Below are 144,179 nucleotides of genomic sequence, written 5' to 3'. Positions count from 1 at the left end.
AGGGAGGTTTTAAGCCTTCAAAGCAATGTGCCCGAGTAAGATTTAGGATGGGTAGGAGGGCTATCTTTCTTTTCAGTGTGGGTCAAGGGCGATTGTGAATGGGGTAGTTGGAAAGGACTAACAGAAAGACGTGTTCTCTTTCACAATAATACAAATGGAATTTGAGGACATGGATATTGATTCCTGTAAAACTTCTGGGTCTGTATAAACTAAGGCTCAGAGGTCAGAGTGCCCCAGTTTTAAGGTGAGTTGTCTTGAACAGTGGTCTCCAAAGTGAGGTGCATGAACCCGAAAAGATGTACAAGATCGTCCACCTGAGCCAAGATGCAGTAATAAAGTAGCATTACATTTATATTTTGATCTAAAATGGAAAGGAAATACATTTTTTTACAATATCCAATGTATGCACTGACACATACCCTTAATATCTAGTATCAGAGTTTGTCTGAGGAAAGAGTGCCACGAAGCTGAAGGGTTAAGAGTTAGGTGCACACTGGATCATTTGTTTTTGGCATACGTGCCACAGACTGATTGCTGGTGTTTGCTTATATTACTGTTTGGCTTCTATTATTACAAATAATAGAATCTTTACAACTCTGATATAAAATGGACAGTAATCATGAAAAATCATCTATATTCTACATAGATTCATCAGTTATTACATGGCAAAGTATTTAAAAGAGTTGTTGAATATAAATTTGATGCCCCAAAAGAATTTAAAGGTAAGAAAAAAGCATGAAGAAAAGACCAATCTGTTTTACTATGCTAAGAATTTGTACTCACCCATACCATAAAAAAGAGTGAAAAAGCAAGCAACAATCTGGGAAAAAACATTTGCAACTCATAAAACTAAGGATTAGTATTCTGAATGTATATTAGAATTTTTGCAAAGCAGTACGAAAAGCATAAAATACCCCCACCAACCATTCACAAATTAATAGGAATTTCACAGTTTAGGATGCAAAAATGGCTCTACAGTTATAAGACACCCAATCTCATTAGTAATCAGGAAAATGAAAATTAAAGCCACAAGGAAATACCATTTCACACCCACCATCTGTCAATACTAAGTGCCCGTGAGAATGTAAAAATAAATAATGTGAGGGAAGTGAATTCAGCATGATGGGACTAGTGGGAGCGAAGAATGGCATTGAAAGAGGGCTAGTAAAGGAGTAGATAAGGAGCTTCTAGTGGCCATATGGATATATACAATTTATTTTTTTAATTATACATGTACATTTGCATTTACTTGTATAAATGATATATTTAATTATTAAAAAATTATTTATCCCCAACAAATAAGAAGGGGGTGGTAAAAGAGAGAATGTGAGAATTAATGTGTTTTGGGTTTTGATTTGTTCTTTGGTTGGTTGGTTTTGTTTTTTTTTTTTTTTTTACAAAAAAGAGAGTGTTCCAAATTCGCTGACCTTTTCTGTAATGGCAACTGGCCAACATTTATATGTTGTCAAAGACATATGTGGAGTGGGTACTGAGGAACACATTTCATATGATCTTCAAGATAAAGATAATGTTTATAACAAGAACATAAGAGAATTTTTAAAATTCATTTTAGAAAATGTCTTGCCATTTCAATTTGTGGTAAAATATAATGTGTATTACCTATAAAAATTATGTAAGTGCATATAAGAACTTGTGAAAAGAAGTATTTATTAACTGTCTTTAAAACATTTTGGGCGCCTGGGTGGCTCAGTTGGTTAAGCGACTGCCTTCGGCTCGGGTCATGATCCTGGAGTCCCGGGATCGAGTCCCACATCGGACTCCCTGCTCAGCAGGGAGTCTGCTTCTCTCTCTGACTCTCCTCCCTCTCATGCTCTCTGTCTCTCATTCTCTCTCTCTCTCAAATAAATAAATAAAATCTTTAAAAAAAAATAAAATAAAAAAAATAAAACATTTCAAATAAAGATGATCAGTGGTTATGTAACCAATTTGTTCAAATTGTTAAGATAGTACAACTCCAAAATAGTTTGCAAGATAAACTTATGGACACCAAGGAAGATAGAAATCTAATAGTCAAGTTACAGCAAGAATTCTGAATCTATATATCATTGTGAGTTATTTTTTCAAGCTGACAGCTTCAAAACCAAGCTTGAAAAACCCTTGAAATCAAGAGACCTTCAAATTGCTGTATCACACATTATTAAACAAAGATTAGAAGAATAACAAAACAATTTCAATTACATTATGCTCACTGCAATAGTGTTACTGAATAAAATAGTTTCTACCATTATTAGATAAAATAAATTAAAACTTTATTATAATATTTACTTCAAATGTATTTATTCCAAATTAATCAATTTATTTCAAAATCTTATCAATTATCTCATTTTTATTTATTTATTTTTAAAGATTTTATTTATTTATTTGAGAGAGAGAGAGAATGAGAGAGAGCAAGCACATGAGAGAGGGGAGGGTCAGAGGGCGAAGCAGACTCCCTGCCAAGCAGGGAGCCCGATGCAGGACTCGATCCCGGGGCTCCAGGATCATGACCTGAGCCAAAGGCAGTCGCTTAACCAACTGAGCCACCCAAGCGCCCCAATTATCCCATTTTTAAATGTGTATTTTGTGTACTAATAATGTTTATTGTCTAGTATTTCAGTGGTTCATAAGTATCACTTATATATAAATAAATATACATATATTGCATGTTCATGCTACAAAATTTTAATGACAAATGTGTATGATTTTTTAAAGTTTGGAGACCAATAGTCTAAACAGCTTTCTATTATCCCACGAAATTTTAAATTCGGATTTCTTGCCCTTCACCATAAACATGTGGAGAGAGGACCAATATCAGCTATCATGTTAATTCCACAAATGTTAAAGTTCCATGTCTGTGTTCTTACATCAGCCTTGTGAGGCAATTGTTTTGAATGTTCATATAGTTTGGTTCTTTCTTTAACCCGAGTTTCTAATTACTTGGGTGGAGCTTGCAAGTGTTTTCTGGTTTTTCAACATTCCACACACCAGTTATTAGTACTTATACATACTATATGAATAGCTGAATTTCTAAACAGAAGGGAAATGAATTTAGAGGGATGAATACTTTCTAAAACATGAACTGTGTAACTAGGGTATTAAGCTCTTTGAAGTTCTGAATGCTGCAAAAACATTTTTTATTCATTTACATGAAACATCTCTCTTTTTTCGGGCAAATGCTTTGAGAGTCAACAGAGGCACCAACCACTTGATGAAATTTCCCACCTTCCTCAGCCAGACTCAGGCATCCTTTCTTCTGGTCTCTCTCTCCTTGTATAAGTTTCATTAGATTTGTATTATTTTTATCACAATGATTTTAAGTGTTTGCATTTATCTCAGTCAGTAAATTCTAAATCATTGAGGAAAGAGACTGTCTTATCTAAACTTGTAAGAGATTACTTAAGAATTATTTTTGAATGAATAAATTAGTCATATACTCCTTATTCCTTACATCAGTGTCTCATAAAAGTCTTTTTAAAAAAAGTACTACCTTTGAAAATCTTTATGGTAAAAGAGTTCCATTGCCAAATATTCTTCTGCAATGTATATAGTACATTTCCTTACTAGAAATCCAAAATGTACATCAGTCTGTTAAAAGGTTCTGAGAATTTCTATAGCAAATAAGCCTATTTAAATTTCCTCAGCTCAGTATTTCCCAAATAGATGAGTCAAACCTTTTTCTTTTTTTCCTCTGGAACACATATTAATGTCCTGTAGAAGCACTTGTCCATGCAATAATACTCTGCAAATGCTATGTTACAAAATTTCTGCTGTTAAATGTGCATGCAGAGAAAGCAATCAAGGGGAAGAGCTATAATTATACCTATGTAATTCAGTGGTCTGTTTGCATCTAAAGGAAATGAACTCTAAATAAATTATTTACCCATGTAGGACTGTGTCATTTGTTTATATTAAAAACATGTGTTCTAAATTGAGAGGTAAATTCTATTCCATATTCATTTTTAGAGGAGGAAAAAAAGTTTTGTGGTCTGACTTGTCTAAAAATGACTATAATATAAAAACCAAAAAGTGTTGCTTTAAATTAATTAAGCCAACGGAAGTCATAAGTCCAATGCAATAAATGTTGCCTTCTGTAATGTTGGCCTTGAGAATCTCTATATTCAAAACCATGATATTAAATATCTCTAGGGATAGTTCATTAATCACAAGAGAAAATTATTCTTATCTTTTATTTTTTTACCAGAAAGAGCATTATGAAATGACCACCAATTTTATTCTTCAAGTTTGGATTTCAATTCTCTTAGTCTGTTATTCTAACAAACTCCATAAAGGGTATACATTTTTTACTGCTAAAGTTACTCAAAAGGAATTCATCGGGTAAATAAAAACAAATTTTAATTGATAACATTTATTGTGAAATACACTTTGACATTTAAAAGTCAGTCTCATCCCTGTAAATAGCTGTCATGGTAGAGATGTTTCTATATGAACTTACTAATGAATATGTTAATTATTTGCGATATTTCTAAGATCACATTTTATTAACTCAAAGAGATTATTTTTTAAAAAATACTGCTTAGGTGAATAAAATACTGAAATAAATAGCAAATAATAAGTCATCTTTATTCCTTCAAAGGTATCAGTTATCTGTAAAACTAACCAGACTGAATGTCAGTGAAAGATTCTTTTTCTTTTTTAAGATTTTATTTTTTTATTGAGAGAGAGAGAGAGAGTGAGAGAGAGAGAGAGAGAGCACAAGAGGGAGGAGGGTCAGCCGGAGAAGCAAACTTTCCACTGAGCAGGGATCCCCATGTGGGACTCGATCCTGGGGCTCGAGGATCATGACCTGAGCCAAAGGCAGTAGCTTAACTGACTGAGCCACCCAGGTGCCCTGAGATAAGTTCTTATAATATATGTGTGGAAAGCAAACCAGCTTACAGTTTGACTTTTTTTTAGTACCAGAAAATGTTTGACGGGTGTTTCTTCACATGGAAAATGAGTAATTTCATTCAATCTCAACCATTTGAGTTACTGGAGGTGAGGGGGACAGAAATAAACACAAAAATCATAAGAATTAGACACATAATGTTTTAGAATTTTATGCTAAATTCTGCAAACTCTTAACCTTTTACCCCGATTCAATATTATGAAGGGAGAAAGTAATTTTTAATTTTCTACATATCTTATTTTGTTCCCTGAGAGAAGAGATCAAAGGAAGAAGTTTACTTCCATTCAAAGAAGCATCAAAACCAAGGAGGATATTTCTAATAATGAGCAAACAATTACATTTTCCACACTTTCAATGTGATTAAATTACATGAAATCAATACAGGTGTGACATACGGATGACTATGAAATAACCAGGAGTAAGGAGGAAGTACCAGGCACTCTTTCATCCTTGAATATCTCTATGGAACTCTGCCATAGGAGAAAAAGGAAGAAGGGGAAAAGAAGAGATGGGACAAGAAAGAGTAAAATAACTCTGATTGAAGAGATTTTTTACCATACACTTTGCTTTTGAAAACTGCGTTCCCCACAGCCTTCTTTCCTGAGCATGTGTTATTAATAATACATTTATATTATTAACATAATATATACTGGGACTAGAGTAGGATATTATTTTAACAAAGTGAAGTGTATGAGTGAAGAAAGGGGAAAATAAAGTTATTTCTAAAAACTGAGAGATGCAATGTTCTTTTCAAACATAACAGAGTCCCACGCATTTATTTTAATACTTGGTTTGTTCACTTTTTTGAATTATTTATTAATGGTATTTACTCTAGTTTTTAATAAAATCCATAACTACTGCCTTTTTCTACATACACAGCAACATCATTTTGAAAATTTCAACAATTTATAGATTTTGGCTTAAGTCCAACAAATTAGTTTTACATTTTTAAATTTAGAAGACTGATGTCTTGAAATCACACTACACATTCATTGCTACTCATTTATACACAGTCACAATACTAAAATGTAGGCATGCCTACACGTCTGCCAAAATAAAATGGCCTGAAGCATATACTGCAGTGTCTGTGATCTATATAGTATGACTTATTTTATTTATTTTATTTTTTACTTTAAATTTTTTATTGTTATGTTAATCACCATACATTACATCATTAGTTTTTGATGTAGTGTTCCATGATTCATTGTTTGTGCATAGCACCCAGTGCTCCACGCAGAACGTGCCCTCTTTAATACCCATCACCAGGCTAACCCATCCCCCCAACCCCCTCCCCTCTAGAACCCTCAGTTTGTTTTTCAGAGTCCATAGTCTCTCATGGTTCGTCTCCCCCTCCGATTTCCCCCCCTTCATTCTTCCCGTCTGCTATCTTCTTCTTTTTTTTTTTTCTTAACATATATTGCATTATTTGTTTCAGAGGTACAGATCTGTGATTCAACAGTCTTGCACAATTCACAGAACTCACCATAGCACATACCCTCCCCAATGTCCATCACCCAGCCACCCCGTCCCTCCCACCCCCCACCACTCCAGCAACCCTCAGTTTGTTTCCTGAGATTAAGAATTCCCCATATTGGGGCGCCTGGGTGGCTCAGTTGGTTAAGCGACTGCCTTCGGCTCAGGTCATGATCCTGGAGTCCCGGGATCAAGTCCCGCATCGGACTCCCTGCTCAGCGGGGAGTCTGCTTCTCCCTCTGACCCTCTCCCCTCTCGTGCTCTCTATCTCTCACTCTCTCTCTCTCAAATAAATAAATAAAATCTTTAAAAAAAAAAGAATTCCCCATATTTATGACCTATTTTAAAAATGCCAGTTTTACAAAGGAAAACATAAACCTGCCTGAGAAATATTCTATTGACTTAAAATCTCATTCTATCATCTAGCCTTTCCTGATTTTAAGAATGTTGGCCATAATTACAGAAGTGAAGCTTTAATCAAACTTGGTGCATTAATTAAATATTCACATGTGGGAGGGGTGTGGTATAGTTTATGGGATCCCAGAGGGCAGGCAGAGACAGCAAGTGTCTACCAAAAGTAGTGGGAGATACTGATATAAGAGAAGTTTAAAGAGTCAAGGATTGAGCTGGAAGTGGAGTTTTGTTATCTTTAGAAGTCAACATTGGGGGACGAATGGACACGTTAGTATGTAGAAGTGTAGAAACCAGAGTGGGAACGGTAGAAGCAAGGCAGAGAGGGGTTGTCAATGGTCATCTAATGCAGATATTATTGTCCAGGGCTGGCTTTCAGGAAGTTATTGAGGGGGTAACCTAGAGAAAGTCTGGCATCTAAAGGACTGTTGGTTTCAACTACCTTATTTGACACTTTTTTTTTTCAGATGTCTAGGTGGTTTCTTTCCAGCAAAGTAAATTGTAAACAATTTGAGTGACAAGACTGTTCTAATTTTGTCCATTTCAAGGAGAACAAAAGGAGGGAAGTTTCAGAAGAACTTGGCTCCAATTTCAGTTTTTTATTCCCTTTCTATTATTGCCAGAACAAATCACCACAAGCTAGCAGTTAACACAGTACACATTTATGATCTTTGAGTTCTGTAAGTCAGAAGTCTCAATTTACTCAACTGGTCTCTCTGAGTTTCCTAGGCAGTTCCTTGCCGTGTGGTAGGACCGATTGCCTCTCTGGCTGTCAGTTGGTGACTGTGCTCAGCCTCTAGAGGCCGCCCATACTCTCTGCCTCATGCCCGCCTTCCTCCATCTTCAAAGTCAGCAATATTGGGCATGGTCTTCTCACACTTTACCTCCCCTCCTGACTCATCTCTCCAGCTATTCCTTTCCGCTACATCCTTCTGTCTGATTATTCTGTCTTCCTTTCCTGCTTTTGAGAGTTTCTCGTATTTTCCAAGGTAAGATCTCCCACTCCTCATCTAACAGTATGATGTTGACTCTCCTGTCATCATGATGTGGGATACTTGTTCTCTCCCCTTATATCCTCACATGCTTGGGAAAACAGCGGAAATAATGCTACTTGACTTCTAAGTGTAGGTCATGAAAGACAACACAGATTTTTCATTGTTCTCTTGATATATTCATTCTTGGATACTGGCCACCATGCTCTAAAGAAATCCAGATCACAAGGAAAGGCTGTGTGTAGGTGTTCCAGCCAACAGGGCCTGCTGAGGTCCTAGCTGGCAATCAGGACCAACTACCAGACACGGGAGGAAGTCTTGGCGATCATGCTAGTCCCAGCCACCATCTGACTATAGTCACAGAGTAGTTGAGCCAAGTCAATCTTCCAAATCATTAAGAGATCACATGACTATCATTATTTTAAGGTGCTAGGTTTCAAGTTAGCAATAGGTAACTGGAACAGTTACATCTATATTTTATCATCTTGGCATTCTGGTCAACAACTCAGTTTTGTTTGATTTGATAAGTGGCTCATTTTAACACCTAAAGAATAAAAACAACATGTGATGATGTGATGATACCAATATAACTTAATGCAGAATTAAGAAATGAGATTAAAATCCTAGAGAAGAATATACATTTCTACCTTACTAAATCCCTAAAACCCATAGGAGAATGTGTCAGCCACCATGGTCCAATATATTTTCTACTAAGGTTTTCAGCTTTCCTTTTGTTTTTATGGCCATAATCAGCTCTCACTCTTACCTAAGATAACCTTTTCATATAGTTCTCTTTTTAAGTTTCTTGAGTCATTTTATCTTCATTAGGGGCACATGAGCAGGAAATATTCTGAGTTATTATGAATTTTTAAATGTATTTTGATCTTCTACTTTCTTTATAATGTGGCTTGGTATAGAATTCTAAGTTGGAAATATTTTTTGAAAGAAATTGAAAGCATTGCTCTATTATTTCCTAGTGTCCAATGTTCTCTTTGAGTCACTGAAACATCTTTAACTCATTTGTATGTAATCTTTTCTTGTGTTTCATCTATTTATCCAAAAGATTTTGGAACTTTTTTCCCCTCTTCATTGGTATTTTGATCTTTCACCAGGAGCCATTCATATATAGGCCTTTCTTAGTTCATCCCTTTTGGCCATTATAGGTCCTTTCATTTTTTTAAAAGATTTTATTTATTTATTTAAGAGAGAGAGATCACAAGTGGGAGGGAGAAGCAGACTCCCTGATGAGCAGGGAGCCTGATGTGGGGCTCGATCCCAGGACCCTGGGATCATGACCTGAGCCGAAGGCAGACGCCTAACTGACTGAGCCACCCAGGAGCCCCTGTAGGTCCTTCCAGTTTGAAGAACTATCTTGCCGTAGCTAGGGGAAATTTTCTTTTAATATTATAAAATTTTAATATTTATTTGATCAGTTTCTTCCATCTTTTCATTCTTTCCCTCTCCTCTGAACATGTTTTTAATATCTTCTAGATCTACCTTTCATGACTTCCATGTTGTTTTCAACATTTGTCTTTAGCTCTGCATTATAGGAGAACTCCTTGTTATATTATGAATTCTGTTTTTTTCCCTTGAACCATTTTAATCTTTGTCCCATTCTTTTGATTTGTTTCAATTTTTGAAAAAAATACTTATTATAATTTGTTTTGATTTCTAATTGTTCATTCTTTAGAAAGAATCTATTCTTTATATAATAGTCTCTCAAATCTCTCTGAATAAACCTAGTGTTTCTCAAGTGAATTAGTCTTCAAGAAGACATTTGGCAACATCTAGAGATACTTTTGCTTATCACAGTTATGACAGTTGCTACTGAGACCTAGTGCATATATGTCAGGGATGTTGCTAAATATCCTACAATTCACAGCACCCTAGAAAAATCATCTGGTTCAAAGTGTCAGTACCAAACTTGAGAAACCTGAGAATATACATGTTAGAAATTTTTAAATTCCCTTTGTTCCATATATCACTTTCGATTCCTCGGGAGTTAGTGGATATGTTTTCTTCTCTTTATGGTGTGTGTGTGTTCCAAAGATGTGTTGATCTTAGTTCCTAACCTACATTTACACAAAAAGTACAGAGTTGTTTCATGGATTTTCTCTTTGGTGTGTGTCTATTTTCCCAAGAGCTTCACCTTTGAATGAGAGAGCCAACGATTAATTTCCGTTAGACAGTGGGGTCATGTCAAAGATCAATACCAGTGTAGAGTGCTTGGAAATAGAGAAGTGCTAGGAAGTAGGCTAGAGATTCCCTTAATTATCAAATTAAAGAGACTTTTACTCTGGGGATAAAGTCATTTACTGTAATTCACTACCAGATGAAAATTTCTTTTTCTTCTTCTCTTTCTCTCTCTTTTAATATTTTCTCCATGTCTGATGTAAAGGTCTGGAGCTATTTCAAATCCTTCTCTACTTCTCTCACAGGCCCAAACTCATTCTAGAATACCTCCCCAGACAGGTGTTAGGTTATAGCCTGGAGGCAAATGCTATTGCTGTCAGTCATATCATCTGTGTATATAGCAGAGGAGGAGGGAGACAGATAGCTCTCCAGGCCTAGCTATTACTAAAGCATTTATTTAATTATTTAATTTCCCTGATGATTCCCAAAACCATCTCCTAGTCTTTGTATTGTCACTGATCTTAGAGTTTCTCATGGGCTCCATTAGGATTGATTGCTCTCACTTCTGGAATCTTGGCTTGGATTCTGCTCTGTTTTCTCCATTAATTCCATCCCACCTGTTTTATAGCTTCCAGGGTTTGTTTAAACTTTCTGGTCCACTGGTAGCTCTATTTCCTGTTTTCCAACACGATTATGTTTTGATTCTTTATTTAAAATGTTGGTCCCAATCATTTCAATAAAACCATGGGTAGAAAGAGGGGTAAACCTGTAAACCAGAAGCTTTCCTGAATCAATTACAGACCTTAGTTTTAATAGATATGTCATTTTCTTAAATTGTCAAATGATCTGTATTTTGGTCATGTTCCCCAGAAACATAACCTTAGACAAGGATTCCTGTATAAGCGATTTACTGAAGAAATGCTTCAAAGGGAAACTATTATATGGGGAGTGGGGGGAGAGAAAGGAAGGATGCTAAGTGTGATAGGCAGAATAATGCCCGCCCCCCAACAACAACAACAACAACAAAACTCAAACATGTCACATTCTAAACTCTGGAACCTATGAATCTGTTATCTTTACGGCAGGAGGAACCTTACTGCTGTGATTATGTTAAGGATCTTGAGATGTACTATCCTGGATTATCAAAGTAGGCCTTATCGTAAGAACGCTTGAAAGTGAAAGAGGGAGGTAGGAGTGTCAGAGACTGAGATTTGAAAATGCTACCTCACTGGCTTTGAAGATGAAAGAAGAGCCTACAAGTCAAGAAATGAAGACAGCTTTTAGAATCTAGAAAAGACAAAGAAATAATTCTCCCTTAGAGCCTTCAGAAGGACTCAGCAATGTCAACACTTCATTAGCCCAAAGGAACCAATTTTGGACTTCTGAATTTTCAGCTTGTGTACTTTTAAGCCACTGAGTTGGTGGTAATTTGTTTCAGTTGCAATAGGAAACTAATACATCAAGCATGAGTGAAATATCAGGCAAAATCTATCTAAGAGCCTCTTTGGCCTGACTCCATAGGAGCACCCTCAAGTGCAAGAGCTGCCTCTGGGTTGCCCCACATGAGGCAAGGGGCCTGAAGGCTGGATACTACCGTACTTGCTCCTCTTGATTGTTACAGTGAAGTTCCCAGAAATGATTCTCTGTGCCTTCAATTCTGGGGGTTATTTACTTATTTATTTATTTATTTTTAATTTTAATTTTTTTTATCTAGAAAAGTCCTTTTTTGACTAAGATATAGTCATTCTACTTCTTGCAATGTAAGATTTGAACAAGGTAATGAATGGGTTATAGGAAAGAACTTTCAGAAAAATGTGAGGAATCTGGTATTGGTCATCTGATTAAAATAGGGTAGAAGGCAAGGAAAGTCTCATTAATATTCCAAGATAGGAGGAGCGCCTGGGTGGCTCAGTCGTTAAGCGTCTGCCTTCGGCTCAGGTCATGATCTCAGGGTCCTGGGATCGAGCCCCACATCGGGCTCCCTGCTCAGCAGGAAGCCTGCTTCTCACTCTCCTTCTCCCGCTGCTTCTGTTCCCTCTCTCTCTGTCCAATAAATAAATAAAATCTTTAAAAAAAAAAAAAATATTCCAAGATAGGAATCAAACAGCTCCTTAACATGAAGTGATAGCACCTGATAAAAGGTATTATCTAAGGTCATTAATAATCAAGTGCCCTTTGGAGGCAAAGACCTAGGGCACTCTGAGTCTAGTGTTAAGGAACAGTGTAAATGGCATAAAGAAATCAAAGATTCAGAGATGAGTATTTCTGGATTTGGAAAATTTATAGGAAAAAAAACCCATAAAAGTCTAGGTACTAAATAATAAGCTCAAGAAGTAACTCCAATAACACACATCTGCCCTTTACCTGATAAGCAATAAAACCTAAATGGTATTGTTTAATTCTTTCTTTCATCTACTCATTTATATATATTTTTAAAGAGTTTATTTATTTATTTGTCAGAAAGAGCAAGCACAAGCAGGGGGAGCAACAGGTTGAGGAAGAAGCAGGCTCCCCGCTGAGCAAGGAGCCCGATGTGGAACTCGATTCCAGGACCATGGGATCATGACCTGAGCCGAAGGCAGACACTTAACCGACTGAACCACCCAGATGCCCCTCCTCATTTATATTTGAGCACATATATACATATTGGCACTTGGATAGTTGCTAGAAATAACAGAGATAAGGCTACACACATATACAATTTTTGCCTTCAGGAAGCTTACAGCCTCATACCATAGGACAGATACAGACTCCTAAATTTAAGATACACATCCATTTAATAATATAAAATATTAAATTCCCTGACCCTCATTAGGCAAAACCTGACAATTCTGGCAATTAGATCATTAAGGATAAACTGGCTTTAGAGATACTGTGTTTGGTTAAATAATTACCTTGAAAATATGGCACAAAATATCCAATCTAGATAAATAATTCCTTTCCACCAACACACTCTTCCTGATTCCACAAAAAATGTTTCCATCAGCTTTTGTGGAAAAAATATATTATATATCCTCTTCACCATGTGAAAAAATAATTGCCTATTTCACCAGATCAATGTGGTACTTAAACCTGTAAAGATTTAACCAGCTGTTTATAATTTCACCTACCCTCTATTTAACTCACATTAACTTAAAATGGAACTTGGGTAATTGCATGATGGGAATTCAAAACTCATTATTACAGGTAATGAGTTTGAGATTGATTTTTCATGTTGACACTTTATACAATCTTAGAATTGATTCTAAAATGAAGATCCCATCGATAAAATAGAACTATTTCCCTACCCTATTACTATATTCACTTATGTTCCAACTAAAAAAACAACCTCAAGTTGTATCTATTTCGTATGACTGAGTAATTTAAAGTTACGTTTCTTTGATTGCAAGGCTATTCCTTAAATATATTCAAAGTGAAACCTTCAATCCAAAGCACTTATACTTAATTTTCCTGGAATTGAAATTGTATCCAAGGCCTTTAGGGTAAAGTTGAGTTTTTAAATGTTCTAACAAAATGTTTATAAATCAGCTCTAGAGCTCTGACTTGTTAATTAAGTTAGAGATGCTGAAATCCAAGTGAGAGAAATTGTGATTACATTAGATTGATCCCTTTTATGAGCCAGAACTACTCCATTCAAAATTCTAAAATCTTAATACATTATTTGTAAAAGATAGTTATCTAAATTAAACTACTGCCTGAGATGCTTGATAAACTAGATATGGAATAATTATCAATATATTACTACTCTTCTTGTATTGCTTTTAATACTCTTTAGAATATAGAGTATTTTCTGCTAATATAAAGGCTGCTAAGGCATTTATTTTTATTGAACTCCCTTTTCATTAGTTTTACCTGTCATACAGAATAAAAGATTTTATTTATTTATTTACTTACTTACTTACTTGGAAGAGAGAGAGAGAGAGAACGTGTAGGAGAGAGACAGGGAGAAGGACAAGGAGACTCTGTGGTGAGCACAAGCCTCAGTGCGGGGCTCCATCAGAGGACTCTGCGATCATGACCTGAGCCAAATCAAAAGTCGGGCAGCTAACCGACTGAGCCACCCAGGTGCCCCTGTCATACAGGATTTTTAACCAAGTTTCAATAATTTGTCACTGCTGCTGCTGTTTGGGGGGTTATTGTTATTGTTGCTACTGATGTTGTTTCTATCATAGAAAGTGCCATTAAAAATTCCATTTTTTTCCTTTTTTTATTATGTTCAGTTAGCCAACATATACCAATAAATAAATAAATTAATTAATTAATAAGCCATTTCTTGGATTTCTGTGAGGGACAATGTAGCCAGGGTGTTCAAGGCCAATGTTAAAGAGAATAAGTTCTTGAAAGTTGAGCTCTGGACAAGGAAAGCACCAAATGACCCACTTATACAAAAGTATCTTTCTCACCAAGTTGTTTAATTCCTGTTGCCCAACTATTCTCTTTCAGATTGTAACTACAGTTTGTACCTAAAAATTAAATCTTTATTAAAACTGAAATATATTACTTGAGCTAGGGTGGGACATTAATCTAGTGATACCACCATTTGACTTCCCAGGCATAAACATAATAAGAGTAGAACCAAACAAAAATGGTACCCAGGAGTATATGGCATTTTGTTGCTGAAGTAGAGCAGGGGAGAGACCAAAGGAGTTTCTGGCATTTGGGACCCATACAGACATGTCTAAACTGGATTTGAGGTATCCGAGCCGGGAAAGAAGTAACCAGAATTAGAATGCTATTCTAAGAAAGAAATATTCAGGAAGAGGGATGGGGACAGGTAAAGAGGAATGTAGTCCCTCTACTCTATCATATTTTCCAAGATGGGCCCTTGAAGAACATAAATAGCAAATCCTTTTCTAATGTAATTTATTCACCATCGTATGCTCCTTTGGAAAAGTTTCCAGTTATGATTTGTAAAATGACTATTTATCATATCTTCCACCAGAAAATAATTAACTATTTTGTCAAAAAATAACCTTATGTTAATTAGAGCATAGAAGGAATGATGGCCAACAGCTATATAGAAATTGTACCAGCTAGTAGGTGGCAATGTGTAAGTATCAGGATCCTCCCACCATGTAATTAAACTATAAGCTTTCTTTTTTTAAAAGAATGTCACTAAGTGTTCTCTTGACACAAAATAAGGGGAAAATTTTTTATTATTCTTGGGAAATAACTTGACCTTCAGCTTCCCAGAGTGACAATTTGGGAACTTTCAACCAAAACGTACCAGTTGTTCTTAATTGCCATGAGGACTAAAGGGGAATAAAGTAGGAGATACTGTATTATATATTTACTGCCTGTAAAATTAAAGGAAAAAATTGTAAAATAATTCCAACTATAAGTGAGTGCTATTTGAAAATTATTTGATATGTACAACAAAAATTAACTTTGATTAATTTTAATATATTTTATATATAATTTTGTATATAAAATATACTAATTATATATTTTATGTAATAATTTATACAAGTATATTTTATATAATTTTAACTTTAAATAAAAGAGACTCTTTTATCATAATGTAAGATGGGACGTGATACAAAGAGTGAATCTTGAATTTAATTCCCATCGAAAAATAATCAATAACTGAGAGATATTGTACATTAATATTCATTTTAGAAATAAGCTGTATAAATCAGATATATGCACTTGCTAAGAACTAACATTTTGAGAAACCAGAGAGAGCATAATGATACCCACACTCAGGGCTTTTGTTATATAAACCAAGTATCTTTCACCACTTTGGAACAAAATTCCACCTTATGTTTATAGTTATGTATCAGTAAGCTAAGTCCACAATAATGCTATGTAATGCTAATGTAACAACCAATCACAAAAATCTCAACAGCATACAGGAATAAGCCTTTATTTACTCAGGTTATCTCTGGGTCAGCTAATCTAAGTGGGGCAAGGCTTGGAAGCCCTGTTGAGCTTGACTGGGTTCTTGCATGTGTCAATGGGTCTTAACCTCCGAGACTTTCTCATCCTTCTCCTGAAATAACAGGGTACCTAAACATATCCTCATGGTATTGCTAGTGATGCAATAGAGAAAGCCGAATCATTCAGGTGCTTTTCCACACTTTTTTCATTTCACACCCACCCAATTTTCCATTAGACATAGTAAGTTATGTTGTCAAGTTCAAAGGCAAGGAGTGGAAAAATACACTTCACCTTTTTAGTGAAAGGAACTTTAAGTCCAACAACAAAGGATATGGATAGAGGAAAGGCTGAATAGCTGGGCCTATTAATAAAGTCTACCATAACTCTGCCTGTAGCACATAGGATCTTGCTCCAGCTTCTGCTATGGCTTCCTTCTCTAATTCCATGGGCCCAAAGAGCTATCCACATTTGTTATTGGTGGTTTTCATTTGCTTTTAAACATATACAGTAAACCTCTGTTGATCCATAAAAATATCATTCAGAAAATACCTCTTCCAAACTGCCTGTTTAGGGAAGTCATTTAGAAGAATGTAGTATCTGACTCATTTTTTAGAGAAAGTGTCATGCATAGGCCAGTACTTGAGCTCTGCTTTTAGGGAGGGGCTCTAGCAGACACTAATGCCCAACAGCGTGAATGTGATCATCAAATAGCAAAGGATAACAAAAATGTGGGGAATGGACATTCTGCCCCCTAGGCTTCCTTCCTGCCTCCCATCCATTCTCCCCAAACCCTCGGTTTGTTCATGCCTATCCATATTCATGCTTTTATGTATTTCCCTCCCACATGGACTCTGGGCTTGGTTCACATGACTTGCTTTGGCTTATAGGATAATAGAAAATGTGATATAAGACCCTGAATGGACTTGCACATCAGACTGTGCTTTCTAACTTCTAGGAATTCTGTAGTGACTAGCACGGAAATAAGCCTACTGGAGATTTGCAGCCTAGCCACCCCTATCACTCCTAGCTGAAACAGCACCAACAGCCTACACCAACTACCAGACATGAATAATGCTACCTAAGACCATGCAGCCCCGCAGCTGCAAAAACTGACTACAGCTTCAGGAGTGAGTCCAGGTTAGATCGGTAGAACAAGGAGAGCGGAGTCTAGTCCAAGTTGCTGATCTACCGAATTGTGAGCTAGTAAATCATTGTTGTAACCCACTAAGATGTAAAGGTATTCTTTTACACGACAAACGCTGAGACATAATGTATATATGCATTTTAAAAAATACTAATAAACTCTTAGCTATTTATACTACCATTTGTACTAAGAAATAGCATTACAAATAGCTCCGTCCTCAATTAAAATCACTTTCCCATCCCTTTGGGCTGACCATTATCTTGAATTTTGATTTTTTTTATCATTCCCTTGCTATTTTTTAATGTACACATACATATATATGCCTACAGATGTATTATTTAGTTTTGCTTTATTTTGAGATTTATAAAAATTACATCATACCATATACAACCTTCTACGATGTACTTTATTTTTCCAATATTATGCTTGTGAGATTTATCCACAGTTGTGGTTTACTCATTTCACTGCTTTATTATATGACGTATTTGTCCATTTTCTGTAGATGAACATCTCTGTCATGTCTGGCTTTTTAGTTGTAACATACATATATTTGTTTGTTTTTTATTGTTTCCTCAGATGAACACTTTTGTAATAAACCTTCTTGTATAATTTTCCAGTTCAGATCTTCAGAAGTGTTTCCACTGGTGAATACTTAGAAGAGGAATCATTAGGTGGTAAAGTCTGTGAATATTCTTTACAGGATTATGCTAAATTGTTTTCAAAATTATTTTACCAGTAATTTATACTCCCAATTTGTTTACCCGATTTATACTCCCATTAGCAGCATAATGATCCAAATTCTCTCCAACAGTCAATATTTCTTTCTTTAATAAAAACTATTCGCCAATCTGATGTGAAATACTATCTCCTTGTGGTCTTTACTTGCCTTTTTATAAATGTTAGTGAGGCTGAACATTGTCCATGTATTACTTGGTTTTTATTTCCTTCTTTGGGAAATGCCCGCTCAAATTTTTACTCATTTTTCTACTGGATTGTTCCTATACCTTTCGTCATTCATTGTTTTAATGTTTTTGTCTTCTCATCTTAATGTATGTCTCATTTACATTTAGCTAATAAGTAGGAACTCAAACTCTTCACCAGGGAAAGCTAGACAACAGAGAGTCACACACATGTCAATTTACACAACTTTCTCATGACAAGCCTTTTTCTTATTTCATTTTCTTTTTCACAGATAATACTACAGTAAACTGGTTTAGTACACTTATTTCAGAACAGATTAAGCATCTGTCTTCCTGATTTGATTGTTTGGCACTCTCTACATTCTTGTGAGGAGATGCTTGAAAAGAAAAGTAAGAAAACAGACTTCTTCAAAATGCTCATTGTGTTAAACATGCAACAGACTTGGCTAAGCTCTTCTAAATCAACTCCCAGAACATCATCTAGCATACAGCACTCCCTCAGAGCGCTGTTAGAAGCCTTGAATAATAGAACAAATAAAATACAGAGCATACTTAAAAGACTTCTTCAGGCTCTAGAGACAAAATTTGAGGCACTGATCTGCACTGATCTTTAAAGTTAGTAAAATTAAAATAAGAGCAAGCAGCACAGATTAAAGAAAGATATCAGCATAAAATTAGCCATATATTCATTTTTGTCATCAGTATGAACACATGATACATGATTATGTCTAATAGAAGTAAAACACCTTAACGCCTTAATAATATTGTGCCCCTATAAAACAGTGACACAGATACTACACATCTAGAAAATTTTGGACTCATATTCACATTGTTTCCTTGTGATAGAAATTTTTCTGTATCAGTATACAGTTCTCCTAAAAACAAACTTTCTTACTCACTAGCTCCTAATGCCAAAAAAAAGTTTCAGTTTTACAAACAGAAAATAGCTCTAATTTTAGCTCAAAATAAAGCTGTGTACATGAAAGAAATTTTAATAATATGCTACATACTTGCAATTAAAAGTTTCAAGATGGGGGCGCCTGGGTGGCTCAGTTGGTTAAGTGACTGCCTTTCTGCTCAGGTCATGATCTTGGAGTCTCAGGATTGAGTCCCACATCGGACTCCCTGCTCAGCGGGGAGTCAGCTTCTCCCTCTGACCCTCCTCCCTCTTGTGCTCTCTCAAATACATAAATAAAAATCTTTTAAAAAAATAAAATTAAAAAAAAGTTTCAAGGTGGAATTGGCCCCTGTCGATGTGGAGAGAGAGGGATGATCAAAAATCAGCAGCACTTCGATGAAGGGGTTTTCAGTCTCTGCTTGAAGAGCCATTTTAATGTTCAGTAAAATTTTAAATTAGAGGTATCTTCATTATGTCTCTCCTGAGACCTTTACACTACCTTTAAAGTTCATTGTCCCCCTTATTACATGTATAGAATTGATGGAAAATAATATATTACTTTTTTGTATTTGTTTTTCATTAAGAACCCGAATGCATATAACATTTATGTCGATGACATTTTATACAAAAGTTCCCTGATATTTAGCTTCATCCTTTTTCTCACTGCCACCTTCACTCTCCCAAAAATGCTCAGACTCTCTTAAAAGTACAGTAAGCATTATTATTACAAAATGATAGTTATTTAGTAAACTAATACCTGAATTTTATTTTCTACAATACCTATAGGGAGTTCCAACTGAATTTTCTCAATAAAGAGAGACAACCTGGTTCACAAAGCCCTGTGGCAGACAGGAGCACAAACTAAGTTGATTTTCTTCATGTCAGTGTCTGTTTCCCACAGGTAGTCCTTGGGCATAATCAAGCAGTGGGTTATAAAAGCTGGAGAAGGGCTCTCACTTAACTGCGAGGCTACTTGCAGCAGTAATCTCATTGATTGCTTCACTTTACATATCACCTATATACTAATAATTTACAGATTTATATCTTTGCTCGGGACCTCTCCTGTAATCTCAGGGCTCATATTTCTAACCACTATTTGGAACTTCCACTCAGAAGTGAACATACCCTGAATCAAACTCTCAACTCCTTGGGGCAATCCCTCCCCATCCTATGCTGGAGCTCAGTAAATGATTCTTCTTCCATTTACTCACGCCATATATATATATATATATATATATATATTTTTTTTTTTTTTAAGACGGTGACAGAGAGCACAAGCGGAGCGAGCAAGCACAGGAGGGGAGAGCGAGCACGAGCGGGGAGGGGGAGGAGATAGAGAAGCAGGCTTCCCCCTGAGCAGAGAGCCTGATATGGGGCTCGATTCCAGGACCCTGGGATCATGACCTGAGCCGAAGGCAGACACTTAACTGACTGAGCCACCCAGGTGCTCCTACTCAGGCCATATTAGTGGGAGTCACCTTTAACTCACTCTTCTGTCACATCCCAGTAGCAAATCCTATCTATTGTGAAATATTTGAAATATTTGCGGATTCTAATGACTTCTCACCACTAACACAGTTTACCACACTGGTCCAAGTCACCATACTCTCTAAGACTGGATGATTTCAAAATTCCCTAAACTGTCTTTCTGCATCTGTTTTAACTGTCTTACCCGGGGCTCTCCTCACAACAGCCAATGATCCTTTTAAAACACAAGTCATGCCCTTTTCTACTCAAAAACTCTGAATGTCTTTTCATTTCAGAGGAAAAATTCAAAGTCTTTGTGGTGGGCTTTAAGACTCTACACCATCTGACTCCCTGCCATCTCCCTGAATTCATGTCTTCCCTCTGGCCTGAACACTCACTCACTCTACCATGACCACACTAGCTAGCTTCCTTGCTTCTCAGACGTGCCAAGCACACTTGTTGCTACCTTGGCCTGGAACGTTCTTCCCACAGATGACTACATAAATAATTTCTTTTGTCTCTATGTTCAGTTCTGTGTCACCACTACATGAATGAAGTAGCACTTTCTACTTTCTGGAGGCCTTTTATTCCCCTTTGTAATTTAGAAGTACTGAATCATCTGGTGGGCTCCATATTGTGCACCTTGTTTTATGCTGATTAGAACGCCCTCGGGGTTCCAGTTCAAGAAGGCAACACAGGAAGATACTGAATTTACCTCCTACCATGGGTACGTGGAATCTACAATTTAAAGAGGAACAATTTCCTCTTTAAAAAACCTAAACACTGGCAGAGCAACCCCTTCATGTTGGGCAAACAAGACGGTAATCACATCAAAGTAGGAGGAAAGTCTGAGATAAAAATCGCACCATAACCGCACCCCCCCCCCCCCCCCGCCGCCCAGCACGGAGACCCACAATAAGGAGGCAGCTCAAAACCCAGAGCTTCTCCCTGAGAGGCAAAGGGTTTGTTCCTCACGTTAGGCACGCCACCATTTAAGACCAGCACCTGAGCAATGAGCCCACAAAACATCTGAATTTGAAAACAAGCTATGTTTGTGCCTGTGAGAGTTGCAGGACTGAGGTGAACTGAGAAACACCACTTAAAGTGCTAACTTGCAAACTCACCTGTCCCAGGGTCCGGTGTAGAAGCAGCCCTTTGAAAAGCACCCAGATTATATGTGAATGAGACTCATTTGCTAATTTCGAAGCATCGGTCTGAGGGGCTGGGGCCTGCTGGGATATGCTCTGGGGTTGGAAGCTGGTGCGTGCCATCTTGTTAAAGCCTCTCCCTCTGCCTTTTTAAAGCCAACAAGGGGAGTCCCTGGGTGGTTCAGTCGTTAAGCTATGCCTTCGGCTCAGATCATGATCTCAGCGTCCTGGGGATCTAGCCCCGCGTCAAGCCCTGCATCAGGCTCCGCGCTCTGCAGGAAGCCTGCCTCTCCCTCTCCCACTCCCCCTGCCTGTGCTCCCTCTCTCGCTGTGTCTCTCTCTGTCAAATAAAATCTTTAAAAAAGATAAAGCCAGAAGCACCTTGTCTTGTCTTTCTTTCTCTCTCTCTTTCTTTTTTCTTCCTTCCTTCTTTCTTTCTTTTCTTTCTTTCCTTCTTTCCTTCTTTCTTCTTTCTTTCCTTTTCCTTTTTTTATTTAAGCAGGTGCAATCGTTTCACCTCTCCCTGCCTTGCTCCAGCCGGTGTGCACCATGTTTGCACTCTCCAGAGTGCAAGTATCTCCTGGAGGGGAGGTTCTACCTATGTCTGGTGCCCTGATTTTTATGTCTGATGACCCAATTTTTGCAGCTGCCACCCAGGGGACACCCCTTCGTTTCCTGACTCTGGAGGCCAGGGATACTTGTGTTCCTAGGTCCCACAGAACTATAACAATCAGAGACTATGCTTGGCATGCTACCATCCGCAGGGCACTGCACAGATAAGAGATTGAAACACACCCACAGCCTTTCTGTGAAAGAGGCCTACTTTGGAGCTTTGGAACTTTGGCCTTACAAGTAGGCTTCAGGTTTGGCACACATCTAGAAGCTACAGAGATGCAGGAAACACAGAAGAGGACACAATTTTTGCATTCTCCTTCCATCTTGCTCCAGGTCATGGGTATCTCCTAAAAGGGAGCTTATACACTCATCTGGAGCCATGATTTTTGCTACTGCCTCTCAGGAAAGACCTTCAGATTGCCCAATGATGGTGACCAGCAGGGCTTCACTTGTGGTCCCAAAGGACTATATATATATATTTGCATACTTTAAAAGCTGCTGCCTGAGCATGTGGCTTCCATTCACCTTGAATCTAGGGGCTGACAGATCTTCCCCTGGTCAGTCAGTCACTGACTAGTCTTGGCACACACTCAACTACTGGGAGCTATTAAAATAGATAGGCTGCTTATCTCACAAAGATTTGAGAGACAACCAAGAGCTAAGGAAAGGTTGAATGCTAAGGTTCAGCAACTACACAAGGCTACTCCTTCAGTACTGGGAGAGGTGGCTGTTTCACCTAATGAATAGAAATCAACGTTGAGCCAAACAAAATGAAGAAGCAGAAGAATATGTTTCAAGCAAAACACCAAGATAAAACCTCAGGGAAAAGAAAAAGAAAGAAAGAGAGAGAGAGAGAGGAAAGAAAGAAAGAAAGAAAGAAAGAAAGAAAGAAAGAAAGAAAGAAAGAAAGAAAGGAAGGAAGGAAGGAAGGAAGGAAGGAAGGAAGGAAGGAAGGAAGGAAGGAAGAAAGAAAGAAAGAAAGAAAGAAAGAAAGAAAAAGAAAAAAAGAGAAGAAAAGAAGAAAGAAAGAGAGAGAGAGAGAAGAAAGGAAGGAAGGAAGGAAGGAAGGAAGGAAGAAAAGAAAGAAAGAAAGAAAGAAAGAAAGAAGGAAAGAAGGAAAGAAGGAAAGAAAAGAAAGAAAGAAAGAAAAAAAGAAAGAAAGAAAGAAAGAAAGAAAGAAAGAAAGAAAGAAAGAAAGAAAGAAAGAAAGAAAGAAAGAAAGAAAGAAAAGAAAGAAAGAAAGAAAAGATCTAATGAAATGCGGATTAGAATGCCCTAAAAGTGAAAGATACTTTGCTTGGGGACGTTTGTTTTAAAATAAAGAATTGAGATCCCTCACTCAACTTTGACAGTATTCCTTTTATGCTTGCTCTTTATTTTCTATTAAAATAATAAATTAAGCCACCTTAATTTATTCATTTCCAAATTATTTATAGAACATCAACTATGAGAATATTTTTATGATAATATTTAGGGAATTAATAAATGAGTTAACATGGTTGGACTTCTTCATCTTACCATGTAGAAGAAACATAAGATTTTCCAAATAACTTTACTAGCTGGCATAATGTGATGCATGTCTCAGAAGCAGGAGTGCTGCAGTGGTTTATTAGAGGGATTAAACACATCTGGTTTGGTGTATTAGGTCTTTTTGAAGGAAATAGCAAATGAGAAGTCACTCCAGGAATCAGAGAAGAATATTAGCAGGCAAAATTTAGGGAGGGCGTTCCTGGTGAACAGAAAAATGTTATCAAGGCCCAGAAGCTGTATTAGTGTATTAGGGATACAGGAAATACTTTACTTCCATTTAATAATTGCCCGAGGAGGTTGGTGTGAAAGGAGATTCATTGGACCCATTATGTTCAATAGCCAAGATTTTTCAAATAGTCTTCCTTCTCATCATAACATCTTTGGAGAAGTGCTTGTTCTCTCCTATTTCATTTTCTAAGTGAAATCACCTTAGAGAGTTTATTTCATTTTCTATTTCATTTTCTAAGTGGAATCACCTTAGAGAGTCTCACTGACATCAACATGCATTGTTGAATACAATACTGTGAACTTTCGTCTTAAAGACAAGTAATTTTCAAATCACCAGAGTCTTGAAGCACCTGAGTGGCTCAGTCAGTTGAGCATCTGACTCCTGATTTTTGGCTCAGGTCCTGATTTCAGGGTTGTGAGATGGAGATTAAGCCCCACTTTGGGCTCCACGCTGGGCATGGAGCCTGCTTAAGATTTTCTCTCTCCCTCCCCCTCTCCTCCTGCTTCTTCCCCACCCCACCCTCCATCACATGCGCATTCTCTCTCTCTCTCTCATAAATAAATAGGTTCAAAACACCAGAGTCTTAATAACCTTAAGAGAATAACATTGTATGCCAAAATAAAATCCTTTTTTGTTTATTAATTTTAGACATGTAATTTAAAAAACTATTCTAGAAACAATTTTATGAGAAGATATGCCAAAAGTCAATAGGCAAGAGTATGTCCTTATATCCAAAACAGTAATGACTGGTTTGTATTAAAATGTAAATATACTTTATTAATATAATTAACCCAGTTTTCCTGTGGTGGGTATTGTCCAGGTATATATTTTACCTTCCTTTTACTTTCAACCTTCCTGTGTTTTAAAGTTTTAGGTGTGTTTCTTTTGAACAGAACGTTACTAGCTGTTGAAGTTATCTTAAATCCAATCTGGCACTAGTGATCTTTTCAGTCCATTTACATGTAATATTATGTGACTATGTATGGATTTACTTCTATCATTTTATTATATGCAATATTTCCCCTTTGCTATGTTTTTTAAAACCCTTTTCTTCTTTTTTATCTTGTTGAATTGACTGTATGTTACCACATTGCAATTATCCCTTCTACTGGTTTAGAACAGGGCTCAGCAAAGTACCAACTGTGGGCCGAACCTCACCCACCACATTTTTTTTAAGTAAAATCTTATTGGAATACAGTTACACATATTAGGGTGCATATCGCCAATGGCGGCTCTCCTGCTCCCACAACAGAGTTGAGTAGTTGGGACAGAAAGCCTGTCCCAAGCCTAAAATATTTATTATCACATCTTTTATAGAAAAATGTTGTCAACCCTGATTTAAAATATACACACTACTTTGTATTCTGAAGTTAATGAGTTTAATTTAATCATCATTAAGTAAAATGTAAAACCTATTATTTCCAACCATCCACCTTCCATTGTATGTTGACACTATTCAACCTGATTTGACACTGTTTAATTCTCTTGATTTTTAAAACCACAATTATAAGACATTATTATTTATTTTAGGCTAGCCCCATGTCTCCCATCTTCTTGCTCATCGTTATTATATATATTTCCTTTTGGGGCTGTCTTTCTTCCTGAGGTAAAACCTTTAGCAGTGCCTTTGCCATTGATAATAAACTCTCTCTCAGTTTTACTTGCCTAAGAATGTTTTTATTTTGCCCTAATGTTTGGAATAGTTTTGCTAGATATAGAATTCCACATGACAGTTATTTTTCCTTAGCAGTCTGAAGATAGCCATTATATGTTGACTGACTTCCAAGTTGAGGAACCAGCTCTGATAAAGAGGTCAGCTGCTAGCCCAAAAGTTGTCTCCAGTTTTCTGGAATACTAATTAAATGGACGTTAGAACTCCCTTTGATCCTCATATACTTTAAGTTCTCTGAAATTTCCCATTGTATTATATTTTTCTTTCCCCAAAGTCCTATTGGTTCACTTAAAATATTTTGTATTTGTGTTTTTATTCTCTCTTCTTTAAAACATATAAAAATATACTTATTTATGTGTATGTATATATGTGGGTATATGTGAATTATTGAAGAAAGTATAAAGATACATAATCTAAGATATATTATTGGCCTTGTGGCTCAAGGTAGAGAATTATTTCCCTAGTTTGGGCTTCTTCTGTAAGTATCTGCAGAAAAATAAACACAGTCCAACTTTTTAAGTAGGTTCTATTATATTTCACCACATAGTAGTAGCCACAGTGAACTGGGGAAAAAATACTGCTCACCTCACTAACCCCTCAGCTTAGGTTCTGTTTCCAAACTGGATGGGTCCAGGGACTGTTTATGCAGTATTTTGTCTCTCATCCTTCTATATATAATCTTCAGAAGCTGGAGTGCATCTACCCATTCTCTCCATTGTGTATATATGTTGACCTTTGAGGAATGATGGGAGACTAGTTGCCTCTGCAAAGTTGAAACTGAGATGCAAAGGTTAAGTTGCATGTTTTAAAACTTCTGAAATTTCTTTTTTTTTTTTTTAAAGACTATATCTGATCCAGGTTCTTCTGTCTTTGAAAGACCCATGTTTCAAACAGGCTTTAACGAATATTACAACAGACATTGAGGTAATTTTGCAGAACCAACAAATATTACAACAGACATTGAGGTAATTTTGCAGAACCTTTGCTCTTTTTAAATTGCTAACTTGGATATAGTGTCATTTTCTGCCTAAATAAGAATAAATACTGGCATTGATTGTTACTTTTCCTACTTTCTCCTCAATTATGATCTTAACCAAACTTGATAAAATACAGATGTATATATGTATACTTAGCAACGTATATGTTTCATCAGTAAAGGCATCTTCACTTCTAACTTTAAAAAGTTCCAGGCTGAAAAAATAAAATAAAATAAAATGCAAAGGAGAAAACCTAGAACTGCCAATAATCTGAAATGGAAATTGGAGGTTAGATTGAGCACTTGACTGAGTAGTTATGAGATAGGGACTTGTTTTTTGGGAAAGAGGATTTCTTCTGCCTTGAACAGAACTGCATCAAAAACATTACTCATTGTAAATTTCTTGGAAGATGATATTTGCCAGACTGTATAGTAGCCAGTAGACTCTGGCTCAGTTTCGATGATGGTGACATAGGGATTATAGAATGACAGTTCTTGAGAAAAAAATAATTTTGGATTTTCTTTCTTGTGTTTTTCTTATTTCTTTAGTTCACTGTAGACGATTTATTTTTGCCTTAAAGAACTTGATATTTGTGATTTATGCCCTTCTACTTTCAAAAAGAATTAGAGCGACTTTACAAAGCAAGATACATATAAAGCAAGAAATTTAAAAACAAACACACAAACAAAAAGCCAATGCCTAACTAGCTAAAAAACCCTGAGTTGTTTGGACCCTGTTAAAATAGGCTACATTATTCTGGCTTCTGATAGTAGCTTAAGTATTACCAAAGTAATACTACAAATTTACTGTTATAGCTATTTGAGAATAATTTAACTGAGCATATGTGCATATATGTCATATATCTAGTCTGAAAAATTATGAAAATACTGATGGCAATTATCTCCTCTCAAGTGAAAAAGAACAAGTGAGATATTTTTCCATCCCTGTCATTTTTGCTATTTTAAAAATTTTTTTGTTGTTTGGGCAGATTAAGAAGTTAGTTAATTCACGGACAATTCATATTGTCCATTTAACAATGGATTATTTATTAAAAACACAAAAACCAGTTTTGGCAATTAAAAACAACATAAGGAATCATGTAATCCACCAACATTTTACATCTGATATTCCTAGAGTCTCAGCTTATAACATACTTACATTTTTGTATCCCTCTTAAATAAAAAGCCAAATCAATAGAAACTAACATCACAAGTTTAATATATTTTAAAATATAGAAATATATTTAAACAGCACATTTGAAGAATCATATAATAGACTTCCGTTTCTTATTCTTACAATGGTACACTATTTATTTAAAAATATATTACTTAATGTACCCCCCAATATAGTTATTATCAAATTTTCTTTGATAAACTGTATTTTAAAACAACATTGTAATATACCTGAATTACAAACAAAAACCATAATATTTTTGAAGCTATTTCTGATATAAGTTTTATTTAAAAGTCCAAAAAGGTGATTAATAAGTGGTGCTTTATGAATATTTTAGATGAGTTGTAAATAAGCTTAACCGTGGAGCCACCATAAATTGCAAGTAATCCATCTAAATGTCATTCTTCCGAAAGTTAATGTGCGTTAAAGAAGCCTTAGAAGGCAAAGAAAGAAAATAAATTAATTTCAGAGGGAAGAATACACATGCACATACACACAACAGAACCTTCCCATTTGGAATTATTTGTGCTTGGAGGAAGGTTTACAAAATCCCCTTACAAAATAAGGTTTTCATTGAGCTCGTTCTCAAAGATATGAAAAATGGATTTCAGCTGTTCTTTCGAAATGGCAATTCTGTCAAAGCCATTCTGGGATTTTTGGTAATTTCCTTCAATTTAGTTTCAGTGCTTTTACTCTAAATAAAATCCCTTGCATCACATCAATCAGCAAACTCAGTTATAAAGGAGAGCTAAAGAAAATGGCTCTGTCGGCATCTTTGCTCGCTATGTTTTATGTATGCAGTGACTCTTGCCTGTGGGGAGGGAAGTAGAGTGCATGTAAATGTTTCTTTATTTTGGACTGTTTTTAAATCTGAAAAAAATCTGCAGCAGTAGTGTTCTAGATAATAGGCAGACATGATTTATTTGAGGTAAGAAGGTTGTACTACAATTTTTTAGTGTTAACTTGGAAAGTTATGGACACAGGCTCAAGCCTGTCTCCACAGAATTCCTGAAGCTTTGAGCGCTTTGCAAAATCTACAATACACAAGCCAAGAAGGAACATGCTCCCCAGTTACACCAATTCTGTTAAAGCAAACAGTTACAACAATTATGTGTAATCTTTCAGCTTCTATGTTCTGCCTACCGCTTATTTATTCAAATCCAGGTCAACATTTCACTTTATCTAATGAAGCAGAAACTCTGAAAGAGAAATTCTGTTTATCCAAGCATTTTTGTTTGGGTTTTTTTTTGTTGTTTTTTTTGTTTTAGTTTTATTTCTAAATAAATATCCTATCAGTCTTCACTGGCACAACGTAACCAAATGCATTCAATTTCCTTCACCAGTGATTAACATGCAAAGGAGTTCTGTCAATTTCAGAAAATTATATAAAAATCGTATCAGAAAAAATGTTGAAATGGAATTGAATTGGACTTAGCATATCCCATTGAAAGTTACACTGGGCTATCTATTGTGTGATAGATCTATAAAATAGATTTTATTGATAAGGCATCCACAAAGGAGAATATATACCTTTAAATAAATAAAAGTGACTATATACACAATATTGTACATAGGTACAGAGATGAAATGAGCCAGACTAATTGTATGAAATTCCCTTCTTGTCTGAAAGCATACTTTTTATTATAGTCATAAACCTTAATACAGAACTTTTTCTTGTTACCATTATTATTTAACATCAGTGGCAGCCACATGAGCGCACTACCATATTTCTGTATTTTTTCAAAATGACATTGGAGCTGTCATCAAAGTACAGCACAGAGATGGCATTTAATTTGGTTGGAGCACAACAAGGCTTTGGTACGTGGTCAGGAAACATCAGATGAACCTGGGAAAGAAACACATGTTTTGTTTTTTTAAGAAACAAGATAGACATTTTGTCTACAGCTTTCAAATAATATTCTTGTTTTGTCACACTATCAGGCACACCCTTAAGCTATCACTCTTCTACTTACGTTCAATGGCTGAGTTGGGGGTTGGGGACTGGTAGTGAAGGATGTATTTTTAAGCATTAACACCTAGAGTCAACTCACCAGTTCTAATTATGTGTTGGGGCCTTGAAAAATATTCTACCAAGTAAGGAAAACTCCTTCTATGGAATATTCAGTGGAAATTTTCCTGGGGGAAAGAACATGGCAACTAGCACTGAGTTGCTTTTGGTTAGAACAATTACTTCTATCTACTTCATGAGAAATATAGAAGTTGTAAATGCAAATCAATGAAGGGACACAATTAGACTGTAGAAAGATTTGAATCTAAGAATTATTTTTTAAAGGACAATTAAACAATAAATCATAAAATTACACCAACTCTTAATTTTCCACAGTAAAGGAAACATAAAAATCACAGCAAAGTGAACTCCAGGTATAATCCAAAACTCGTTTTAAAGCAATGATTTCAACTCTTCTCTACAGAATTTTTTACCAGACTGGCTGGAGTTTAATATCCTTTTACTTTCCTTCTCCCCTTGACAAGTGCCAAAAAGCACGTTCGGCTAAATCAGAAGTAAGGAGCCTCGATATTTTACAAAATGAGTATCGCTCTCTTCCAAAGCCTCTAAAGGTAGATGTACACTGAAAGTGAAATGCTTCAGCAAACGGTTTATTCTCATTTTGACCAGACTGGCAGTCTGCCTATGATTTGCGATCATTGAGCAAGGAGCCAGAACATGGTTCCCCCTTTCCCACCCACCTACCCTGGCCCTTCCCCCAAAGGAGTTTATGGGAAGTCCCACTGATGAGTCCTAAGGGATCCACAAAAAGCCTCTCAGAGTTTTGGCTGCACAGTGTCCTGGCTGAAATGATATAGGAGCCCTGCATGTGGACAGAAACAGCAGGAAAAATGAGGTGATCTGACATGAACTTGAAATTTCCTAAGACCTCACAAAACTAAGTTGGATAGTTTCTACAAATTTCAGATGCAGCTTGTGTCCTTCATCAGCTTGATTTTCTATGACCTACACATACATGATTGATAACCCCTTGTTTCAATGACCTTGGCAGCTTCGCAAAGCAATCGTTCTGAAAAAAAAAAAATGGATTGTTCTTGAATGGTTTCTCAAACATATTAGTCACAAATATGCTTTCCTTTAGCAACAAACATGCCTGTCTTCTTGTTTCATGTCCTTCACAGAACAAACGTACAGAGTGCACAATGCCAGGAAAAAAAAAAAATCAAACTTCCCATGTATGCTTCAAGTTTTGCAATGACGTATGTCCTATATCCCAGGACAGTGAGGCAGAGCAGGGTCTTGTTCCAAGTCCCCATCAGATTTTTTTTTTTTAATGTTTGTTTTTTGACACTGCCTTCTAGACTACAGCCCTAAAAGCTGACAATACGTGGTTATATATTCATAAGAAAAAAGAAAAAGAAAAATGAGAGGGAGAGTATTTTGACAGAGTTTTTTCAATAATTAAGCATTGCTTAGCCTGAGGCAACCTTTGATACATTAGATACATATTCAATGAAGCAGCAGTCTGCTTTCTGAGTCATTGAGATGACAATATAAGGAGGCAAAGAATTTTCTGAGATATTAAATGTCATTACTCTATAAACTAAGAGTGGCTGTGGCTTTGACCCTACGGAAAGACGGTGACCCTGGCTATTCTTCCAAGGCTTGAAACAGCCGCATTTCTCTTTCTGTGATTGCCTTTTGGGTCATCATGAATTCCCACAGGGCAAGGATAGATGGCTAGGGTTCACAGAGATTCTTTTCACTGGAAGAAGTTGGAATACAACACACCCATCCTTGAAAAGCTCCCCATCCCTCAGAAATGAGATCCTGTATCAAGAAGTACTTCTATTTATAGATATAGCAAAGATGAAAGCATAACAAATCTTAAAATTGCCCCAGGAATTTCCTCTATACTTTGCATATGGCACAGAAGTAGGCAATCTCATTGGTCAAGAATAAAAAGAATATTTATAAATGACCGCCTTTCAAAATATGCATTGTTTTATCTCTCTGTTTCTCTTTACTCCAAAGTTATTTCCAAAGTTTTTGACAACACCCACGCTCTAGTGCCATAGATGTGCATCTTTGGTGTCTAACTCTTTTCCAGTACCTATGATGTCCAGACCAGAAAACATCAAGTCATTCAAGGATTTCATCTGTCAATTTATATATACCATTCTTTATTCAGAAGAAAACTGGGATAGTCTTTCCATCAACTTTAAATTTTAAATTAATTCTGAAAAAAAAAACTCAAGAGTCAACTCACAAATTCTAATAGTTTCGTTTTTTTGTTGATCATAAACAAGACTTACGCACAAAGATAGACTATTTTTTTCCTTATGGCTACTGCTCTCCTACTGCCATCCACCGAATAGCTACTTCTGTTACTAAGTCTTGAATCTCAAACAATTGATCCTCTTCCTTCTATCTCGATGACATATAGTTAAAATGTCCATATTAACCGAAACATTAATTCAGAATTTTATCACATGGTCCATTGCACCTTCTAGGAGCCTCTCACTCATCTTCCAGAGATTGTACCTCTGCCAAAGCAGTAAGTCACACACCATAAGGCAGGTATGTCAGACTCTCAAGAGCTTTCATGAGCTCATTAGATACAGTACAACCATTTAGAGACCACAAAATCAACATTTCATTATTGTTTTCACAAAAATAAGCCCAGGTTATTAGAGATTAAATCACTGCTAAATTCCTGAATGAGGAAAGGAAAAAATGAAGATGAAATTCCACCTTAAAGATTATAAAAAACATAAGGATCATGAAATAGAAATGAATCTTCTAGTTATTTATATTCTACTTGAAGAAGTTTCATAATACTAAAGTATGTTGTAGAACATTCTTAAATAATTAGAGTAAAAGCCCTCAGATGAAATTCAGTAAGGCTATTATTCAATGCTTTTGCAATGATTACTAATGAATTGCTAGGTTAGAAATAGCCCCTGGGAACCTGTGTGGTTATTCATATTGCATAGTGAAGAAATCAGTACAGAGTGACCACTTCATGTGGTTACTCCAATTTTCCTAGCTGAATCCTTCCCCATTCTGGAATCAGGACTATTCTTTAAACCAGCTTGAATTTCCTGATTATACCCACAATTGTTACTTCGACTCTAAAAAGTACCAAGAGAGTTTTAAAGAAAAAAATAATGCATTTATAGCTATAAATGGATGCTTTACTTTAAAATAATGTCTATGTGATGCTTGCATCATAAACCATTTTCAATTCTACAAAGACAAAGCATACCAGAGTCTGAACTATAGCATGGTTGGTGGCATTCATGTGAGCATTGAGTGGAAAAGAACATTCTCCATCACAATAAAATGCAGCATATCCTTCTGGTGCTATAATCCAGTCCTAGAACGCACACACACACACACAAAAAAAAAAAAAAAAAAAAAAGAAAGAAAAATAAAAGAAATCACCAAAATAAGAATAAAGTAATTCTTAAATAATACCCATATTTAGTCTGGCTAGGTTTCTCTTCTTCATCCAACAATTATTCTAACAAGACAGCTACCCTCAAGCCCTTAATTTATTTTTAAGTTGAAGTTTACAACACAAGTATAAATATTTTCACAAGAAATTGCCCTCTGTAATTTCTCCCAAGAGGTTGCTATGTAGGATATTCATAGTATGCATTAATTCATGTATTCATGAATAAAACCATAATCATTAAATAGCATTGTAAATATTGTTTAAACAGGAAATGATGAACTCTGGAAAGTTCAAGTTAACCAGAAAGGAAAATAAGAATAAACTTAATTGAGATAATTCCCATTACTTCTTAATAACTCATTCCTGGTTTTAGAAGCCTGACAACCTCCGAAAGCTTTAATATTTGTTCCTTTTACTGTTTTTCTTTCCATTCACGTGTTAACTTTATAGTCTCTTTAGATGAAATGAATTGGAGCAAATTCTTGAGAACTGCACATGAAATTTTGGGGGAAGCCAAAAAATGGGCATATGGAATGGTTGCCCTGATTTTTTTTCCCCAAGAAGTAAAACTTGGTCCAAATGTAAACTTATTGAATGAATTGTGTTGAAAGTTTATCAAAATTTTAAAATGCTTACATTTTAATATTACTTTTCAATGAGACAGCCCAAATTCAATTCTGCAAATCCAATGTAATAGGATAATATAATCTAAAGACTTCAATTTAAAGTACCAATACATAAAGACATTAAAAACTATTTTGATTAAATGCTCCTCCTCACCCTGTTTGGGAAGCATATGGAAAAGACAGCAATAAAACTTTTAGGTTCGGGGAAAAATTTTTTTTTCTGTAGTTCTACTTTATAACAGACATTATAGTCCAGGAGTCTATTTCCTAGCCCTAGAGTTTGAGACCTTGGGGGGCAAATGGAATTGCTCAAGTTAATCTGAAAAACTGGTTATTAAAATTAAAACTTTGGGATATTTAAACAACAGCACCTTTTCCCACTTTCTAAATATCATAGGGTTACGTTTCTTCTTCAGCATAGTTGTTTTTTACTGTAAACCCTAATAATAATGTTTCAATGGTGGGAGGATAATGGGGAAATAAAAATGATGTGGATAACCCATATACTGAACAGTTATATCAAAAATAATTGGTTCGTGTATTGGAAAAATTACTAACAAAGATTACGAGTAACTCCGGCTTTATCATAAAAGAGAAAAGAAACGCCTAAGTTGACTGATCATTCTTACCTGCCATCCCAGATCCCGGAAACTCACATAGAGTTCATGCTTCTTACAGGCTTGTTTTTGTTCACTGGTATTATAATCTGAAGATAAAAATCAGATTTTAAACAAATGGCAGCTTATCAGTATCCTATTATTTCTTTTGTGAGATCACTGATAAAATTAAAAAGAACCTGTATGCGATGTCGTAAAATATGAACTTGAATCTTAAAGCTAGAGCCACTTAACTAACCATGTGAACTGTAGGCAAATCACTTGTCCGGAGTTTCTTCTTCTGTAAAATGGAGTAATACCATTTACCTTGTGAGGTTCTGACAAGAATTTGGTTAGACTACCTGTTTTATGGTGCACAATCTGATGCCTGCCATTCATTAAGTACTAGCTGCTCAATGAATGCTCATTTATTAATTAACTCACACTATAGTGGTATTTAATATATTTACATATATTAAATATTCATGCAATATTTTTTAACATCTTCCATGAGGCAAACACTGGGAAAGTACCAACTGGGATCTTACAGAGTTGATTTTATTTTAATAAATATATTAAAGTCAGAATACTCGAAGTTGAACTTTTGATTCTTCCCCCAAAACCTGTCCAACATGTAGACCCTTCCATTTTTGACTGATGGCAGCTTTCCCAGCAAAGACAGAGAAACAGAAATAGAGAGAGAGAAAGCCAAAATATGCTGTTTTTTCCTCTTACTCTCACATCCAATCTATCAAGAAATCCTACACATTCTACCTTCAAATAGGTCCAAAACCACCTACTCTTACCACCTCCATGACTATTCCTGGTCCATGCTGCCATCATCTTTCACCTGAATCACTGCAATCTCCTCATTGCTAATTCTCCTTGTTTCTGCCCTTGCTCGTCTACAACAAAGCCATCAGGTAGACCTTCTAACAAGTAACTCAAATTATATCACTGCCCACCAAGAAGTCCCACTGGGTCTCCCTGTATCACTAAGAATGAAATACCCTCTGTGGTTTACAAGGCCCTATCTGATTTGACACCATTACCTCTTTGACTCATTTCCCACTACTCTTCCTCCCCTTCATTCCATTCTGGCCGGGACCCCTCCTTGCTGTTTTCCATCCAGCTCAGTTTCCTCCCACCCTCACTCTTCCCTCTCCCTGAAATGTTTTCCCTTGGATAAATATACATAGCTAACGCCTATAGCGTTTTCAACGTTTCATTAAAGCATCACCTTGTCAATGAATCCTTCACTAACTACCCTATTTAAGATTGCAACTCCCACTAAGGTATTCCTGATCTCCCTTACCTTGCTCTTATTTTTTTTCCATTTCATTTATTTTTTAATAGGCCAACCCTTTCACTCATTTATTATGTGCATTGCTTCTTATCTGTTTCCACCCCCTAGAGTGTCAGCACTACAAGGTCAAAAATCTCAGTTGGTTCTGTTTGGTTTACTGATATATCCCAAGTTTCAGAAACAGTCTCTGACACACAGTAGGTACTCAATAAATACTTAAGGAATTAACAAATGAATTCCTCAGTGTGTTCCACAAATGACTAGAAGGAAAGGAAACACATTATTTCCTTTACATATTTTAGAATATAATCTGAAAACCCCATAACCTTTTATAATTGTTTAAAAGAATTAAGGCTTGGGTTGCCTGGGTGGCACAGTGGGTTAAGCGCCCAACTCGTGGTTCAGCTCAGGTGGTGATCTCAGGGTCATGAATTCGAGGCCCGCGTCAGGCTCTGTGCTGAGTGTGCAGCCTGCTTAAAATTCTCTCTCTCCCTCTCCCTCTGCCCCTCCCCCACCCTCTTGCTCGCTCTTAAAAAAAAGAATTAAGGATTAAAGGAGAGCCTCAATATTGCATCTGGACTAAAGTAATACCAAAGAAACACAGCACTTTATAGAAAATCTCTGTTGTCTTCTTTGGCATTTGTTCACACTTTATACAAATAGCTTTCTAAAAGCTAACCCATTTTTATTATTTCCAATACGAAATACAAAAGGGGAAAAAATATAGGGTTAGGGAGCAAAATAACTTATCCTCAAAGAAGACATCTAATTTTTTCTTCTAGGAATAATTGCTACATTCACTCTGACAGTCATCTCTCTCAAATCAATGTAGTAGTTTACTCGGCAGAGTAGTGTGTCCTAAGATGTCACCTTCCAGCTTAATTATCCTCAGCCTCTAATGAAAATGTAGGCACATCAAAAATCCACGGAGCCTGTCTTAGAGGGTCTTGTCATCCACCTCTCACAGCTACTTCATGTAATTCTTTATTTAATTTCTGCCTAGAGCAAAATAATGATTAAATATTGAACTCAGACTTTTTTACTTCTAGGTCAGAGTTATTCCTGCTGTGCCATTAACTTTATTAAAACAAATTAAGTATGTAGATAATGATGGAAAATGGAGAAAGAGAATTTATTTGGAATGTGGCACTCTTATTCCTTGGGTAAACTTTTTCCCCGATCAGAATGGCACAAGGAGTTAATTTCGTCCAGGCAATGGACAAGCACATGGTAACACTAAGTACAATAACATTAAATGGATAAGTTCTCTGTATCATTTTTAGAGAAAAGAAATTTTTGATTCTGGTGTTAGGTTGATTATGTAAACTTTTTGAAATTTAGAGGGAAAAAAGTCAGCTATGCATTAGACCAGGGGTCAGGAAACTTTTTTTTTTTTTAAGATAGTATTTTAGTCTAAGGAGTCTTCTTCCCTTGCAATGACTCAACTTTGCCACTATAGCATGAAAGCAGTCATAGACTATGTAAATGGATGGATATGGCTATATTCCAATAAAACTTTACTTCCGGATGCTAAAATTTGAATTTCATATGATTTCTATGGAAAACAAAATGTTATTCTTCCTCTGAGTCTTTTTCAAACATTTAAAAATGTAAAAACCATTCTTAGCAACTGGGTTATACAAACACAGGCCACCGGGCCTTGCTTCACCAGCCCCTGCACTAGACAATAATGGGAATATTTACTCATTCATCCTGTCTTAATTAAAAACACTGAATGTGAATAAAGACATTGTGGCCAGTAACACATACAAGTATATATGAAAAGCCATAAACTACGTATATGGTTACACGAATTCCATGTTTATAAAAAAAGAAAGTAAAACTTAAAATTCAAAATAGATCTGTTCCATCTATGCAGCTTTTCATACAGGCTAAGTGATGTATATAATGTAACATCACATAAAGGTAACGAGCAATGAAATTTATAACAGAATCTGATTCCAAGAATCTGATATCATAGAGCATTAGGACCATATGCTTATTCTGTCAGAAATAAAAATTAATGGATGAGTGAAATAAATGTTGTACCCAAACCAGCAAAGTCTGCAGTTAGGTTTTACTATAAATGGTTGGCAGAATAAACTGAAGGAGGAAGGGCAAGGAAATTAAATTTAGATCTCCAAAAAATAGTGATTGATAGCCCCTAGAAAATTAAAATGAAATGGACATGATGCTACCTACCATAGATTACCCTGCCCAGAAATGAAGAATTCTAACAGAAAATACTAAAATGTGCTGGTACTACAAGCACACTAGAAAAGCATGCTGACATTCCTCAACCATAATGCAGAGATTCCAAATGCAGCATTTCTTTGTTTTGTCTTTTAATGGTAACCCTATTGGGAAACCAGGGCCAAAATATTGGAAGTATTGCTAAATACTTAACACAAACTTCTTTATGATCAATTTCTGCAAACAGTGCAAATTTAATGTTTTTCTTAAACTTTTAAGGAGTTAGTTTGTCTTAGAAAAAAACTGTGAAAAAAACATACATAGAGGTTAAAAAACCTGAACTCTACATGGGAGCTCAAAGGTCTGTCCACCAGTCCCTGAAAACAACCAACCAAATAAATAGACATGGGTTAGTTTAGCAATGAAGTAGGGGGAAAAAAATTTAAATCCAGACAACTCCATATACCAATATGGGTTTCATTTTTTATTGTTTAAATCTAATATTGGCTTAAGGGATGAAATGTAGATATATCTAGAAAAGAAAAGGAAAAAAACCCAAAATAGAATTTAACATTTAAAACATGTCAAAAGCTTAAACAAGCCAAATATGATGAGATACTGTGTTTCAAAACAAAAGAAGTGTTAGCATTCTCATGCTCAGTTCCCAACAGAAAAAGGAGACGAAAGAAGTAAGCACCTAAGCATTGGGATTTTCGCTAATTTATAGAAAATGGAAATGACGAATGAAGGTATAAGAGGTAAAGAAGCAGGAATAATGCTATAATAAACTATTTAATAATGTAAATTTTGATATGGCCCTGGGGGCAGAGAAACTCATGATAAACCCCAAACATGTTATAACAATCCCTTCAAAGATGAGGGATTTAAAAATGCTACTACTGGGGCACCTGGGTGGCTCAGTCGTTAAGCATCTGCCTTCGGCTCAGGTCATGATCCCAGGGTCCTGGGATCGAGCCCCGCATCGGCCTCCCTGCTCAGCAGGAAGCCTGCTTCTCCCTCTCCCACTCCCCCTGCTTGTGTTCCCTCTCTTGCTGTGTCTCTCTCTGTCAAATAAACAAATAAAATCTTAAAAAAATAAATAAAATAAAAATGCTACTACTATTCTGTCTTAATCACCATCTTCCATATCCAGTGAATTCCTTGATTGAATTTATGCACAACCCACTAGGAATTACTGTTTTTGATTTGTGTAGGAATAACTGTATTTGTCTATATGTAGAAATGTCTGACACAGAGCAGATACCACAAAATAATAACTATCTGATACGTTTGCTTAACTCTGCTTAGCAAAGTGTCTACATGGATGATCCAGCTAATATCTCCATCTTTGAGCTTACCGACAAAAATCTGTCCACAAACCTGAGTTTCCAACTGCCTACCAGGCATTTCTAAATAAAAGCTTCCTGGATGCCTCCTAGTCACTATTTTTACCTCTGACCTTATACTCTTAAGATGCTCACTACTGGGCACCTGGGTGGCTCAGTCAGTTAAGTGGCTGCCTTTGGTTCAGGTCATGGTCCCAGGATCCTGGGATTGAGCCCCATATCGGGCTCCCTGCTTAGCAGTGATCCTGCTTCTCCCTCTGCCTGCCGCTCCCCCAGCTGTGCTCTCTCTCTCTCAATTGTCAAATAGATGAATAAAATCTTAAAAAAAAAAAAAATGCTCACTACTTTGGTTAACAGGATCATCTAGTGGCCCACATAAGAACATTTGGTAAGTTTCTTGACTTTCTTTCTTTCTCCCTCATGTCCTACTTCAGATTGGTCCACAAAGCCCACTGACTGACTCATTTCTAGTCTAGATAACCTGTTAGAAACCCTTTGCTCTCTTGGTTACCTCATACTTCCTCAACATCCTCTTCCAGTAACTTTGTCCTAGGATAACAATTCACCCCTGCTCTCCCTCCTCCATCTCTGACCATAAGTCTCTGTCTCTTTTATGGAATTGCTTTTTCTCCTTGCCTATATTTAAAGGACTAATCCTCCCATGGGAGGCTTCATTCCTGATTTTTTTTTTTTTTTTACTTTATTTTCTATGGCACTGCCAAGTCCTATGCTTCATCTAAGCTCATATCCATATCTTTTTCCTATACCTTCCACTTACTCTTGACACTCCCAATCCAGAGTTCTGTCTCATCACTGCCTGCTGGCCCCACCCACATGCTTTGGTTTCCATCCCTTTCTCCAGTGTATAATCTTCACTGCTTGGAGTGTTGGATTAGATTCCTAATCATTATTTGGGCTTTCAGTTTCCTCCCTCGGCATCCCATCCTCCACTTAATGCCAAATTTAACTTTTTAAAATGCATATCTGATTATGGCACTCCTTTTTCCAATTGCCTACATGATGACACCACAGTTCCTTATTATTGCATACCTTAGTCTTTATAATTTGGTTCCTGCATACTTTTCTAGCTTTTCTCACACCTCTCCCACAAGAAAACTTGCATGCCCAGCTATTTAACATGGATACATAGCTTTGTAACTCACATCAGTCTAAAATGGCCTCACCCACCCTTCCATTTCTGGAAAAATGTCTATTCTTTCTCATATAAACCTCTCAAGAAGTCTTCGGAGCCATACCTAGGTGCTGCTTCGGTGCTCTATCCTTCCTACTATTGAGTACCCTATACCTTACTCTAATAGAATTGACCTCTTAATAATTACTAATGCTCATGTCTTTCCTATTGTCTGTGGGAGTGCTTTTTAAGAAGCAAGATCCTTAGCTATCCATCTTTTATCAGCATATAGTTAATATTGTGCTTATCACACAATGGATGCTCATTTAATATTGAATAAATCTATTTTACAGTAAATCATGCCCAGATATATTCTCTCTAGACAGAGACTTGACAACAGACACAATGCATTAATGTCTATTGACACATTTATTTTAGATTATCTAATTAATTGCTCAGGTAGATTCGTTAAAACCTCTGATGAGTTAAATTAGTTAAAACCTCTAATATCCTTCTTGCTTCTGAAGTCTCAAAGGCCAAGAAATTCCAAAGGTAAAGAAATACCAGGACTATTGGTACTTTTTAGGAAGAGAGCTTCTACTTTTCTCTGATGTAACAGTCTGAACTATTTGTGTACCAGTTCTGAAAAACCAAACCATATGAACTCATTTAAGAAGTAACAACAATAATGGCTAACACTAAATAAGCACCACTGTTCTTAGTTCTTTACACATATTAATTCATTTAATCCTCACAACTCATGTAATCTCATCCTAGGGGGCAGATAACTATTAACATTCTCACTTTACAGATGAAGACACAGAGGCAGAGAAAGGTGATATTTTGTCCAAGATTATCCAAATAGGAAGTGGTGGGCCCAAGATTAAATGACAAAATGATAAAGAGATGATAGATAAATAAATGTACAGGTAGATAATATAGACACCAAAATTGCTGTTTTAGGAGGGATTTCCCAAATTTTTGTGTGATTCAGGGCACCAATGACAGTTTTTAGTGTTAATTATAATAGAAATCAAATGGATCAGAAACGTTCTCACATGTGCAGCCTTGTAAGATTTGCACTGCAGCCTCGATCTTGAGAGCCCCAATTTGGAAACAACCAAAATGTCTTTTAAGAGTGACATGACCAAATAAACTCTGATAGAAGCACTGTTGACTATATTGCAACCATTAAAGAGTGAGGTCACTCAATTTGAAAGATGGCGGAGACATATTTAAAAAAAAATCCATAAAACCAACTCTATTACATTCTGGAAAAGTAAAAACTATGAGGACAATAAAAAGATCAGTCATTGCTAAGGGGAGGGAGGAATGAATAGCCAGAGGGAGGAGGATTTTGAGGGCAGTGAAAGTACTCTGTATGATACCACAATGTCATTATACATGTCATTATACATTTGTCCAAACCCACAGAATGTACAACACCAAGAGTGAACCCTAATGTAAACTATGAACTTCAGACAATTATAGATTCATCCTTGTGATTCATCCTTGGTAAGAAAGGCACCATTCTGATGAGTAATGTTGATAATGGGGGAGGCTAAGCATTGTGGGGCAGGGGTATATGGGAAATCTTTGTACCTTCCTCTCAATTTTGTTGTGAACCTAAAATTGCTCTAAAAAAGAGTCCTTAAAAATACATGAGATATATCATTTATGTAATTAAACACACATGATAAAAATATATTCTCCAAAAGAGATGTATATATGGGGGAAAAGATTTGTAAGTATAGGTACCATGTTGATATAAGTGTATCGGAGTAACCTATCTCAAAAGGATTTAGGTGATCAAGAGAGAACTTTAGTATTATTGATGATGTGATTATCTTCAAATAATGAATATATATATTAATTATATGATATAAAACATTCTAAAGAAATAATTATAATTAATTGTTCTTTCTGATTTTGATTAACATCTGTTTGTCCAAGTGGCATGAGTTTATGTTATATATATTAGGCAAAAGACACTACCTATCAGAGTTGAGGATAAGTAGAGAATGTTTCCATTTTAATGACTTTTTGAAAGACTTGGCCTAAGAAATCACCATGGTTTCAGGTAGGGCCACTAAGGATTGGATTCACTTTCAACAATCGCTAGTATCCAGCACACAATCAGCAATCTTTGTAAGCAGTTCTGCAGCGAACCAGGACTTGCCATTTGTCTTATTAATTCTTCCAAATTCTTAATACTCTCTTCTTTTCAGCACTCATATAGTCCTTAGAAAAGCATCTTGCTCTCAGTAGATTCTTTAAGACCTTATCAATCTAGTATGTAAAGCCTTTTTAAGCTAATGAAAAAATTAACTATTACCTCCATTTCCTTTCCTCCACACCCAAATTCATATAAACATCCATTATGCTGCCTCCTCGTGAAAGAGGCAATATCTCACACAATATGTTTGCTCAACCTCTTTGCCAAAAATCTCAAGAGGAACAAAGAAGGACAGTTTCTGTTGAAAATCTGGGGGCAGTGTTTCTGTGTATATTCACCTGAAAGAGGAATTTAGTTTTTTTCCATTCAGCGGACACATTAATTTATTTAACAAGTTCCTGTTTTGTGCTAGACATTGTTCTAGGCTTTTCCATAGGAGTATAGAAAAACAAAGGATCATTGAGAGTTGGAAGGCAAGACTCTTTGAAACAGGAAAGAAATTGGGTAAAGAAAGCAAGAATGACCTGGGTTTTAATTCTCCTGCACTAATTGAGACTTTCAACATTTGACACATGCTTTGCAGAAAAAAATGCAATCAGGCAAACATCTAATACAACTCTCTTCCCCCCCCATAGGCTTCTCTCTTAGCAGTGCAGTCTTCAAACAGTATTTTATTGTAAAGGCTTAGTACTATTACAGCATTTATTATTTATATTTGAATAATTTTAAAATTTCACTGGCATTTCAAGTTTCCTAAGTATCAAATTTTGTGTTTATATTAGCATTCCCTTTCCTTAAGCCCCTGTCTGTTAGGCCAAATCCTATGAGACTTTTTCCCCGTCTGCTTGATTACTACCTATTGAAAGGTTATGTCTCATAGACACAAACCAGCTACTTTCTTTCTTATTATCAAAATATGGACATGCTCCAAAACTATCTACCACATATTTCACAGAAATGGCTGCCAATGACAAACTTTTTAAAAAGAAAATATTGGTCTATATTAGAATAATTTTGTACTCTAAATGGTGTTAGGAAACTGGTGAAAAGTTACATGATTTCTGCTCCATGTGTTTTATTCATTTCTAGTTATAGAAGTACATTTGTTACTTGTGGTCAGAAAGAGAAGATAAATAGAGTTCACCAATAGGGAAAAGGACTTTGATGATTTCAGTCTCTGGAACGTCTCTGCCACAGTCCTTATAAGCTCCAATAATAAGTATGCAACTTACACTTTTCCCTTTGTAATTTCCTCAAAAATTATTCACTATTCTATTCATGGTTTAACAAACCTTTTTCTTAATGCAGTCTGCTACATCAAATTAAAAACATTTCAAGCAATTTCAGAACCATTCTACATGAAAAGAAAAATATACAACTTTGACAGGCTAGTATTTACAAGGAAGAAAAGGTCTTAGAAAGTTATTTTTCTCCATCTTTCATATTAAGCAATTATAATTTTTGCCAAACTAAATATCTTGTGAAGATCTTTATAAAATAGCTTTGTAACAAGGCACTAATACCATGTTTTACTTTCAAGTGAAAAATATGGTTAAACCTATTTGTTGGGAAAACTATTTTAAAACATTACTCTATATATAGCATGTAATTCAGTATAATGTGATTTCATATAGAAATCTTCCCATTTCTGTTACTAAATACATCAAATAGACTTCTATCTAACATGATTGTCCTGGTGCCCATATTTTAGGAAGATTCCAATGAATTCCAGTTTAGTATTTTTGTGGAGAGTTCCAGGTGCAAAAAAAAAAAAAATATATATATATACATATAGTTATATATATAACTATTTTTTTTGTTTTATTTATAATCATTCTTACCTAACACTCATACACATTTGAGTAATAAAAAAATTGCAGTATGATTTTTCAGTTTCAAGTGACTGGGGACAAAAATGAAGATTTCAGGAAAAATGGCAAATACTGTCTGAATGGGTCTTTTTGGAAGAGTAAAGCATTCTAATTTTCTTGAATGCGATATGCAGGGATCATGTCTGTTTTGTTCACCAGCTCATCCATTGGGCCTGGCGAGTACACTGCATATGGTGGACATTAACATAGAACACATATTTTTCAAATGAAGAAACATATTGTACTAAGTTGGGATGTTCTAGGATAAATTTTCCCCTTCAAACAGATTTAGTTTTTAGAGATAAAGAAAATTTCTTGGAATAAAATAGCCATCATTTTCATCTAAGAACAGCTTATGAAAATCTGTTTGCAGCCTGGACTAAACAAGGTACTTATTGGTATAAATAAAAATGATTCAATAACTTTAGATTTTGGCAGTTAGATTCATTCAGATTGACTGTACTTTTATCTCCTTTTCTATCAATTGATAGATTAAATTGCAAGCACATTAGGATCATTTTGCATCTGTAATATTTTGTTACTAGATTTTATACATATGTGTGTACGTACACACACACACACACGCACACACATAGATTATCTAGATAACAGTCTTCCAAATAATTAATGGAAATGTAAATATTACCTCAATTTTCGTTTAATCTCTGCTGCTTTTATTGTCAGAGAAAATGGAAACTGCATGATTCACATGTATCATCTTAAGTACTAAAGAGATCTCTTTATGTTGAATTTACCTGTTGCCCATCGATGTTTGAGAGGCCCCAGGGAAGTCAACTCAGCAAGTTGTGTAGTTGAGTTTTGGCTAGACTTTGTTGACGTAGCCATCTCATAATTTTATTACTGCCAGCTTGATTTTAATTTGAAGTGAATCTTTCAACATACAAAGGCAAGTCATGCTTATTTTGAAATGAATTACTGAGTGATTCACTGATGAAACATTCTGAGGATGTTCGAAGCATTGCCGGATGATTTAATAGACCAAACAAAGGTATAGCCAGAGGGTAAATTTATTGTGGCTACTTGATTTGCAACATATGACCCCATAACTCTCTGTGCACAAGGGTTGCTCTGGCTTTATCTTACCTCCAACACTGGACATTCTGGAGGAGTCCTGATGAGAGCTGGATTTATTGCGGTGTTGATTTTTCCGTTTGTTAGCTGCTCTCACGGATCGAAGAAGTACCTCACTTGCCTTGAAGAAGGCCACCATGAACGGTTGTTTTGACTGAGGCCCATGTCTTCCCACAAGACCGGCGGATTTTACACTGATACTGCGTCCTAGAACAGAAAGCACAAGCGCTTGGTTTACGAGAAAGTTTACCTGACGTGAATGAATTCTGAGGGTGCTTTGAAAAAGTAACATTACTTTTTAAAACATTATCAGAATGTTTTCCTTGCAGGCCAAAGATTTTTATAAACACTGAAAGCTTGCCGTTACAGACAATTATCCATGCTTGGTTTTACATTTTGCATCATTCTTCACCACAGAACACCCTCCGGCTGCGTTCACTAACTGATCCTTCTCAGACCTGGAAGTCAGCAATATTTTAAATGGAAAGGCTTCACTACCATCAGCCTGGAAATGTCCACATTAAATAACAATTTCAAAATTATTAGCTATGGGCTCTTCTGCATTAAATGCCCTATAATTTTCCTCTAAGTGATAAAAGCTTGAATGGCTGCCTGGCTGTTTCCACTTTCTCCAGCTTTTTCAAGCCTTGCAAGTGTTAATTAGTGCTGATAGCCTTCCCTCCTTCACCTCTGGCCTGTGCCCAGCAAACTTGACAAAGTTATGCTCTACTTAAAGCCCTTCACAGGTCATTCTAGAAGCCCCTGCTGGAGATGGAGTTTTGCTTTAAATTCCAGTTCCTTCTCAACGCAAAGTATTTTGAAGTAATCATGGCAATTTCAGAGTTCCTCCCTCTCTGAGTTTGGACACACCTGAATGTTTACTGAAAGGATTTCAAAACTTGTTAACCAACCTGGAAACTCTAAGAAAGAAAAGTTCCAGATGAGTTTGGAGACTCACTTTTGTCTCTAAACCAGTCTGCATCCCAGACCCTTCTGAGCCACTGGGGTGGTTGTGTATCAGAGAATGACTGCAACCGGAGCCTGTGCAGGAATGCGTTAGAGGTCAAGGTGTCCTAGAGGCTAGAAATAGATGTTGATAAAGAATCTCTCCCATTGGGTAGTAATAATAATACTTACAATAATGCCAAAGGTATTTGGAGCACTTGCGAAGGATGTGCTAGGTATTTTTCTAAGTGTTTTCCATGTGATATTTAATTTGATTCTGCAAATACTCTAGGAGTTAGGTATTACTATTTTCCCCTTTCTACAATTCACTGTTGTTATGCTCTTCTAATTTAAAAAAAATCACTGAAAATTATATATAATAGATAAATAAAATAATAGAAAATAAAAATGGAAAATAAAATATATATTATGTTATATATATATATAATCATTGGCTGATATGTAGTTCCATGAAAATCACCCAAGGAGGATGAACTATTTAACCTTAGGTTGTAAATTTAGTTGAGAATTACTAAAAACTCATGCAAAGTTTCTACTCTAGATACAGAAGTTACCAATCTTTTAAGAGTAATACATAATGTGGTTTGAAATATGTGCATGATTGACTCTGCCTTGCCCCCTGAGAGATGTGCATGTTTTCTTAAAATATTTATTCAGTAAAGACTGTGGAGTAACCTCAGTCCATTATAAGACCTGACCCACCTTAGAAGAAAGAAAAGGAAAACAAGTCCTTGAAACAGCATCAATGGCATTTTAGCAAATAAACTCTTGCTCTTAACAAAATTTATTTTGGCAGCATAAACACTTTTGTGTATACTTGTATTGTGCAGAGACCTTCTACCGTCAGAAAATGAGACTGTGTCATGTGAGGCTGTGCAGCTGTTGGGAGTGACACAGAGGTCCTTTAAATGTGGAGGTATTGGTTAAAAAAAGAAAAAAAAAAAAAAAAAGACTGTGCGCTAATCCAAGCAGCATCCGTGGCCTCATCAATTGTCCTACAACATATCGGGAAAACTCGTTCCGTTCCCACAATTATTAAAAGGGTATCTGCCTCACAAATGCCACTACCATCCGTCCTCCCGAAGAAAGAACTTACAAATAATCAAGGCAGTAAACCTTAAATAAATAAACATATAGGTTTCTCTTTTAAATGCAAACTTATGATGGCTCTCTGCCAGAGTCTATATTTCTTAGAAAAACTCTATCAACTGGCATAAATGAAAGAGGCAGTTTGATTTGTGGTCAGAGCAGTTTCCATTCTACTTCCACTGTAACAAATGTATTAATTCAGCTCAGACTTCCTCCTTCTGGCAGCCCTTTTGCTGTAAAAAGAGAAATTAGAAGTTCCAGCCAAATACCATACCTTGAACTGACCCACTTCAATACATAAACACTTTTACAACATGTTTATTCAGGTGTAGCACTTGAAATTGGTTTAAGATGTTTCCAGTGACAGAGAGCTCAGCAAAAGAAAAAAAAAAAAAAGAACTGAGAAACTTGACTGTTACGGAAAAGAATAACTGGCGATCTGTTCTTCAAAAAAAAAATTTCTCTCTTAGAGTACAACATAAAATGTATTTGTTGCGTGTTTATTTTGATTTTTTAATGAAGTGTTAATTTAACAGGAACTAAATTTTCACTTGTATACATCGATGACTGCAGAAATCATTTTTAATATATGATCTCTCTAATACTAAAATAGGTTGCCACAAGATGTTCACAGATGGAATAGAGGTAAAATTAGTTTTCCATTCATTACAACACACACTGCCCCTTTTATAGTTAAATAAGCACTTAACACAAAGTTCCAAGTTTCCTTGGGTTTGCAAGAGAGTTTCTTTTATTATCATTCTAAAACTTTCAATATTGTCACTTTTATCTGTGGAGAAATAATACTGCTCTAAAGATTTATGTTCTGAAAATTGTAAAGATGTGTGTATGTTACAAATATGGGTTTCTTGGGCTTTTACAAAGGTGGATATTGTGTGTGAAGCAAAGTACTCTTCAAACCAATGTGAACTCCCTTTAAAATAACTTTTGATATTATTAAGTTTCCTCTCAGTTTCCTTTTTACTTCAGCAATGAGGTGACTATTAAGATTCCATAAGTTAATGCTTGCTCAGTTACTCTTGGTCTTGAGCTCCACCAAGAGAACATTAACTATGTGACCTGCTCCTTCAGACACAATATACCTGTACTGATTATGTGAACTAAACCTTTTGAATGGCTGAGCAGTTGTTTCTGCTGAAAGTGTTAATAGGAACCCAGACTATATTGCATGTATTGAAAATAGTAAGTCTTTTATAAAATTGATTCGAATATGCTGCATTTTATTAGTAAATGTACAGTATGCTTTAGATACTGCAAATGTTACAAAGTGGCTATACCTAAAACATTTTGATTTAGGAAAATTATAAGTAGATGTGTATCACTGTGGTTTTATTTTTCAAAGGTGATGTTTGATTGTTTGATTTCTAATTAAAACCTATAGACATATAAGGATTAAAGATTGAATATATGGGTATATTATTTCTGTTTTATTAACTACAGCGTGAGTAAAGATGGGCTTTAGGATGATATCTTCCAAAGAAATGATTATTCTTTTCACACAAAAATCAAGAGGGAAATATCTGAGGCTGGGGTTCTAACCTGCTCAATTTTGTCATTACTGAAGCTGGAGGTTGGAGACTTCCAGACCTGCCACTAAGAACTTCATGCCTTTGTCTAAGCACGGGGGTCAAGATATTGTATTCACATGTGCCTAAGGGCACAACTAACTATTTGAAATTTACAGTCATTGAGAAGGTAGAGTGGCAAACAAAAGATCTATCCCAAACCTACTAGTTTTGTATTTCAGACCATTCTTTTTGGAAAATGTGACTTTCAAAATGTTTATTTCTTTAAAAAGAGCGTTATTAAAGGAGACTCTGACATAAAGCAACTCTTTAAAGTCATGTTGATATTATGAGGATAAATGGTTCCAAATATGAGCATTTAATTTCCCTGCAGAATACACAGTTTGAAAAACATTCATTTGAGGATTTATCAGTCTAAACGTTGATATCGCTCTAAGATGTTTGCATAAATTCCAGTTTTTTTCTCCTATAAACCCACAGTAATTGACTGCATAACCCAAAACACCTGGGATGGAACTTGTGCCTAAATTACCTTTCCTTCATTTCAAAAAAGACTCTTGCAGCATCCTTTATGGACTGTTTCATAGACGACAAACCAGTGCATTGTTTCTCATCCACATATCCTCCTGATCTGCATTTACTTTCAATCTGTGATTAAATTTGATTCTGGTGCTCTTAAATTATAGTTTCTGTGACTCTAAATTATACTGGAATTTTACCCTTTTTAGAAACAGATGATTTAAAATGTGCAGAATTCTCTACCCAGCATACAGACTAAATCATCTTTATATCAGATTTTAAGGAATATAGGGAAGACAGAATTTTGTCTATTTAAATTCCACATACATTTTAACTCAAATTAACTTAAATTAAGCATGTTGTAATCTAGCTATAAATTTCAACTCTGTTACAATTTGATAACATTTCCATAGTTTCTAGTTTTATAGTAAAAAACACTGGCCTATTGCCAGATATAAGCACACGGATTTGAAGTATCACAAACAGAATTTTATGTTTGTGCTCAAAACTTTTTTATTTTCAAGATGGTTTACATTGCTTATAATCTCAAACAAAAGCAAGGAAAAGCTGGGATTTTAAACTATTTCAGTGATACTGGAAACTCATAGTTAAGAGGTTGCTGGAAAAGCTTTGAACTTTAGAATGCAAGGTAGTAAGTTCTTTGATTCTTCAAAGTAATTCTGGGGCTCTATTTAATAAGCTGGGCTCTTCATGCAATGCCTTTGCTAGATGTCTCTGTTCTCTTTTTTATGCTGACATTTAAAAGAGTAAATTAAAAATAACCACTTTATTTTATGTTAAATATTATATATTTATGATTATATATTCATTATGAAAAGGTATGAAAAACAAAAGAAAGGACAAATGTCATAATATATGTGAATAGGATAGGACTCTGTGGCTGATAGTAAAAGAGAGAAGACACATCAGAGGTCTGAAATCCATGGAGGGTCATTGGGAACCAAATCCTGACACAGTGACATAAAACTAGGAGTTGAGAATTATCTGCAGACAAGAAATGCGGTTACAATTCCTGGAAACACAGCAGTAGAAGAATTCCATTTTCCTCTATGACTGGGGTGTGTGAAGGTTAAAGAAGTTTAAGGGGAGAAGATAGTTTTTAAAGAGTTGAAATTTGGGGGGTTAGCTCAGGACATGATCTTAGGGTCATAAGATCAAGCCCCACGTCAGGTTCCACGCTGGGCATGGAGCCTGCTTAAGATTCTCTCCCTCTCCCTCTCTTTCTGCCCTCCCTCCTCCCCTTCTCCCTTTCTTAAAAGAAAATTTTTTTAAAGACTTGAAATTTTTTCTAAGCATTTTGTTGAAGGCACTGTAATGCCCCACAGTTTGAGAAAGTGGTGGGAATTAGAAGAAAAAAAAATAGAGTGTTTGGTTAGAAACATTTGGCATGATGAGTCAGGGTGTAATGGGTGGGGGTGGGGGATGCAAAAATTTGAGAACTGCAGCTCATGAGACTTCAGGAAGGAGGGCCTGGGGCAAGAAACCTAAAGGATCAGGGCCAGGTTTGTGCCTAGTTGTGGAAGCTGTCCAGAACACTCAAGTGTTTTATTGCACCAAGGGCGGGACTGAGGTGATGGAAATGATCAGTCTCCTTCCATGGGACATCATTCTGAGATGAGGAATCTTACTGTCTCAGGCCTGACAAGCCCAACAAACATCTTTGACTCAGGCCTTATTTTCAGCTGGTGGAAATATGAATCTTAAACTAGGAACTGCAGTTTACCTTCACATAAGCACTTACTTTTTCATAGCTCTTTGCTTTATATATAGCGCCTTTCCCCTGAGACCCTACAAGCTTTACAGACATCATCTGTCACATGTTCCCAAAAGATTGGTTAGCAGTTGCTCTTACAGTCCTCATTTATTTTAAGAAAGCAGAAACATTCTTTTTATAAAACCATGAAAAGAGTGAATTATTTTTAGCCTTTTTTCCAGTTATTATGGGATTTTTAAAATAAAAAAGTACACACACACACACACACTTCTTTCCTTTAATAACAAAGCAGAGTTTCAGCAGAAATCAACCCAAAGGACTTTAGAAACTTTTTTGATGTGTTAAGATATCAGTGAAAAAAGCTTTTAGAATTCAAACTCATTTTAGTTTGTTTGATAGCAGTGAAATTAATTTAATTTCACACTTCATTTTATCTCTAGTGGGTGAAAGTGGTCTTTGAAATGAACTTAATGCAGTTACTTGGGAAACTGATGAGTATCTAAAGGAAACATTCTTTTTTTACCAGCTTGAACGATATATGATTCAAAAGAATTGTTATCAGACAGAAAAGCATGGCTCATTAAATGTTTGATCTTTCTTTTCAGTTTGATAAATGAACGTGTGAAATGATCATAAGCCACTTCCAGAATCTTTAGTCCATACCACCAAAATGAAAGAAAATTTTGAATCTTCAGTCCATACCACCAAAATGAAAGAGAATTTTGACACCTAATAAAAGAGAGTGAAGAGAGTAAAAGGTATTTTCCAAAATCTGCAATGAAGAGCTGAAACTGAGATACCTAATACATATACCATGATGAGTGTCTACTTTTGGAAGAAATAAAAAAGAGTTAAGACTTTTGGGATTTAATTCTTTCCTTCACATATGAAGTTTGGATCACAAAACATATGTTTGAGTGAAAAAAAGCAGAACTTTTCTTCACCAGTTTCTCATGTCTCTAGCTCTGGCAAGAATATAAACTGTCCTGCCTCACATAAAGGACCAGTCACACCACCATGATGCCATGATGTTCCCCAGAGCAAAAGCATCCTTCTGAGCTGTCTGCATACAAAATAATAGCTGGGTTCCAAGAGTGGTACCTTTTGATCATCCTGAGTCAGCAGTAGCATCTGATTTCATAGCCTAAGTAGATCTTTCATATTTCTATCAGCTATAATACTTCCACATATAAGTATAACTGGTACCCAAAAGTAGTAATAAGCATGCCCTCCCAAAGGATCAAGAAAATTGGGAATTGAGAAGCTTAGCTCATTCAGTACTTCTAGCGACAAAACAGCTGCCTTCTATTGACATAGATTCATATGCCTCATATTTACCCCGTACAATAAAACAGTGTTACATTTTAAAAATGAATAAAAGAAGACTCAGAGAAGGATCAGATTTTTAATTCAGCCCTGTGAACCCTAAAGTAGTATGTTATTCCTTTAAGTACATAGTCTTCCCCTTTGTTAAAGATTGGTTGGGGCTCTTGCTTTGTTTTGAGTCTCTGCTTTCCACCTTGAGAAGACTGGAAGAAAACCATCCATCTCAGATCTGTCAGTGATACACACATGGTGTCTGGAAGAACAGTGTTATAGCTACTGCTTTTGTTAAGTTCAAGGTTGGACTTTCCTTAGTAAGCAGGAAAATAAGGATTCAACACTCCTTGCCCACCATGAAAGGGCAGGTGGTTTCCTCAGTTTCTATTCCACTCAAATTGAAACTTGTCACACTACAGAGAAATTAGCATGCATTTTTAAGGAGCTGGGATATGTCACTTCCCTATCAAAGTACTTTGCCTCTACTTTCAATTTTGATCACCTCTTGCGATACAACTATGGGCTCTGGGTTGTCGTATGCTTTTGTTTCTCTTTTGGTTTTCTTCTCGCACACATGTGCTCTCACTAGGTGTGCCAAAGTTGAATTCTCAGCAGCACAGAACACGGTGACTGCTCATGCCTTATAGAAACTAAAGCTTCTCTTTTCTTCCCATTGTGTTCTCCACTCATGATGCAAAACCAACCCTGGTGTTATTTTTGCATATGTCTTTAAGAAATATGGGTCAGCAATAAGTTAAACACACAATGGAAAGACCAATGGGAAAGACAGAGTTAACTCTAATGGATGGTGAGAATAAGGAGAATCTCATATTCTTCATGGCCCTAAATCAATATTACCATGAAAATATCTACCCCTCAGATCATTAGTTAAACCAGAATTAGAGTCTAGAATCAGAAATATAACAAACAACAAAAACTGGCATATATTCCTGACATTGGCATTTGTTTGGCAAGATTGGTGATCCATGGTTACTGTTCTGAATTAGGGAAAATCAAAAACAGAAATACAGATGTAGCCAAACACTTCCACATCCCTTTTCATTAAGGGAAATCTAAAAAGTGGTAAAGTACATCTTTCACCAGATAATGAAGCAAGACTAACTAACTCCTGTTTGTCTCTGCTTACTTTAAATCATTGATTTCAAAACTCTTTTTCATGTATGTTTTTGAGTTACGATGCTAAAATTTGGATAAGCAAATTATGTTTACCATGTGTCTCTCATTGAAATATATACATACTATAAATTAAAACAAAGAAAACTGCCATTAAAACCCAGTTTTAAAACATTGTGTATATATAATGGACATGGTAAAATAGCATATTCGAGGTTTTCCATTTATTACTGAATATATTCCATAATCAACATCTATTTATAAAGGAAAATTATTTTCTATGAATCATTATACAAGACTAAATTAGGCTATGAGAGGCCCATTCAGGGTACTGATCAGAGAAAAAAATATAATATAGGTATCAAAAAAAGACAGAAATATTTTAAAAGATATCAGAATCATGATTCTTCATTTCCAGCAGAACAAAAGGATCTATACATTCTAATCATTTTGCTTAAAATACAAGGTTTTTAGAAAAGCAGTTCACCCAGATAAGCTCTGCTCATAGAAACACAATGAACAATTAAAAACGTGTTTCATTGCCAGAGGTTTTTTTTTTTCAAATTTTTTAGGGAAGAATTACCCCAGTGTGTTGTTCCCAAAACACAATTCAGGTAGTCCAAGATCTCTTTAGGGTTGAAACAATACAACTCACAGTCAGCTTTGATGCTGGAAGGTGGGAAGGTGAGATGGAAGAAAGGATTAACTTCATACTTATTTTTTGTAAAATAATAAATGAATGAAATTTGGAAACTGCATGCTTGACTGGCCTTGGTGCATTTGCTGCACCCTGCCTTCAACCACAAACCTGAGCACGAGCTGGCACTTAAAAAGGGCAGTGAGGAAGGTAGATACAAAGATTCCATGATGGCGAATATAGATTAAGGGAGAGAAAATGGGAGGAGAACCTATCAAAATACATTAGTGAAAGACATAGCATGCAAGGGAAAAGGATGTTCGTTATTAAATTCAAAATAAAGAGATTAAATTTTGGCTAAATTTAATTACATGTTGAAGTGAATCACTGGCAGAGGAAAAGTTACCTTCTCAATTTATGAATGTGTCAAATTAACTATAATCATATAAGAGGCTGAAAGAAATGCTGAAGTAGTTAGATTTAGAAAACAAAAAATACGGTTAAAATGCTATTACATTTTGTATGCCAGATCACAGTTTAATTCCAGACAGAAAATACAAAAACCCAAAGGCAATTCCCAACAGATCCACCATAAAGTTCAATTTTGTCCCATAACAATCATTATTAATAGCATTTTTTAATTTGAAAATTCTAAAAATACATTTATTTTTTCAGTTTGGAATTTGTACAAAATTCATATAATTTGTGAGAATCATAGTATATTAGAGCTTGCTCTGGAAATAAATCGTCGTTAGATTCATGGGCAAAATTCCTGAACTTTCGAAGGCTGAGTTTCCTCATGTACAACATACAATAATCATGAAGATAAAGTAGATAGACATTCCATTTAAAGAGCTAGCAAAATGCCTGGCATTTAGTAAGCTCTCAGTAAATGTTAAGTTTCCATTAGTTATTAATATTATTGCAATTGACCGTCACAGCAAACACATGGCTCGAATACTTATTTAGAATGAATTAAAGATGTATCTAGGAAGTAAAACTTAGATTAATCATAAAGAACTAAAAAATATGAAATATTAGCATGGAAGAATAATTGATGTTGGTAAAAAAAAAACACTGTGAAAATCAGGGTATCTAAAAAGCAGAGTCTTCATATAGACAGAAAGTAAATTTTGATAAATAGAGTGAGTTGGAAAATACATGAAGTATAGTTTATGAAAACTGTATATGACTAATAAGAGAATTAATAGGGTCTTGGGTTGAACAAAGTACAAATTTACCAGTGCTCCAATATTTACGTTTAGTTATTCTAGCCATGAAAGGCATATTGATGATTTTGCTCATTTCTATGCAGTGGGAAAATAGCAAAAATCTAAAGCATACAGGAAAGATTTATGTTCTCTGATGTGCTTTAAGACATTACACGAGTTAGAAAACCCATAGGTCACAGCCTACATGGGTTTGGAAAATTAACAATACTGATTTTAAACCCCAAGGGAAATCTATGTCATATTTATTTTCAGTAGACATCTAGTCATTTTTACCATAAAGATACAGGAATTCTTCTCAATGGAAGTTTTTCTGAATCATTCACATAAAATGACCAATGCAGTTGTTTCTTTTAGCCATCTTATAAATATCTCTCCATGGCTTCATACAAAGAATGATTTTTAGAAACTAATACATTGCCATAGATTAATTTATGTTTTAATGTTTTTGAAATTCTATAGAAATATGATAGAAACAGAAGCCACTTTAAAGAAAATATTCTAGAAAAATTTAGATTAAGTTTTATGTTTTATTACAATACTGAAAATGTTACTGTGGCCCTTAAAGTAAAAGAAAGTATAATCCTTCTAAATTCTGTCACAAGAGCACTCTAGAAACTAATAATTATAGATTATCAACTATGAACTTATATCTGATTCCTCCCATGACTCCTTGAGAATGTGTTTATGATTATTTTCCCTACACACACACACACACACACACACACACACACACACACACACGCACACATGCACTTACCCCAAAAGAAAGTTCATGAGATGTCTAACATTTCTTGCTTCTTTTACCAGTTTCTCCACCTCTGATTTTATATATCTTGAGTTTTGGTTTGAATGTAACTATTTAATACCAAGCTCCTTTAAGATGGTACATTTCTATTCACTGCACTCTCTCTGAAGATAATATTTATATGTATTTAAAGCTTAAAGTATAAATTTATGCTCATAAATTACAATTACCTGATAAATTATCTCATGCAATAGTGATGCCTAGAGAAAATGTCAAATAAATGGCAAATTCTTCCAGTCACATGTAGCTCACTTCTCACAGTACAAATAATTCCATAGCCATCAACTTCCATTTATTAGGCACTTTTTTCCTTGTACCTAAATCTGCCTTTTTTTATCTTCCCACATTGATTTCATTTCTGGACTGTGGGGTAAAAGTTCAATATTACTTATTTATTTATTTAAGTATTTGAAGTTAACTATTCTTCAACTATCTTCCTAATTTATTCTTAAATATTCATCTAAAAGTCAAGCAAGTATGCTCTAATTATCCTTAACATTAAACAGTACATAAAGAACTACTTCATTTATACTAATATTTACCTAGAACAAATCATAGGGGTATATATTCCTTCGTATTTTCAGAACATTTAGCAAGATATGTGATTCTTGCAGTTTCTTGGATGTGGAGACTCATTTATTTATTTGAAACCAACTGTCATCATCATAAATTCAGCAAAAGGGAGCCATATGGTTTTATGAACAAAAATGACTTAATTGCTTTATAAGATAAAGTTCAGATAAGGGAAGAGAATATTATCAAATCTCAAAATGTTTAAAAGATCCTCTGATAAGTGGACATAATTCAGCTTTTTGAACTTAGATAAATAATGGGGAACTGTAGTCAAAACAGCCGGACAAAAAGAAAAATATCACCCTTGATCTCTGAATTTCTTCTGCTACTTATTAGCACTATGTCAGCTGATATTCAGATTAACTAACCACATAGATCATCTGACCCTTGACACAGATAAATAGTCATCTGACAACACAGGGGCTTAATTTGGAGATTTTTCCCCTGAGGTAAAAACGACTGTCTTAGGAATCCTAAGGGTAACACAACAAACTTATTTAACCAAATACTTCCATTTAAAAATAGCAGATTCCAGGACATTAAATTTAAGCAGATATTACATTAAGAACTCTTCATCTGTCTCACATAAACATGCTCGCATTCAATAAAGGTAAACGAATCTCAAGTCAGTACCTTGTACATTTGTTTAATATATAGTGACATGAGGACTGGGATATATTTTTCTAATTAGGAATATATATTCTGGATGGAACTAGAGGGTATTATGCTAAGTGAAGTAAGTCAATCAGAGAAAGACAATTATCATATGATCTCACTCATATGTGGAATTTAAGAAACAAAACAGAGGATCATAGGGGAAGAGAGAAAAAAATAAAACAAGACGAAATCAGAGAGGGAAACAAACTGTAAGAGACTCTTAACTATAGGAGACAAACTGAGGGTTGCTGGAGGGGAGGAGGGTGGGGGAGAATGGGGTAACTGGGTGATGGACATTGGGGAGGGCATGTGATGGTAATGAGCACTGGGTATTATATAAGATTGATAAATCACTGACCTCTACCTCTGAAACTAATAATACATTATATGTTAATTAATTGCATTTAAATTTAAAAAATTAAAAAATAAAGTTTGAAAAGCAAAAAAAGGAATATATATTCTGTAATTCAAAAGATGTCATGGAATTTTTTAAAAATCCAATTTTTTAACACAGCATATTTAAAAGAATTGCAGGATACTGCAATTTGGAAGACAATTTTTATCATTATGTTAAATTATTCTGTACCTAGTAAGGAAAAATTAGCAATTAGCACACATCTCGAGGCTGTAGAAAAAATGACCAATTCCATTCCTTATTATTAATGTAGATGGAGCAGCTGTCAATTTCCAGCAGTGAACAACAGCAACAAAAAACCCCACAAGTTGGAACCCTGGGTACTAAACGTTCAAAAATACCCATTTTCAATCTAGTAGTGCTGGTAACTGAAGTCAATGTATTTTTTTTTTAAGTTTGCACAATAACGTTGGTGAAAATAATAGATTAAATTGTGCTTTTAGAAAAGCTCTGATATGTGTAATTTCTAAAAATGGAACAGAGAAAACACTTGTGTACTAACAAGCAGAAAAAAATGCTCTAATTTTGCCCCTTTACAATGTCTGGGAAATACAGCTGCTAACCAGCATGGGTTGTAATCTGAGAAGAGGCAACTGTTAACAATGGTTTGCTTCCTTGACTTTTTGGGAGGATCTTCTCTGATGTTCTTCCAATGAGTTCATATCTTCCATCTTCCAATTATTTTATAGAAAATGGTATTTATATAGTGGGGATTTTATGCAATGTGCTATAAATATCAGTGTAACATATTTAGAAAAGACTCTTTAGCAAAGACTACCAATATTTCTTTAGCCACATGTTCTACAAACATTAAAATACTACTTGTAATTCTATATTCTTTGTAAGAACCCATTTTGATGCTAAGAGGCTCATGAAGCCAAATACTAGTAATTTATACTGAAGCATCTTTGGGTTGGAAATTTTTTCTTTCTTTTTTTTCTATTTTTAAGGATTTGTTTATTTATTTTAGAGAGAGAGAGAGTGCACGAGCCAGGGGTAGGGATGGGAGAGAGGGAGAGAGAGAATTTCAAGCATACTCAGTGCCAAGTGCAAAGCTGGAGGCAGGACTCGATCTCAGGACCCTGAGATCATGACCTGAACTGAAATCAAGAGTCGAATGCTTAACCAACTGAGCCACCCAGGCACTCTTAGAAATGTTTTCTGATGGTAATATAGGCCATCCTTTAATCAGTTATCCCTATATATATAAGCCTATCAAGTGACAAAAAGCTTGTTTCCCTTATTTTCATTGATGCAATTAGTTATTCCCTAAATATCTATATTTTCTAAGAATAAGATGATTGGGACTCAAGAAAGCTACTGTATTAAGTACTAATAATTTGATCATCTCTGGTACCTATGAATATCTAACCAATACAAGCAATCAGTCATGATGCATATCTCTGAATGTTCACCTTTATTGACTGCATACCCCAGACTGGAATATATTTAAAAGTTTCCTACCAATAATCACTTTATCAGCCAAAGTTATTAGACATGAGCAGCATAATAACATAGTTGTCTATACACTATGCTGCTAACTCAAAGTTTAAGAACATATCAATAATCTTACCTTTTTCCAGTGGACTGTCATCATCTAAAAACCTCCTTAAATCATCCAATCATCTGTGCAACCTCCTTAGTAAAAACAAACAAACAAACTCTATCCTAAGTTAAATGGAGTACCCCCTGGAGTAAGTACAAAGTCTCTGTGCATTCTCTCATCCTGATATTCAGCATAAGGACTTTTTATTCCTGTCTTACCATGTGCCAGGTACAATCACCTAATACAGCATCACACTGTCCTTGGAAGGATTACTATAACTCATTTTATTAATGCTATGTCTAAAATATGAGCTACTTTGTCAGAGTCAAGATTTGAATCTAGTTTTCCTAATGATTTCTTCTTAGAATTTATATTTCCAGAATGGAGCTATTTGTTCTCTTTATTTATCCTCCTTATTTAAATTAAATATCAAAAAAAGAATCAAAACTTTAAATTCTCATCTGTAGCAATAACTATAAATTTATTTATCTTATATTTAAGCATCAATTACAATGGAATTTAAATTGAGAGTTTAATACCTCTGAAATCTGTTTTCTTGATTTGGCTACAAAATTTAGTGAAACTTTGAAATCTCTATCTATAAATCTGAATTTTTACCTTGATACACTTGGAGGTTATGCCACAATTTCATTCGAAGAAAAATGGATATTAGCATCTTATTTAAAAAAAAAAAACTTATAATGTTTCTTGGACATTAAACAATACTCTGACAAAACAACATTTTGATGACTTGAATACAAATGAATCAGAAACATACGGATTGAATTTTCTTTGACGTATAAGTGGGTTTGAATAGAAAGGAAAAAAAGTCATTGGCAAAATTCATTCTGAGTATTGCCAAACCTAAAATGTCTGAAAACATAGGATTTTTTAAAAGACATTCTAATGAACCCAAAAATACTCTTTGTTTTTCCATCTCTAAATTATTCTGTAAACCCAAGTTTGAAAAAAGAATTGATTTACTTGGAAGGTGTAAACTATATAAAGCATCAAACAGTGGGAAATTATAGTGTTTGGAGGGAAATTCTAAGTCTTAAAATCTCAGTTAAATTACTATCTGTGTAAACTGTGTACATATATATGTACAAAGGATAATGATACCATAGATTTATCAACAATCTTAATAAAGACCTAATAAGTCAGATAACGTATTTTTTATAATTTGGGTAGCTGAAAATCTTAAATTATAAACCAGACCTAAGCCTACTCATTTGCTATCTATTTATTTATTTATTTTAAAGATTTTATTGTTTGACAGAGAGAGAGAGACAGCAAGAGAGGGAACACAAGCAAGGAAGGGGGAGTGGGAGAGGAAGAAGCAGGCTTCCCATCGAGAGGGGAGCCCGATGCAGGGCTTGATCCCAGGACCCTGGGATCATGACCTGAGCTGAAGGCAGATGCTTAATGACTGAGCCACCCAAGCGCCCTTCATTTGCTATTTAAAAAAGAGTACCTATCTTATCACAGAGATTAATTAACCACCATGAGAGAATGCTTGAGAACTTTAAAACTGATTTTGCACAAGTGGATCCAACCACTTGCCTGGAATCTCTAGATTTGACCATTAAGAAGCAGCAATGTTTCTTTTTTGTTAGCCTGATCATATGCTTGCTTTATTTTGCTGAAACAAACATGAGGAGTTTGGAGAATTATTCTGTATAAAAAAAAAAAATCAATAAAATATCCTTAAACTCTCCTGCCAAATCCACAACAGTTCATTTGTCAAATTTCTAAAAAGAGTATTTCGTAAACTGACATAGTTTTCACAGTTCCTCTGAGGAATCATAATGCTACCTTTGATTTCAGCAATCTTTTGATTTCCAAAATATATACTTCAGTCTCTTACCTTTTTTTTTTTTTTTGCAGGAGCAGGATAATCAAAATTTAATAATATGCATCATTGATTTTCTCCTCAGCTTATAACTGAAACCATTTTAACTACTGTACTGGGAGATGGGTACAAAATTCTGCCCCTGAGTTACACCAAACTGATTTGGTTAATAATCACCCAAAAGTTACACTTTGGAATGTCTTCTTAGGAGTAACATGTTCGGTGGCAGGTGGCGTATAAAAGTCTTTTAAGTCGAAAACTCATTCAGTGATCACTCAAGACATGTTTCCAATACCTACCCACAACCTTCATTGTACCAAGCACAGAGGGTGCAACTGTGAAGGAGCAATACACATCCTATGACCTCATGAAACTGACCTTCATTCAAACATGTAATCACTTATGGTGTTGCTGTGATTGATTAAAGTGGCAGGCCTGGTTCTTTTATGATGTGTGATCAAGCAACAAGAACATATCATACATAAGTGAGATTTCATTTTCCCTCCATGATTTGCCTCCAAATCACTTTCCTAATAGCATCTGCAGTCATATTTTAGACATGAATGTTGTTCTAGCCGACTCTGAACTATTGACTTTTTCCAGACCATACCATGCCATTTTGCCATTCTCTGCATTTACTTACAGTGTTTCGTCATCCAGGAATGAATTCTTTCTTCCTGTTCTCACCACCACTCCACATACTCTCACAACTCCTTCTCTTCTCACCTCCATTTCTTTGAATTTTATTCAACTGACCTGGCTTATAAGTTACCTGAACCACAGACCTTTTGGCTCTGTCCTATCTGGAATTAACCCTCTCTCTTCCATTTTCCTGGAGTGTCTTGATGATATCACTGTTTTTAGCATTTAGGACACTTTACTTTTTCTAAAATTAGCTACCTATGTCTGTCTCCCAGATTGTATTGCCCTTTAACATGTTGTCTTCCCTGTGTAGGTACTCAATAATTTTATGTCTAACAAGTGAATAAGTAGAATCAACGAATGAATTTGAAAGCAAACTTTCCTGAGTATCATCCAGTCATGACTACCAATTACTTTTGCTGAGAAGTAAACGTATGCAGAATCCATTATTGCAAATTAAAGATAGTTTGTCTGCTCTGTTTGAAGCAATATCGCAATATCATGTTGAAAACATCAGCAGTAGTAATGAATGAAACAATAATAAGCTGAGGCACCTGGTTATCCATATTAATAGAGAAATGTCACAAGTAGACTCTCCATGAGGTTGCAGTTAATAAAATTAAGGTGCCAGGAGGGTCACTTTATTTCTCAAGACCAAATATGCTCCAGCTCTGGTGAAAATCTGTTTTAAGTATTGCTTAAATGCACAAAGCCAGCTTGCCTAGCACATTTAACCATTTTAATATTTTCATATTATACAATATTAAAGAGATAAAGAAAAGTAACAAAGGCTATAGGTAACCTAACTCTTAAATAAAAGATTGGGAAGCCTTTGAAAAAAAATGAAATATTTATTTTAGATTCAAAAGCAAACACAAAGCCCCCCATATATAATACCACAATAATTTAAAGTAAAATTAATATATATAAGAGAAATAAATCGAGGAGGGCGGAACTCCAAAATATAAAGTATTCTTGGGAAGAGACTTTCTCTTCCCAAGAACTAGTCATCTATAAATTAAAAGCAAGACAGAAGCCAAATTATATGGATAGTAAAGCAAAGAGAACCAATACAGAAGAAGGAGTGGAAAAAAACAGAAGAGAGAAATTTCAGAATTTTCAAGTGGGGTGTGAGTGGGTAGGGAATGAAAAGGCTGATCATATATCATAGATCTCCTGAGTTGTTTAGACATTTCAAGCATCTCCCCAAGGAGAAGACTGGGAGAAACACATACCAGTAATTTAATTTTTCTTCTTTGGGCCACATACCAGGGAAGAAACGACGGCTCACCCCCACAGTGCTGATTTCCCAGTCACATTTCTGACCATAAATGTACAGTAGTTTAACATTGTAAGGATTCCTGCAAGATTATTTAAATATGGGCTTTTCTCCATCTACATTTATAATGCTTGAACTCTGAAAATCCTTAATGGTAATCTCAAAGCCATAATTGGAAAATAGCCTATAATTCAAAATATTTGAATTGTTCATTAAAAAATTAAAATGCAGCATTGTAATTAAAATCTATGGAAAAGTCTAGATTTAGTGGGAAAATGTCTGAAACTGGTCAATAATACTAAGAACTCTTTCTAGATCAAGATCTGAAGCATGAAACTTTCACTAGATGAACTCTGTAATAAATTTAATTTGTATCTGTCAGCCTCATTTCATATATGCAATCCTTGGAGTACCAACATTGGTTATAATATTATTCTTAGGCTGTAAATCTGGTTATATAGGTAAAACAATGCCACTCTGAAGTCCTATCGCTTATAGCAATAAACCCCCATGCAAGAGATCCAAGTCAGACCTAACTTCTACTTAACTCTGTATTTATTAAGCAAGGCTTTAGTGTAATATAGCAGAGGACTGAGTAGGGCAAACTCTAGGGCTAATGTGTCTATTGCCTGAGCCTGCAGAAAACTAAAGGCAGTAAAGCTTAAATAAGGCACACCCTCTAATTAATCATCCCTTTATAAACTACCTTCCCTGTGCCTAGCCCTCACATTTGCAGGGTGTGGGGCAAGAGCACAACGTAAGCCCACTTGGTCTACATCTAAATATGTAAAAAGTACTAACAAATCATTAAATAAATTATGTTCTATCCTATTATCATGACAAATATAATTTTACATGACTTGAAAGTCCAGATTTGGATTTAAAATTTTTGGACTCTTTGAGTGATCAAAGGACGACAAGGCTCTGAATAAATTGGTCTGGGCTTCCCTGGCCTCCTGCTGTAATGTGCAAAGGCCCCTTTTACCACAGTCTTGGTCAATTCTGTTCCATTTGTCTGAAATGCCTGCCCCTGACTTTTTCCCCTAATCACATCTTCCTGATCTTTAAGACTGTAGTTTAGACTCACTCACTGATCTATACTTGTAAATCCACTGGGCTCTTCTCAGGATGCAGTATCACCATTCACTAATATATCTATGTGATCACTCCCTGAGCCTCACTCAACTTCAAGCCTCATGAGGCATTTCTGCACTTGCTTACTGTTTTATCTCCAGCATCTAGCCAAGCATACATACCACACACTGGTGCTCAATGAATACTTGTAAGCGCAATAATTTCTGGAGCTTCTTCAAAATGAAGATTTCCTACAGACCCTCCCACCCAACAGGTGATTCTGAAGCTGTTGTCTTTGACCAAATATTGGAATATGCTAAGACCTAACGATGTTTATTTTCTGCAGTACTTTGTGCTCTTTTGTTTTATCTCCATCTTCCCTTCTCCCTTTTTATTATTAATAGCTCCTCTGCCTGTTTCCCTGACACCACTGTATACATATAATATATATACATATATATATATCTTTGTTATTTTTAGTCATTTTGAGATATCTTTTACATATAATAATATTTATTTCAAGGTACAGCTTATAAATTCTTACAAACTATGTAGTTATATAACTACCATCATAATCAAGACATAGATCCATAGCACTTTTATAAAGCTTTCTTTTGGAGTTATTATATTACAGTAGTGCTACTTGTTTGTGTACAGGTCTTCAATACTAGATTAAAAACGTCTTGAAATCCAGAAACAATATCTAATTCTTCTTTACCCCTCCAACCCCACTACAGAGCCTCAAAATAAAGGTGTGTTGGGAAAATACGTTTACAAATCAATTAACTAATTAACATATTGCACTATCCTATGGCAGGTGCTACCTTGCACATCGTTAAGTATAAAACATTCTATTCTATCTTGGTTAAATTGTATAGAAAGCTGTAAATCTTAATGTGTCAAAACTAGCACCACAAAAAAAACATATTCGAAAAATTCATTGCTTACCATCTCCTGTTTCTGCACAGAGTTGTAAACCCAAATTATTCTGTGGATTAATTACCCAATGATTGCTGGTCACAGTGATATCAAAGACAAGCCAACCCACATCTAAAGCTTGGGCTTTTCTTGTGTCTAACAGGAACAGATCTGCATCCCTAAGGAGAAAAAGAACAACAACAAAAAAGTTAAAAGTGTGAAAAAAAAGATCATCATTTCCTATCCTTAAGTGAAAACATTCCAAAAGCACTCTTTAAAATAACAAAAGTTAAAAAAAAAAAATAACAAAAGTTAATTAAAGAACAAGGGGAACAAGGGACTCAAGTGATGAGTAATAAGATACAGAGCCTTTTATTGTTGGCCTCCAACCCAAATCTGGTGCAGATTAGTAATAGCTGAAAGTAATTCCCATTTTCCTGCTCTTCGCTGGCCTTTACAGACTGACTTAGTGGTCTAGATTTGGGCTCTGATAATCAGTGTTCCCTGAAACCCCTGTCTGTAAGTAGCCTTCCCTGGCAAGTGCACTCTCAAGGGCTAAACTGGGTAGAAATGGAAGGGAAAGTAGCTACTCTAATTTGGATGAATGCGGATTGTCGAAGGAATGGAGCAGGGAAGGGCAGGATGTGATGCAAGCATCTGCTTTAGAGATAGTTTTCCCTTATTTTTCATTTTCATTATACTTGGGTTTTTTTTTCCATTATATAATATGTATTTTTATTTTTATTTCATTTTCCATTTTGATTATATAATTATTTTATGGATACCAAAGGCCAAGAGAGGCTCTCAGACTGCACCATTGGATTAAAGGATGAATCCCATGAATGGAGCAGCAGATGCACCCTGACTTGCTTTAACATCTTCTGCATGCATAAGACCCCTGGGGACAGTAACGGCTATGATTATGAAAGTGTATGTTTTGGAATAGTCTCCACAGTGTCACTGTGATTAACATTTATCAATCTTAACTTTAGCAATTAAATTTCCAAATGTATGAACATTTGTTGAATTATAGTGACCTGCTTTTTATTTATTATTTCCTTACTACAGGCAGCCTCTGATCCAAAAGTTACATATGTCAAACATTTCATCCTTACAACAGCTCTTCTTCAAAGTAGCATAGAAATATACTATTATGCATTTTTATGACGTTTGATCCTGTGCTGAATCTGGGTAAGGACATATTATTTATATGAGGAAAGGTAAAGCTATGCCATAATCAGCCATGTTAAATACTGTTCTGCATTTGCCATCTAGTTGCATCACACAAGTCACTTCATAGGTGGCTTACAAAATGTAAAAAACAAATTCTGAGTAAAACCCAATTATGTATATATATTATTTCTTAGGAAAAATACTCTATTATCATTGAAAATTTAACTATTTTTAACAGAAGTGAAGATTCTTAATGTTTTAGAAGCTGCATCTTCATTTTCTTTATTTCAACTTGATTTATTTCATTCTTTCACTAACCTAGAGAAGTTAAAATAAAATAAAATTCATTCTTTCACTAACCTAGAGAAGTTAAAATTTTCTTGATTTATTTCATTCTTTAAAATAAAAGTGAAAATTATGATTATTTAAATCATCCAGCTACCCTAGTCCCAAGGATGCAACAACTTTCATTCTCTTTCACAATTTAATCATAATGTTTACCAAAAGGAGGGGTACAGACATCTTTTCATATCGAATACGGGACTCAGTTTGAGATACCGAAGACATATGGCAAGCATAAACTACAATGCAATGAAAATATTCCACTAGTTCTCACTTGGATTTTAAGGACCCATTATATTCATAGTGTGACGGGATATCAATCCAATTCTCCCTCTTCTTCCTAACTTGGAAAACTCATCAAGTAAACAGAATCTGAGAAAACACAAATTATCCTTAAATTCTTGAGATATTTGGTGAGTATCTTTGAAGCTATACTATTGGAATAATTTAATCACATTATCGGCTTCTGAAACAGAAGGAGTCACCCTGTAGCTTGGGAAATACTCAAGTCCTACCCTGCTGTCAAGCCTGCTTTCAATTTGAAATATGGCATAAATGTTCTACTAAACTCTGCAGAGTTTATAATGCTACCACCTTGGCATGAAATAAACAAATATTTGAAGAACAAAAAAGAACAAAGAGGTAAAATTTGAGAACAATTTCCACTAAGTAACAGATGTCTTTAGGTAGTTATCCAGGTAATATTTTCTATTATTTTTAAATTATGCTATTTTTCCAGAAAAATATCCCCAAACTATCCACATCCAAGTACCCAAATTTTCAAGCATGTCTGTGAAGAAAATGGTTTCAATTTTAATGGCTATATTTAGAAAAAGCATCAGCCAGAGGATTCAAGCAAGCCCTAAATATCTGAATTTCAGAGATGCAACTTTCAATTCATTGGAAGGTAAATCAAGGCAGATGGTATGGTTTGAAAAATCCATATATTTCTAGTTACCCCTCTGAAAAACTTTGAAGTTTCAATTGCTTTCATAAGCTCCATGGGTTCCTATTCCTGAGCAAAGCTATTTTATTCTTGACTGATAATTGCTATTCTTTAATTTTTCCTCTCTCCTTTTCTAGGAGCTCTTCTGCATTACCTACAGACAACAGAATACACTTTGGAAGAATCAAGTCTATTACTAATCAACACAATGGTTACAATTCTGCAATTTTCACTCATGTAATACCTTTCATAGCAGTCTCTTAAAAATAAATCCCTACCCGTTCTGTAGAAAATTAGATGCGATTTCTTTTGAAGTACAAAATCACTCCACTAAAAATGGAACTTAAATCACTGGAAATAGTAGAAATACTATGTCCTATGAACAGTATAAAATAAACCTGTTAATGTTGCCCCATCTTACTATTTTTACCTGACATTTTTATAGAAATTCTTGAAAAATCTAATAAAAGTTATTTTAAAATACTAATTCATTTAAAAGGAATGCAGTAGAGAGAAAATATATGTAGAAAAATGTATTTATTTGTAGCAGAAATAAATCCATAAAAAATTTCTGTATATTGTTTATAATCATAATAATGAAACTAAAATTAAAATCTGCATTCTAGCAAAGGCAATAAAGTCCATTTACATGGATGTGTATAAGCAAATATTTCACAATGGTATTGTGTTAGCTTTCTAAGGCTGCCATAACAAAGTACCATAGATTGGGTGGCTTAAACAACAGAAATGTATTGTCTCACAGTTCTGGGGGCTGGAAGTCTAAATCAAGGTGTCGGTAGGGCTGGTTCCTTTGAGAGCTATGAGGGAAGTATCTGTTCTAGGCCTGTCTCCTTCTCTTATAGTTGGTCATCTTTCCTTGTGTCTTTCATATAATCTTCCCTCTGTGTGTGTCTCTGTGTCCAAATATCCCCTTTTTATAAGGACACCCTAATTGCCTCATTTTAATTTAATTATCTCTTTAGAGACCCTATCTCCAAATAAGGTCACGTGCTGAGATCCTGGAGGCTCAGACTTCAATATATGGATTGGGGGAGAGAGGGGAGCACAATTCAACCCCTAATACTATTTTAAAATATTTTTTTACAAGCAGAAATTATCCTGGATGTGAATGTTCTGGGTTTGTTTACATTAGAGCAATTATCAACATTGAAATGTTTTCAAAAACAAATATGTGAAAGTAAACTTATGTTGATTAAAATGATTCATAATCACTAAAATTTGTATTTTAGTATTTGAGTATTTGTCTAGACTATGATATAAATCAGCATAATAATTTCTTACACAGCTAAATGAAATCATCATGCAGTTGTTAAATACAGTTATATTTAATAGATAAAAGATTTATAGCATAGATACATACATACACACATTTAGAGTTTGGTACAAACACATTTGCGCAGATCTTACATTAATCATGACCAGAGGCTTAAACATGTCTAGTCATGGGGAATTGGTGGACTGTAGATACTGATTCACAAAGGTGCTTTACATTTTACTGAGAGAGGAAAGAGTTTTGTGTCTGTGCCTTAGGAGTCTAAAAATACTAGAAGGGTAGGAAGCATGGGTATTTCACTAAGGACTAAACAGCGGGAGCCAAAATTCAACAAACTTTGAATTGTCATCATACCTACAACTCGAAAGTATAGATTGATGGAATGAGAAAATTGAAGTTATATATTTAAGAATGTGACAACAGGAGAGCTAAAATTTATCTTACCATCTTTATGTAAATATCAATGTAATGTAATGATAAAAAGGATTTGGGGATCAGACAGAGCTTGAATAATTAAGGAATTCCTCAGTCTCAGTTTCCATATGTTTAAAATACAGTATAGTAACCCCTGCCTTAAAAGATTTTGTAAAGACCAAATGTAATAGAATCTGAATATCTATCTAAAGGAGAGGCAAAGTATAGGTGAATTTTTACATGGTGTGTCATAACACAGACGGCTCTAAATTGCTTAATTTTGACCTGTGAAGCTTGGGAAAGTATTATTTGGGGAGGCACATTACGATCAAATGACCTGAGTCAAGGTTATTTGGGGATGCTTAGAGATGTTAGCAATAGAACTGGTTACAACTAAAGGAGAAAGGAGGAAGAACGACGATAGAGGAAGGGGCAGAATGAGGATGGGAGCAGGGAGGAAAGGATAAGGAGGGAGTGGAGAAAAAGAAGACACACAAGGAAATCCAGTAACTCTTCCTGGGTGTGTTGTTTTGAAAAAGCCAATAATTGGCTGTCTTTGTAAGTCACGCTCTTAAAAATCACTTACAGGAGCATAGAGTCGGAAGTTGCATTGTGGATATCACATTTATCCATCTAGAAAAGCCTAAAAACCAACAACAATAAGAAAAAAAAATGTGTACATACTGGTGCTTTTGATAACATGATATTTCCCATAACAGTATCATACACAGATTGAAAAAATGCTATTTTTCAGACAAAGATGAACCTGAAGATGATGTGGTTTGTAGTATTGTGATACGTGACTCAAAATACAGCGATAGACCTGATGTCAAACATGCATGTAAAAAGCTTGAAAGTTTCACCTATGTATTTTGAGGGTAAAACAAGGAATATGACTATATAAATATTTTATATGACATGATTAAAATATATACACATAATTATATGAGTAAATTTTTTGTTTTATTTAACTGCATTCATTATATAGCTGTATTTATAAACAAATCCATTATATAAATACTCAGTTTCTCCCTCTAACTTTTTGGATCTTTTACTTGGGTAAAGCAGATATCATTTTTATATGATCATATCATGATTATTTGTTCTCCGTATAATCAGGCATACACAGTATGCAAACACGCCCAGTATGCATGCAGTTCTGAAGGTTAACTTTCTCTACTGTCTGAATAGCTGACTAAAGGGTGTGTTCTCATTTTAAAACTAAATAAAAACTATGACGAAAAATGTCTGCTGTGAAATTAGCTAGTCTGGGATTCTACCTCTGAAGGTGACTAAAATTGATCAAAGAATACTAAAACTAAGTGGGATATAAATTACTTAGCCAAACTGTTATTTTATTGATGAGAAAATTTAAAGAGAGATCAAATTATTTCTTATGGTTACTCAGCTAACTGGGAGACCATATCTCAGTTCTCCATATTTCATTTTCAGAACTCTTTCCCTTATATTATGGCAGCTCCCTTGAGTCCCAAACTATATTTTGACTGCTCTCCTTATACCAAAAGATCACTGGTTTTTGGACTGGAATACCAAAATGTCGAGCTGAGCCACCAGCCTAAAACAAGATGGTAGAACTGGAGCCAAGGAGTGACCTGAGACATTTTGTAAATTTATTCATCCATCCATTCATTTACTCACTCTTTCAATTTAACATGTATTGACTCCCAGTATGGGTTTTATACTATATCAGTTTAACTAAACTGGAACTACCCTGTAAGGTTCTGGAGTAGGGTTGGCCACAAAAGAAATTTAGGTAAGATTTGGAAAGTGAAAGTGAAGCAGTAGCCATATTTATGCTTGGAAGACTTCCATTATGTTCAAGTGTTATTACAGCTTAGGCATACTGTCGAGATCTGCTGGTTCACCTTTTTGGTGTAGGGCAGCAGCTAAGCCTGCAGCTCCTTCAGATCCCACTGAATCTCCTTGTTCAGTTTCTCTGAATTCGGGGTCAGGCATGTGGACACATCTAAGGAAAGATTTGGTAGCAAGGAAATCATCTGCATCATTGAAATTGGAGGCTTGAAGATAGGTTCCAGTTTGTCCTCATGGCTTCCAGATCATCCTCGCAGGTTCTACTTTGCCCTTCTTTTCCCCAACTCACCCATCTGTTCTTCCAGTCTTCTCTGAGGACCTTAAGCTTAGCATCAAATGTAGAGCAACAGCCTTACATAGACTGCTTAACTACCTTCCACAGTTGCATAAGGTCAAATCCCTATAATAAATCAATATGGTATCATTCCCCAGAGGAATTAGACAGCTACCTTGTATTTGGTCAATTATATTGAGCCACTTACATCATAGAAGGGAAGTACTTGTTCTCACTGGAATAGGTACTGTGGATATGAATTTTCCTTCTCTGCCCATAAGGTTTCTGCTAAAATCAATATCCATGAAATTGTAGAATGCCTTATTTGCTGTCATGGAATTTTAATGCTGCTTCTGATCAAAAAGCTCATTTAACAGCAAATGAAGTGCAGAATGGACTCATGCTCATGGAATTCTTTTGTCTCACCATGTTACCCCTCACCTTGTAGCAGATGGCCTGATAGGACAAGGAAATGGCCTCTTTGAAGACTCAGTGATGCCACCAGTTGGTTGTCAGTATCTTGTGCAAATGGACTAATACTCTCAGGAAGCTTTATATGCTCTATATCAGCAACCAGCATAGAACTATTTCTCTCATAGCCCTCTCTCATGAGGCTAGAAATCCAGGGGTGGAAACAGGAGTGGCTCTTCTTACTCGCTCTTCCTGATCCAACGAACAAAATTTTTGCTGCTTGGCCTCAAAATGTTGGGCTCTGTTGGTCCAGAGCTCTTAGTTTCCAATAGTAGAATGATACCATTAGTAGCCTTAGCAGTGGTTCCATTAAGTTAGAAATTGAGATATCCACGTGGTCACTTTGGGCTCCTCAGGCCAGTGAATCAACAAGCTGATAAAGGGCTGCTATAGTATGCAGGTTGGTCAATCCTAAGTATCAAGAGGAAACTAAGTTGATTCCACCACAGTATGGGAAAGGAGTATGTCAGAAATATAAGACATCACCTGGAACACCCCTTAGTACTCCCATGTCCTCTGATAAAAGTCAGTGGAAAACTACAGCTCAATGCAGGCATTACTACTAATGGCCCAGACACTTCAAGAATGAATATTTTATTCACCTTACTAAGTAAGGACCAATGACTGACAGTAGTGCTTAGTGAAAACAAAAAGGATATGGTTTGCATAGCAGAAGAAGGAAGTTATAAAGACCAGCTACAGCCATGTGACCAGTTACAGAAGTGAGGGTTGTAACAGTTATGAGTATTACTTTCTTATTTTGATATTAATGTATTTGTACCCCTATGAACCAATTCTTTTTTTTTCCCTTCCCTATCTGCCTATCACCTACTATAAGTAGTTTTGATGGCAGCTAACCTCATATTTCATATTGAAGTGACAGGATATTAAAGGGCAATATGACCCAGCTAGAAAAGGACTGAACAACATCCAAAGATGGATAAAAAATCGGAGAATGATTTTCCTATTATATTTTTTGGAAAAGTATGAATGATTATAAAGTGTATGTGTTGGTGTCAGTCTGACAAAGATGGACTGCTATGGCTTTATATTTTGTCAAATCAGCTAAACTGAAACCCAGACTCCCAGAATTCTCTTCCCTGTTTGGTTCTGTGTAATGGTTAGCCATATAAGAAATTTGTGCAGTAGTTGAAGTGAAGCAGCAGCCAAGTTTATGCTTGGAAGATTGGTAAAGTGCCAGGTTTTCCTCCTGCTCACATGCATTGCCACTGATCTGCTGGCTCACCTTATTGTGGGGAACAGCTGGGTCTGCTGCTCTTCCAGCTTCCACTGGACCTCAGTAACACCAGTTTCTCCAAATCCTGGCCCACAGTTCCTCCTGCCAGGTCATCCTCTTCACCTTCACATCCTAAGTAAGGGGTATGTGGAGCTCATGGTGAAGTTTACCAGCTTACCCTGCAGGTCACTCACATCACTGAAGTTGGGACTTCCTGAGAACAATGGTTTCCAATATGTCCTTGGCGTTCCAGCTTATCCTCCCAGGTGTTAGTTCTCCTCATGCTCTCCTACTCCACATCCATTTTCCTTCCCAGTCACCTGTGCTACAAACTTCAGACCCATCACCACCAGATGCAGAAGCAACAGGCTCATAGGAACTCTCTAACCAGGTCCCAAATTGCAGAAAGACAAATCACTCTAGTAAGTCCTTTATTCCTTATCACTCACATGATTCTATTTCTCTTATCCAACATTAACTGACATATTCCCTGGTATGCATTGAATTGTGTCCTTCAAAATGATATGTTGAAGTCTTAATCCTGGGCACCTATAAATATGATCTTATTGAAAATAGGGTCTTTACAGTGTAATCAAGTTGAGATTTGGTCATGAGGGTGGGGGCTATTCCAGTATGGCTGCTCTCCTTATAAGAATAGACATAGATAGACACATTCGGAAGGAAGATAGCTATACAAAGACAAAAGCAGAGATGGAAACTATGTTAATAGAAGCCAAGGAACATCTGGGGCTATCAGGAAAGGATCGTGTCTTAGAGGTTTTGGAAGGAATGTGGCCCTAGCAGAACCCTGACTTTGGACTTCTGGCCTCCAAAACTGTTAGAAAACCAATTTCTGTTGTATTAAGCCATTCCACTTTTTGGTAAGTTGTTACAGCAGCTTTTGCAAACTAATACAGTTCTCTAGTTGGGATATTTCACATATTAAGTAGGCGGTGGGAGGCAGTATCAAAGAATGAAAAAGTGTCCATAAGATTTCATAACAAGCAGCGTGTTGGTGGATGATGTTGATGGATGATCAGTAGAATGGAATTACGAGAATCAAATTGCAGGAGTTGAGGGGTGAATAAATATAAGAAAGTGAGAGGATTTAAAGCAAAGTTATAATGATCTTCATTATAAGTCTAACTTTATAAAACAAAGAATCATTGTTGTAGATGGGATTGGTATCTGCTTAATTTCAACAATGACTTGCTATACGTCAGCTTTGATTAGAGTAATTATGCCCTTTAAGTCATCTTTCTGAGCTTGTTTTTTCTTCTTTAAGTAAAGATTAAAATAATATCTATCTCAAAAATATATTGCAGGGGGGCGCCTGGGTGGCCCAGTCATTAAGAGTCTGCCTTCGGCTCAGGTCATGATCCCAGGGGCCTGGGATCAAGCCCCGCATCAGGCTCCCTGCTCGACGGGAAGCCTGCTTCTCCCTCTCCCACTCTCCCTGCTTGTGTTCCCTTTCTCACTGTATTTCTCTCTGTCAAATTAATAAATAAAATCTTAAAATATATATATATATATATATATTGCAGGGATGGAAGGATACACAAATAAAAAATGCTATGCAAATTACAATTGCTATTTTCTTACCAAAACAAATTTATTGCATGTAAGTATGTATATAATAAGTTGTATGTATTATGCTTGATGGCATAATTAGGATCAGAAGTGATTTATGCAATTATTACTGCAAAAGTTCTTTAATTAACCTGTGCTTATAAATTTTGAATATAGGTATTAATTCATTCTCTTTAACTCTATTAACATTTATTGATGCATATAATCCATAATGAACCTTTGTCCCTAAATCGGTTAGAGGGAAAAAATTAAGTTGAAAACTTATCAAAAGGAAGTAAAATTATTTATATAATCAACAATTAGAGATAATGAAGGAGAAATATTCTTCAGATCATTATGGAAATATTCTTCAGATCATATTTATTTATGCATGTGTATGTGTATATACACATACATTATATATTATATAATAGAGAGAGAGAAGAAATAGTTAACCAAGAGCGTAATCATTCTATAATCTAACCACCAAGCACTAAACCTGGTCAAGAAAAGCTTTCAGAAATTGTCCGGAAGGGGCGCCTGGGTGGCTCAGTCGTTAAGCGTCTGCCTTCGGCTCAGGTCATTGTCCCAGAGTCCTGGGATCAAGGCCCACATCGGGCTCCCTGCTCAGCGGGAAGCCTCCTTCTCCCTCTCCCACTCCCCGTGCTTGTGTTCCCTCTCTCTGTCAAATAAATAAATAAAATCTTAAAGAAAAAAAAAAGAAATTGTCTGGAAGATACACTTTGGAGGAAAAGTGGCATTACTCTTTTTCCATAGACATGAACCTTACAATACCAGGACTTCTCCAGTCTTTCCAAAATTTCTACTCTTATAAGTATTTCACCTCCTTCCATCACCCTTTGCCTTTGAATAGCTTGTCAAGTCTAATAAAAATATAATGATGGCCACCCAAGGACAGAGCATACATCTTTCTCTGGGCATTTGACATAAATACCACAATACCACTTAAGGAACCCAATGTACAACTCTAGTATGGAACACATTAATAAGGGACAACAAATGAATAAATTATATTCTCGAATTTTTGTCAAAAGTTTCTCTCAGAAGCAGCATTTACAAGTATTAGAATTTGACTCTGTTAGCTGACTGATATTTTCAACTGATTTTTTTTCTACCAAAACAAATGTGAAATAATAAAATTCTATGAACCTCATGAAGCATCAGTTTTCCGAATATCTGACTCAATGCCGCACTTACATTCTAAGGGTACAGAGGTAAATTGGTAAAATAGTAATATTAGATGAAAGTGAATGACAAGCATGTGAAAAAAGAAAAACAAGTTGAATTCCCACTATGAAAATTCAGTTTTCTCTCAGCAGAGTTTTTTTTTTTTTTTAATTGCCAAGATATTGTCAATGTTTAACAGGTTTCCTGGCATTACATCATCCCATATTTTTCCTCTGCAGAGAATCTAAACATGTGCTACTGGATATATACACACACACACACACACACACACACACACACACAGGAGGCCCCCTCATTCAACAAGAAACAAAGAAGTAAGACTGTTACACAGATAGTCCAACCACTTTTAATGCCTCCTAATCAATGAGCCATGCACCCAGAGCTCTTAGGACTTGAAAAGCTCTTCCGTGCTATGACGCGTAGGATGCAAAATATGAAATTAGTCAAAGAAAAATTGACCGGGACTTTAGTCCCATTTTTATATTTATAACTTAAACCTTTAAATAGAACAGGGTTTCTCAACCTCAACATTATGGACATAAATGTCATTCTTTATGGTGTGGAGGAGCTGTCCTGTCCATTGTAGAAGGTTTAATCGCTTCTCCCACTACCCCGGCATTTCTACTCACTAGACTCCACCAGCACTCCATCCTCCCACCCTCACCAACCGTGGCAGTCAAACATGTCTCCAGACATTGTGAAATGTTCCCCGGGGCCCACACTGCCCTAGTTGAGAACCCCGAAGGGGAGCACGAATCCCTGCACACTGCAGCGATGCAAGTTATGCTTCTGTACCATCCTGTATGGAGAAAACGACATCAACCATGGAGCATCCTGTTCTGCTATACTGCTCTCAAGAGCCCACGAAATCTTCCTGAGTGGAAATTGTCAGCGTAGACTCTGAAGTATGTCCACAGAAGAATCACAAATCTTAGCGAAGCAGGATGGGGGAGATGATGTAAATATGAAGCTGACTGTGAACTGGAATGATGACAGCTTAACTAAATATATCCAAGTAGTGAAGGTGGCTAATGACATCAAGCAGGCTAACTTAAAATGTTTTTACAATGGAGTACAAAAATTTATATTCATAGCAGAACATTAGGAAAGGGTTGAATTCTGCATAGCACATGTATACATATATAGGCACATACATGTGCACACATGTGCATATACATATGTGAAAAAATTAATTCAAGTACAGCACTCAGCACAGTGCGAGACACATGATGAGTGCCATTAATTGGATAAGCCCTGGCTGCTATTCTTAGTAATGGTAATATTGGCATTGATAGTTTTACTTGTATTATTTCATTCCTTATACATTTAAACATTTTAATACTCAGGAATATTTCTTCTAGGACACACCCCTCTCTCTGTTTCTCTGTCTCTCTCTGCCCCTCTCTCTTCTCCTCCCTTTCACTCTCTCTCTCCCTCTGGCTATAGGAAATTCCTACTTGTCCTGAAAGGCCCAGCTCAAGGGTGCACTTCTCTCAGTGGCTTCCCTTAAGGTCCCTCACCTTCCCACATGAAGAATTAATTTCCCCTTCATTTGTGTTTCCACAACACTTAGTGCATACTTACATCATAGTGCTTAGCACATTGTATTACAGTTATTAAAGTCTGTGTGCGGCAGGCCCACCACAGCCCCTAGCCCTCAGGCTATGAGCTTCTGAGATTTTATTTACTCGGCCTTATGTCCCTTGTGCTTGCTACATGGTAGGTGCTCAGCAAAAGCATGCCGACCTCAGCTGAATTATCTGGAAAATTCAATCATGTGGAAACCTCATTTCCCAATAATGCCAGATATATGAGGTGTGACTGAGGAGCAATGCCTTCTATATAGAATTTGGGGCTGTAAGCCTTATATGAAAAGATTAAATAAGTGAAATGATGCAAAGTGTGTTAACTTTTTACCAAGAAAAATAAAAATCTGGATAAATATCAGAACACTCCTTTAAATCGCACACATTTAAATATGAGTGGGAATAAATGGGGGAGGTGGGAGATGGTAGAACTAGAATATATTATTTTAAGACTTTTAAGTCTTGCTAAGATAAATACATGTGAAAGAGATGATATAATGGGTCTTTTAAAAAATTTTCATTACCTAAACACTGCCAAAAAATTCATATATTAGATGGTTAATGGATTAGAAAATGTCTTGAATATAAAAACGTATCTATAAAACATCAGTCTGAGTTACCTTGAGAATCCCCACTACAACACTCTTCTATAAGAACATTAGGGAAAGTGAGCTTTATGTATGTGAGATATATATGTATATATATATATACACACACATTGTTGAATGCATTGTATTCAAGAATACAGTCTGCACTGACATTTCAATTGTTTCTGAGTTTAATTCAAAACACTAAGTAAAATACAACCCACAAGTCTGAAGATAGAAATTTTATATAGAAACTTTAAGAGGTGACCCTAGCTTTGAAAATGGCCAGAAGTACTAGTTTCTTTTCCTACTTCCATTTTAGTTCTTGATTTAAGAAATATATGAAGCCATAGAAAATCAATACTAAACAAAATATAATAATAATTGGATTTCAAAAGTACTTTTTTTAGGTTTTATTTAAATTCTAGCTAGTGAACATAGAGTGTAATATTGGTTTCAGGAGTAGAATTTAGTGATTCATCATTTACATAAAGTACCCAGTTCAAAAGTACTTTTTAAAACTGAAATTCTTTCTGTTTTAACTGTGATGACATGATATATAAATGAAGTATTTTTAATCTGTTCCTCCTCACTTTCAGAGAGCTAAAGTCAAGACTCCCAGTTGGCACAATAACTTCCCAAAGTATAAAGGAAATATATACATATATACACACACACACACACACACACACACACACACACACACACACACACACAGATACTTATCTATCTTCATTTTCTGTGGGGAAAAAGATGCCTTCTACGGCTTATTAAAAATAAGGGCCACTTATTGCTAAATGCTAGTGTTTTGTTTAGTTTCATTTTGGTTTGGTTTTTGCCCACCTCTACCTCGAGAAGCTGGGAAGGCTATTTTGTAAAGAAATGTGTAGCATGAAGTTGTTTCATTAACATCTCTGTCTCAACTATAATTATGCTTGTTTCTGATTATAAAAATAATGTTGGCTATAAAAATTTATCAAGTACACAAGGGGATAACAATTAAAATTTCAAACCCACCAGTCAGCAATAAACACTTAGTGCTTCCTTTTGATCTGTTTTCTACATGAATTTATTTAAAATTGGTATAATTATGCCTCATACTTTAGTCAAGTAATGTTATAGTCTGAGAACCTTTCAGTGTTATCAAATATTTTTAAACACAATTTCTACTTGTTATATAAAGTATAGTATCTCCATTTTCCATAAAATGAAGTGTGATATCTTATCTTCTGTTTAAAACTGAAATGTCCTCAATTTATGCGATTGCAAACAATACTGTAATAAACACTTATATGTGAATCTTTGTCCAATTTGTCTACATCTCTGATATTTCTGTATAATTCATAAATAACTAGTCTCCCATTTCCATCACTCTTCAACTGTATTTCAAAGAAGAGTTTGATTACTTATTTAACATTTTCTTTCAGGGACAAGTTCAGAGATAGCTTCCATGGTGTTGCTGTTAAGTTGGGTGATATTCATTTCATTATTAAACTTAAAAATGTACCAATTCCTTTGTTATGAATCAAAGATCAGGTGATTTTTTTATTAAATAAAGGCACCTGGCATCATATTACTTACTTTATCTTTACATAAAAATAGGTATCAGTAAATGGTAGCTTTTGTTACTATAATAACCACCTGCTTTTGGTTCCCCTATGCATACAATCCTCTAAACCCTAGCAAAATAGTTGCTCCTACTGAGCTATATGGTGTATATATTGACCAATGTATTTATCAAGTATCAACTATGGTCTTTGTACTGTGATAAGTACTAGTTCTTCCCAAATCATCTGAAATACTTTTGTTTTGTAATACTTGTTATTGTTCCATAATACTTATTATTGTTTTTATTCTTTTCATATTTGTAAACTGAAATCCTAAGATATACAGCAATCTCCCCATAGGGAAATTCCAAAGTCCATGCTGTTATTGCTATACATCACTATTGTCTATGGTGGCTGAAATCCCACATAGAAACCTGAAATATTCTAAGAGGCATATGTACTGTTTCTATATCATCCATCCCTTAAATATATTTATATTTCTTTGGAACAAAAAGTAGAGGTGCAAAAAGTGAATCCTGAATGTATGACAAAGACAGGGCATTTTCTCACACTGTGGATTAATAAACCTCTAGTAATGAATGAATGTCTATTTCAAAGACAAGGAAAGAATTTTGCCAGAGATTCTCTCAGCTGATCAATAGTATATAAAACTGAAATGTAGGGTATACATGCGTGAGTTTGCATGTTTTGGAGATTGAAAAAGATAACTAGGAAAAAGCCGAAACACATTAGCAAAAACAAAACCCACAGAAAATAATAAGGATAGAATAAACCTACAGGATGATTCAGCAACAATACGTGATAGATTTCAAGAATGTCAACTTAAGAGAACTGAATTAATATGGAATCGAATTTACTGAATTGAACTTTTATAAATGCTATTCAGTAAATTGGATAACAACCTATGCAATCTATACCATCCTAGGGTTTAGAATGGCGAGCCAAGAGAGTACTTAAGATTTTAGAAATCATTTCTCAAAGATTTAGGGAAAATATCAAGGATATTAGGAAATCTTGGATGTTAGAATAGACCTAAACACATGTTAAAATAAGTAAAGACTTAGCCAAATTATACTCAAGAGTACTGAAAAAGCATGCAGATATAGTTGTAGAAACACTGAGAGCAGTATTTTTCAAACCAGGTATAATTAGAGAAATAGCAAAGTTCCAAGATAAACAAATGTCCCATCGTTTGAAGAAATTGAAATTTTCAAAACTGTGAAATCTGATAAGCTAAGCATCAACACCCATAAATATTCCCAAATGTATTACTCATAAAACTCAGCATGAGTTCATCAGGAATCAATCTATAAATTATTATCAAGAGTCTCTTCTAGTAGTCCTTTATTTTCATCATGATTATTATGTCTTAAATTATGCAATTCACATACTTGGAGAAAAGAGGTGAAAGAAAGTGAAATGGATGGCTAATTCAATGGATAACATTTAAAAATATCCTGAGCATATACAACAATAGAGTTAAATAAAAGTTAGGATTTTAAATTGTGATCAATGTAAAGTCTGTATTAGAGTCAAACAATCAGTAAGTATACTCCAGAGGATAGAGACCTGGCATACCAGTGGTTCCTGTAAAAAACACTTGGGATATGAAATAACTAACTATAAATTCTGTATGCATAAATATTGTGAATGACCAAAAATGGAGATAATTCAAGTATTTTAATATATGTTAATAGAGTATTATCCCAATCATGGGTAATAATAATTTCAAAATTTTAATTTGTATCAAGCAAATTAGTGCTGAGGATTAAAAAAATATTTAAGACACTATCTTTTCTTTAATGGAGCTCACAGTCCAAGAGTGGAAACAAACAGAAAAAGAAAATTACAACTAAAATATTGGTTAGTTATGGCAATATAATTAAATAATATTTGGAGTATAATTTTTAATTCTCATGACTTAATCTTATTTTTTTTAATTTTATCTATTTATTTGAGAGAGAGAGAGCACGAGCAGGGGCAGGGGCAGAAGGAGAGGGAGAAGCCGACTTCCCGCTCAGAACCCAACTACATAGGGCTCCATCCCAGGACCCGAAGGCAGATGCTCAACAGACTGAGCCACCCAGGCGAACCCTCTCATCACTTAATTTTAAAAGACACCATCATCATTTAGTATTAAAAAATACAATGTAGTATGCCAGGCTCTTTCTCTGACAAAAACAAACAAACAAAAAACCCCCAAAACTTAGTATACTTATTTTATAAATGAAACTACTGGATTGAGATTTAAACAAACAAACAAAAATCTACCCATAGACAAATAGCTAGTGAGTGTTCAAGCTGAGAAAGGAACACAGATTTTTCTGCCTTGGATTACTGCTCTTAAAATAAGATCAGCATTGAGTGAAATAAGTCCATCAGAGAAAGACATGTATCATCTGACCTCACTGATATGAGGAATTCTTAATCTCAGGAAACAAACTGAGGGTTGCTGGAGTGGTGGGGGGTGGGAGGGGTGGGGTGGCTGGGTGATAGGCATTGGGGAGGGTGTGTGCTATGGTGAGCTCTGTGAATTGTGCAAGACTGTTGAATCACAGATCTGTACCTCTGAAACAAATAATGCAATATATATTAAGAAAAAAAAAAGAAGAAGAAGATAGCAGGAGGGGAAGAATGAAGGGGGGGAAATCAGAGGGGGAGACCAATCATGAGAGACTATGGACTCTGAAAAACAAACTGAGGGTTCTAGAGGGGAGGGGGGTGGGGGGATGGGTTAGCCTGGTGATGGGTATTAAAGAGGGCACGTTCTGCGTGGAGCACTGGGTGTTATGCACAAACAATGAATCATGGAACACTACATCACAAACTAATGATGTAATGTATGGTGATTAACATAACAATAAAAAATTAAAAAAAAGAAAAAAAATAAGATCAGCATTTATTAAAGTCCATCCGGCTGAAACAGTGTTTCATGAGTATTAAGTGTTATACGACCCAGAGGAAAAGATTTCACAGTCAAATAATTTTGATGAAGACTAGGTTTCTTTACTCTAAAGCTTTCTTAAGACTTTAATATTCTGATGTGCACTGTGAATCTCCTAGAGAATGGTCTAACAGGCAGGATTTTCAAATGCATTTGACCTCAGAAGCTTTTTATTCTTTTTTCTTCATTGAGCATTATGAGGGGCTATTGTCCCAATGAGCACCCTTTTGGGAATTCTGGCACTCTTGAAGACCAAGAGAAATCTAAACATCAGAGACTAGAAATATTCAACAAGGAGAGGGAGGAGCCTTGGACGGGACAAGATGGTTGTCTTTAAATATCTGTCTCATCAAAGAAAGACATACCATTTCACCAAAGGGAAGATCTAGATCTAATGAATGGAAGCTACTGGAGACAGAGCTGTCCAACAAAGGTGGCTTATCACCTATAAAGGTGTTATCCAAGAGACGTCTTCACTGGGGGAAAGGCCTGAGAACTACACTAAGCTTCTTTTCAACTCTTCTATTTGATGGTTCATTTGCAGTAATTATCAACTGAAGTTTTCATATATTTAGCATTTCAGGTTATCTGTCCATTTTTGCACCATTTGAATGAACCATTTTACAGACAGAAGACATACAGGTCAATGGTCAGAACCTGTTGCAAATGTAACGCCTTATATCAAAATACGCATAACAACATACAAGCAATTTACATTTATGCCAGGGTGAAATAAAGCTGCTCTCTTCTCTAACTTACAAAACACCAAGTTATTTAAATTATTTTAATTATCAATTTTACATGTGCATACTAAAATGGAAATTTTCTCATTTACAAAATGAGACAAGGGACCTGGGAAGCATGAAACCATCTAGTATACAGATTGGTGTCAGGAGGACGGAAAAGCTAGGGAATGTGGAAGGCATTTTTCAGATCAATTACTCTTATTTTCAATGTGTCTATACCTGGCTCTCAACGTCATTACATCCAAAGAAAACATGATTTGATAGATCACATGGATTATCAATGGCTTTTACTACAATTAACCTTTGTTTGCATAGTAAGTTAGATATAAAGTCATTACCTATTTGCATATTCCTTGATGATCTGATATATGCTAATCTTAATTGTTTCATTTTCAAATCGACTATTGCTCTGGTCCTTGTATATTCGGAATTCAGCTGCTGTCACTGCTTCTCCATGAGGAATTTGAGTCAGATCAAACCGGAATTCTTTGTAATGCCTTCGCTGGTGAGAAAAATCCTTGTCTCTCTCAACTGAAGAAGAAGAAAAAAAAAAAAAAAGGAAGGAAAAAAGTTAGTCCTTTATAAAATATGGAAATTAATGGCAAATTCTCCAGCTTTGAAAATGAAGACAAACAAGTAGGATATTATAAAACGGAGAAAACACTAGAACAACAGACCCATACATGTTTCCAGTGGAAGGAAATTCCACAAACCAACATTTAGTTCAAAAGCAATATAACCTCTGTGGTTTCATACAAATTCCTGGATCTTAAATAGAAAGGCTATCCAAAAATGTTTTAAAAAGCAAAGGTTATAAAATGATTACTAGTATGTATCAGGTACCAGAACACAGAAGGATTCATACAGGAATTAGGAATACGTTATAGAAACCCCCAGGGTTCCAGGTGAAATCAGTGATGAGATTTAGCACACCTGAGGGAGAAAAATAGGAAGGACTGAGAAATTGCAGGCACATAAGGACTATGTTTATGACATTATAAAGGTCAAGTAAATAAAACAAATTTATGTTCACAAGAAAGATTACTTCTAAAACGCCTTCCCCAGAATTTTTTTCTCCTTTTAGCAAATAAAATGTTCTTTTATTTTTAAAAAAATTACACTTTTATTACTTCTTATAGATTGTTTAGTACAACCTCCTTACCCATGGTGCAGCATAAAGCCTTCCAAAGATCTCTGTCTGTTCTTACTCAAAATAGAGGGAAACATATTTTTCCCCTTCAACAACCTTCCTGCTAAATGAAGTCAGAGAACTTTTCCTCTTGGGAACATTACGGAATGTTGAAGAATTCAGGACAGTAAGTGCCAGGCATATTATTATATAACCTGGCTTTGTAAAATAGAGTATTATTTCATACAGTCTCTATCCACTGGGCACCAAACACCTTCTTAAGGAATTATCTATTCAAAGGACTCGTTTTTAGTCCTGCACTATCATTTGATGAAGTTATGTTTCTCAGTATTGGTAGCTTTCTCAAAATCTCAGTTATCTAGTATACTACAGGACAGGATCACAAAAATCTCACTCCAAAGCACTGTGCACAATGTATCTCATAATTACAGCCTGCAATCACACTTGTGCACGTTCTCAGTAATGTGTTTCTATTGCTAAAATTGTGTTGCAAGAAGATAAAAAAATGTATAAATTGTGTAAATGAATTCACAAGCTGAAAAAGTTTATGAAAATATCTTGAAGTGCTTCACTGAAATCATATCAACACTGCTATAAATATCTGAAACTTGGGGTCCTAAACTAGAGGAAGGATTAAGATTAAGGAAGAGAGAAGAGGGTCATGCCCATCCAGGAATGACCGTGGAAGCCAAGGCTGCTAGAACTCTGTGTTCCATGGCCAGATGAGATCCATGTCCATGAAGAAGCTCATGACAAAGGAGTACATGATTCCTTGCCTTCATCCTTCAAAACAATCTTGGGCTTATTTTCCCCAGGAGGAGGAGGTGGTTTAGGAGAACAAGGAGCTCATCTCCACCCCTACCTCCCATACCTAAGCCAGCAAAGAAAAATATAAACCACACCTAGGGGCATTTTTGTCCTGTGGTGCTTGGCAAGGATGGTGCTCTTCAGCTGTCTGGCTCAAGGTGATACCACCTCATCTGACTTGTTTTGTTTTTTTTTTTAATATTACTATCTTGGTCCTTGGACCTAAGAAAGGTCCAGTCCCAGGGAGATCATTCATCAACTTTTCCCTAAATAAGGAAGGTAATCTCATTTTTAGGATGCTATTTTGGTCCATAATTTTAAACTTCTTTTCTGTCTAAACTTCTACTGGCAATAGCATGGACTGGTATGAACACATGTCCCGTGGCTCTGTTTGCCCATTCTCCCGACTCAGCCATGTAAGAGGGAAAGCATAAGGGTAGAAAATGCCTACATCTAATAAATGAAAGTGACTTCAAACTTGCCATGTTAAAACGTGCCACAACTTTTGTTTACAGAATACTGAACTTAATTCCCTGCAAACCTGTTCTTTTCTGATTCTAAATTAAGTAGATGATATTATAAAACAGGATTTAAATAGCACTCATTATATTCTAGTCCTGTTCTAAGCATTGTGTTAATATTAACATATTATACTTTGTAACAACCAGTGAGGTAGGTTCTACTATTATCCTCACATTGAAGATGAAGTAACTGAGGAGGCAGAGAGAATAAATACCCAAGAATATGAATCAAGCATTTGAGGCCACCAGGCTATGAAATCTGAAATCTCAGATACACAAGTCCAAAATCCCAAAAGCTCTGAAAACTGAATGTTTGGCTTCAGGTTAATTTGGCAGAAGAACTGGAAATTAGCTGATTTGAGGCAACTTAAAAGTCTCTATTTATCCCACTTTATATAAATATTTATTGCTTTGCTGCAGAAATGTTCATGTGTTTGACTAGGTTGCACTGTTGCAGACTCTGCTTGAAGAGTTCCATATTTTATCATAAATGCACCAACCAGCCATTCAAAAATATATTTTTCTATTCTGAAAGTCAATATTTAAAATTCTAAATAACAATCATCGTGCAATTTTTCATTAACAATCAATTTTATATTTGAAATTTAGACCAAAAAAAAAAAAAACCCTATAGTCCTCAAAATAAGGCCTGAGACATGAGTTTGTTAGGATCCAATCTAAAGCATGCACCTGCATAATGCAAATAAGTATTGAATTCATATTATGGAAAGTCATCTACTGTTCTGGAATCCCTTATGAGATGTTAGTATAATAAAGTGGAAAGCTAGAATTTCAGCTGTTATTATAAAATTCAGTTTTCTAATCCAGGCTATTTAACCTAACCCCTTAAGGGGGCAAATTTTCAAAGAGTTTAATAAAATTTTATATTAAATATACCACACAAAATAAAGTTGCAGTGCAGATTTGTCCTGTGACTCAAATTCTTATATCCTATTGCTTTGAATTATAATTGCACTAGTAAATGCCATGGGACATGTTGGAGTGAATAATGGAATAAAACTTATATTTATATAGCCTTGCACTCCTAATGATGCTCACAAATATTCACAAGGTAATCTCAGTTACCTCAAAGAGCAAGGCTAGGGAGGTGTCAAATATTAATACCCCTAATTTAAGAATAAGAAATTAGGTGATGACAGCTAGGTGGTAACAGATGTCTGTCTTCTAAAGCTCATTATAAATCTTTGCTCAATGTCCATACCACCTACATAATGACATCCTACGGTTCTGTACTTAGAGACTAGTTCATAGCTAGTATATTTTTACAATGTTTCTCAGCAGTACGCAAAAAGGTGGAGAATAGGCTGGAGAATCAAGGGCTTGATCAACAATGGTTAATTAGCATCTAACACAAACAATGCTTGATTCAAAGAAGTCTTCTAATAAATACTGAACAGAAGAGTGTATGAATGGATGAAAATATGACTCTATCTCTTCACTAAGTATCATCCTGCTGCATTACCTGTTGAGGAAAGGCATGATAATTTCTTTAACTCTCATTTGTTTGGCACATACTTCATTTAATCCTCATACCTCACTTATGTCTCCAAGTTTCTATAACTTGCCCAAAAGCCCACTATGAATAATTGGGAGAGAACAAATTTCATTCCACAGTCAAGAATTCAATTCCCAGGGCGCCTGGGTGGTTCAGTCAGTTAAGTGTCTGCCTTCGGCTTAGGTCATGATCCCAGGGTCCTGGGATCAAGCCCCACATCGGGCTCCCTGCTCAGTGAGGAGTCTGCTTCTCCCTCTCCCTCTGCTGTTCCCCCTGTTTGTGTGCACTCTCTCTCTGTCAAATAAATAAATAAAATAAAAAAAAAAAAGAATTCAATCCCCAAGCCCTCAACAACATAACACTGTGTTTTTTTCCTAGATGTGGTTTTGTTTTATCTCATTATCACTCAGCAAAGTTGATCTTTCAATGCTTTCATTCTCCTCTATGATGCTCCTACTCTAGAGAAGATGCCATACTTTCTGGACTCTGCTCATTCTTCTAGAACTCAATCCCTCCAATCTTTATTGTAGTAAATGTTGTGTTATATTCACTTATTTAATATTGATGCCATTTCTTATCTAAGGAAATTTTTATGAATAAGCAAGTGATTGTATTCATAATTTGAATTAATATTATATAACATCTGTATTAGCATGCAAGGTCATCCTTTTATTACAACCATATTTTAAAATAATTGTAACTGACCAGCTGGAACTTTCCATATTCCAACCTTTTCTCCACCAGACCTACTACTAAAACTATCCTCCCAAAACAGATGAAAAAGAACATAGACATGTTTTATATCCCTTAAGTATAAGCTTACTATAGGAGATATCCCTGCCGTGTTTATATCTAATGATTTGGGTACATATTAAGCATTGTTTCACCATATATTACAGTGTCCTATAACCCCCCGCAGTTATAAATGGCTTGGAAAGCTTAAAAGATAAACAAATAAACAAGAAGATAATCAGGAAATATATACGATTTTTGTTTTTTTAATTCATATTGTATTAAATATTTGGGCCTCTCAATTCACTCTTTAATTTAAATGTTCTATCAACTAAATCCCATGAGATTCCTCAATCACCTTTATCATCATTTCTAATAAAATCTGTATTGCCGAGTTAAAATATGTAAGACTCCATAAAATCATAATTACATTCCTATTGGGTGGTAGAAAAGACGCTCTTAATCACTGGACAAAAAAAAAACAAACAAAAAACAAAAACGAAGGCAGGAGGTTTAGCTCATTGAAAGCAGATCCAGATTTGTCAAGGGGATAGAATGACACATGTTAAAACATACTGAGGTCAGGAGGTTGACACTTTTCTCTAGTGAAGACCATTCCTTTATCCCACACCACAGACACCATTTCTCTGCTGTGAAGTGGAAAAGAGAGTTTGGGAACACACGTAAGTAGATTTAAAACACACATCTGTATCAATCAATTCACCTATGAAAATTGCATTTAAAAAGAGAACACAGTGACCTGCCCAGACTGCTATTTTCATATCTGCTTACATATCTAACAAGGTCCATAGGCTGTATTTTGCCAATGGCCATACATACAGTATGGCACACACTTCTCACACTACCAATGAGGATACATGCTTGTTTGGAAGATCGCTAGGTGTAAGCCAATGAATATCACCATGAAGGTTAAATAAGTCCATCAACATAGGATTGTTTACTTACCTAAGATGATGGTTGCCAACAGTGCACCCTGCATAAATTAAAAACAGTTGCTTTCCTGCATATATATATATATATACAAACCCAGAGAAAATAAATCACCAAAAATTCAGCAAAATTTATACAGTTTACCACTCAAAACACAATCATAATGATGGTGGTGAATATTTGCTTCTAGGAAACACGTTTTTGTCTACTTCAAACATTTGTATCTATGTGAACTACCTGGAGCAAAAAAAAGCTCACCAACGCTGACAGAACCAGAGAATTTATTAATTATTATTATTTGGTTTTAAAAAGTGGCAACATCAAAGCATCCAAGAGGTAAAATATGAATCAAAAGATTCACATTCTATGATTAATGGGCTGACAGTAAAAAGAAACAGTTAAACAGAAGCCCCAAACTACATTCTAAATGCTCTAAATTGCCAGTGTTTCGCAAAGATTAAGCTTCTCGTGTTTAAAGACAGTCACTGGAAACTTTTATTGCCGAGGTATAACTTAACAGAAGTTAATGACTGATTGCAGTCCCTCTCTTTCCCAGACACCTCTCTGAATGTCTTTATCATTAATAGAAATTGGATAGAAATGTCCCGATTAAAGATTTTCACGTCTAACATATCTGAAGAGTAGAATTAATTGACAGAGGATTGCAGTTTTATCTATGTAGTGATTTATCTGCAGTCTTCGGGAGATGCATTCACGGGCAATCAGTCTTAATCTCCCACACACGGGCTATAACTCGGAAGACACAAATAGAATCAGTAGCTGCAAGGCAAAGATAGCATTCTCCCAGGAGCCTAGCCCGCTGTTGAAAGAGTACAGATCATTGTTTGCTGCTGAGTGCAAAAAACATTAAGCGATTACTCATAGAATTATTACTTATCCGCATTGCATTTTAAAGTAAAAGGGGAAGAAAGCACAGATAACATGCGACTACCAAGATGTATGACTTCACAAGACATCCCTCACGGGCTAGTCCAGTGAGAAACACAAACTGGTCCCATAGAGGCCTATTCATTGATCAGTGAGCACACACGCACACGCTCCTTTGAATGGATAACCATTCCAGAGAGTGTGGTAAACTCCAGATTCCAGAAACCCTAAGAGCCTCTTAACACCACCGTAATGCTTGACCTGAAGGAGGGAAAACTGTCCTCCTGAATGTATTGTTTCAAAGAACAATTTCAATTGGCTTTCAAATGTTCTGTAGTTAAAATGCTCTTACTTGTACTCATAAATGCTTCCTGAATTCCGTTTTATAGAGAAGGAAATCTCAAAAGAAAGGTGAGATGGTTAAATACTTTAAATAGTTTAAGGAAATGGCTAAACAAATTGGTTTCCTGAATCAATGTCAAATACACGTAATTTTGAAATTTACAAAATTTAATTAATGGTCCAATATCTAAATGTTGTTTTGCTTTAACAAATATAAGCAACTTAGGAACACAAAGAATTCAATCTTTTACAAAGAGAGCTTGGAACTGGGGTGAAGATGATGTGTGTTCTACTTGCCCTCAGACTGGATGAGCCCAGCACTCAGCCCTCAGTAGTTATTTAGATTACTATAATGATGACAGCTTTACAGATTAGGCATTGGCATGAACATGGATATATTTCATAATAATAAATTAAACAATAATAACAATAAGTTAAATAATTTTTATTTGATAAAATTAATATATTTCAAATTTTTTTCCTTCTCCCTTATTGGATTCAGTCCATCTCCTGGCTGTCAGAGGCTGCTTTTCTTTTTCTCATCTTCCACATATACTCACCTTGATAATCATCCTAAAAATAGCTACTGTATGACTTTTCCATTTGTTCAATCCCAAAATATTTATTGGATAACTGCTCTGGGCCAAATCCTAAAAGCTAAGGAGATATAAGAAGAAAAGAGATGGGAGCTCAGGATGAGAAAGAAAGACATGGAAAAGTACCATTGGGACACAACTGTGTTGAGGCTACTGGGGATATGTGTAATATAAGGCAGAATAAAAAAGGAAAGAACAACACATTGTATATAGGATGCTGCAGGAGGAGATCATTTTGAGCTTGGTCTTAAAAAAATTTTATCAGGTAAAGCGTTCGTATCGATGGAAAGAGATTTGAAGGCTATGGCCAAAGTAGTGAATAATAAATAGTTCATTGTCATTGCCCAATATGGAGTCTAGGAGGTCAGCAGTAGAATCTGAGGAATAGTTAAGAGTTTACTGGGAATGGATCAATGTTTTCCACTCTTCCCATCCCATTGGTGCATTATGTATTCTAATAGTTAAAGACATGAACTTATATTTTTGTAATCAATATCACAGGCAAGTATATAGTCAACACTCGATCTTGAAAGAGAGTTGGATGAGTTAATGACTCCTTAATAATCCTCTCCCTTTCCTAATTTGATGGTTTTCCTCCCCCTGTCCTCTAACTAAGATGCTTTTCCCATTTTCAGAACTCCAAATCCTACCTCTACTTAACATCTCCAGTTCCAGGGTGCCTGGATGGCTCAGTTGGTTAAGCATCTACCTTTGGCTCAGGTCATGATCCCAGGATCCTGGGATCCAGCACTGGGTTGGGCTCCCTGCTCAGTGAGGAGTCTGCTCCATCCCCTGCTTGTGCTCTCTCTCTCTCTCTCTCTCTCTCTCTCAAATAAATAAAATCTTAAAAAAAAAAAATCTCCAGTTCCAATGCCACAAACACCACTTTGAAAATTTCTGTCTACATTAATTTCTCCCGCTAAGAACCCCACAGCACTTTTTCTGTACCTCTCTTTAGATAATGGACATGACATAATTAAGAGTGCTGGATTTGAAGTAAGAAAAACTTGAATTCAATCTTATTTACCTAACATAGTAAAGAGTGTGATATTAGGGAAAGTGATTCAACATCCCTATGCCTTTATTTATCCATCTTTAAAATGAAGGTAGATGATAAAATGCTCACTCCAGTGTGTTGTAAAGGTTAAATGATATTTGAGAGAGTCTTAATGTAAGTGCCTGGAACACAGCAAGTTCTCAAAAAGCAGTAGATATCCTATTAATCACTATCCACTTGCATTGTAATTATTATGTCACCCCATGGGTAAGACACTTTAGAGAAATATCCACATTTACATTTTCTTCTTGTTTTGTTTCTTATCTTTATATTCCTGCATAAACTCCAAACAGAATTTTTTATATGGGAAATGATCGATAAAAGTTTAATTATAGAAAATTGCTACCTGTCCTAAAAAAACACAGCCATTTTGATCATCAAAACGTCACTTTGTTTATCTGGAATATAGGTATATTAATAAAGGGGATTAATATATTTTTTAATTCATTATGGTGGAGTTAAAATCTTTCAGGCTAGAGCTAGACTTTTACAAGAGTGGACAGGAAATAATTGTATTTACTTGATGCCCTGCTTGGCTATTTCACATGTGCAAGGTAGAGAAAGAACACAGTTGCTCATATTTTGACATTCAGATATTACCCATAATCTAATCAAATTTACTGATTCTGACACATCTCTTTAAGGGAGTCTGAGAGTCTCTCAGTTATTTTTACCCCTGAGGACAACAATACATCATAAAGCACAAAAAATATTTTGTTATTGTTTTTATCATGAGTATTTTATACAAGAAATTATGAGTTGGAATTTAAAACAAAGTTCATCTTCTGTGGATTGGATATTAATATTCAACTTCAAAAATTAGTTTAGAGTAAATACAGAATACCTGACTAATTCACTTTGTGTAATAAGAAATGATTAAAGATGAGTGAGTATATTTAGTATATAAATAATGGATTTCAATCACACTGTGTACAAATATTTGAGAAAAGTTTGTGTTTGCCTATAAGAAGTCAACATAAAAGTACAGCTGTCTGATAATCACCTCTTGGTAAATATTTAGTTCCCATGTTTTCTTTAGTAGAAAAATCTGTGGGTTTTATAGATTGCCTGGCAGCTAGAGGTCAACCATTCTAATCTCACCAGATTTCACTGAATGACCTTGTGAATTCTTCTGTTCCATCAGTAAAATAAAACAGTCCATTTTTAACCACCTGAAGGTGACAAAGGTTACAGTAAGTCGGTATACGGCAAAGAACCTTCCTTTACATCTTGAATATAAAGCAATGATAGTTTATCTACAGTGAATACTTGTGGTTATCTGACAAAAACAGGTCAAAGGTTTTGTGAGTTTTCTTCTGAAATTGCTCAGTGCCTTCTCTAATGACTGATAATTGAAAACAGAGACTGGGACTACACAATGTGGTGGGTGACAGATAAGCAGTAGATTAATGCCAATACTTGGTTAGAAGACACTAAAAGGTCAGAAGTCACAGGAATTAACTCTTGTGCTACTGTGACAACACAGACATCAAAAGTCTATTATCCCTTCAACAGCCCTTCCCCAAGCCTTAAATCTATTCTCACTTCCTTTGGTTATAATTAAGAGATAATTTTGATGTCATTGTATGCATGATCTCAAACTGAAGCCACTCACCCTAAGTGTACCAATCGTCAGGGTTTGCATATCTTTATTTATATAATAAAGATTTTTTTCATATCACATTTTTGATGTAGTCAGTGCTCTTTTTGGAGAATTTTAGAAACCTTGTTCCCAGCAAAAAAGAATTGTATTTAATGGGAAGAAAGAAAAACTAGAATAAATTTGTTCAGAATTTCTCTATGGGGGTAAAATGAAGAAGGTTTCAGAGTTTGCATAGTATGAAAGACATGAGAATTTTTGTAGCTGAACATATAAATGTCTTTCTCAAATTTAGTGCTTTAAATTTTAAATTGATACAATACCTTTAATAGACTTCACTCAAGTTCAATCTGCAGTTCAGTCTGTCATTTTGAAATAAAAGCAAACTACGAATTGCTTCCAACAAATGGGTTGCATCAGTGAAGTTTGGTAGATGGAAGGAGGTCACAGAGAAATGTGATTGTTTTTAATGACATATAAGGTTACTAGACACATAATTACATAGTTGTATAGGTTTTTAAGAAGAGGAATAGAATGATATATAAGAATATATTACACATACACTCTAATATAAGGGTAGCTGATCCGTCTGCTTAGGCAAGACCATAAGTAGCCTTTGGTGGCCCATGTTTGTTTCCTAAGAAGTGTGTATTTGCTGTCTGTCTCCCTCACTAGATTTTAAGCTTGACAACAGTAACACTTTTGCTTGGCTCATTGCTGTACACTCGACTCCTACCTCAAACTCTGGCATACAGTACGTGTTCAATATACATGTGGAATGAATGAATGTAGGAATGTATGTCAGCTTCTGGTTCTCTTTTTGGTTGGTTGGTTGTTTCAGGAGGGATAGTATGTAGACCCTGTTAATCCAACTTAGCCAAAAGTGGAATCCTTCAATCATGTACGCCTTTTTTTTTTTTTTACTGTTTCACAACTATTTTTAATTTAACAACATATCATGGACATCTTCTCAAACCATAGACATCTTTCTATGTAAATGTGTATGGAGTTGTCTCATTCTTTTTTTTTTATTAACATATAATGTATTATTTGTTTCAGGGGTACAGGTCTGTGATTCACCAGTCTTACACAATTCACAGCACTCACCATAGCACATACCCTCCCAATGTCCATCACCCAGCCGCCCCATGTCTTCCACCCCCCCCACTCCAGCAACCATTTATTCTTAAATGAGCCCTGCTTATATTACAATATAGTATTTTCCCAATTATATATTCCTTTTTTCCTTTCTTCTTTGAAAGGAATTCAAATAAACAATGATAACTTAGAATTTTAATGTCATATATTTATTTTCAGTTTCCACTAGCTATCTTAATCCTTAAAAATACATGCTAGACTAATAGAATCTCTATGATTCTTAAATGGACATATTACTCTTGAGGAAGGAGGAAAAGGTAATAGATAAATTAAATAGCATTGCTCTCATTTTATGGTTATTAATAAAATTATATTGAAAATAATTTCCAGAATTAATCATGTGGTATAGAAGGTAATATTTATGCAGTTTTGGAATATAATTCATATATTCTCATTGATTTTTCTCTCTACAAAAATGCTTAAGAATTTAATTTTTCTACTATATATATAAAATATGTATATAAACATATATATATAATATATATAACCAAGTCTTTGGTAACATGTTCATAATTGTTCAATCTTCTTCCTAAATTATTGAAAATAGTTGCTCCCTTCGAAAATATGCTTTGTTTTTGTTAGTTACTTTTCTGTTAAAAAAAATATTATAACTGTTTCTTTTTGGTATGTTTTTCTAACATCCTCCTTGAAAGTAAAAATTCATTCCATCGGTCTGTACGTTTGCAGATAGTGCATAACTTGCTTAACATTTCTTTATAGCACATTATTAAAATGGCATTAGATGAATCTATACACTGTATTATAAGATATTTTCTATAATTGGAGACCTACTTCAGAACATGTGTTAGATTTAATAAAGATGTAACAGGTGCCAAAATCAATAAAGAAATCATACGCTCTTCCCACATTTATTGAACGAGACCATACTGTAATTAGAGTCAAGGGATCCTTAGTGGTCTCAGGTCACAGAGTATTCATATGAATAGTCTCATATTTTGGTTGATCTGGTTTCACACTCCTGGGCTTTTCCTTTGTATTGGGATTTCAGGTCAACCACAAAACTCAGAGCAAAATTCATCACTGAGCAGTATCTGGTTTTGAGTTCAAACTATACAAATGCTCCAAGTTTCTTAAGATGCACACCTGGAAGAAACAATAAGTCTTCTGAGATCCAAGTCAGACTGTCTCATTTAGACTCAAATTTAACAACTTCCTGAGTCTCCAATCCAATTTTATATCAATTATCAGATGGCCCATTTGTTGCTAAAATTTGATGTGTTTTTCATATTATTTAATAATTCATCCAACTAACCCATATGTACTGTTCCATAAAGAACCAAATTCGGCAATAGGAAAAGCTGAGGACCAACCTTATTTCAACCACACATTACTCAAAAATGTCAGAAACTGATATCTAGTACTTCCAGAAATGAGTATGATGAGTTTGGGGTTAAAATAAGGATACCTGCATACTAGATGTTTAAGAAGGAGGTGGACTCTTAGATTGCTCTCAACATCTGTGCTGCTCAGTGACTGCTTTTCCCCACTGAGCCTCAGTTTGGAAATTTTCTGGAGAGAGGAAATGGTGGCATCAGCAGATGTCTATAGTGAGAGTGTGGTAGTATCCTGAAAACAGAGAAACTGGACAAACTTATGCATACTGAATGCTGAGTTCCCAAGCCTCTTTCCCCTATTTGGTTCCCATAATATTTGACAGCCAGGCTTGTACCTTGAGACAAGAGAATGAAAGAGTCCTCTCATTGAAATCTCACCATTCCAGAAGAAGGACTAAGTCTCCACAAAATGGCAAAGGAAGAATATCTTAAGGAGAAAATGATTCTGACAAGTTCCACCCATATGTGAAAAGTTTATCAGCTTTTTAATCCCTCACTATTAACTAAGAACAGAGAAACAAAAAGATCACTAGTTAGCTGAGAAAATTCTCTACCTTCAAATATAAAGACAAAGTAGCTTGTTAAAAGAGGAATTTGAAGGAACTTAAAAAAAAAAAAAGCAAACTACTAAAAAACTACCATAATATCCTTTGAGAGCTAAGAGAAGATACTGCATTCATGAAACAAGAAGAAGATGCTGTAAAACAAAAAACACATATTCATTGCTAAAACATCTCTTGTAAATAAAGCTAAAATCAATCTCAGTTTGAAATATTAAGTTGAAAAATTCTTCAAAACGGAGAGAAATTAGTCAAAGTCAAAGGAGTGCAAAACAGAACAGTAGAGGAAGACTAAACAAAGAAGAAGGAGAAAGAAAATGATGAGTCCAGAATTGGCTCCAGTAGTCATGATTCCATAAAGAGAGATGGGGGCGGGGAAGGGAGGAAATTATCAAAGAATTAATTCAGTTCACTGATCAAAATCAAAGAATTAATTCAGTTCACTGATCAAAAGTGTAACAGTTTCAGGACTGAAAATGTCTGCTTTGTGGACAAAGATTCTCCGAGCTTCCAGAGACAAAATACAAATCACGTACGTAGGGACCCATGAATCAAAATGGATGCTAACCGCTCAAAAACAACGCTGCAATCTAGAAGACAAAGGGACAAATGCCTTCAAAATCATGATAAAAAATTATTCCCACCCTAGAATTCCAGACTCAACTAAATTAGCCATCAAATATGAAGGTATAATAAGGATGCTTTAAGACATGGAAGGTATCAAAAATCTGATTCCCAAAAGCATTTCTTTGGAATTTCCTACACAAGATGCATCAGCAAAATGAAGTAAGCCAGAAAGAAAATGAAAGCATGGGCCACAGGAAAAAGGAGGTTTAACACAAGAGAAACAAAGATAATTCCCAGAATGATTTTGAAGGGAGATCTCAGGATCACAGCTGTGCTTCAGGCACTCGGCAAACAGTCCATCTTGGGTGTGACGCAACAGAAAGATACGTGAGGGCTAACATCACAAAGTTGGCATTTCCCATTCATACTCTTCTTTGAACCTGACAAAGTTTAGGTGATCCCAAACCAGACTAGTACCAATAAGTAGCTCTCCTGACATATATTTATAAAGTTCCTGCTCTCTTCTGAAAGTCCCACTGCCTGGGTCCTCTGAGAATAGTCACTTCCTCTCACAGTAATGTTTTTTGTTTTATGTTGTTGTTGGGTTTTTTTTGTTTGGTTTTTTTTTTTTCTTTTCTTTTTTGACTTATACCTCAGAGCTGTATGCTGACCATGGTGAGCCTAGAAGCTGAGACTACGGAAAAGCTTATACCTTCTCACTGTGTTTCAGTTGACCCGGCCTTGCTACACTCCACCACCCCCTCCCCCTGACAAATTCCCAGGGAACTATCTCCTCAGAAAGGGGCCTTTAGAAACTGTCAAGCAAACTGCACCACAATTTCATTCAGAGGCTATGTTTAGCTCATCTTCTGGAAACATTTACCTAAACACTTTTACTTAAATATCTAGCTTGGTACTTTGTATTACTTCTAATAGCAATTGGCTTTATATTTACTTATATGTGAAATATATCTGATTAAATAGAAAATATGTAATCAAGAAAACAATAATGTATCCAAGTTCATGTGTATAATAGTAATCCATGGAGCAGTTTCAAATCAAGAGCTGCCCCCATCAGTACCTCTTAGGAAACATTCCAAGAAGCTACAAAATTGCTTTTTGAACTTTGATATTTATGCTCTGCCTCAGTGTTTATACTAATTCCAAAAATCTACTTTTCTAACTTTTCCTGTGGATGTCTTTCCTTTAAAATAAATCACAGAGTGATTCGGAGTATTTAACTCTAGTGAGCATTTTCAATAATCCTCATGGCATTGATTACAGTACGGGATGTTTAGACTCTGCAAAATGCAAAGTGTTATTTCTACCATCATATCTAAGTATACCACGAATTGCTCTTGTATAGAAACAGAAAATACACTTAAAGTTCTATTTTATTTTCTCATCCCTTGAGACGTGATCACAAGGGCAAGTCAGGCATCACCCTGAAAGCATATAAACATCCCTAAGCAGTCTATTCCACATTGCTCTTAATACACAGTGACAATAAAAGCCATCTCACAGCTAAGATATGTTTCACATATTTCCAGTTATAACTAGCTTTCTTCTTTTTTGCTTTTGCAGGAAACATGCTAAAGCTGAAAACAGTGATGTGAATCCTCATTAAACAGGCGAGAGCTGACGATGATAATGGAAACCGTTAAGGGGACTCATTTGAAAAAGACACTGAATGCATCTGAGAGAGTAAGGGATTAGCAAACTCATTAATAGTCATTTCCTAATAAATTCAAGTAAGGGATGTCACAGAACATGTAGGCAGAACAGCAACCTCAGAAGAATAAAACAAAGTCTGTGGCGTTAACTATATTAATGACGGCGCAGAAATTAGAAGCTATAGTGTCTCCTTTTTTACTCAAAGTCATACAGGATATTCTATATTAAGTCATAAAATCCTAATGAATTTATGAAACTTAGGTAGATATTTAATAGCTTTATAATATTCAGAGAATCAGTGATAATCATGATTATAAAAATTATAATTAACATTTATGAGACATTATGTGACATTATGCTAACTGTGCATTGTCTTATCCAATGTAATATGTATTTTGTGAAAGAAGAAAGAGAAATTCAGCTAGCATTTATTGGAAGTTTATTATCCAGCCACCACTTTAGGTAGAGAATAGTGGTGGGAACAGAAGGGAGAAAGGGGGGTAGAGAAAGTTATTTTCCTACAGGCAACTGGCTAATTGCTCTCTGAGGTGGTTGGATTCTAGAAAAAAGTAAAGATTGCAGAAAGTAACATGAAATTAGTGTTAATTAAATTAGAGCATTTTTTCCATCTATGATTAATATCTTGCTTGTTAAAATATGAAATTGTCGGTTCTCTTAAAGCCATTTCAGGTTAGATTTCAAGAACAGGTACTTCCTTTCCTCTGTCCTTGAATCTTGCCTTTCATTCACTCCTGGTTATATTCTGAGAAAAGAATTAAATAAAAGTAAATGTTATCTACATCAGCTTGATAAGTAAAATGACATACTCAGGTGTTTAACATTACTTGCTTCTTGTCTCTAACATAGAAGCCTGTCTTTATCTTTTTAAGATTCTGAAATGTCTCAGAGGAAAATCTGCACTCAGCTGGTCCATGTATTTCTTTTTTTCCAGGTCTATATTCCATTCACTGAGATTATAGCTATAAAAATTCAATCAACTATCATGTTGTTGAACCTTCACATGTGGCAGATGCTATACTATGTCTTATGGGGAATGCAACTCTCCAAAAAAAGTGAAATTCATACTTTATATACCCTCCTTGATATATTTTTTAAAAATAAATAAAAGAACATGTTGAAATTGATAGCACAGATGAGATTTCAGAAACAGAGTCTAGATTTACTCTTTATTACTATATTACTTTGTTTGGTATACCAAACAAATGGTACAAAATCCAGGATGCAATTAGTCTGAGGTAACTTGTTTGTGAACTAGAAGTTCCTATTTAGTATTTTTGACACAACGCCATTTGCAGGGAAGCATTTACTTTATACTTAATATACCATCTAAAAAATAATTGCATGAGAACAAAGACCCTGTCCCCAAGTCCCCCACCAAATTCCCAACAGTTGACAAGATAAGAAAATTCAAGATTTCATCAAAACCTTACAAAAGCAAGTAACACGGATGGGACAAAACTTCCTAACTGATCAGGAATCATCTTTTTGATTTAAAATCATCAAGGGGAACAGAATACATATGGTAGACGCTACTGCTGTGCTTAAGACTAAACTACATTGTTCAGGGCTCAGGGTTATATAGTTCTATTTTACCATCTCTCTGTCTGAGGCTTGGATTCTGTCCAACTTCCAGTAACCCATTTTTCCTTTCCAGAATGCCAACTATAGCCTTCATTGTGTTCAAGAGGAAAGGCAACAGATAGAGCAGGTTTGCAACACTTGAAAAACACTTCAGTGGCAAGGGACTAAGAAAGGAATTTTCGGTCAGAAACTATTTGGGGGACAGTGTTACAAACAGTTTTGATTTAAATTCAAAACCAAAGTGAGAGTTTAAGCAGCACTTGTTTAGGACTAAAGAATAGGCATATAACCTACATCACTGTTGGTATGTTTTCACTAGGTTTTAGCACAATTAAACAGTTAATTTGTTCTCTCCTAAATATTATATAGAATGATAAGACCATTTCATTATCTATTGAAGTGTAGGATACATGGCTCAATTTCAAAACAAAACAAAATAAAATTAATACATGTGTGAACTTGACCAAGATTCTAAAAGCACTCATAAAAATAGCAGAGAATAAACAATTATTAAATAAATAATTACAGGTAGTGTTTCCTGAGCTTTTAAAGTTTGCCATGCAATGAATTAAAGGCTATAAATGCATTTTTAAATTCAGTACTATATAAAGTCCATAACTAAAATTCAAAATAATCTTAAAAGTGATTGTTACTGAATTTTTGCAATAAAATTATTAACATTAGGAAGGAGTAAACATTAACCAAATCCTGGAACATGTACATACAGAGAATTATTTTGCAAAGAATAGAGAGCCTCTTTCAAAAGCAAAAACAAACAAAAACCTTCCCCCATCACTCTAAAGGGATTTAGGTCCAGAAGTAATAGTTTCATTGTTCGGCATAAAAATCTGACTTGATAAGTCTCGGTGAATCTAGTTTGTGATGAATCATTACTAAGAATGAGATTTTTGCCTACTGACTTTGTAGACTCCTGGTTGATCGTCTCTAGGCTGCAGAGACCTTTACCCCCTTCACACACACACGTAAGTAGGTATCACCAGGAGACCTCCCAGATTATCTAGTTTGCCATCCCACCCCCAGACTGGTGCCAACTAACACATTCCAGAGAGTCCTGGACAATTCTGGACTCACCCAGCTGTACTTTTATAATTTCTTGGTCCAGTGTGAAACATCAACATTAGGAAGTTCATAGATCTGTCCGAAATACCTACTCACACTACAGTTTAAACACATTTCTTATCTTGAACTTGGGGGATATAAAAAATCAAATCAGAAGAAATATTGTGGAAGACTAAAATTAACTAATTATAGACAAAGTTCTTCACATTTCTAAGGTATAATTCTATCCAATGTGCTCTTTTTGGTATTGAAAGTATGGGAAGAACTGAAAATTATGTAAGTACAAGTGTTAAAATAATCCTTTGTTATCTTACAAAATACAACTATTCTAGATAGGTGATGGATGGATAGAGAGAGATGGATATTTAATTTGGCTAAATTATTCTAGTCTTTTTAAGTTGTCTCATTAAAAGCTACTTTAAAAACTTCTGCGGGTGTTCTCCAGATCTGGGCCATCTCCAAGTTACTCATGTTTTGTATCTGTTCATTCTCTAAGTACACTAGGTATTATACAATTTTGTGAATATATCATAACATACCTAGAGTGGATAAATCTATTGACTGACAGATATTTGGGTCATTTCAAATTCTAGGATATTATGAATAAAGCTTCTATATATATTCTAGTAAAAGTCTTTTTGTGAACATAGATTTTTTTTTTTTAATGTCTCTTGAATAAATACCTAGAAGCACAGTTGCTGGATCTTACATGTATTTTTAGTTTTTCCAAAAACTGCCAGAAAGTGTACCAAAGTAGTTGTACCATCTTGTACTCCCACCAGCAATTCATGAGTGCTCTAGCTGTGCTGCATCTTTACCAACATCAGGTGCTATCTTTGTAAATTTTGCTATTTTAGTCAGTGTATATTTTGTTTACATTTCCTTAATAGCAAATGAAATTCAATACTTTTTCATATGTTTTTGCCATTTTTAAAATGTTTTTGCCATTTATATACATTTTCATAAACGTTTCTTATACATTCATAAACATATTCATGTTCTTTGCCATTCATTGTTGGTGAAGTGCCTATTCAGTCTTCTCATCGATATACTATTGTATGGTTTAGCTTATTATTAATTGTTTGTAGGAATACAATATTCATTTTAGATGCAAGTCCTTGGCTGGATGTGTATATTGCTAATGTTTTTTCTGGGGTATAACTTTACTTTTCATTTCTTAATGGTATGTTATAAACAGAAGTTTTTCATGTTGATAAAGTTCAATTTATTTATCTAGAGAGAGAGAGAAAGTTACTTAGTTCTTTCAGGGTCATGAAGATATTGTCCTTATTTTTGTGTAAAAGCATTATAATTTTTTCATTTAATTCTATGATCCATCTCTGTGGATTCTACGAATTCATTCATGCTATGAATTCATATCATGACTCCCGGGTTACGTGTAGAGTATGAGGTAGAAGTTGAGGTTCATTTTTTCAATACATTTACCCAGTTGTTTCAGGACCATTTGTTGGGAAGACTTTCCTTTTCCATTGAATTTCCTTTCCTCCTTGGCACTTTAGTAAAAAATTCTTTGTAATTCTGCAGGTTTAATTCAGCACTCTCTACACTCTTCCATTGCTGTGTCTGCCTGTTCTTTCTCTAATACCACATTGTCTTGATCATTGGACTTTTATACCAAATCCTGAAATTAGATAGTATAAGTCTTCCATCTTTGCTCTTCTTTTTTTCCAAGATTATCTTGGCTATTCCAGGTCTTTTTCCTTTCCATGTGCATTTTAAAGGCAGTTTATCAATTTAGATCTTTTTTAAAGATGGTTGGGATTTCAACTGTCATAACATTAAATGTATAAATCAAGTTGGGGAAGATTGTCATCTTAACAAGACTGAGCTTTCTAAATCATGAAGTCAATCTATCCCTCCATTTGTTTAAATCTCTTTAATTTATTCCAGCTATGTTTTACGGTTTTTAGTATAAAGGTCTTGTATATATTTTGTTAAATTCATTTTTGATGTTATAGTAAATAGTGTTTTTAAAATTTTATTTTCCAGTCGTTTGATGCCAGGATATAAAAATACAATTATTGTTTTATATTGACCTTGTATGCTGCGACTTTGCTAAATCCACTAATTTTTGTTAGTGATTGTGTAGAGTTTTTTAAAGGATTTTGTACGTGTACCTGTTGTCTGCAAATAAAGTGTTTTACTTCTCCTTTTTAAATCTTTGTATCTTTCATTTCTCCTGACTTATTTTACTGGCTAAGAATTCTAATACAATGTTGAATAGACAAAGCAAGCATAGATATTCTTGCCTTATTCTTTTTTTTTTCTTTTTAAAGATTTTATTTTTAAGTAATCTCTACCCCTAGCGTGGGGCTTAAACCCACAACCCAGAGATTAAGAGTTGCATGCTCTACCAACTGAGCCAGCCAGGAACCCCTACCTTATTCTTTATCTCAGAATGAAACCACTCAATATTTCATCTTCCAGTATAATGTTAACTGGAGATTTTATATAGATGTCCTTTGCAATATGGATATCATTTGCCTGACCTTGAAGATTTTCATCTAGAATTTCTTAGAATACAAGTTGCCTTGCTTTGACATATCTCCACTTTCATTCATCTAGAATACATCATTATTTTAGCCATGATTATGAATGATAAATTGTAGAGAGCTCATACATTTTCATTCCTTAAAATCTGTTGAGATTTGTTTTGAGAGACAATTACATTTCTGATTAATCCTTTTAATCCTGTCAGCCTTCATTAATATAAAATTATTTTTTTAAGATTTCTATGTATTTATTTATTTATTTGAAGAGAGAGAGAGAGAGACAGAGACAGACAGAGAGAGCACGAGCAGGGGGAGGGGCAGAGGCAGAGGGAGAAGCAGGCTCCCCTCTGAGGAAGGAGCCTGACAGGGGGCTCTGTCCCTGAGCTGAAGGCAGACACTTAACCGACAGAGCCACCCATGCACCCCTAAAATTATGATTTTTTTCAGAGTAGATCTGTTTTCGTTTATCTTTAGTTCTAGGGTATAAGCTCTATCCTAAGTACCCTTGCTCCTGAGGCATGGCCTCCCTGGGGTCTGAGCTGCATTTCCAAAGACTGCAATTTCTCCACACTCTGAATGGGCTAGAGTTGGGTGGGTCCCTTGCGTGTCCCGTGACTTGGCCATCTGTTTGACCCTCATCCCTGGAGCCACTGCTCTCGGCTTAGGCCTCACAGACTCTCAGTCTGTACATGCAGAGCCCAACTCTTGACTACGTTCATGAGGGCAGTTCAGTGCTTCCCCATAGGCCCCTCATCTATAGTACCTTTCCCTGAAAACCCCAACTGCCTCAGGAGCCCCAGACGCCAAATCAGCCTCCAGCTCAGGGGTTGCTGCTCTCAGCCTAGGCTCTGTCTTCTTGTGTATGGCCCCCCAAAATGCCTCCACACAGAAAACCTGAGCCAGTCTGGGTCCCACCTCACATGTCCTCACTCCACTGAAGATTATAAGCCTCCACTGCCCGCTCTTCAATGCCTAGAAAAACCGTATCATATACTTTTCTCCAGATTCATAGGTTATTTTGCTTGGTTTTATTCTGTTTTTTAACATTGAAGATTCAAGTCTGAGATCATTAGTCTGTCATAGTCAGAAGAAAAAAATATTATGTACATATTTTTTGTTTGAGCCAAAATAATATATATCAACTGTAAAGAATTATTTTTCCTAACTCATCCGATTTTTGCTGTGAGACAGAAAAGAAACGAATTGCTTGCTTGCACCAGAGACAATCTCCTAAGAATTGACATCATTAAATCTATTTCCTGACTATTGACATTGATAGTCAGGATTGATTGATAAAGCTTTCTTATGAAAGCTTTAAGGCCAAAAATAAAATAAACATGAAAATAAAGTAAGACTTGTCCAAATTCTCTTTTTTCATAGGCCTAGCAAATAAAAAAAAACATGTAATGTGCATGGCTACTTCCCACCATGTAAAAACACTTTATTTTCTATGTATCCCCAGTTAGGATAAATGATTTATAGCCTTACTGATAAATGATTAGCTTTTAAAGCAGATTGGCTGGTTCACTAGATTGCTTGATACAGGTGTAAAATTTAAAAACAGTTTCCATCAAGTATTTAAGTACTTGGAGCAAAAACTTCAAAAACTTGCATACTGTCTTAACCATTTGAATATGTTTGATTTAATGTTTTTTTCTCCAAATTCAGTTACATTTTTTTTTTTTGTGCAATACCCTAACATACAAGTCCTTGGATTTCACATTGATTAGGCTGCCTTTATCTCTTTATTTTTTTTTAAGATTTTTATTGATTTATTTGAATGAGAGAGAGAGAGAGAGAGAGAGCATGAGCTGGGGGAGGGGCAGAGGGAGGGAGAGCGAAGCTGACTCCCCGCTAAGTGTGGAGCTAGGCCCTGTAAGCTCCTCAGGGGACTCCTTGGAGGGCTCATGGCAGGAGGAGGGGCTTGACCCCAGGACCCCAAGATCATGACCTGAGCCGAAGTCAGAGTTTAACCAACTGAGCCACCCAGGTGGCTTTATCTCTTTAAAGAACTATATGGCTCTTCTGCAAGCACAATCATTTAGGAATAGTGAAAGCCAAATAAGCTATACATATGTTTAGATAAAAGGATCTGGGGGCACCTGGGTGGCTCAGTCGTTAAGCATCTGCCTTCAGCTCAGGTCATGATCCCAGAGTCCTGGGATGAAGCCCTGCATCAGGCTCCCCGCTCATCCGTCCGGGAGCCTGCTTGTGTTCCCTCTCTCGCTGTCTCTCTCTGTCAAATAAATAAAATCTTTAAAAAAATTTAAAAAAAAAAATAAAAGGATCTGTAAGAAGTTAAGTTAGTACCTAAAGGTAATTTGAGCACTCCGATGAATTTGTTATTATTTGTTTTTCGGGTTTTATTATTTCAACTTTAATAACCGAAAAATTGAAATAAATAATAGACTAGATTCTACATTGGTGGAAATTTTTTCTTCTAATGATAAGAAAAATTAGGTACTAGTTTTGAAGCGAAGCTTTATATTATCATTTTATGTAACAGAATGGAGGAATTATTACACTGTACAGTGGAGTAGTCTGATAATCAGAAAAAAATTAGCTTATCTGAAACAGCAAAAATGATTGATCTGGCATACTATCATGTCAAATGCAATCTCTGGCCCATGGTATTCACTTAATAAATGAATGTTGACTGAGTTAACCAGGCTTTCCACTACAGTCTGAGCCAAGATTCTAATTCAGGATTGCTTGACTCCAGAATTGGTACTCTTAATATCCTGCCCTGAATAATATCCTTAATATCCTGCAAAGAAACTTGCATTCTCTGAATAATTTTAAAATTCAGATTACAGCACCACAAAGGAATCGTCCTTAAATTTGACTACAAAGGAATCGTCCTTAAATCTGACTACTAATGAATCGTCCTTAAAGTTTAAATAAGTGTCAGTCATAGGGTTCTCATAAAAAGTCAAACTTGACTATAAATAGCTCCCTTCACATCTCTACCAACATACACACTGAGGGAAAGGTACTGAGGGAGAAGCCCACATAGCAATCTGTTTTGACGCTACAGGATGGGTTGCCTTGAGCTTAAGGAAGCTTCCAGCACCCTTTGGATAAAGCATCACATTATTTATCTGAAGATGGCAGGAGCCTACAAGTTGATTGTTCTGCTCCCTCCTCTCACTCCCCCACAAAGCTTTTGCAGTCAGAAGAGGAAAAGCAGGCAGAATTTGGAGATGGCCCACTGGTAATTTATCAATTCTTTTAACTGTGCTGCTATCATCATGCCTCATTAATCAAATTTTGATTTGGAAAATTGAATAAAAATCATTGTCAGATTTTCTTTCCTGTAATATCAATCTAAAGACAGCAAGGTTTTGTTTTTTTTTTTTCAGTTTAAGACAAAAACTATTGGCAGAGGGAAGATATAGGATCATGGAGTTATAGAATGTGATAGCTATAACAGATTATGTGTATTTGTGAACTCACTTTTAATGTCATGTATTTAAACTGGAAGTAATTTCCTTTTTATAATAGACTTTTTCCTTGAGAGTTATTTTTTGAGATCTACACATTAGCAGATTACACTATTTCTCCCCCAAACTTCAGACTCCAAAATAGGTCACAGCAGATTGCTAAAATTCAACGTGTATTCAATAAATAGAATACCAATGCTTTTCTTAATAATTTTATAAATTACACAATCTACTGAAAATTTGTTGTCTTGCCTTTTAAAATCTAGTAAACATACAGTTTAACTCTTGATATAATTTTGAAATTCTACAGAAAAATACGGTTTCATAACAAATGAAAGACTCAAGACATAAAACTTATGTAAGAAAAAAGTAACAATGCTGTTTAACACCTACCAAAATATTTTCTAAAAGACTTAGCTAAAAAAATGCACATTTTGAAATATTGATTTTGACATGTTAAATTCATTTTAAGTTCATTTCAAAAGCAAAAAACTGACACTTTGTATATATCTATAGCTTCAGTTTAATTCACCATGTACATGACTGTCAGTTGTATTTATTATTTCCTATACACATGAAAAACCATAAACAAATGCTATTCTCCAAGTTATTTAAAACATACTAAAATTTGAAATCCCCTAGAGGACATTCACCAAATTTTATGGCTAATATCTTTACACTGCACATGCACATAATAAGAAACAGAGCTGTCATATTTACTTCAATGGATATTTATAATGAGATTTATATTTTTGCCAAGAAACTTGAGTTTCACAACAAATCAGATAGGCTGAGACAATAAAAAATAAACATGGAAATTTATGAATTATTCCAAGCTATGATTTTACCATACAAATTACTTGACATCTGCAAGTAACTAAACCACTCTGCAGCAAATTCACCTTAAACCTAAAATGGGTCTGTGGAGCAACTCTTGAAACAAAATTATGGTCTGGAAGCTTTGACAGAGTGATATAATCAGGAGGTGGTGAGATTTCCATGGAACGTGTGAATATGTAACACTTCATCTACTATAAAGATGAGTGTCTCCTACTAGCTTTAAGATATTTTTTATTTAGGCAGATCTATGGGTGATAGTAATAGTGTTCTTTAAAATTACTTAAATAGCCAATATATTTACCTGGATTAAAATATGAGGTTGAACTATCATAAAACCACAGCAAGAAGACTTTCAGAGAAACACGGGTAAGCAAGAACTGGATTTCTGTCATTCAGAGAGCAAGGCGTGGTGCTTCTATCCCTCCCTGACTTGGAAGATAAGCTATGAACCATTTATGCTCAGTTTATCAACGTTCACCATGCCAGTCTTCTTGGAAAACATATATTGTACCATTAAGCAGCTATTTTAATTCCTCATGCCCTTACTTTTATAGAACAAAGTATTTCGGAAGAAGGACACCGAATCCAATTCCCTCTCCTCTCCAACCCCACCCCTCATCCCCAATGTTCTAAGGTACAGAAAATCTCAGAGGAAGCAATGTTGTTCCTAGAGAGAGTTTGAGAAATGTACAGAGCTTAGACATTTAGCAGAAAGAGCAACCCAAGAGTTTCTCACAGGGAAGAATTTTCTCAGACCTCACCTTGCCTTTGAATGGCCACCAAACTAAACCTTCATAAACATAAACCGGTCATTCTTTAGTACATAATAATAAAAGTTTTCACAAGAACATACATGAAAATACCAGTAATTCAACAAAAGTTCAACACAGAGAGGGAAGCATAAGTGGAATAAAGGTGATGACTGGAAATTATTGAATTATTTACTTGATACGCTATCCTGTAGCCAATGTATAATTGAAAGAGGGTATGTCCATAGTAAATAAAATGGGAAGGAAAATTCCAGTACTGATTCGATAACTTTCCTTTTGTCAATATTTTACTGAATGTTATTAAAGACACATAATAGTTGTTTGGGATGGTCTTCATTATATTATTAGAGAAAAATGCTGCCCACGTAGGATTAGAAAAGACGACAACCTGAAAGGCTAATGATAGCATTATTATGCTCTCACTTACTACTCTCGTTACTTAACACTAACACAAGTTTATATGCTCAGATTCCCCTGAATGTCTGCTCTCTCATTTCAGTGTGTGTTTTGAATGCAATGGCTTTTGATATCACATGTCTTAAATTCAATATTTCATCCTAGTAGGTGCAAGTACCTATTTTATTGTTTCACCTGCTGAAGTAAGACCCAAGTCGTTACATATTTAAATATATATTATTTAAGAATAAATTATTTTTATTCTTCTGTTATATTACATTTAAGCTTTAGCTGATGTTATAATTAGGTATAGGTAGATTATATTGTTTTAATAATGTTCATGTCAGGAAAGTAAATATTTGCAGTTAAGAGGTAGTTCCAAGGTGAAATCCCTTCCCGAAAGCAGGGAGAGGAAAAGCAACCACCAGGGCCGAACTCTGGACCAGATCTGTCCCAAGCACTGTATGGCTACAATTCCACTTTCTCACAGAGTGAGAATTGCAGTTCCTATTTTATAGATGTGGACTGTGACGTCCCAAGAGATTTACTTGCCCAAGTTGGCAAGCAAGAAAATACGGGAACTGGGTTCAGTCAACACATTCTAAAATGCACCTGAGCCCCTGCAGTCTTCTTTAGGGAGCCCAGGATTAACGTGCATGCCTGCCCGGGCAGACTCAACATTTCATTTCATGTTAAATATTTTGTAATGTGTCCTTTTCTATCTTGAAATAAAACTCTTAGATCCTATATCCCGCCTACCTTCATAGTTTCAATCAATATATAGTCAATATAAAATCAATACTATAAAGTAATCGATCTGTCCAGTAGAACTAGTCAGAAGTGCACCAGGCATGCAACAGCCTCAAATGTAGTTGCACTGCCATCAGCCTTGGTATTTATCAAAATGGAATATGCTGCTTCTTAAAATCCCCAACAAAAACAAGCAAGTACAATCATCCTTTGATATAAAAAATAAATCCATAAATGAAGAACCCAATCTATGTAAAAATGTAAAAATATTTTCTATTTTGATGTTAAATGGGTTTAGAATCTAGGTTTGAGTTTTTCATCTACAGAACATGTCCAATAGGGGATTAGAAATTTGTGTGAGGAGCAGAAAATTCTTCACTGTATAAAATGTTTATTGAGTGTCTCACACTCCACTTACAAAATATCAGTGATACATCTCAATATTGTGAAAGTATGGGATGCCTGGGTGGCTCAGTCGGTTAAGCGTCTGCCTTCGGCTCAGGTCATTATCCCAGGGTCTGAGGGTGGAGCCCTACATCAGGCTCCTTGCTCAGTGGGGAGCCTGCTTCTCCTTCCACCTGCCGCTCCTCCTGCTTGTGCCCTCTCTGTCTCTGACAAATAAATAAATAAAATCTTTAAAAAATATATTGTGAAAGTAAAGACTGCACTCTAAAATTTGAAAAGGACTCCTAGGGCAAATCACATCACTCCTATGGTGTTTTCATAGAGATCATTAATATTCCCAGTGAAGAGTGCTTTTAATTATATTCCAGTTAAGCTTTTTTATAAGGATAAATGATTCGAACATATTCAGTTTGACTCTTAAGACATTATTCTTAAAACAACTTTCTAAAGACTCCTATTTACTTTCTTTGTCAAAACTGCTACGTTTAGACATCCCTGTGTAAGGCCAAAAGTTTCTACTTTGAACCAGAATGCTTCTTTGTGTATATTTCTATAACACTGCTTGTAAAACATTCTGTTTGTTGTTCTGTTTCCTGGAAGACCACCCTAATGTATGAATAAATATCCTGCAAAAATTCGGCTGACTCCTGGTTTCTGGTTGACCAATTGCTGTCACTTTGGTATAATCATTCAAAGGCCAAAAGAATGCGATTTTGTAAACAGAGAAAGCCCTGCATCCCAGTCACTACATTTTATCCTCTATCGTTGCCATTTAGGAATACACAAAGTTTAGTTGATTGGCACACTACTCATGATCCAATATATTCATACTATTCATATATTTGATATATATACACACATACATTTACACACACATACGTAAGGATAGCTACCAGATGATGGATGGCATCACAACAAGAAGAAAGTCCTTGTTTATCTCATTTCCTGCTATAACCCCAGGGTTGAAAACAGTGCCTGGTATGTAGTTGGAGCTTAATAAATATTTTGCTGATGACTGAGGAGCTGGGACTTTATGCTGTGGTCTGTGGACGGCCACAGAGGGCTTGTTGCAGGGGGATAATATCCTTTCCTAGTTTTCAACTTCATTTTCTATAAGATCTCTAGTGTCTGTCAGCCCCAAAATGTTTTGATTCTAAATATGGGCCACACATCAAGTGGGACAAAAGATGCTGCAGGAGTCATTTTTCTCTTCTTTTCTGGTCATAAAAGAATGCGGAGTTAAACCTGCTCTTAAAGTGCATCTAATCTGTGCATGATCCCCTCTAGATTTTTAACTAAGAAATTAAGTAGACGCTACTTGAGTACCTTTGGTAACAGGGAATGAACACTACCTGTAAGAGCCTCCTTTATCTCTGCACAGTTCGGACACACAAAATGCTTCCTCATCTTGACCTCAAATGTGATAACCAATAATTCAGGGTTCTTCCAGATTATGTCTAACCACACTTCTGTGCAAACTCAATTCAAATCTGTGATGATAATAATTAGCCTTGCTGCATTTTCCCTTCTCCAGGCTAAATGGCCATCATTTATTCCCTCAATAAATATCTATTGTGAGCCTACGAAGTGCCAGACACAGTTCTGGGGATTGGGTGTATGGCAATGAACAAAACTGACAAAGTTCCCCTCCTTATGGAGTTCATATTCTAGTGGTGAAAACTGTAATAACAATGACTAGAAGTGATGGATGAATAATAATGTCACGTAGTGTAAGTATCATGTTATATAGGTACATGCGTACACACATACATACATTCATGCATACATTCATATCACCATAAGAGGAAGGAGTAATATGGATGCTATTTTGGATAAGATGGTTGAGGAAGGGCTCTCTGAGAAAGTGGGAATTTAAAAAAGTGAGAGTAAGCCACATATATACATTGGGGAAGAACAGTTAGGTAGTGTGGGTGGCAGGTGCGAAGGCCCTGGGGCAGGATGGTTTTGGCTTGTTTAAGGACGAGCAAGATGAACAGACTAGAGTCAGTTGAACTGCAGGAAGAGTTAGGGAAAAAAATGTAGGAGAGCTAGCCAGAAACTGGATTGCCTGGAACCTTGTAGGACAGAATAAGGAGGTCAGATTTGATTCTGTGTGATGGAAAGCTTATAGATTTCCTTCAAGTGCTCCTGAACTAATTAATTGACTTAAAACACCCTCACAACCTATATTTACCTCACATGAACTTACTGAATTTTCTCTACATGTCTTTTAAATCGTGGGGACTAGAAGTTAATGAAAACAACCCTAGATTGATCCGATCAACGATAAGAATAGAACTATTTCCACCCTACTTTTTTTTTTTAAAGATTTTATTTAATTATTTGAGAGAGAGAGAATGAGAGACAGAGAGCACGAGAGGAAGGAGGGTCAGAGGGAGAAGCAGACTCCCTGCTGAGCAGAGAGCCCGATGTGGGACTCGATCCCGGGACTCCAGGATCATGACCTGAGTCGAAGGCAGTCGCTTAACCAACTGAGCCACCCAGGCGCCCCCCACCCTACTTTTTAAAAAAAATCATTTGAGAGAGAAAGAGAGAGTGAGCAGAGGGAGGGGCAAAGGGAGAGGGAGAGAGAATCTCAAGCAGACTCCATGCTAACTGTGGAGCCCGACGCAGGGTTTGATCCCAGGATCCTGAGATCATAACCTGAGCCAAAATCAAGAGCCGGCCGCTTAACCAACTGGGCCACCCAGGTGCCCCCACCCTACTTTTGATAATCTATTAATAAAGTCCAAACTTGCAATACATTCTCTGGTGGGCCTATCAACTTGTTTCCTCCTGAACTTAGGGCCAAAGAACATCTTGGAGTCTCTCACAGTACACATAGTCATTGTCAAAATCTGCTGGTGCTGTATTTTTCTCTAGATTTTGACCTAGATCAAAACTTCAAGTTTATCTCTAATACATCACCATGTTTTGGAGAACCTGGATTTAAATCCCATCTGCCCTTTACTAGTTGTACAACCTTGACCAATTACTTAACTTTTGTATATTTTATTTTATTTATTCATAAAGCGGGATTAATAATAGTACTTATATCATAAGTATTTTTTGTTAAAGATTAAATGAGATAATAGATATACATTGCTTCGAACATGCCTGATGAATGGCAAGCAGTATATAAGAGTTAAGTATTTTACATAACATAATTAATCAGAAATTCAACTGTCTAAGAGAGTTAATGCCTATAAGGAAAAAAAATATTTGGTTGTTCACAGATTAAAGATGTTAGTTAAAAACAGAAAATAAAAAAATAATAAAATATTCATTAATGGCAAAAAAGTTAACTGTTTTCACTTTACATGAAATATATATATACACACACACATATATACATTCATGCATACGTATATTCATTTATAAATTATATATATGCATATTGACTTTATATATGCATATCCAACATTCTTTCTCATAACTCTGTAACCAGAAGCTCTGGATTCCAATCATACATGCATGGTCCTATATCCTCACACTACTCAAGACATTATTCTATGCCACAGAGGTCTGCGTTCCCAAATTCTATCCAGTGTAAGCCTTATTCTGTGCATGTTTTCCACCACCTCTGTCTCTCTGCTCACAGTGATCATGCTCTTTTCCAACAAAAGTCCTCACCACAATAATTTATTTTTTGACCGCAGCACTGCCATATAAGCTATATATCTGTTATCATAAACTCTTTCATTAAATATTTATTTAGCATCTACTAAATGTATATCTGGAAGCTGTCTGACATGGTGGTTGGTAGAGTAAGTTCCAACCCCATCTTCTTATTAGTTGTGTGACTTTGAACATTTATTTAGCCTCTCCAAGCCCCAACTTCCTCATCTGCAGATGGGGAGTAATAAACAGGACTCAGCTTACACGGTGTAGAGTGTTTTAAATGATAAAGTGTACATACAGCATCTGGCATTTTGTGGAATGCAAAGTAGGTAATAGTAATAGGTGGTTATTACCCAAGTTATTGTCTTAATCTTTCTAACAGACTATAAACTCCTTAAGGAGGTTTGTGTCCCATACTTCTGCATATTCCATACAGCGCACAGTGGCATGAACTGCTAATGTTGTGGTTTGTTTCATCTTTGACTAGTTTTAATAGAGTAAGGAAATAGAAAGCTGTTTATAATTTTCTTCTTAATTTTCCTTTCCCCATTCCAAACAGCCAGATAGGTCTTTGTGCTATCTTTTCTTTCAGGGGATGATTATGTTTTATGATAGAAAACAGAGGTGGCCTGTAGGCAACCTCCCTTCCTGTTTTTTTTTGGGGGGGGGTTGTGGGGTTTTTGGGTTTTTTTATGTCTCTAACTTAATGTCATTGAGGGGATTATGCTAAGTATGTCAGAGATGGAGAGCACCTAACCCTTTTGAGGGGAAATAGGTAAGAACAGCAAGACAGAACAGAAAGATTTCCCAAGACTATGGAGGGGGGTCAGAAACCAGTTCCTTCTTGGAGGTAAGGGGTGGTCGGTAATACTTCTGGAAGGCGTATGGAGAGCAGGTTTCCAACCCCAGGGAATATTATTAGAATATTTCTGGAGAGGAGTATGGGTAGCAAAGTCACCAAGCTTTAAAAGAATCTTTGGGCTTGGAAAATAGAGAGTACTTCTTATTTTTCCTAACAAATCTTCATGTCATGATTTAAAACATATGCATGTATAATTTTGATAAAAATAAGAATCAACAGGGGCGCCTGGGTGGCTCAGTCGTTAAGCATCTGCCTTCGGCTCAGGTCATGATCCCAGGGTCCTGGGATCGAGTCCCACATGGGGCTCCTTGCTCGGCAGGAAGCTTGCCTCTCCCTCTCCCACTCCCCCTGCTTGTGTTCCTTCTCTTGCTTTGTCTCTTTCTGTCAAATAAATAAATAAAATCTTCAAAAAAATAAATTAAAAAGGATAAAAATCAACCTAAAAGGATCAAGTATTACAAAAAGTACTTGTTAATTTTAAACACTAGTCATGGCTGTTCTTACTCTGATCAGATGTCATAGGAAGCATCTGATAAGAAGAATTCTACTTGTTTCCTCTAGTAAATCATAGGAGATCTGACTTAAAAAAATGAAAAGCCTTCTTTTTTTAAGTTTGGGCTATATCAGATCTTTAAGAAGTATATTTCATTGCAAAAATATCTTGAGCATATGAGTCTACAAGAGAGTTGATGATTCTATTAATTTTCCAGTTAATATAGAAAATAAAAAGGCATTGACCCAGATTTTCATACCTCCCACTACCAAAAAAAAAAAAAAAAAAAAAATTAAGGGTAGACTTTTTTTAATGTACCAAGCAGAAAATTCAGAAAATTTTTCTGTTTATTTATCTATCTACCCTCATTCTACTGAAACTGATCCAATTCAGGAAGCATGCTATATAAAAATCTTGATCTGTAAATAATAGGGGCTCAATAAGAAAGAGTAGAAGCATGCAGAAAATTCTGGAACTTATATGAAATATAGAAAGTAAATAAATTTTGGTGTATTTTAGTAAGACTTATTTATTTTTGATGATAAAAATACATAATCATTATATGCCATTTTGAAAAATAGTAGCAAATATAAAAAAAGAAAATTAGAAAATCACTACAAATTTAATTCCCAGAGAATAAGCTCTCCGGAGGAAGCTGGTTATTTTCTCCCGGGCATTTTGTGATAGATTTTCAAAACATAGCATAAGTAGTTGTTTATTCCTTAACAGATCCATATCTCTATTATATTCCCTACTCTTTTATTTGTTAGAGCCCTGTGCTTATGCTAATTTATATAAGCTCATTATACATTTATTTTGTAACATTTACATTGTTTATTGTTTGTTACAAATTTTTTAACCAATTGATATTGATCTTCTAAATCTATTCTTCTTAGGTGGAAAAATGTTCATTTGTGATATAGTGAAACTAGCTATTTTTTTCCAAGATTTTTTCCATTTCCATTAATAGTAGAACTTTCTCCCCTAACGAATGCTTCAAAATAAACATTAACCTCACCACATGCTGACTAGAGTTGCAATACTGTATTGTATATTTAAAACTTGCTAAGAGAGTAGATCCTAAAGACTCTCATCACATACACAAAAATGTGTAACTCTATGTGGTGACAGAGGCAATCATTCCACAATATCTACATATATGAAAATCATGCTATACAACTGAGTACAATGTCATATGTCAATAAATTTAATTAATTAACTAATAAATATTAATGCCATTTTTATTTGTAAGTATGCATTTATTGTATACTAAATTATTGTGCATGTTGTTTCTTTCTCAGCTATTCTGTTTCATGGATATATACCTTGTTATATACAAATATTACATTGCTTCTACTATTATCTCATAATATAATACATGATAAGGCCTTACAAAGTATATTAAGATTTCATAGGAAGATTCCTAAACTTCCTATTCAACTAGATCTTATCTAATTTTCATTTCAAGATGAATTTGAGTATATTTTGTCAAGATCCAAGAAAGATTCAGTTAAGAGTTTTAATTGGAATAATAGTAAATCCATATTCATTTACAAAGACAATATTTTCCACCTCTCTTCTCACTTGGGAAATGGTTTGCCTCTGAATTTGTAACTTTTTTATTTACATAAAGTTTTAGTCATAAAGGTTGTTCATGTTCTTGCTAAGGGTTCCAATTAAACTTTTCATGTCTTTATGTAGTTTTTGATTTTACTTTTCTACTGTCATTGGGATGTAATTTTCTCATCAGAGGTTTTAACTGGTTGTTTATATTCAACAAATCTACGTGTTTTTAGTTTTAGTTTTATGTATGCTCATTTAGCCAAACTGATCTATTTAGTACATTTTCAGTTGATTCCCAAAGTAAACAATAAGGTTAACTATATATATATAGTTGGACTTGTTGCATTTTTCAGAACTTCCAGACCTGTTAATTATTGATGGCGATGCTGTCGTTTTGTTGTTTAGTTTGTATTTTTTTTAATAGCCAGGTCTTTAGTGTTAAAATGTTTGCTATCAATTTGTGATAGATTTTGCCATGTGAGTAAAATATCTTTCCATTCCTAGCTTTCTCTCTCCAACAGAATCAAGGATTGACTTTTTATTGTACACCATTAACTTCATATTAAGATCACTGGTATACCAAGAGTAGGCGGTTGAAGCATTCCACATCAGGGCCAGAAAATAAAGGGATTCATTAAAGACAATAATACAACCAACCCTAAGTCACTCTGCTTTTTATTATCACCAGACCTCAGCAATTCTAAACAGTGTTAGTGATAAAATGTTCCTCCCAGAAATAATTTTGTGTTGATCAAAGTTCAAAAAACTTGTTATTGTTACCATTGTATTTTCATAATATATATGTAAGCTTCAAGTTAGCACATTTTTTATTATCTACCCCTTAATAAACACTGTATTATGTGGAGGTTAATATGGAGAACTGTTGGTTAGATAGTCAACCCCGATGCACATGGGTAAGAATTTAAGTTCAGTTATATTTTTCCTTTATAATCACTGTGCTTTCATTATTTATACCTAATCTGATTAAATGCAGAAATATGTAGTGCCACATGACTTAGTGACACAAATAGCACCCAGAGCAAGCTCAAACAATTCTGAACCATTATGAACTTCAGAAGTTTTTACCAAATACAACAGAATTTTATTATGAATTTTCTGGTGAAGATGTTTCAGCAGAAAAATTTCAAATATGACATTTGAAAGCCACTAGAAGAAGTAATCCAAGGAAACACAGATAGAGTTGCAATTTCTAGAAAAGTAAAACAGGATTTTTGTGAATCTCAAAATAGGTTTAACCATACGTTTATGACTTTCCTTAACTATTTGTGTACCTGTTGCTGTACGAAATGGAACTTCTCAAAATTAAAATTTATAAAAATTATTCTTTGATCAAGTAGGAGTGAAAACAAATTGACAAAAATAACTATACTGCTGCCAAACATAAATATAGTTTTAAAAAAATCATTTGCCAAAGGCTTGAAAACAGAAACTCTAATGTTAGTTCTCATGTCTTTGACCAATATGTTGATATTGGTCAGTACTTTTCTTTATTTTCATTTCAAAAAATGCATTAATATGATTTACAAATGTTAATTTAGTACCTCTTTTCTTATACTGTAATCTTAAATTATTTTATTGGCAAACATACATATATATGAATATGTGTATATTATGTCATTCAATAAAAAAAGTTTTATTATATTTTTGTGGTTTTATTTTACTGTATTAATTTCATGATTATTATTGAAAATAATTTGTCACATAGAGAAGCAAGATGTTAAAATGATCTATTGAGTGTCTAGTATTCTAGGTATGCCATCAACCAAGATTATGTAATTTATTGAATTCACAGATTCCCTGATACTAAATCATCCTTTCATTTCTAGGATCAAGCTAAAACTGGTAAAGATAAATGACTATTTGAAGTTACATTTAATGTCATGTTGCAAGTACTTTAATTAAGATTTTGCCACAGGATTTTTTAATTTGATTTGCAAGTAATTTTAATTAAGTTTCTGCCATGCAGTAAATGGTCTCTCTCTTTTTCCTATTTTCTTATCCAAGTGTGCTAATTTATTAAAAATTTCTAGGTAGCCATGTTTTTAGCATTCTGGGCCAGTTTATGCAGCATTCACTTTCTGTTTCATTTTTTTTTCACCCCTCCACAAATGACAAAGCTTCAAACCTTTGAAAAAATAATGTTTTGATCAAACTTTTAATAATTACCAATGTTGTTTACTTATTCATGTTTCTCAATTGCTGAGGTATCTCATTAAGATTTTCAGCTTATTAGCATAGAGTTAATGTAGTAATCTATAAAGTGTTAAATCAATATTTATAATTATATATCATTTCTCTTTGTATTATTTTCTTTTCTTACTATTTTGCTAATATTTGCCAGAAGCTTGTTGATTACTTGGTCTTCTGAATTAACAGCTCTTAGATGAATTACTTCTACAGTTTGTTTTCTCATTCAGTAAATTTTGTTTTTATTTCTGTATGTCACCCTTTTAGGATTTATGGGGTATATTGAATAGAATGTTTAATTTTTTTATAGATTTTATTTATTTATTTGAGAGTGAGCGAGAGAGAGAGCAGGAGTAGGGGCAGAGGGAGAGGGAGAAGAAGACTCCTCGCTGAGCAGAGAGCCCAACATGGGGCTCCAACTCAAGACACTGGGATCATGACTGAGCCACCCAGGTACCCCTAGAATGCTTAATTTATTTATCTGTATTTATTTCCATTTTTTATTTTAGGACACAAGCTCTGAAAGCATGAATTTATCACAGAGTTTAGCTTTGGCAACCACTGCCATGTTTTGATAAATTTTCATGTATTATGGCATTTTCTAAATCTTATTCCTTAAACATTTAACTTCTCTCTTAATTTAGCCAAAAGATCTATTTTTTGAAAAGTTATTCTCTGTCTTACGAATATTTATCAATATGATATATGAAATGCCTACCTCTTTGCAATTTTTTTTAAGTAAGCTCTACACCCAACATGGGACTTGAACTCAGGATCAAGAGTCTCATGCTCTACACACCGAGGCAACCAGGCATCCCCTGTAATTTACTTTTACAAATGGAACGTGCTAGTGGGTCTATGGCTTTTGGCAAACGTAGAGTTCTGTGACCACCACCACAATCAAAATACAGAATGGTTCCATCACTGCTTTGCAGCTCCATTAGTAGTCAATTCCTTGCCTAACTTTAATCCATGGCAAACACTCATCTGTTCCCCATCTCCAGAGTTTTGCTCTATCCAGAATTTCATATAAGGAAATCATACAGCATGTAGACTTTGGGTCTGATATGTCTCACTTAGCAGAATGTATTTTAGATTTAACTGTTTTAGCACATATCAATAGTTCTCTCCTTTTTATTGTTGAGAATTTCATTGAATGGATGTACCACTATTTGTTCAACCATTCAGCTATTGAAGGACAATTAATTCTTTCTGCTTTGGGTAATTATGACTAGAGCTTCTATAAGCATTTACGTACAGGTTTTTGTGTGACCTAAGATAATATTGCTCTAGGGTAAATATCTAGAAGTGAGATTTATGGGTCACAATGGCAAGTGTATGTGTAATATACAAGAAACTCACGATTTTTTTAAAGTGCCTGTATCATTTTGCATTCCTACCAACAATTTATGAGAACTCTATATCTTTGCCAGCACTGGTCGGTGTTTTGAGTTTTTATTTTTTTCCTTTTTCCATCTTAGCCATTTCTAGGACATGTAGTAGCATCTTACTGCAGTTTTAATCAGCATTTTCCTAATAACTGATGATGCTGAACGTGGTTTTATGTGCTTCTGGACATCCATAACTTTTATATTTTAAAATTTATATATCATGTGATTAGTGATTTATCTAAACATTCCATGGAATCTCAAAAAAGTGTATCTTTACACCATCTGACACATGTCAATATATTTCAAAGTGCAATCCTTAAGATGTGTCAATTAATTCAATTTTATTAATTACATTATTCAGGTATATCATTACATTTGTGTGTGTGTTCTACTATGCAGTTTTAAATGTGTGGTAAGAGCTCATATTACAATTCTGTTTCTACCAACTTTTACCCATACTTCCAGAATTGGATGTTTTATGCATTCTGATTTCTCACTTTCCATATAAAGAACAGTACTGAAGTTTGGTTGAGTTTTACAGAGTTTGTGATCATAATGACTGGTTCTGTTCCATGTCATTCATTTTCCCTGGAATTCTAGACTTACTATCATAAAATTCGGACCCCTGCTTTCTTCTACTTGCACAGCCCTCAGACACTTTATTCTTTGATTCAGAATTTATCTAATTATTCGACTGTCACTTCAGTCGAATTACTATTGCAGTTAGCACACTATCATATCTAAATTTGGATCTCTGTTTCTGAAGTGTCTTTTAAAAGTTACACCATGTTACAGTATCGAAACTCAGAAAGTTATCATGTATGACTGAAAACTTTTCAAAGCTAAGAGAGGTTGATAAAATGATGAACATGTATAATGAAGAAACATGATTTAGAGACCAGATTTAGCTCTAACAAATACGCAGATGTGCCCTGGGACTTTTCCATAACCTCAGATGTCACTCTCAACCTGGAAGGTGCGGAAGAGGTTAAGGTGATGAAACTGGGTTGTGAATATTCCACAATATTGAGATCATTTAAATAACCACAGATGACAAAAAGTGATACTGAAATATCTTGGGCTTCTTCTAAGCAACGAAGGCTTAGACTCAAAAATCAAACTTGGTGTAGTGTTCCATGATTCATTATTTGCGTATGACACCCAGTGCTCCATGCAGAACGTGCCCTCTTTAATCAAAAACTAATAATGTAATGTATGGTGATTAACATAACATAATAAAAAAAATCAAGCTTGGATACTAAACCAGGGGATGTAATTTGTGGCCAAATGTTGGCAATTGCTGTTGCATTAAAACATAATATGTGCACGTACTTAGTACTCCTTCCCTCCAATCCCAAAATGGGCCTTTAATGTAGTATAATCTATGAGATACTTAGGATACTTCACCATTCCAATTGTTCTTAGGTCATATATGTCTGCATGTTTTATAATTAAATTACAGAGTGTTTGGGCATAAGTTTATTTAGATCAAATCCATTTGCTCAGCTGATTTTAATTCTTAAACTGTGTCTCCTCGAAGACCATGAATTCCCCATTCTTCTTAATTTCTATTTCAGTAATCTGCCATGGCATGCCTTCGAGCAATTCTTTCTAAAGCGGAATGTGGGAGATATATTTTATAAACTCTTAAGTATTTGAAAATGTTTTTATGTGACTGTTATATGCAAATGACCAGTTAGGGGGAAAGTAAGAAATCAAGCATAAAAATGGGGAAAAGGTGAATAATTATTAAATATCCTGTCACAGGAGGGATTTCTAAGCATAAGCAACCATGAAATAAGACAAATTAAAAAAATGAACAAAAATAGCATAAAACTTCACAAAGAGAAAATATAAGTGGCTAACAGACATATAAAAAAATCAATCAGAAGAAATACAAATTTTAAAAAAACATGTTTTAGATTATTAAGAGTGTAAATATATATTTAATTTAGGTTTCAGTTTGATAAAATAGCATTAGCATTTACTTGCTGGTGCACGTATTAAAAAAACAAATTTGCTAAAACACAACTTAGTATATTTCAGGAGATTTAAAAAAATCATAGTACTTTTCATTTGAATGATTCATTTTATAAGAACATATTTTAAGGAAATGATCAGAAAGTGTCAGCAATGTTTACAAAACTTATATATACAGATAAACATTGCAACAGAATATATGATAGTAAAAACTGGAAAAATTGCATGCCCTGTAATAAAAGAATGTTTATATAAATGGTGAATTATTGAGGTGAAATAATATTTGTCATCAAAAATGTGCTCATAAAGAGCAAATGAATGAGAAAAATCATATACTAAAAAATCAAGAAAAACTAAGGGCCCAGAAAGAAATCCATGCTTATTTGGTCAATTAATCTATGACAAAAGAGGCAAGAATATACCTGTGTATATGTGAAAAAGACATTCTCTTCAATAAATGGCTCTGGGAAAACTGGACAGCTACATGCAAAAGAATGAAACTGGACTGTTTTCTTACACTACACACAAAAATAAACTCAAAATGAATTAAAGATCTAAAATGTGAGACCTGAAACCATAAAATTCCTAAAAGAAAACATACGCAGTAGTCTCCTGGACATCAGCCTTAGCAACGTATTTATGAATATGTTTCCTCAGGCAAGGGAAACAAAACCAAAAATAAACTATTGGGACTTCACTAAAATAAAAATGTTTTACACAGCTATGGAAACCATCCAGAAAACAAAAAGGCAACCTACAAAATGGGAGAAGAGATTTGCAAATGATTTATCCAATAAGAGGTTAACATCTAAAATATGTAACTGAACATAATAAAAAAATAAAATATGTAAAGAATTTATACAACTCAACACCAAAAAAACCCAAAAATAATCCAAATAAAAATGGGCAGACGACCTGCACAGACATTTTTCCAAAGAAGACCTACAGATGGCCAACAGACATATGAAAAGTTGATCAACATCACTCAGCATCAGGGAAATGCAAATCAAAACCACAATTAGGTATCACCTCACACCTGTCAAAATGGCTAGTATCAACAAGACAAGGAATGAAACCTACTGGTGAGGATGTTGAGAAAAGGGAACCCTGGTGCTCTGTTGGTAGGAATGTAAATTGGTGTAACTACTATGGAAAACAGTATGGAGTTTCCCCAAAAAATTAAAAATGAAAACACCAAATGATCCAGTAGTTCCACACTGGGTACTTATTCAAAGAAAATACAAACACTAATTCAAAAAGATATATGCACTCCTATGTTCATTGCAGCATTATTTACGATAGCCAAGATATGCAAGCAACCTAACTGTCCATCAACAGATGAATGGATAAAGAAGATGTGCTATATTACTCAGTCACACAAAAGAATGAGATCTTGCTACTTATGACAACATGGCAAGGCCTAGAGGGTATTATGCTAAGTGAAATAAGACAGAGAAAGACAAATACCATATGATTTCACTTATATGTGGAATCTAAAAAACAAACAGATTCAGAAATATAGAAAACAAATTGGTGGTTGCCAAAGGAGAGAGGTGTGGGGGGAAGAGGTGAAATAGGTGAGGGGATTAAGAGGTACAAGCTATCAGTTATAAAATAGCTAAGTCAAGGGAGATGAAAAATATAGCACAGAGAACACAGTCAATAATATTGTAATAACTATGTATGTTGACAGAAAGTAACTGCACTTATTGTAGTGAGCATTGCATAATGTAATAGAATTGTCAATCACCATATCCTGAACCTGAAACTAATATAACATTGTGTATTGGTGATACTTAAATGGTAAAAAAAAAAAAAAAATTAAGAATAAAGAGTACAACACATATCAACATTGTTCAACTTGATAAAAAAGGTATATTTTTAAAGTATAGAAGGAAATATATATAAAAGTATGAACAATGGTTGGTTCTAGACAGTGGAATTAAAATGTTTTTCTTGCTTTTTTTCAATTTGGATATAAAATAACCACAGTGTCAATAAATTATATGACCTTAATGCTCTGCTTGCTGTATCTCCAAAATGGCTTTAATAAACTAGTATTTCCACATGGAAGAGTATTTCTCAGAGTGAGTTCCCCATAATTCTAGGCACCCATGGTGCTCAGTTAGGTGAGTCCCAGTTGCAATGTGCATGTGAAACCATATGAGCATATGGCTCATAATCTTTGCAGAGATTCACAATGCTCATCAGCATAATAAAGATACTGAGAAGTTTCCTCTTGGAAATATCAAAATCAGTTTAATTATTGTTTCTCAGCACAATCCAAACCTACTTGACTTTAAAATTTCAGATAACAACTCTTAAGAAGATGTGGCAATGCTCTCAATGAAATACACTTTAGGAGGGCCACCTGCGTGGGTCAGTCAGTTAAGCAGCAGACTTTTAATTTTGGCTCAGGTCATGATTTCATGGGTGGTGAGATCCAGCCCTGCATGGGGCTCTGGGCAGAGCAGCGAGTCTGCTTGAGGATTCTCTCCCTCTGCCCCTCCCCCCACTCACTTATGCACATTCTCTCTCTCTCTCAAATAAATAAATCTTAAAAAAAAAAAGTACACTTTAGGAAATACTGATTGTGATTGAAGTGCCCAAGAGATTTAAGTAATTATTAGTCAGCATGTGCTTTAATTATTATGTGTCAATGAAAGTTGAATTAAAATTAAATATGATTTTGACCTACTCATAAGCAATAATTTTATCATATAATCTTCCTAAGTACATTTCAGTCTAAATAATTAAAAAATCAAATACTGATACTATTGATATTTCTTATATTACAATCGGTAGATTGTGTAGTTGTGGTTAGGTAAAGGCAAATAGAGAAAGAGATAAAGAAACAGAATTGTTACAAAGTAGCAGGTGACATCCTAAATGCTCATCTTGACTCTGCAGCTAACTCTTGGCTTACTTTGCAAAGCAGAGATTAATGCTCAGGGGTTTAGGTACAGGTTGATATGTTAGCTATGATACCTGCTTTTTACAGTTCCTCTTGGCTTTCCTTGCTTGGAATGATTGCTGAGGAGAGCTGAAAATGAATTGTCTTCAAGAACTTTATCATTTTGCTTTGAGAAATGTTGTCAACCCAAAAATATTTCCTTTTGGAAAAAAAAAATTAATTATCCCAAGGCCTTAGCCTCTAATTCATAATACACCCAAGGAGCTGAAAGAATACATTTAGCTTTCACATGATACGGGGGAAATGAATGAGCTACGTGAAGGGAGCTCACTTTACACACGCCAGAGAGAGGGTTATAGCTGCTACATATCAAGAGATATGTATTAGATGTGGAGCGTCCAATGTTGTGTAGAACACAGAGGAGATGTCAGCTATAACTAGTTGGATGAAGCAGAGGCCAGAGTTCTACCTACAGCAAGAGGAATTTCCTAATCTGTAGGCTGTTGGGGGGTCCTGTGGCCCAAACTTCCACTTTAGCAGGTTTCTCATGAGATTCTCCGGCCAATCCAGAAAAGGTAGGCCAAGGATATTCATCCAAGGCTACAGGACAGCGTGCTTGAGGGGCCTCAATACTTGCCAGCAGGTTAGTAGCTGCCCAGCATCCAAATCCACCACTATTGGTTTGCTCCGATCTCCAACCTCAGCTTTTGAGGTCTTTTACTATTTGTAACTTTGATGTTCTGCCACTCTTCCATTGTGCTAAATGTTACTCCTCTTCACGTCAAGTCTAACTTTTGAAGTTGGGAATCAACACAGATTACTTTTCCTTCCCTTAGCTGGTTGCAGGGCCCCAGGGTCAGTACTGTTGAGGTCTGCAAAGAGCTTCCTGCCCCTCTGCCTGTGAGAAGTGTGAATATTTGCCTTCTTCAAAAGGCCACGGCATCCTACTTCAGATGAAGGCCTGTAAGAGCCCAACTCCAGGGATAAGACTCTTGGTAAGCTCACTATTTAGCAATTTTTCCCTAAAATATGAAGCATGACTAATGAAGTGAAAATATTTCAATACAAGAAGTGATGGGGAAATACATAGAACTTTACAAAGAGGTTAAACAATGTCCCAATCACAGCCTTCCCAATTGCATTCACAAAGGCAACCCGGCACAGCAGTGAAGAGCTTGGACTCTGAACCCAGTTCCTCCTCTTCCAAGGTGTAGGACTTGAGACAAATGACTTAACATCACTAGGTCTCACTTTCCTCATCTCTGAATGGGGTCATTTTGAGACTCAGTTGAATGAGTGAACACTTGAAATGCTGAGAGCGCCCTGTCCTGTGCTTAATAAGCACTGGATACATGCTACCTATGGAGGCAGCGAATTCCAAGGAGAGCAGAAATCATGACCTGTCTTGAGTTCTTTTCCTCTTCTTAGCATTTCACTTGGAGAATCTGGACTTTTGTGGATATGAATTGATAATAACAGTGATGGCGGGTCAGCAGACTTGGATTTGTATTTTGTGAAAATATTTACTCCACAGGCACAGCAGCCTGATGGTGAAGAGCAACCTACTAGTAAAATATTAGGCCATTTTCCCCCATAATCACTTCAAACGTGAAGCAATAATTGCCTAATGCCTAATATCCTGAGCAAATTCAAAGCAACCTAATCAAAGAGGTCTTTATACCAATTCTTGGAACTCTCTACCAGTTTCGACTTTATAAAATGTGTCTCCACTGACTCGGAGTATCACTCGAATCCACATCATGTTCGGTGTGTACAGTAACAAAGTAAACACTGAACACAACCTTGTTAGCATAGAAATGAAGAAGAGAGGTAAGGACAGGGGTTGAGATGAAGGCCAGATCAAACAACTTCATTTTGAAAAAGTGTATGACATTTTGCCCTTTTTTTCTTAGTACAACAAAAATAAACAATGAGTGTTTAAGCCAAATGTATGCTCTGGAATGTGCAGCAAGCAAACAGTGCTTTTAGATACTACCTTTAAAATCACTGGAACTTCCATACATATAAAAAAACCCCACAGCTACAAACACAGGTTTCTGAAAGAGCCCCTAAGCTTTGCTGAAGCTTGGTTCTACCTTTGTTCTTTGCCCTTTGGACTAACAGTCTTCCTAAGGTTCTGTTGGCTGGTAATGGGCTCTTATTTATTTATTTTAGATTCATTTAAAGGGATTGAGATTTGAAAAATATTTTCCCTATACCTAGAAGTTTCATTGTACCTGGTTACTTAAATAACAAAACACATTCTTGCAAATAATGCTGGTGAGGGCTTTTAATTGTACATGGTGCTGGAATTTTTGTGTGGATTTTTTCAAAGTATGTGACATTGAGCAAAAAAATCCTGGCACAAGAACCAGAGATTCTGGGCCTAGACCTTGCTTCTCTTGCCTTGTGATGTTGGCAGTAAAACAGGCACAGTCTTTCGCACAGTGCCTGGTCCCTAGTAGGTAATCAGCTTCTATTTGTCAAATGACTGAATGAATGACCTTTCAGAGCTCTAGTTTTCAGAGCTGTAGACTGTGGAATCATATCTACTTCCGCAAGTGCTAGACACTGAAACGATGGAGATAAAACCATGTAAGGTACATAAAGATGCTTTCCAGAAGTATAAACCATTATCATCACTGCGATTAAATATTACACATTTTTCGAAAGTAGGTTACCAACCAAGCTAAAGAGTAGTAGCCAGACAGATCACGGTTCCAGTACAGATTCTGCCATTTACCAGTTGGGTGACCTTTGTAAGTTATTGAATCTCTTATCACGTCTCAATTTTCACATCAACAAAATAGAAGAAAAATATTTATGCATACGATTGAGATGCAAATTAATTGACATAATGTATGCAAATTGCTCAGTCCAGTTTCTGGCATAGGAATTATGTTTATTGTTGCTTTTGTTGCTTTAATTACCACTGCTACAACTATACCATAATTTAAATGATATATATGTGACAATGTCCTATACTTTAAATGTATCACAGGCACACACAACAGAATGATAATGATTTGCTTAATTCGGATAAGTTCTTCCTCAAAGTAATTGATAACAGTAGAATGATAACTGCTTTGACACAGCAGTGCAGAAGAGAAAAATCTTACATGTTGATTTGAATAAGTGTGTATATATATATATATACATATATATATATATATAGTTAGAATCCACATTTTATTTTAAGAACTTTACTCATCACAATGAAATATTTAGCCAAGATAATCTTTCAGCATGCTATCAAATCATGAAAAAAACCAGTAAATTCATATTTACCCACTCAGTGTATTATAAAATACCAAAAGTCAACGTGATGGCTTTACAGTATGGATACTGTAAACATGTATGCCTCTTGTTCAACTTTTCAGATCAAACCCGTAAGTTCCCATCCTGCTTCAAAATATTATAACAGAAAGCAACTCAAGAAAAGTAATAAAAAGATGTGACTGTCATCTGCAAAAACAAAACAAAACAAAAAACAGCCCAGTCTAGGAAAGTCAAAATACTTAAGGCTAAATGGTATTAAATAGAAACAAAATTACAATGATAATACAAATAGTAATAAGAACTGCCACAAATTAGAAAAACATACATTCAAACACGATTTGAGTTACACACAATACAAAAATTTCCTGGATTCCGTGATCATTTGAACAGAGTGGCTTTTCTATTTAGAGTTCAGGAGCTTATTCACCAAGATTTTCATCATAAATCAACTTTTTAAAAAATTACAATTAAAAAAACAAGTTGACTTATGAAAATAAGCATTAAAACTCCTCGAGACTTTTTTCCTTCTTTCCAAGGGTCTTTTAGAAAGTGCCTATGCCTTCGCAACCAATTATTTTCTAATTGTACCTTATTACTTTAGCCTGCAATCAGTATGCCCTTCCCCATAACAAACAAGGAAATAGAACAGGTAATATCTGAAACTAAGGTAACATGAAAAGCACCTTTCAGCGGCACATCACAGAAACTACTGCCCCTGGGCGCTCAAAGGGAAGCCCCACAGTTACCTATAGGCTCTGTCGAGGACTGGCTTTTTTTCCCAGGACACCCTGATGAGGGAATATAAACCACCAACAGCCCAACTCCAAGACAGAGTCAGGGAAATTCAAGGGTTCATTTTCTTTTGGGTAGAGGAAAAGTCATGTGCATAATGTTCTGCAATTTCAGCAAGGATTTACTTGTCAAAATCTGGCGGACTGGGTGTCGATCTCCTCCGACACTAGACCTCCATAGATTCTACTCTAGTAGAAGCAGTTGTCGTAGGAGTGGTGGCTGTGAAATGAGCACTTGTCTCATGAAGGTTTATGGTCTTTAACCTAACCTCACTGAGGACAATTCTGTATTAGGATCTCCACTTGACAGAGGAAGGCAACAGTTCCAGTAAAGGGACACAGTTTGCTCAAGGATATGCAGCTGTATGCAAAGCTGGTATCCGAAAACCCCTACGCTTACACCCTACTGAGATAGTCAAAGAACTAAATAATCCCTCTTCCCTCTGAGCACAGACAACTTCTACAAGACATGAACCATAAAGCCGATTTAACTGATGACCTTCCTTCTTCCCCACTAAATGAGTCTTCAGTGCCTGCATCAAGGTTATTTGTAGAGGAACCTACACAGTTTCCAAATTGAACCTTCTCTTCCGCTGCTTGTGATAATTACAGATGTAAAATCGGGTTAAAATTACCACCCTTAGCACTTTGAAGGGGAACATAGACCCTACTGGAAAGGGGCCCTTCTCCTGTGTGCTTATGTGTGATTCAAGGGCAGTGGGGGGAAGGCTCTGGACCTCAAGGCTTAGCACTTGGTTATTCATGAGAAGTAAACTGCAGCCATACCTGCTCCTCCAGTAAATTCTGCTTCCATGAGTCACAAGAACACTGCCCGAGGAGAGGAAGGATAGCAAAGAACAACAATAATCCCAATTTGCCTCATCCTAACATTATTTCTGCCTGCAACGTTAACTGTGGAGGAGACGTCTGATTCCACTCAGAATTCAAAACGCTTCAACACATAGCCACGGGTCTTTTCAGGAAGAAAGACATAGGATTGAGAACAAGCAGACCTAAAGATTGAAAAAATAGACTGCTCTTGGTAATTGCTCTGCATATTTGCATGTGCTAGTGCTTTCTACACTGAGTTTTTGGGTTGGCAATTGTAGTCCACTGTTTGTCCTGGGATCTGCAAGTGCTACTTCTCCCCGGATTTTTGTTTTTTGTTGTTAATTTGTTTGCTCTAAAATAGTTTTAATATGGCACATGAAATTACTGATCCATATACAATTTAAGAATTTTTTCAGCATGTCAGGCCTATTTTGTCACTTCACTAACTTGTGAAGTTATTAACTCCTGCACTAAATCGTGATTATCTCTTGAATTTTATAATAAATTAGCAGGACAAAGAAGGTTAACATATGTGTGCACATATATATACATACACAGACATATAATTAACTTGCACTGAAACTGAAGTGATTCTAGAACTTCCATTGACTAAACACCTAATATTCATTTACCCATTTGTGCCAAATATCTTCAGTTTGTGCCTCAAGATCCACTCTCCACCTTTCTCTCCTCTGCTCTCAGCACCAGGAAGCGGACTCTCATGAGCCCCACCAGTAGGCTCCATCGCCCTGTGGCTTTCGGTGCCAAAGGGAATGTGGCAGAAAAGTAGGGGCTGAGTATTTAGTCCTTGGTTGCCCTCCCTGCTGAGTATGTAGGGGTTGGCTGCCTGGCATCTCTCTCACAAAAGCCACAGTTCCTATCAGAATACCTTCCCCACACAGCTCTCCTCTGAGTTTTCTGGTGACTGTTTCTGCTCCCTGCCCAGAAGTACTGAAGGAAGCCTCCTCTGCTCTTCCAGGTGCTGCATTATCCCGTTTTGCCAGAAAGCTCTGCCCACAACATCATAACCCTTACAACATTAGGTAAACTCTCCTCAGATGATTCAGTTTGCACATGCTATGTCTCTTTCCTTCTGAGACGCTGATATACCCCTGGGGATAAAAAGGGGATGAATAGGGCATGGTTCCTGCTGTCACAACATGTAATCAAATACATAGGGCTGGCTTCTCTGGTGTGTGACCTGGGCAGTGGCACGGGCCCCGCACTCAGAAGGACCACACGCTTGAGCTTACACTCTGCTTCCTCTAGGTTGGAATTCTTGATAATTTTTGAACAAGAGGCCCCACATTTTCATTTTGCACTGGGCTCCACAAACAATTTAGCCAACCTTGCTGATGCAGGGCAGCCTTTTGGATACGAGCAATGCTAGTAACAATAACAGCTATTTGCTGAGGGCTTACTATGTCCCAACTGCTATTCTTAAATTTATATGCATACACTCATTTCATCCTCTCCACACCCAATGAGGAAGACATGCTTATTACTGGCATTTTTTAAATAAGGGACCAGGGGCACAGGGAGAATTTAAGTAACTTGCCCAAGGTCACATTGCTAGAAAGCGTAGGATATGGGATTCCAATCCAGGCATTCTGGCTTCTTCTATACTACTCTGCTTCTGCCATGGAAACAGAAAGGAACACAATCAGGTTGAATCTATAATTAAACCTTAAAGCCACGTGAGCAGTAATATACCATGGACCTAAGACTGGCAATAACAGTGTCTCCTACAAAGGAAGGCTAATCACAAAGTTACACTAGGGACAGAAAACCTGTGCAGAGCAAATAAAATTGAATTTCTCATATCATACAGTATAAGAATAGCTGAAGGGGTTTGTAAATGTTAATAAATCAAATGTTGATTTTGACCTGTCTCTTAGTTCTGAATAAAATCTAAATGAGACTTGCATCTGTTTATCTTGTCTTTCTCAAACTATTTTCTTTATTCCTAACAACTCCGGGGAAGCTGGGAAACAGCAAGAACAATGAAAGTTATTTACTTCCAGAAAGAAGTTAAGTAAACACAGTATCTAAGAGGTAATTTAATTAGATTCACTTATTTCTAAAATACAGTTGTTTCTTCTACTGCAAGGACCAATGTTTTGCTGCTTGTAAAAAGAAAAATGAAAGGCCACATCGTCATGAAGACAGGGATCTTCACCATCTTAGAAATCATAAAATAGCACATACCCTAGTTCAGTCTCTATACCAACCAAATTATTTAAAATCATACAAGGTCTTGGTTTTTAACTTTTATGTAATGTTTACACAACTCACTACCTTCCTCCCCTTGGTTATGGAGGGTTGTTGTCATTTTCCTTTCTCCCCAAACCAGTAGAGATCCTTCTGACTAATCAGAGATGGGTTTTTTCCCTTCATATTAAACATTACACACTTTAATAGATTTTGTTTCCAATTTCTTAGGTATAATTTTACCACAATCATTTAGACAAGACTCCTACAAGTCAGGGGTGACTACCGATTACATGGATTCTCGTGGGTAAGACATCTCCGAGAAAGGCAGGTAAATACTCCAATTATTATTTTTACCTTCCTTTTACAACTTTAAGATCCACAACTGGATCTTACACATCCCAGTCTGACATCAAAAATCACAACAGATCTCCTTTTCCCCAAATAAAGGAGCCATTTGTCAGGGCTGACTGGTACATTTTAAAGGATATCTCAGCCAAGGGTATTATTTTAAGAGATGAGCCAATGGGGAAACCCCACAGCCCAGCCAATAAAATATGAACTTAAGGTGCAAAGAAGCACTCATAAATACGACTTAGAACAAGGGATTCATTGTTTGGCTCCAACCCTTTCAGTGGCTTCTCTGATCTCAGCCCCTCTCTGGGCGTCAGGGAAGCCTCTTCTTTTACCCTGTGGTTTTTTCAAGCTGAGCCACTACATTATTTATGACTGTAAATGTGAGTAGCCCGTCTGTACGCTCCTTGTACACACACACACACACACACACACACACACACACACACACACAGCCCCTTCCCTTTTCCCCACTTTGGTATTTTAGTGTGGAAGGATGGAAGGGTTTTCCCCTGGAGCTGATGTGGTTGGGATGTGGAATTAGCTGCTGTGTCAGTATGAGGTAGACTGAGGATTTCCCAACACATCCTACACCTGCACACCCAAAGACCAGCCTCAGATGACTCATTTCATTCATTTTCTCTCTTCCAAGGGCCTTTTTAAAAATATATATATTTTATTTCTTTCTCTGTCTCACCCTCACTGTTCTCTGTTCTTGTTCTTTTTACCCTCCCTCACCCTCTCTTCTCAACTTAAAAAAAAGGAAATAATCTCTTCACAGACGTGACATGAGTGTGAAATAAAAATAAGGTAAGCTAAAGTGTTTTATAAACTAACAGAGAATGGCATTTTTTCTTAGTGTTATTTTCGGTCAGTGTTGAAGTTCTTTCTTTCTCTTTCTTTTCTTACTTTCCCTTAAATTTCCCCTTTTAAATTTTAATTATGTCATAAAATAGGGAAGGCAAAAACAATTAAGTTCTGTCAATGGGATCCTCAGGGAGAGGTGAGGAGGCAAAGAAGGATGGGATGGTGGAGAAATAATTCCAGGGGATGCCAACAGCCGGAGAAGTTCTGATGCCCTGGGGAGCTTTTCTCCTGATGGGTGGAGGCTGCAACTGGCACATCATAACCTTTTCCTTCTCAACTCCAGAGAAACAGGAGACTGTACCTAAATGATCAAGCTGTAACTAATTGATTTTCAGCGAATCTCAGCCTCCAGCTATGAAGAAACAAGGACCAAAGGCGGACCCCAGGAAGGGGCGGGGACAGTGAGAGGGGTGCCAAGAAAGCCTGGAGGTAGAGAGACCATCAAACTAAAGAGGAAAGGCCAAGTAATGTGAGGGGAGGAAGTGGGAGAGGGAGGCAATATTGAAAAAAATGGAAGAACGAAAGGAGGGAGCTGGAGGTGGTGGGTGAGGCAGCCCTAAGCCCTCTGAGTCTATGTTACCCTACCTTCACAGTTCCAGCTGTTACTTCGGAATAAACTTTTACAACTGGCTATTTGTGAGTGACCATTAAGATGAGCAAAAAGCTTTTAATTAAGCTACATGATTATAACTATCGCTGCAGCCACGCCCATCATTGGACAATAATGTGGCTTTAAAGAAAAGAATCCCTTGGGTCACATTCATGAACGCCAAGGGTTGTTGAAGAAGAGAGTAAAAAGATTTCCACCCTCAGCAACTTCTTTTCTCTTCAAAAGTTAAAGGTGTTAAGGAAATATTGTCTTACCCAATATCAGCATTTGTTATTCCAGGCATATCCATGAATATGTACTATAATGGTTTTAGATCATCTTGTTTCCTTTCCTATCACCGCCCCCCCCCAAAAAAAATCTTGCATGTGTTTATAGGTAAGTTTATGTTACGCAAGTGTTAATAACCCTGTTGGAGAGACTACACAGATAGGCATCTTTAGGTAGATCTGTGTACAAATTCCTCTCCATTGGGCACTTGAGTCAGCCAAAAGCAACAATAAATATCAATGATGTCTTTCAAACCTGTCAACTGAGAACATAAGCATTTTTTTCTTCTAGTACCAGGAGAGTTTAATGATTTGGGGAAGTAAGAAGAGAAGGGTTTAATTTAAAGTTTTGAAAGTATTTTTTTTCTATTTCATATCTTAACGCACTAAATATGTTGTTATAAAATATGAAAAAATCTAAGCATCACCTTCATGTACTTCCATGCTTTAGAATTAATGCATGTTCTTGAAATATATCTAAGTTTTTGACTCCAAGCCAACTTGATGAGAATGATGAGAAACCATTAAAAAAAACCCAAAGTTTGTCTTTATCAGAGAAATACATGTAGACAAGGAATACTATAAAAGTAAATTTCCTGTGTTCACTGTTTTTTGTACTTTGCTCTAAAACATCTACAATGTTGTATCATTTTAATTGTACTATTGCCAAGTAATCAAACAAAAGCGCTTTCTAACTAAAAGATCTTAGAAATACACCATGTTTTATCTTAATGTAAACAGAAGATTTACTTAAAAATTGCAAGCAAGTTCCCTAATCTTCCCTTTTATTTGCATAGATATCTGATATATAAACTAACCCTTAACATTTTTGAAAAAGATGGCTAAAAAAGAAAAGATTTACAGGAAAGATATTTTTGTTCTCAACAAAACAACATGGTATTGACTGAGCAAAGATGCCTGGGATGGTCAACAGTTTTAGGGACAAAGCAGAAGAGTCAACCTGTAAGAGCTGGACGCTAGGAGACTGACAAAAATTGGCCTAAAAATAACGAATCCAATAGTGTGGAAAGTTTCTCTTCACACAATAATTAATATTTGTCTCTTCAAAGTGCACAAATCTCTAAAACAACTTAAGGGGCATAATAAGGTGCTTGTTTTCATGTTTAGTTGTTTACATGGGCCTTAAGACAATTTATTCACATTTTATTTTTTTTAGGAAATACTCATCTATTTTTCATTTATGAACAAAAAATTAATCTCATCTGAAATTTTTAAAAATAGGTATTTTGTTAAATGATTCGGAGTTTAATTCTTGATGAGCAAACCTAATGTTAGAAAAAATGTCTTTCTGAATGATAAGATAATTAAAGAAAATCCATCATTTGACTTGAAAATGACACATATTTGCATTAATATAAAGGATGCTACCATATCCTTTTAATGTAATTAAGCTTATTATGGAAACTGTCAACAGATTCTTTTCACATATTTAAATATCCAGGTGACTTCCTCAATACAAATCCCTTGCCTGTTGCTAATTTGATCATTTGCCCTTAGTCCCCACTATATACATATCTTTTAAGACACTAAAATAAATAAATAAATAAAATCCTCCTGAGTCTTATAAGAACATTAAAAAAAATACTATTTGTTAATGAATGATACGTTAAGAACCACTGAAATTCTTAGGGCAGTTAATCATGGTATTATACTTTTACCTTTTCTAAGTCTGCTTTGACCTATTTTATTATGGAAGAAATACAGAAGTTAAAGCCTTTTACTAAGTAGTGATTGGTTGTAAGCTTTGGATATATTAGAAGGCATGGTCTAAGGATAAAATAAAATTGTGGTTCAATTTTCCTCAGAGACTACTTGGAAAAACTCAGTAGCAGAATCAATTTGTCAGTAATTTCACATGAGACATTTAGTTTGGAATTATTAAATAAAGAAAAAATAATATGATTCATTATTGAGGATAAATCACTATTCAGCAGTTCAAGCATGATAAAAATAAATATCTTCTAGAGCTTATATCTGATATTGTTTCTCTAGAATAAAATGAATAATTGTGTTTCATGGTATAGTTAGTAAACTGCTTTGTTGGTATAATCCAAACAATACAACCAAAATTTCATTGATTTAAAAATGTAAGTATTCTTTAATGATAAAAACAGCCCTAGAAGTCACTGAATAAAACTGTTTATTATTGTTTTTGGCTTTCTTATTTTGTGTAAGTGTATAAAAAGTAATGGCACACAGATTCAAAAGTCATACTTAATTCCTTTCTAAAACAAATACATTTCTTTTGTGAATGATAAAAATACTTGATTTCAATAAAATATATATTTTAGAACAGATTCATGACTGAGTTATTGTTTTTTAAAGTACATAACACAGTCTGCCCTGTTAGATTTTAGGTGACCTGAGTTAATTTTTTCAGTGATTTATTTTATGCATATGTAAATCAAGCTAGATTGAAATTCTTCTATTAGAATATTAAAACTCCTTTAAATTATTGAATAATACTTTAGAAATTGCAACAAAGTAAAATATGCCATGAGCCACAGAGCATACCACTTATACTAGGAAAAAGCAATCAAACTAATTTAAAACTAAGCCATATTTTAATGGCTTGAAAGTTCCAAATGAAACCTGTTAATTATATGTAGAAGAAAACGCCTCCAGTACACCTGATTAGGGCAACCAATGATGACTTACTAAAAAACTTAATAATGAGAGCTTTGTCTCTAGCAACATGAAATATGATTTATTAAGCACCTTATCCTTCATGCTATGATTGCTAAGAGCAAATGAGCAGAGCATAGTAAGCAACATGTTTTATAAAAGCATTCATGTACTTGAATTTGTTGCTATCTGACTTCTCAAAGACTATTTTCTTTGAGACATTATACAAGGAAGTTTTTAATTAAGTATAATAAAACGTCAATTTTAAGTCAAAGCAGATTACAGTTTTCAAAAGTTTTGAAAGTTCTTACATTAAAATGTTTCTAATTCTTTCAAGTTGATTAAATTTGTTCATAAAATTTTGTCTTCAAAGCTAACTACATACTGTTACTTTTTGAATGTCTGAAGATGTGAATTTTCATCTTTAGCCTCTACTAAAACATTTTTTAAAACTACAGCCCTTTGAAGTCTCTTTAAATTGGTAACTCCTTAATATTTTTGAGAGATGAAATATTGGGCATTAATTTACCATTTGATATTGTCAATATTTTAAAACTACCATGAAAGGACCAGCATTGAGTGAAACATAATTAAAAAAAAATATTCTCTAATAATGCTGCTCATCAAAGAATTTTTCAATTCATTTCTTATCTAAAAGGAAAAGGAAAACTTTTGCATAAGTAAAGACCATTATAGCATGTTTTATATTTCTCTTGCTTCTGGAAATAATCAAATGGGTATGATATCTTTTCATCATTAAGTTAAGAAATGTTAGTTTGAAGCTTCTTTTCCAAAATACTTTTCACAGTTTCAGAATCTCTCCCTGAAAATCTTTGATAGTAATCTTTTACAGCATTATTTTATCTCAGTTAATCTCATGTTGATATTTTCACAGTAGCTGACTCACCCAAATGAGAGTTTTAGGTAGCGTATAAACGTATACTTACATGTTTGTTAAGTTGCTAACAAAAAAATGTTTCAGAAAGTCACTTTAGTTTTCAATCTGCAAATGCTTGTTTCTTTTTTATTTGTATTATTTTTTTGCCCATAGCACAACTATCCTCATAAATTTTCCTTTTTTTGTAGACTATTGCCTGTTTATTCATACATTAAAGCAAGACTGAAATTTTAACAAGATCTAAAAGGACCCAAAACTACCCAACTGTGTTTAATTTTAGCTTTTTATATTTAAAAAATTAAATATATGTACCTGTGTGTATGACTTTATTGCCTAAAGCAAAATTTTACATTGTATCAATGAAAGAAAGGAAACAGAAGCTACCGAAGAGAGTTATAGAAAATGATTTTATATAAACACTACCACCTACCAAGCAGCTACTTTACTATTAGAAAAACTTCCACTTAGTAATAACATAGTTTAACAAATAAAAGAACAACATACCTAAATTGACAAAGCTCATGACCATGTCAGCATCATTCAGAAAGTTGGTATCCTGTAGGCTGGCTAGAGGTGGGCTCTGGGTGGTCAGAGGAGTCGTTCGAGATAACTGTACGCGACGAGTGTACCCATTGGGAGAGGCTGGGTATCCTTTTCTCGCTCCTCTGGTCTCTCCTGCCAGGGATGCCCTCACTGAGTATTCCGACTCTTCGGGATTTTCTTCATTGGCCATAGCATTGTATAGGTCCAGCATAAAGAGAGGTGCAGAGGAAGCTTGTTTTCCAGGTGAAAATGGTCTGGGTCTATGAGGCAAACCCAAGATAGAGAGAATTTCCCTCTGTATTTCCCGTCTTTCGTGGTTCTGTAGTCTTCTATAAATAAAACTGGAGTGAACATGATTGTCTCCCAAACCTCCTTTTGCATAACCCACTAGAACCCAGCAGCTCCAGAGGAAACCCACAATACTCCTAAGTAGAAATACAGTCAGATGCATTTTTGTCCAAAAGCAGAAGTTGGTATTTTTAGTCCTTCTTGTCCTCTTAAAAAAAAAAAAAAAAAAAAAAAAAAAAAAAAATCTAAGTTCCTAGGAGGTATGCTTTCCCAGTAGCTGAAAAAACAAATTTACCTATTCTTCATGACAGTGACATTTCTGAACATAACATCCTCACTGATTTTTCCTGTCCTATTTTAAATATTTGGGAATATGTCAAGAGTAGTTATTCTAAGAAAGCTGAAACTTGGATTTCCAATTATCCACAGTTGGTAAGAGTTTCTCCTGCATTGATGTAGCAGAAAAAGGCTAATAGTATTTGATCAGATGACCTATGCATTCCTATATAAATTGATGCTAATCAGGCCTTTGGTATTTGAATCAACGAAAGTTGATCTTCTGATAAACTGTAGTTCCCAAAGTTATCTTCACTGGCTCTTGAGATCTTCTCAACCCTTGAGCTCTTTCCAAGACAAATCCTGATTTCTGAATCACAGATCTATGCTGATCTGCACCTTGGTGTTGGAATATATATTTGTCCGGCAGCTTGGTGATAACTTTAACGTCTTTTGTGTCGTCTTAGTGTAAAATAAGACTCAAGGTTGTACTATTCAAGTAAATGTGTTTCCCTGAATTTACTTGAAAACCTTCCTGTAAGTCCATTCACTCCCTTTCTCCTTCTAACTGTTAATTCCACCTCCAGCAGGCACAAATATACCAGCCCTCTTCAAGGGAGATCTAAAGAGTAATGTAAGCACAACCCTGCTGGGAAAGAAGAGGCTTCTCATTGTAATTTGAAACTGGTAAAGCAAAAAGAACTTAACCCTTTTGCTACCAGAAAAGCCTTCATTTTCACAATTTTATAGCCACGCATCTAACAGAGCACAGTGATACACGGGGCATAGAAGTCCTGGGGGGGGGGGGGAGCCAGTTTGCAAGCAGCACACTGAAAATTTTGCCACCAGTTTTACATAGTACTCTTTTAGATCTTTCTTTGCATAGTACACATTTAATACACTTCTGTAGTAAATCTCAGGTTGTGGCTAAATTAACATATACCTCAGTTCTATATTTGAGGTTATTTCTAGCTTTTATGAGTTATTAAAATTTACTTTTTAAAAAATAGAAGGAAGAGTTGTAAATTGAGGTTAATTTGTTGTTTCTTAATGACAGCCAGATCTTTTTAGAATAAAATACAGTAGAGAAGTAATCACTAGTAAATATGTTCTAGCTCACAAAGCAGTAGTTATAGTAATTTAATAATGGTGATGAGACAGCCCAGCTTTAATGATCTTTATAGACAAAAATTTTAAACAGAAAAAATATATTTCTATTTCTCTCATTAAGTCAGTTACGGTTGAAAAACAAATACCCTAAGATACAGTGTCTGATTCTTAACTTTTAAGTCATTTCAGTTGAAATGTAAACAGACTTACAAAGACTTACAAATTAGATTTTTCCCATAAGTTATACTCAGTACTTTGGTTTGTTTTAACCCATGCAAATAAACACAAGTCAAATATTCTCTATGACTACATGCAGATCGAAATTTGCATTCATGGGAATAATGGGGAAAGTGCACACCTTTCTAAAATACCATACTTAATCCAAGGAAATGAGCAAAGTACGTGTTTATCCTTAATGTTTAATGCCTTTAAAATTTGGAAGTCTACAATGTTTTTGTGCAGCTATAATTTTCCTTACAAGCTCTCACTTAACCTTAGGGCTCACAGTACTTTCATTGTCTGGGATATTATTCTGATACCAGTGTAGATTTATCGAGCAAATTCTAGAACTATTATGAAATTTTAATGTTTTTCTTTTACTCTACCTAGAGGCGCCTGGTTTCTTGTTTAATTTCTTTTTAAATATTTCCTCTGAGTGTCTAAAGCAAAGCCATATTTTTCACAAGTCTTCAGTTTATTGGTGAAGGCAAGATACTGAAAGGGCTGGCCAAATTTTATTGTGTGCCTTATTTTTCTTATACAAACTCACTGCCCTAAAACTTGATAATGCTGTTTAAGATTTGCCCTCCTGAAGATTCTTTATTAGCAGCCATGTAGGCTACACAGTGGACTGACTGACATACACGGGACACTTCTATAAAAGAGATATCGCATGAATAGCAATAGTGCAGGTTGTTAGTAAGTGAAGGAATACCATTTCAATAAGAAATGGTTTAAACCACTAAAATTCTTGAAGTTGTTTATTTCATATCCAAACCAAACTTAGAACCTTTTGGTCATTGCTGTGGATTCAGATCAAGCACTTTGAGACAAAAACAAAAATCTTTTTCTCTGCGTTTACAAAACCAATCCCAACTAAAGCCTACTACAGTTTTTCTCTACATTTTTTAAATAAATTATCAAGGTTCTGAATATGCTTCATGTCTCTAGAGTACAGCATAAAGTTACAAGTAAAAATTGGCCACACTAGAGGAAGAAACGATGTTTATTATCTTCCACACGTGCTGACTTTTTTTTTTTCCTAAGATACAAGTGAAAAATAAGTCTAGGTGTCACGAGTCTCAAAAACTCATTTTCCCAAAGCATGATTTATAATATCAATCAGTGTCATTGTAATTTAACTGCTTAACCAGGCATATAGCTTACCTCTATGTTGGGAATAAGTTGCCAATATTTCTAGTCAGATTTTTTAGTATCCACCCTCCCCCACCTTCCCTTCCAACTCAGACTAGATTTGGCAAACATTCATTTTTCAAAAGGATCAACATGTGCAATGAGAGCAAGAAAATAAAGAAGAAAAAAACTTGCCAGGAATAAAGGGGAAATGCTAACCACCAAATGAAAAGTCAGATTCATTTTCAATTAATTGTATTTTACTACATAATTTGGATTCCCAGGTAGATTTGTATTTATATACATGAGAGCAATTTGAAAGATAAAGTATCTGCAACTGCAAAGTATAAACATTCCAAATTTCAGAGCATGTATTTAAAAGTTGTATAAGTTATTGAACATACTGAATAAATATACGCTGAGAGAGAAGTTGGGACCGGAGAAACACCCAGAGCATCTCAAGAATTGTTCCTAAAGATAATTACATTTCAAGAAGAGAAGCCTGCATAAAAACCTCCCTTTCATAATGTAATATTTGCCTGGGCTATATAATGGAAGTGACCTTCTGGGGAGGGAGGCGGTACAGAGACAATTAAATCCAGGTAAGAGGTACTTCTTCAACGGTCATTCTTTCGGTTCATTTTCTCTTTCCTTCATTAAAATTTGACACATTTAGTCCACGAATATGTAAACCAACTACATGCAATAGACAGCCTTTCAAAAGAAACTTGCTCAAAAGAAAATTGAAGCATTTGTAAATCTGTTTTGTCTGGAAGGGTCTTTGTATTTCACTTATGGTTTCTTTGTTGGTTTCTCCTTGAAACAAAAGTTCCTCCGTGAAAGACATGACTGCAGTGAAAGACAGATATCTAATATACATGGTATCTGCATTCCTAAATTATCTCTCAAGTTTGGAAAATAGTCCAAAATACTGTTAATGCGATCATAAAATTCTTAAGCAGAAGCTATCTTGGATCCTGTTGGAGGGAGTGAGGGGAAAGGGTGGGGAGGAGATCACTGAGGAGATTGGAAAGGCTGGAAGCAATGGGAGAATTCGGGGAAAACATCCCCTTCTAGAATCTTCTTGGGGAATACACACACACACATGTGCAGAACAGAGCAGCTTCTGTGATATTAAACTGCCTTCAGCTCACTCCTTTTGAGCCAAAAACATAGCACAGATAAAAGAGAGAATATGGCATGCATAGCAGTGGTGCAAAGGAAGGCTGAGTGGTGTTACACCACCCCCAGCTGCCTTAGGTTTGCTGCAGTAACCTGAAAGCGGTTACAATCATGGGCAACCTACACTTTTTTGTCTAAGGAATATCTTTTAAGGAAAACTTGGAAATTAAAAATAAAATACAGTCACCAAAAACTTTTAATGTTTGGTATTATTTTTAATGAATGGTGACATTAGTGAATATTTTGAAGTGAAAAGAGGATTTTTCAGTATGCTTTGTATTATTACACATTCCTAAGGTTGTTTTGTATCATTTCATGAGAGTAGGTTTTCTAATAGTTACTTAAGGGAGAACAAACCAACATTTAACCATTATGAATCAAACACCACTGATGAAACGCCTAAGGACTGTATGTGACAAACAGACTCCAACGGACTGACTTGAGAACAATTGGTCAGAGTATTAGGTTAGATGTTTTATCCATCAACCAAATGACAGAATATTTTAAATAGTTAGGCAGGTGACCGTTAAGCAGTTATGTAGTTAACCACAAAAGAATGTCTTCCTTGGTAGAGCAATTTATAATTTTAAAAGCTCATTCACAATAACCTACCATTTGGAATTATTTATTCATCTGATGAATATTTATTAAATGCCTACTATCTGACTACTATGTGCTGTATCTTCAGATGTTATCAAAAATTTCAAAAAAGGTTCTTGTCCCCACAGAGTTTATAATCATATATTATCATTTCAATTGATTTAATAGCATAAAATTACTTAAATATGGTTATTAACCAAGCTATTTCTACTTTTTTGAGAGAGATTACCCAGAATGAAAGTTACATAAAAGTAGGGGCTTAGTTTATTTTGTTCACCAATGTCAAAGAGTACATATTAGC

General features: G+C 35.4%; 1 protein-coding gene across 3 annotated transcripts; it reads right to left on the bottom strand.

Annotated features, from left to right (window-relative positions):
- Positions 1–29,264: 29,264 nt before the first annotated feature.
- On the bottom strand, positions 29,265–139,520 carry BMP5 (bone morphogenetic protein 5). Of its 3 annotated transcripts, XM_088024343.1 has the most exons (8): positions 139,031–139,520; positions 83,807–83,999; positions 65,306–65,454; positions 45,348–45,542; positions 44,400–44,402; positions 34,253–34,329; positions 32,806–32,916; positions 29,265–29,414 (listed from the first exon to the last, which is right to left on the bottom strand). In XM_088024343.1, exons 1-8 carry the CDS (start codon positions 139,518–139,520, stop codon positions 29,265–29,267), a joined length of 1,368 nt encoding a protein of 455 aa, XP_087880469.1. The 3 variants fall into 3 exon arrangements, with proteins under 3 accessions (XP_087880469.1, XP_027953595.2, XP_027953596.2); XM_028097794.2 differs by lacking the exon at positions 44,400–44,402; XM_028097795.2 differs by lacking the exons at positions 32,806–32,916; positions 44,400–44,402.
- Positions 139,521–144,179: the final 4,659 nt, after the last annotated feature.

The sequence above is a fragment of the Eumetopias jubatus genome, unplaced genomic scaffold (genome assembly GCF_037043125.1).
Source record: "Eumetopias jubatus isolate StellerSeaLion01/CBP00866 unplaced genomic scaffold, mEumJub1_p1.0 scaffold_6, whole genome shotgun sequence".
Classification (NCBI taxonomy): Eukaryota; Metazoa; Chordata; class Mammalia; order Carnivora; family Otariidae; genus Eumetopias; species Eumetopias jubatus.
The sequence above is the reverse complement of the archived record's forward strand: the minus strand, read 5'-3'. Positions and strand labels throughout refer to the sequence as shown.

Excerpts from the sequence above, each read along its gene's own strand:
- BMP5 (XM_088024343.1), bottom strand. The coding sequence starts at position 139,520 with ATGCATCTGACTGTATTTCTACTTAGGAGTATTGTGGGTTTCCTCTGG. Across the intron at positions 65,455-83,806 it reads ATCAAGGAATATGCAAATAG|GGATGCAGATCTGTTCCTGT; the intron begins GTAATGACTTTA and ends TTTTCTCCTTAG. Across the intron at positions 45,543-65,305 it reads CTGTGCAGAAACAGGAGATG|GACGCAGTATCAGTGTAAAA; the intron begins GTAAGCAATGAA and ends TTTCTGTTCTAG.